General features: G+C 35.3%; 4 protein-coding genes across 8 annotated transcripts; 2 read left to right on the top strand and 2 right to left on the bottom strand.

Moving 5' to 3' along the window:
• Nucleotides 1-30531: 30531 nt before the first annotated feature.
• On the bottom strand, nt 30532-41023 carry LOC123558156 (eEF1A lysine and N-terminal methyltransferase-like). Its single transcript, XM_053542815.1, has 5 exons — nt 40889-41023; nt 40391-40506; nt 36127-36355; nt 31386-31594; nt 30532-30688 (listed from the first exon to the last, which is right to left on the bottom strand). Exons 2-5 carry the CDS (start codon nt 40480-40482, stop codon nt 30547-30549), a joined length of 672 nt encoding a protein of 223 aa, XP_053398790.1. The 5' UTR covers nt 40483-40506; nt 40889-41023; the 3' UTR covers nt 30532-30546.
• A 4454-nt stretch (nt 41024-45477) lies between these two features.
• LOC128556903 (uncharacterized) lies at nt 45478-46963 on the top strand. The gene is made up of 2 exons (XM_053542814.1): nt 45478-45649; nt 46145-46963. The coding sequence occupies exons 1-2, from the start codon at nt 45554-45556 to the stop codon at nt 46286-46288; spliced, it is 240 nt and encodes a 79-aa protein (XP_053398789.1). The 5' UTR covers nt 45478-45553; the 3' UTR covers nt 46289-46963.
• Nucleotides 46964-54062: 7099 nt separating this feature from the next.
• Nucleotides 54063-103343, top strand: LOC123558149 (uncharacterized). 5 transcript variants are annotated; one of them, XM_053542808.1, is made up of 14 exons: nt 54091-54373; nt 57459-57515; nt 61247-61460; nt 69721-69773; nt 70697-70858; nt 81790-81951; nt 87508-87726; nt 93632-93767; nt 94096-94221; nt 97105-97422; nt 97709-97879; nt 98436-98606; nt 99378-99869; nt 100202-103343. In XM_053542808.1, the coding sequence occupies exons 1-14, from the start codon at nt 54344-54346 to the stop codon at nt 100441-100443; spliced, it is 2553 nt and encodes an 850-aa protein (XP_053398783.1). In that variant the 5' UTR covers nt 54091-54343; the 3' UTR covers nt 100444-103343. The 5 variants fall into 5 exon arrangements, with proteins under 5 accessions (XP_053398787.1, XP_053398784.1, XP_053398785.1 ...); XM_053542812.1 differs by lacking the exon at nt 100202-103343 and having other exon boundaries at nt 54063-54373; nt 98436-98614; nt 99378-99605; XM_053542809.1 differs by lacking the exon at nt 81790-81951 and having other exon boundaries at nt 54070-54373.
• An 8809-nt stretch (nt 103344-112152) lies between these two features.
• LOC128556902 (uncharacterized) lies at nt 112153-141489 on the bottom strand. Its single transcript, XM_053542813.1, has 11 exons — nt 141358-141489; nt 136416-136535; nt 131703-131867; nt 130419-130529; nt 129501-129614; nt 126718-126853; nt 126136-126261; nt 122988-123305; nt 121126-121296; nt 113882-114139; nt 112153-113107 (listed from the first exon to the last, which is right to left on the bottom strand). The coding sequence occupies exons 1-11, from the start codon at nt 141415-141417 to the stop codon at nt 112860-112862; spliced, it is 1827 nt and encodes a 608-aa protein (XP_053398788.1). The 5' UTR covers nt 141418-141489; the 3' UTR covers nt 112153-112859.
• Nucleotides 141490-144179: the final 2690 nt, after the last annotated feature.

The raw sequence follows: 144179 nt of genomic DNA, 5'->3' as shown, positions 1-144179 counted from the left end.
CTTCAAGCTCAGGTGATTTTCAAATTAACCCAAAGATATAAAAACAATAATGTTTCAAGTTCAGGGTTTTTACAGAGTCTGAAACTGAGACGGGTTTTATTATATCCCCATTTTTTTTAAAATTTTCTATTACTACAGAAGTTTGAAACACAAAATTTATTTATAGATTTTTGCCAATATGGATTTCCTTGTCAGCATTATCCAATATCTGCATCAAGAATCAAAGCATCTTTTAAAGTTTATTTTTAAATAGAAAAAGGGCGACAAAAGGTACAATCAAAAATGCGGCAATTTTATTAAAAATATAGGGGAAAGAAAAGGGAAAAAAAAGCCAAACTGTTGTACTAAGTACCAAAGTATGAAAAAAAATTTAGGGATGTTTTAAAACTGGTTACAAATCCCGGTACATTACAAAATTATACTAAATGTATTACTTTAGCCAACCTATATAACTTGGCGACAGGTAAAATCGATACCAAGAACTTATACATAACCTTTGTTCCAGTTTTGAAGCTAGGTGGCGCAAATTTTCCTTTCACCTTGGAGCCCGTTTCAGACTGTAGGCGTTGATCGGTGTATGTATGATTGCGAGAAAGGTAACCGCAACCAGATGCTCAAACCAGCACAGATGACAGTAACACGACCAGCTTTTGGGGGTAGAGAACATCCCCTTGTCTCTTGATGTGGGAAAGAAAAAAGAACTAAATAAATATAAAAAAAAAATATACTCATGGGGACTCACGTCTCCATTTTACGATATAGTCTTAAACAGGGTTTCTAACTACAAGCTGGAAAAATACTGACAATAGTAAAAACTATGTTTCAAAAAACTCTAAGAGTCCCCTTCATGTTCTGACACTCACTTATTTCTGTTTCAAAACCCAAATTTACAAAATGGGTAAAACAGGAAATTTTGAATAAGTGAATAAATAGTGCCAGCTTACTTGGATATCCTGCAATCTATTTTTTATCCCTCAAAGCCTGAAATTTTTCTTCAAAAATTGCAAGTTTTCTGGAAAAATAAAATGGGGGGAAAAAATTACTTTACATAGCTATGAATTACTAAAAAAATTGATCAACCATTGGATCAAACTTTTTAACTTATCATATGAATTTAAAAGATTCCAATGTGTATTGATTGTAGATGATTTTAAACAGGTGATAACAAAAATTGCCCTAAAATCTGTGAGAATCCTTTTATTTTCAAAAAAAGAAAACAAATTCACAAAAAAAACAAAATCAGAATCTCCCGGTTTACAAAAACCGTAATATAAAAATCTCCTATTCCTCCACTCGGACCGTAGCGCGTTTTGTACTAGTTCGGGCGCCGCGATGGAATTCCACCACTCGGACCGTAGCGCGTTTTGTACTAGTTCGGGCGCCGCGGAGGTGTTTCTTCATGCGGATGTTGAATTGTGTATATGCGCACTCGGTGCGGGGAGGAATTCAACTGAAGTCAGTTAACTTAGGCTTGTTATGTATCAATTAGTAAGACAAATTGATCCTTGTATCTGTTAAAATCAATAAGTATTCTTTTACAGTGAAGTGGTACCTTTAAGGTGTAGGCTAGCTGAGGATTTCTTACTAGGAATTCAGCTGAAGTTAGTAAACTTAGGCTTGAAATATATTAACAAGAGAATTAGGAACCCTTGACAATTTTGTAAGTGAACAGTTACTGCTGTTATAACATGTATTAAATTAATAGCTATTCTTTTACAGTGAAGTGGTACCTTTAAGGTGTAGGTGAGCAATTTTCATTATAGGTATGTGACTTGAGCTACCTGTGAAGTTTCCACTTTTCTCTATTTCAGAATTCCTTCCATTTCGGTGTGGCAAGGAACACCTCCACTCGGACCGTAGCGCGTTTTGTACTAGTTCGGGCGCCGCGTTGGAACTCCATCAGTAGGACCGTAGCGCATTTTGTACTAGTTCGGGCGCAGTGGAGGAATCCCTTCATTCGGTCTGTGCGCATTACGGTGCGGCAAGGGATATTCCTCCACTCGGACCGTAGCGCGTTTTGTACTAGTTCGGGCGCCGCGATGGAATTCCACCACTCGGACCGTAGCGCGTTTTGTACTAGTTCGGGCGCCGCGGAGGTGTTTCTTCATGCGGATGTTGAACTGTGTATATGCGCAATCGGTGCGGGGAGGAATTCAATTGAAGTCAGTTAACTTAGGCTTGTTATATATCAATTAATAAGACAAATTTATCCTTGTATCTGTTAAAATCAATAAATATTCTTTTACAGTGAAGTGGTACTTTTAAGGTGTAGGCTAGCTGAGCATTTCTTACTAGGAATTCAACTGAAGTTAGTAAGCTTAGGCTTGAAATATATTAACAAGAGATTTAGGAACCCTTGACAATTTTGTAAGTGAACAGTTGCTGCTGTTATAATATGTATTAAATTAATAGCTATTTTTATCCCCCGACGAAAGTCGGAGGGATATAGTTTTGGCGTTGTCCGTCCGTCCTTCCTTCCGTTCGACCTTCCGTCCGTCCGTCCGTCCGGAGCCATATCTAGGAAATGGTTGGGAATATTTATATAAAACTTCATATACATGTTCACCACTATGAGTTTTTGCGGCCCGTCAAGTTTCAGTCAGATTGCCCTAGTAACACCTGAGTTATGGCCCTTAGAAGTTTCTAGCGTTAACTATATAGGGTACTATAAATATGGCAATTTGTGCATCATTACTTTTGATATATTTGACCTAGAACTATGAAACTTAAACAGACTTTAGATCACCATAATGTGGTTGTGTACACACAATTTCGTTCAGATTTATTATGTAAATTAAGAGTTATTGCCCTTTAATTGTATAAAAATCCACATATTTGTACATAACAAACTTACCATTTGGTAGAATTCCATTAAATTTCTTTCATTCTTTTCCATGAACATTTATTGTAAACATGCGAAGTTGTGTACCCACACCTGGTCACCCCCTTACCTTGATCACCCCCCCCTCCCCCTCCCCCCAAATAAATAAATAAATATATATTTAATATTTTAGATTTTTTTCAAACAAACATCATATACATGTTCACCACTAAGAGGTTATGGGGCCCATCAAGTTTCAGTCAGATTGCCCAAGTAACATCAGAGTTATGGCCCTTAGAAGTTTCTAGTGTTAACTATATAGGGTACTATAAATATAGCAATTTCTGCATCATAACTTTTGATATATTTGACCTAGAACTATGAAACTTAAACAGAATTTAGAGCACTATAATGTGGTTGTGCACAGACAATTTCGTACAAATTTCTTTTGTAACTTCAGAGTTATTGCCCTTTAATTGTCTAAAAATCCACATATTTGTACATAACAAACTTACCATTTGGCAGAATTTCATTAAATTTCTTTCATTTCTTTTCCCTAAACATTTATTATTAACATGTGAAGTTGTTCACCCACACCTGGTCACCCACTTGCCTTGGTCACACCCCCTGTTTTTCATGTCTTATTTTAGATTTTTTTCAAACCTTCCATGAATATTTATCAACATGCAAGTTGTACCATTCCCCCACCTGCATTTAATTTTAAAAGCTAAGCTTATTACAGTAAGCATATCCCATTCAAAATAAATACTTTAGTCAGGATCAAAGTATCATACATTTATTATGTACTCTTTAATTAAACATTTGTTTTCTGTTAAATTGATTTTGACTAATGAAATTATTTGCATCTTATTAACATCCTTAACTTTTTGCCAGATATATTTTTTTGCCATTCCTCACCACAAACCCTTTCGGCGGGGGATAGCAATTCATCGAATTTGCTTGTTTTACAGTGCAGTGGTACCTTTAAGGTGTAGGTGAGCAATTTTTATTATAGGTATGACTTCAGAATTCCTTCCATTTCGGTGCGGCAAGGAACACCCCCACTCGGACCGTAGCGCGTTTTGTACTAGTTTGGGCGCTGCGGAGGTGTTTCTTTATATGGATGTTGAATTGTATAATAAAATAAACTAATATTCTAGAGAAAAGATTTGCACTTATGTTTACTATTTGAAACAGGTTATGTTAAATTTTGAATATATATAATGCTTGTGTGTTTTTTTTTCAAAGTAAATCACTCCAATTGCTAGTTGTAAAGCTACAATTTTGGTTGTATGTGTTTGGTTTAACAAAGCTTCTGATGATGTCTTTTCTTATAAAATCGTAAACACCGGACAATTTTATTAATTATTTACACCTGTGTTTTATGCAAAACGGAAATATTTATCTTAAGAACATGATTAAATTTACTTTTAGTCTCGTTTCATTTCATATTTGCCCGGACGCTAGATCGCTTGGAACCATACGAAGAAAATTATATCGATTGTTGAAATAAGAATTTACTTCGCGAACTATTGTAGACTTACATGTTGCCAATTATATACCTTATTCCTACTTTTACTTATTCTGTTTTGTCTTGTTGAAGGTAATTGAGATTAGTGAATAATTGATTTACTAACAGCTTTAGCGTGAATAAGTAATAATTCACTGCAATCGCACAATCAAATATCCTCAATATGACACCAGCAGGAAGTTGGCAGTTAGCAGTTGCAGCAGTTACAGCAGTTAACTGCTAGAACTACTGGCAGTTGTAGCAGTTAACTGCTAGAACTGCCAGCAGTTACAGCAGTTAAACATTGCGAATGTATGAAATGTCAATAATTACAAAGCTGAAAAATATCAAAGCTTTTAGTAAGAATGTAACATCTATATACAGTTTGAAGTAGCATAAACCTACGAATCGCCGGAAGTTTGCACTGGAGTAGTACTTGCAGTTTTGCTGCTTTTAGGTTTTAATAGCAGTAACAACATTCTTTATTCTATTACTGTTGCAACAACAAACATTAAATTAACAGAATCCATGTTACTACTGTATTCCCAAATTTGAGGGCGAACTATATATAGCTACGTTTATTTTGGAAATAATATCTAGCATAAACATATTTTAACATAATAATTATATAAACAATACGCAGAGTATAGGGCCTACACCTGCTAAAGAATTTCACGAGTCTTGTCCGAGTGAATTATCCAGCGTGTAACTGACTAGTATTGTTTGGATAATTAAAACATGGTTCTGCTGTTTATTATTTCGATCGATTGTGATATTTTTTTATGTAAAAACATAGATGGAAGAATGGGGAAGCACTATTTCGCGTCTCATTTAAGGCACCAAATATTGTAGGTGGACACGTCACCGTGCAACGTGTAATTGTGCTAACAATGCTGAAAAACGTAGGAGTGCGTAGAGTGAGTTATAATCTGCGTGCCTAGTAATCCATACACTGTGCGTAAATTAGCTTTTAAGTGTAACAAGCCTTTCATATGAAGTAGTAGATTGAATGTATATATAGCAGCACTCTTTATTCGTACCTGTTAAATGTAATTTTCATATTAGAATCAAACTATCATGTATTGCTTCACCAACGGATTGTCAGTATGCCAGATACCTAATTACAAAATGTTCACATATTTTGTGCTCTGTTACTATACAGCATTAAAAAGCTTTTTTTTTCAGAAACATGTTGGTTCATGTTGAAAAAATGTTACAGTTTTAAATTGTTGCGACATCAACCATTTCTGTCAATTCAGCATACAACGCCAATATCATGTCTCTTGTACTGAATTAATAGAATTATTGTGTAATACCTTTATACAGAATAAGACCTCTAGACATAAATATGTTTGAAGTATAGTTACATTAATGTAACCGTTATGATATTACATTGTTATAGTACGTAACTTATATCTTGTCGGAACAATGTTGTCTTTTTCTCTCCTAGTATCATTTGCGCGGAACTCATGTCAAGGTTCCAATTTCACTGGTTGCAGTTCCAATGTGGTTTTGTCTTTTGCCTGACATTAGAAGATAGTCACGACTGGAGATCACATGGAGTTAATTTTGGCTAGTGATTGATTAAAAAACTTGAAACGGGGTCAATGTCAAGGTGTTTGCCTTTCGATCCTGGGGTTGTAAGTTCAAGTTCTTCTGGGGTCGCGACAACACCTTAATCTTACTTTTTTCCAGGAAGTGGAATGAAAAAGTGTGAATCTTCATCACAACTAGTGTGAAATAAATAGATAAAACGGGACGTGAAACGCAGTAGAAAATCATTACTACTACAAAATCTAACGTAAATTATACTTTGGTGATGAAAAGCGCATCTGTCATCATTGTATTTACCTAGACTCATTTCATTTTATTATTTTGTGTGTGTGTGTTCGGGGTGGGGTTGGGGGCGTTTGGGGGGGGGGGGGGGGGGAATATATGAACCTACTAGGCTAATGTGCTATTTAGTGAGAGATACGCAACGAGATACCGGTATAGCTTTTTATACTGAAAACCTGTCATTGGAAGTGAAAACATGGTGTCTTCTGTCAAAACTAGACGACGACCATCCCTGAAACATTAGAAATAAGCAAGTCAAAATAGGAGACAGGAGCAGGATTCAAAGAGACACATTTGGTTGACTTGGTGAATAAATAGGGATCATCAACCTGACATGTCCGATCATCCAATTAAGTTTCAAAGTTCTAGGTCAAATGGTTCTAATGTTATGGATTGAAAATGGTTTCCAATGTTCTAGCCCCTAAGACCTTGAACTTTGACGTAGTGACCCTAAAACACCAGTTTCTTAACGGTTACGTTATGCCGGGTCCGCATGCACGGACCCCCCTCTACAACGCCAACCCGGTTGCACCCCAGTTTCTTCTACGGTTACGGCCAGGCAATCAACTGCTGGAGGCGAAATATCGTTTTCGAGCGTTCCCGGCCAAACACTAAAGTCCACCCTTGCTCGGAAACCAGACCTTAACCAGGATGGCCACCACCCGGGCGTGTCGGGCGTCCACCCTCTCTACAACGCCCACCCGGTGGCACCCCAGTTTCTTCTACTGTTGCGGGACTGGACCCGACATCAAAACTCGCCATTTTACGGTCTGGCCCGAATTTGACGCACCCGCACTCATTTGGTTTCTTGTCATACATTATGTTATTCTTTTTACGTCTCCTTTGTTCTATTATAATGATAAATAACTACTTGAATATAAATGCATGTAAAATGCATATACGCCTTATATATAAATCATGTGAAGAAGCCATCCAGCTGGCTTACGGAATGTCGGTGGTTCTACCCAAGTACTTGCCCGTGATGAAATCATGTCCGGATCGGGGTACTTCCTTCACAATGAAAAGCTAGAAACTTGCCATTTGACCTGTAATTCAGTCGGTATGACATTAAACACAATAAAAGCAAAACAACACGACAGTTAACGAAATGATGAAAAAAAGATATTTTACACTAGTCTTGCATACTCAAATGTTGATTTGTATTGTCTTTAGACGTTTCTAATGTCAATATATTTGGCCGTGAAGTTGCAGCTGATAGTGCAATGTTAAAATTATCAGTCGTTTTGCTTTCTGAAATGTTTGAAAAAGATAAACATTGCTCTTCTGTAAATGAAGTGTTTCCATTTCATTGCATTCTTTGACCATGATGTAGTCAAATTTAAAAATGCGGGAAATATCAAATTCAATTTTCATAATTTTTTTTAACAATCTGTGATTGACATAGTTCCTCCCACTATGAGTACAAAAGGGGACAATTTTACAAAATGACATTTTACTGAAGAGTCCTTTAACATGTGTCATTGTTGAATCTTCTGTTGAATATTTTTGTTCCTTTATCTATGTATACATGGAAAAACGCAGTTCATTTAAAAGGCTATAGACGTGTGTAACTCTAAAAACATTACGAAGATTACAAGTACTTAGCCACAACATTATAAGTAATATAATGCTGATGAATAATAATCTATAAATGTATTGTTTTACTTTAAAGCGAGAAAATCAAAGCCATGTGCAACTATGTTAAATCTTCGTATTTCAACAAGAAAACTGAAACACTCCTATGTTATAATAGCTGTTTATATCATATTGTTTTTAGATAAGCATTATACTATATATACATATATATAATTATATAGATAGATATTCCTATATGCCTTGATTTTCCTCTTTGCTTTGTGATCATTTCCGCTCAGATAAGGCTGAAAACATTATTGGTTGCTGTATGTTTTATGTCCATCTACTCGACTGTATAGTATCAAGCTTTTGTCAATAATATCATTCGGAAGTGAAAAGCATAAGAAAGCCAGTCCGTTATAGCGCATATAAAATGTTTTACGTTCTTTAAGTCCCTTGTTAAGCTATAGAAATAAACTTAGTAATTTGCTTAATTCGGCATTATGATGCATTTATACAAAGTGAAACGATTTCTTGTTTATTGTTTGTTATCAAGCCATGTACTTTTTGGGAAAATGCCTTAAAATTTAATCGTGTCAGACAACACCAGTTGTTTCTCTTGCTTTTTGAGCATTGCTTGAATATAAAAAACGTGAATAGCCGTGAATTTGACACATCTATTTAAATCTTTATCTGCTATGAAACAACAAGGACCTAAAATAATCGAACTTAGTCCACCCTCCTGTTTCCATGTTCGTAGACATTGCATATAAATATTGCCTTGAATGGCATGCATGATGTAATTTACCATATAAATATCTCCGCTATTCTGGTTATGGTTGAAACAATAGTTATAAAGATATTTGTTAGGTCCAAATGATGAGAAAAATCTGTAATTGCATAGGATTTACAACTGCTTTTAACTGAGAAATATTGATCTTTTAATCGATTAGCTACACTGCTTTTAGATATCTACTCAAATATCTATTATCAAGGTAGGAACAGAAAATAAGTTATTCAATAGTATTTGTAAGCATTAAGGTCAAGATCTGATTTTGCTTTTTCACGACGATTTTATTAATACAAGAAATTCGATTTACTTTTCCCTTATAACCTTCGGTGATCAACCAATGAATAGCCTTATTTCACCCACCGATGTAAGCACCAGCTATTTGGATTATGTTCAAATGGGGGAAGGGGCGTGATAAAGTAAGTTCTGCTCAACCCGGGGCTAGAGGGCGTGGACGGTAGCATGCATTTCCACTACCGTCCATGAACAGGCTCAATCATACCGAGCCTGCAACATTTTCGTTTTTGTCGTGTTGAGCGACCTGTGAAGTTTCCACTTTTCTCTATTTTATTATAAGAATATATTAAACTATAAATTAAACAAATTACTTTATACAAATTTATCTAGGTATTTTGTGAAAAAGTTCTTATCACAATCAATACGACTTCCGGAGAGTTTCCACTGGAGAAGAGAAAGCAGTTACCCATTTAATGCCGAGCACCAAATAAGGGTACTACTCTCAACTTTTCACGTCTTTGTAATAAGCGATCGAATCTACGACCTTCCACACTCGAAGCGGACGCTCTACCACTAGGCTACCATGGTTTTATAACATGGGTCATTGACAGACTCTTTGCCAGCGCGTTTGATGTTCGTTTATATAAAAGAAACTTAATATGCTGGTTAACTAGACTTTCAGTAGTACTACATCGTAATACTTTCTACAGAAACAAAATAAATAGATGAACGGGTATAAGTTCAAATGAACTTCATATCCAAAGTACATGGGATTATAATAGCAATTATTACTGTGTAGTTGCACGTTCACATTCTGGTGGTGTCAAGTCCTGATTTACCTTTAGTGCTTACTTCTCTAAAGGGTGTTCAGATGCTTAGTAAATTTATGGCGGCAAATAGACAAATATAATGTAACTTAATATAGGCTAAATCAAATCAAGAAAAACATCTGTTTATTTAATATTGTTTGTTCATAAGTAAACGCATATACAAGGGGCAGGACGTGAAGTGGTTCAAGCGAGCGAATTGGTTGCAAACCTACAAAATGGCGGATATTTTCTGAAATCGCGTGTTCGCTTGTTTTTTCATCGGGTAAGTGTGTTTCTATGGTATTTTGAACTCTATGGATATGTGCATGCATCAGTTCTATGTCTACGTCACACTCGGTTTTGCGTTTCAGCGTTGTAGATTTCGAATTCTCGAAGTTATTGAAGTTATAAAATGGTCATGTTCATGTTATGATATTTGAATTGCGTCGTTTCTTGCCGTTTTTTTTTACATTCTAATGATCAAACTAGCCTGTTTTGGGGCCCTTACACGAGACAAAAACAATTAATTGTGAAGAATTCTATAAACGTTTGGTTCTGCATGTTTTAGGGATAGTGTTATACCCAAATAAATCGTGTTCAAGCTCTTTTTTGTTGCAAACGTGTACTTCAAGCAATTCCTGTTGCAAACGTCTTCTGGAAAAAAGTGTCCAACTATCAGAGAATGTTTATTGTGCAACTCGTGTACATTTCTTTTCTGTTTAGTGTCTTACATTTTTATAGCATCAAAAGGCCCTTTGATATTTTAATATTCTGTTGATAACATAAACCTTGTCATGTTTTCATGAAACCTGGTAGGATTAGGATTAGTGTTCCTACATAATTTTAACATCTTCCCTGTTTATAGATTCAGCTGTCTAGATTGCAAGCAGAAATAAAACTAAACTTTCGGAGACATTGTCTGTTTTTGTCTTTTGGATCTTGTCCAGCTATACACACTATACAGACAACGATTTTAACATGCAGTTGTTTTCTTTCAGATCTTTTCAGGTTTAGGTGCTATGAACATCAGACGCTATTATGACACGAGAGCATGAACATGAATCCTCATTAGTTGAACAAACTACGCTAATACGTATATCAGAAATAACCGTTAGGTAAGTGTTATTGGTATTAAAGACAATTTATAAAATTTTGTAAGCCTATTCTTATTATCTATTCCTATTCTGAACCAACCATCAATTTTAGCAACCTAAAGTCAGATACATTTTTTTGCGTAATATTATAGTACAAACAAGCAAAGTTGGTTACCAAACAGTAATGAAAAGTAAATTAATTGCAGTGTAGCGCCGTAATACAGAAAACATATAAGTATTGCTACAGAAATGAATGGCAAGTTCAAACATTGAAATGCCGTTTACTTGCAAAATTTATTTTAATTGTTAGAAACAAAACAAAAGCGTCAAGTGCAACAGTGTATAATGTTGTATGTTCAGTTCTTTATGTTATAATAATTTTGCATTACATTGCAATATATTACCAGTGTTACTTTTTATTGCAGAGATCACGAGTTTAACCGAAGAAAAGGAAGCGTACAAAGTATGGAACATTAAAAAAATTGAATGATATACCAAGAGGTGTTCGACCAGTAAAGTCACATTACAGAGTTGACGAGTCCACAGTGACATTATTTTGAGCGAACTCACAAAGTAAAATACAGCGCAACAGTTACGTTGTATACAGTGGTTGATAAACTATAAGAAGAAAATGTTCGGGTGCGATTAAAGCACTCTTCTCTGAAAATGAACAAATATAATTATGATGTTTTTTGTTGACTGCCACCACAAATTTAAATGCCAACTCTAATGTTTTCAATTTTGCCTTAATAAAGTTGCTTGTGTCCAAGATTACATGTTTTTGGATACCGTGCAACTTGGGTTTTGCCTTTTCCGAAGTTGTATGTGGTGCTTCTTCTTTCTGTTTAAAACCATTCAATTTTCCAATCAGAAACTTTAAACGACAAAATTAAGCACGTGATAAAATGATGGGAACTACATTCATGTTTCAACAGATGTTACACTGTAACATAGATGAGTTAAACATTTTATCTCAGTTTTACCCTCAGTGTACAGCGTCCATGTGTTTTAGTGTTAGTATCGAACTTATTGTTTTGATTCACAGTAGTATGACTTATAAGATATTCAAAGACGAGGATTTATGTTACAGAAACAAAATATGAATTATGTCGCATGTCCGTAAAGGGGTATTTTACATGTATCTTATCACCAACACTCAATAGCCTCGTGTATTATGATCATGTTATATCGACACAAGATTGCGCAGGTGAATAAACAACCACTATAACTTCTAATGAGGTCAGAACATTTTACATCATAATCATATCTCAAGACTAGAATATATTTTTGTACATTTAATCTAGAAATGAAACATAACGTATGCATTTATGTCACTATGTTATTACATCACTGTTGTATATAAATGTGTTGTTTGTTTTTTTTCTATCAAAACTACATGTACTAATATTTTACGAAAAACAGTTTTATGAACAAATCATGTATCCTGGTGGTTTGTTGTTTCGTGTAACGACAAATGACGTTGAAGCACAAACCGTGAACGGAATTTCATTTCGCAAATACCACATTCCAGAGGAGAATTCCCATCGCTGTCCCAGTCTTGCGTTTTTGCCTGAAAAATAAATTGAACAAGGCAATACAATACTGTATATTTCAGATCTATTGAAATTAAATCACAAGTTTGCTATATATTAGTTCGATTATAACATTTTTTTTTATGTAAAATATCTTTAACAAATTTTCTGTCAATTATGAATACAGGTCAATGGAGATGGAAACTTAGAATTGGGACTAAGAATTGAGATGAGAACTTGTCAGATTACACGGTTTGCATTAAGTAGTTTCTTGGACAAGATACACACAAGGCTAGTGCACACCATAGCAAAACATCGACCATATTATTTCACTGATTTTCCAAATTCACAAAAAGCTAAAACTAAGTCTCTGTTTTTTGCCCAAACGTCGTTATACGTGAGTAGAAATAGAATTATGAAATTTCGCGCTATCTGCTGCAACTTTGAGGAAATTTATGATTTGCCTCTTCAGCAAGTTGCACAATAAACATTCTTTGATAGTTGGACACTATTTTTCCAGAAAAAGTTTGCAACAGAAATTGCTTGAAGTACAAGTTTGCAACAAAAACTAGCTTGAACAAGATTTATTTGGTTATAACACTATCCCTAAAACATGCAGAGCCAAACGTTTATAGAATTCTTCACAATTAGTTGTTTTGTCTCGTTTAAGGGCCCCAAAACAGACTAGTTTGCTCATTAGAATGTAAAAAAACGGCAAGAAACGACGCAATTCAAATATCAAAACATGGACATGACCATTTTATAACTTCAATAACATTCGATCCGTATTTCTTTACTTCATGCGTATGCTCATTTGACTGCTGTCCGTACAAGTCCAATTAGGTTTGTTTACGAAAGGGGAAAAGTTTGCTAAATTGCTAACCGCATTCATTATCCCACGCCGATGAAATCATGAGGAGGTATTGCAATGGCGTTGTCCGTGTGTGCGTGCGTGCGTGTGTGCGTCTGTCCGCATCCATTTCTCAATAACTAGCAGGTAGAATTTCATGAAACGTGAAATAAATATGAACCAATATACTGCGATGATGCCCGTCAAGTGTTTTTGGACTGGTTAATTTCCCTTAGAATTATTGCACTTGATTTAATGAAAAATCCACGTCTGCAGCCATTTCTCATTGACAAGCTTGTAGGATTTCATGAAACTTTAAATAAATATGAAGCAACACACTTCGATGATGCCCGCCATTTTTAATAGGTCAATATTCCTTAGAGTTATTGCCCTTTAATTGTTTAAAAATCCACAGATTTGTACATAACAAAACAACCATTTGGTAGAATTTTATTAAACCTCTTTCATTCTTTCCCTTGAACATTTATTATAAACATGTGAAGTTGTGTATCCACACCTGGTCACCACCTTGCTTTGGTCACACTCCTCCCCCTCCCAACTCACCGCCCACAAAACATTTTTTCATTCCTTTTTTAATTATTTTTTCAAACCTTCAATTGATTTTTATCAACATGCAAAATTGTACCGTTCCCCCGCCTCACGCATCCACCCAACCATGCCCAACACCCAGATCATGCATCCCCCACCCCACCCCATTTATTTTCATTTTTTAGCTCACCTGTCACATAGTGACAAGGTGAGCTTTTGTGATCACCCTTCGTCCGTCGTCAGTCCGTCCGTGCGTGCGTCCGTCAACAATTTCTTGTCTGCACGATTGTGGTTTCATTTATGATTTTATTTTAACCAAACTTGCACACAACTTGTATCACCATAAGATCTCAGTTCCTTTCTTGAACTGGCCAGATCCCATTATGGGTTCCAGAGTTATGGCCCCTGAAATGGTCAAAATTAGCTATTTTGACCTTGTCTACACAATAGCAGCTTCATTTATGATTTGATTTAACCAAACTTGCACACAACTTGTATCACCATAAGATCTTGGTTCCTTTCTTGAACTGGCGAGATTCCTTATGGGTTCCAGCGTTATGGCCCCTGAAAGGGCCAGAATTAGTTATTTTGACCTTGTCTGCACAGTAGCAGCTTTATTTATGATTTGATTTTTACCAAACTGGCACACAACTTGTATCACCATAAGATCTTGGATCCTTTCTTGAACTGGCAAGAATCCATTATGGGTTCCAGAGTTATGGCCCCTGAAAGGGCCAGAATTAGCTATTTTGACCTTGTCTGCACAATAGCAGCTTCATTTATGATTTGATTTAACCAAACTTGCACACAACTTGTACCACCATAAGATCTTGGTTCCTTTCTTGAACTGGCGAGATTCCTTATGGGTTCCAGCGTTATGGCCCCTGAAAGGGCCAGAATTAGCTATTTTGACCTTGTCTGCACAATAGCGGCTTCATTTATGATTTGAATTTAATCAAACTTGCACAAAACTTGTTTGACCATAAGATCTTGATTCCTTAATTGAACCGGCCAGATCCCACAATGGGTTCCAGAGTTATGGCCCCTGAAAGGGCCAAAATTAGTTATTTTGACCTTGTCTGCACAATAGCAGCTTCATTTATGATTCCATTTTAGCCAAACTTGCACACAACTTATATCACCACAAGATCTTGGTTCCTTTCTTGAACTGGCCAGATTTCTGCATGGGTTCCAGAGTTATGGCCCTATAAAGGTCCAAAATTGGCTATTTTGGCTTTTGCAGCCATATAGAGACTTCATTTATGGTTTTATTTGATACAAACTTCCAAAATAACTTCAACAACAATAATTCTTGGATTCCATGACAAATCAGATCCAAGCGTAGGTTCAGAGTTATTTTATATCTGATTACCTCCCCTGATTATAATCAAAATGGATTTATATCAGTAAGTACTAATAGGACTTATTTGAAATTTCATTATTGTCATTAGTTGGACTGAGCCAATCAGGGTAGATAACTATGGACTTATTTTATGTCAAATTACCTCCCTTTATTTCAAATTAAAATGGGTATATCTCCGTAACTAATGAAGATACTGATCTGAAATTTCATTTATGTCAACAGATTTATTTGGCAGATCCTTCTTTTGTTCACTTACAATAACATTTTTTAATTACTTCCCTTTTACGTTACTGTAAATAGCTTACTTTAAGTAACTTTTTTATTATTGGCCGTAGGGAAAAACCAAGACCACTTTTCTGTGGTACAACATGGATGGTACCTCCAATTTTTAGGTGTATTTTGACATATCTGTACCTTGTAAGATTTTTTTCTTTTTGGTTAAATTTCTTCCCTTTGTTGTTGCTGTCCTTCGGACTTAGATATTTTTTCTGAGGACCTTCTTGTCCTCAAGTGCAATGATAACAGGTGAGCGATATAGGGCCATCATGGCCCTCTTGTTTTATTTTCCATCAATATTTATAATCAACATGTGAAGTTTTGTACCCTTACCTGGTCACACCCCTTGCCTCTGCTCCTCCCCCCAAAAACCAAGAAAACATTCATTTTCTGTTAAATTGATTTTGAGTAATGAAATTATTTGCTTCTTACTAACATCCTTAACTTTTTGCCGGATATTTTTTGCAATTCCTCACCACAAACCCGTTTGGCGGGGGATACCAATTCATCGAATTTGCTTGTTTATTATTGTGCTACTAGACTAAACTGAATACGTATTCTATGTAAGCCATGTCAGTGCCCATGGTATTTGGATTCCCTCCCACATTTCTATTGTTGAGACTGTACCCATTCAGCAAAGCATAAAGCATGATATGAAATAATAAAGAAACAACAATAGGAAACAACGTCCGTCTTCTCAATAATTAAGTCTACGTTTCGGAGGCAGCATTAGTTGCGAAAAATTATAAGAAATATACGTATGTCCTAAAATATATAAACGAACTTTATTACGTGTACATCTCTTATACTACGATGTCAAAGATTGTACAAATTAACACTAATATTATTGCAAACCGGGCTGGCGTTTCGGGTGTATTTTCCCATGCCTACAAAATCCATCTTGCACTCTCTTCCCCGGCCAGACGAGCCGGGCTTTTAATTACGAATGTTCGTGCACTGTTCATACCTTGTTTATTCGATAACATTCAAATACCTTAATAGTTTTTTTCTTAATTCCTTGTTAAAAAGCCATTAGTATATTTCTCGAACATTTCAAAAAAGTTATTTTACGAAATAACACAAGGTTACGCTACAAATGATAACACCGGCCTGGAAATGTGTTGTTTTGCGTCTTTACAGGGCTAAATTTTGGCCTTATGGACCTTTTATTGTATATTTTGGTCAAAGTTTCACTTTTTTTTTTGCAACATTTTTCACTGGAATTCTGAAATATCATTCATTCCGTCATGAATAAGACCCAGAAGGATGAATTTTGTGCATTTTCTGACATGCTGGAGACAAAGTATTGGCTTTAAAATCCCAGAACGCGCTGAATAGTCGCATATTTTGCTCTCCTTCCGCGCAATACCCACCTTCTTCCGTTCGATCTGCAAAACTTGTCGTCATGTGGGTTGTATGTAACATGAAAACCTCTCAGAATGTAATTTAGTAGCGAAAAGTGTGATTAAAAGCACTCGTTCTACCTAAATTTGCGCAAAAATGGAAATTAGGCTCTATTTAATTATGGACTTCTTTCTGTAATTTTCGACCGAAATTACTGACCTTTTCCACCATTTTCCATCTCTATTTCCAAGAAAGATGTAATACCAAACATATTGCCTAGTTTCATTGTGAAATTTCGAGATTTTGGGGTAAATAAAAACGTTTAATAGAAGCCACCCCCTACCCATTTACAGGGCTGTATTTTGGCCTTTTCGGACTTTATATTGTACATTTTGGTCAAAGTTTCACTTTTTTTGCATCATTTTTCACTGGCATTCTAGAAATATCATGTCATTCCGTCAGAATAGACCCAGAAGGATGTCATTTTGGTGCATTTTTGACATGCTGGAGGACAAAGTATTGGCCTTTACAATCACAGAAAATCGCTGCTGAATAGGCGCATATTTGCTCTCCCCTCCGCGCAATAAACACCTACGTCCGGTTTCGATCTGCAAAAACTTGTCATGTGGGGTTGTATGAACATGAAACCGTCTCAGAATGTATTCTATAGCGAAAAAGTGTAATTAAGCCACTCGTTTCTACACGAATTTTTCTCAGAAATTGGAAATAGGAATCTATTTTTATGAGCTTTCGTAATTTTTCGACCGAATTACTGACCTTATTCCACATTTTCATCTCTTTTCCAAGAAAGATGTAATACCAACATATTGCCAAGTTTCATGTGAAATTCGAGATTTTGGTAAATAAAAACGTTAATGAAGCCAGCCACAACCCCCTACCCATTACAGGGCTGTATTTTTGGCCTTTGCGGCCCTTTTATTGTACAGTCTGGTCAAATTTCACTTTTCTTGCATCCTTTTCACTGTGCATTCTGAACATATCATTCATTCCTTCATGAATAAGACCCGACGATGCATTTTGTGCATTTTCTTACATGCTGGAAGACAAATATGTGGCTTAAAATCACAGAAATCGTTGCTGATATAGGCGCAATCTTTTGCACTCCCCCCGCGCAATAAACACCTACTTTCCGGTTCGATCTGCTGCAAAATTTTGTCATGTGGTTGGTATGAACATGAAACCCGTCTCATAATGTATTCTAGTACGGAAAAATGTGATTAAAGCACTCGTTCTAACACGAATTTGCGCAGAACTGGGAAAATTAGGATCTATTTATTATGGAGTTCTTTTTCTTTCGTATAGTTTCGACCCAATTACTGCCCTTATTCTCACCCATTTTCATCTCTGTTTTCCAGAAAACTGTAATACCAGACATTTGCGATTTCATTGTAAATTTCGAGATTTTGGGGTAAATAAAAACGTTTACTGAAGCCACCCCTTAACCCATTTACGGTTTCAATTTTGGCCTTATGGACCTTTTTATTGTATATTTTGGTCAAAGTTTCACTTTTTTTTGCATCCTTTTTCACACTGAATTCTGAAAATTCATTCATTTTTTTCCCCCCCGTTCATGAATAAGACCCAGAAGGGATGCATTTTGTGCATTTGCTGAGACATGCGGAGACAGTATTGAGCACCTTTAAACTCCCAGATTCGCTGGCTGAAATAGGCGCATATTTGCTCTCTCCGCGACAATAACACCTTCTTTCCGGTTTCGATCTGCAAAACTTTTGTCGTCATGTGGGTTGTATGAACATGAAACCGTGCTCAGAAATTATTTTGTAAGCGAAAAAGTTGGATTAAAGCACGCGTTCTACCGAATTCGCGTCAGAAAATTGGAAAATTAGGATCTATTTATTATGGACTGTCTTTTCTTAATTTTCGGCCCGAACTAAACTGACGCTTATTCCAACCAAACTCACCATTTCTCTCTTTTTCAAGAAAGAGTAATACCAACATATTGCCAGTTCATTGTGAAATTTCGTAAATTTTTTGGGGTAAATAAAAACGTTTAATAGAATCCACCCCCTATCACCCATTACAGGGCTGTATTTTTGCCTTTTTCGGACTTTCTATTGTATACATTTGGTCAAAGTTTCACTTTTTTTGCATCATTTTTCACTGGCATTCCGAATATCCTTCCTTCCGTCCATGACAGACCCAGAAGGATGCATTTTGTGCATTTTTTGACATGCTGGAGACAAAGTATTGGCTTTAAAAGCACAGAATCGCTGCTGAAATAGGCGCATATTTGCTCTCCTCGCGCCACTAAACACCTACTTCTCGGTTTCGATCTGCAAAACTAAACTTGTTCATGAGTGGTGATGAACATGAAAACCGTCTCAGAAGTATTCTATTAGCGAAAAGTGTGATTAAAGCACTCGTTCTAACACGAATGTGCGCAAAATGGGAAATTAGTAGCTATTTATATGGGTTTCTTTTCGTACTTTTTCGACCTAATTACTGCCCCTTATTCCCACAATTTCATCTCTATTTCCAGAAGATTAATACCAACTATTGCCCAGTTTTCATTGGAATTTTCGAGATTTTGGGTAAATAAAAACGTGTTAATATAAGCCCCCCCAAGCCCATTTACATGGCTGTCTTTTGGCCTTTCGGACCTTTTATAAATTGTACATTCTGGTCAAAGTTTCACTTTTCTTGCATCATTTTTCACGGCATTCTGAATAATCATTCATTTCCGTCATGAAATAATAACCAGAAGGATGCATTTTGTGTCATTTCTGACATGCTGGAGACAAAGTATTGGCTTTAAAATCACAGAAATCGCTGCTGAAATGGCGCTATTTGCTCTCTCCGCTCAATAAAAACACTACTCCGTTTTCCGGTTTCGATCTGCAAACTTGTCATGGTGGGTTGTAATGAACATTACACCGTCTTCAGAATGTTATTCTAGTAGCGAAAAATTGTGATTAAAGCACTCGTTCTCACAACGATTTGCCGCAGAAAATGGGAAATAGGATCTATTATTATGTACTTCTTTCGTAATTTTCGAGACTCGAAGTACTGACCTTATCCATTCCAACATTTTCATCTCTATTTCCAAGAAAGATGTAATACCAACAGATTGCCACAGTTGTTCATTGTGAATTTCGAATTTGGGGTAAATAAAAACGTTTTAATAGAAGCCAAAACCCCCTACCCATTTACAGGGCTGTATTTTGGCCTTTTCGGACCTTTTATTGTACATTCTGGTCAAAGTTTCACTTTTTTTGCATCATTTTTCACTGGCATTCTGAAATATCTTCATTCCGTCATGACTAAGACCCAAAGATGCATTTTGTGCATTTTCTGACTGCTGGAGACAAGAATTGGCTTTAAAATCACAGAAAATCGCTAAGCGCTGCTTGAAATAGGCGCATATATTGGCTCTCCTCCGCGCATAAACACCTACTTCCGGTTTCGATCTGCCAAAACTTGTCATGTGGGTTGTATGAACATGAAACCGTCCTCAGAATTTTATTCTAGTAGCGAAAAAGTGTGATTTAAACACTCGTTTCTACACGATTTGCGCAGAAAATGGGAATTAGGATCTATTTATTATGGACTTACTTCTTTCGTATTTTCGACCGAATTACTGACGCCTTTATTCCACCATTTTTCATCTCATTTCCAAGAGGATGTAATTACCAAACATATTGCAAGTTTTCCTGGTGAAATGTCGAATTTTGGGGTAAATAAAAACGTTTAATAGAAGCCACCCCCTACCCATTTACAGGCTGGTAATTTTGGCCTTTCGGACCTTTTATGTACATTCTGGTCAAAGTTTCACTCTTTTTGCATCATTTGTTCACTGGCATTCTTAAATTCATTGAGACATTGCGTCATGAATAAGTACCCGAATTATGCCATTTGTGTGCATTTTTCTGACATGCGGGCCAAAGTATTGGCTTAAAATCCGCAGAAATCGCTGCTGAAATAGGCCATATTTGCTCTCCCTCCGCGCAATAAACCTACTTACTGCCGTTTCGATCTGCAAAACTTGTCATGTGTGTTGTATGACATTAAAACCGTCTCATAATGTATGCTATCGCGAAAAAAGGTGTGATTAAAAGGCACTCGTTCACACGAATTTTCGGCAGAAAATGGGAACATTAGATCTATTTAATTTGGACTTCTTTCGTAATTTTCGACCGAATAGCTGACCTTATTCCACCATTTCATCTCTATTTTCCAAGAAAGAATGTAAACCAAAACATATTGCCCAAGTTCATTGTGAAATGTTCGAGCTTTTGGGGTAATAAAACGTTTAATAGAAGCCACCCCCTACCCATTTACAGGGCTGTATTTTGGCCTTTGCGACCTTTATTGTACACTTCTTGTCAAAGTTTCACTTTTGTTGCATCATTTTTCACGATGGCATGCTGAATATCATTCAGTCCGTCATGAAGAAGACCCAGAAGGATGCATTTGTGCATTTTCGGACATCTGGAGACAAGTAATTGCTTTTAAAATCACAGAATCGCTGCTGACATGCGCATTTTTCTCTCCTCCCGCAATAAACACCTACTTCCGGTTCGATCTGCAACTTGTCATGTGGGGGTTTGGATGAACATGGAAACCGTCAGAATGTTTCTAGTAGCGAAAAATGTGATTAAAGCACTCGTTCTACACGAATTTGCGCAGAAAATGGAAAATTAGGATCTATTTTTAAGTATGGACTGTCTTTCGGTAATTTTCGACCGAATTACTGACCTTATTTCCACCATTATGCATCTCTATTCCAAGCAAGATTATACCAAACCTAATGCCACGTTTTCATTGTGAATTTCGAGATTTTGGGGTCAAATAAAAAACGTTTATAGAAGCCAGCCACCCCTAAAACACTTCTACACGGGTCTGTAGTTTGGCCTTTTCGGACTTTTATTGTACATTCTGGTCAATTTCACTTTTTTTGCAATCATTTTTCACTGGCCTTCTGAAATATCCTTCCATTCCGTCATGACTAATACCCAGAGATGCTTTTGTGCTTTTCTGACATGCTGGATACAAAGTATTGGCTTTAAAATCACAGAAAATCGCTGCTGAAATAGTCGCGATATTTGCTCTCCTCCGCGCATCAAATAAAACACCTCTTCCTGGTTTTTTCGATCTGCAAACTTGTCATGTGGGTTTGTTAAGGAACAGTAAAACCGTCTCAGAATGTATTGCAGTAGCGAAAAAGGGTGATTAATCACTCGTTCTACACGAATTTGCGCAAAATGGGAAATATTAGGATCATTTAATTATGGACTTTCTTTCGTAATTTTCGACCGCATTACTGACCTATTCCACCAGTTTCATCTCTTTTCCAAAAAGATTTAATACCAAACATAGTGCCAAGTTTCATTGTGGAAAATTTCGAGTTGTTGGGTTAAATAAAAACGTTTAATAGAACCACCCCAACCCATTTACAGGGCTGTTATTTGGCTTTTCGGACTTTTATGTACATTCTGGTCCAAGTTTCACATTTTTTTGCAAGCCATTTGTCCACTGGCATTCTGAAATATCATTCATTCCGTCATTAATAGAGAACCCAGAAGGGGATTCATTTTGTTTGCATTTTCTGACATGCTGGAGACAAGGATGGGCTTTAACATCAACAGAACTCGTGCTGATAGGCGCATATTTGCTCTCCTCCGCGCATAACACTACGTCCGTTTTCGATCTGCCAAACTGTCATGGGGGTTGTATCAACATGGAAAACCGTCTCAAAGTATTCTAGTAGCGAAAAAAGTGTGATTCAAGCACTCGTTCTACACGAATTTGCGAGAAAATGGGAAAATTAAGGACGAGTTTATTATGGACTTCTTCGAATTCGAAGACCGAATTAACTGACCTTATTCCACACCATTTTCCTCTCTATTTCCAAGAAAGATGTAATCCCGTCCAAACATATTGCCAAGTTTCATTGTTAAATTTCGAGATTTTGGGGTAAATAAAAACGTTTTATCCGAAGCCAACCCCCGTACACCCATTTACCGGCTGTATTTGGGCCTTGTTCGACCTTTTTTTACATTCTGGGTCAAGTTTCACTTTTTTTTGGCACATTTTTCACTAGCATTCTGAAATATCATTCATTCCGCTCATGAATTAAGACCCGAGGATGAGTTTGTGCATTTTCCTGCATGCTGGAGAACAAGTATTGGCTGTAAAATCCACGAAATCGCTGCTGAACTAGGCGCATATTTGCTCTCCTCCGCGCAAATAAACACCTATTTTCCGATTTTCGATCGAAAAACTTGTCATGTGGGTTGTAAGACATGAAACCGTCTCCTAATGTCATTCTAGGCTCGAAAAGTGGTGATGAAAGCACTCGTTCTCACACGATTTGCACGAAAATGGAAAATTAGATCTATTTATGATGGACTATCTTTCGTATTTTCGTTTCGACCGAATACTGACCCCTTATGCCCCCATTTTCATCTCTTATTCCAAGAAGAGTAATAACCAAACATATTGCCAATTTCATTGTGAAATTTCGAGATTTTGTGGTCAATAAAACGTTAACTAATAGAAGCCACCCCCTAACCCATTTACATGGCTGTCATTTTGGCATTTTTCGGACCTTTATTGTAATTCTGGTCAATTTTCACTTTTTTTTTTGCCCTCATTTTCACTGCATTCCTGAATAATCATTCATATTTTTCCGTCATGATACGACTAGAAGGATGCATTTTTGTTGGCATTTTCTGACTGCTGGAGACCAAATATTGGCTTTAAAAATCACAGAATCGCTGCTGAATGGCGCAATAGTTGCTCCCTCCCTCTTCTCCTCCGCGGCAATAACACCTTATCTTCGGTTTCGATCTGCAAACTTGTCATGTGGGTTGTATGAACATGAAACACCGTCTCAGAATGATTCTAGTAACGAAAAAGTGTGATTAAAGCCTCGTGTCTACACGAATTTGCGCAGACAATGGAAAATGTAGGATCTATTTATTTGGCTTTCTTTTCGATTTTCGAACCGCATCCTTTACCTTATTTCCACCATTTTCATCTCTATTCCAAAAGATGTAATACAACATATGCCAAGTTTCATTGGGAAATTTCGAGATTTTGGGTAAATACAACGTTTATAGAGCCACCCCCTACCACCCATTACAGTGCTGTATTTTGGCCTTTTCGGACCCTTTCATTGTTACTTCTGGTCAAAGTGTTTTTCACTTTTTTTTGCAACATTTTTCACTGGCATTCTGAATATCATTCATTTCCGTCATGATAAACCCAGACGGATTCATTTTGTGCATTTTCTGACATGCTGGAGAGAACAAAGTATTGGCTTTAAAATCACAGAATCGCTTTCGAAAATAGGCGCATATTGCTCTCCTCTCCCTCCGCGCAAAAACACCTACTTTCCTGGTTTCGATCGCAAACTTGTCATGTGGTTGTATGAACATGAAAACCGTCTCAGAATGTAGCTATAGCGAAAAGTGTGATAAAAGCGACTCGTTCTTCTAACACGAATTTGCGCAGAACTTGAAATTTAGGATCTATTTATTATGGACTTCTTTGTAATTTCGAGAACCGACTTACTGACCTTATTCCACCATTTTCATTCTATTTCCAAGAAGATGTAATACCAAAACATAATTGCCAAGTTTCACATTGTGAAATTTCGAGATTTTGGGGTAAATAAAAACGTTTAATAGAAGCCACCCCCTACCCATTTACAGGGCTGTATTTTGGCCCTTTCGGACCTTTTATTGTCCAGTCCTGGTCAAAGTTCCTTTTTTCAACCATTTTCACTGGAATTTCTGAAATATCATTCATTCCGTCATGAATAAGAACCCAGAAGGATCTTTTGTGCAGTTCTGACATGCTGGAGACACAGTATTGGCTTTTAAAATCACAGAAACGCTATCGCTGCTGAAATAGGCGCAATTTGCTCTCCTTCTCCTCCCGCAATAAACACCTACTTCCGTTTTTTCGAATCTGTCGCAACCTGGGCAGTGGGTTGTCTGAACAGAAACCGTCTCAGAATGTAGTTCTAGTAGTGAAATATTTGATGAAAGCAGCTCGGTTCTACACGATTTGCTGCAGAAATGGGAAATTAGATCTATTTATTATGGACTCTTTCGTAACTTTTGAGAACCGAATTACTACCTACTGACCTTATTCCACCATTTTCATCTCTATTTCCAAGAACGATTTAATAACCAACATATTTGCCAAGTTCCATTGTGAAATTTCGAGATTTTGGGGTAAATAAAAACTTTAATATAATCCAAAAGCCAACCTCCCTACCCATTTACGGGCTGTATTTGGGCTTTCGACCTTTTATTGTAATCTGGTCACAGTTTCACTGTTTTGCACCATTTTCACTGGCAATTCTTGAAATTCAGTCTTCCGTCTGAATAAGACCCAAATGATGCAGTTTGTGCATTTTCTGACATGCTGGGACAAAGTTATTGGCTTTAAAATCCAGAAATCGCTCCGCTGCTGAAAATAGGCGCATATTGCTCCTCTCCTCCGCGCATAACACCTACTTTCCGTTTCGATCTGCAAAACTTGTCATGTGGGTTGTATGACATTAAACCGTCTCAAATGTATTCATAGCGAAAAAGTGATGATTAAGCACTCGTTCTAACAGACACGAAATTTGCGCATAAAATGGGAAAAGTAGGATCTATTTATTATGGACGTCTTTCGTAATTTTCGACCGAATTACTGACCTTATTCCACCAATTCCAAAATCACACCATTTTCATAATCTCTATTTCCACGAAAAATGGTAATACCAACATATTGCCAAGTTTCAATCATTGGTGAAATATTTCGAGATTTGGGGGTAATAAAAACGTTTATAGAAGCCACCCCCTAACCATTTACAGGGGTTGTATTTTGGGGCCTTTTCGGACCTTTTATTGTATCATTCTGGTCAAAGTTTTCACTTTTTTTTTTGCACGACCATGTTTCACACTTGGCATTGTCTGAAGATTCATTCATTCCGTCATGAATAACCCAGACGATGGCTTTTTTGCTTTCTGACATGCTTGGATACAAAGTATTGGCTTTAAATTCACAGAATCGCGCTGAAATAGGCGCATATTTGCTCTCCTCTCCTCCGCGCAATAAACACCTACGTTCCGGTTTTCGATCTGCACAACGTGTCATGTGGGTTGTATAACAAAACCGTCTCAGAATGGTGATTCTAGTAGCGAAAAGGTGTGATTAAAGCACTCGTCTAAACCCGAATTTTTGCGCAAAAATGGGAAAACTTAGGATCTATTTATTATGGACTTTTCTGTTCGTAATTTTTCGACCGAATAACTGGACCTTATATTCACCATTTTCATCTCTATTTCAGAAGATGTAATACCAACATATTGCCAAGTTTCATCATTGTGAATTTCGAGATTTGGGGTAAATACAAAACGTTTAATAGAGCCACACCCCCTAAAACCCATTTACAGGGCTTGTATTTTGGGGGGCCTTTTGCCGGCGGACCTTTTATTGTACATTCTGGTCAAAGTTTTCAGCTTTTTTTTTGCAATCTTTTCACTGGCATTAATTCTGAAATCTCATTCATTCCGTCATGAATAACGACCCAGAAGGATGCCATTTTGTGGCATTTTCTGAACATGCTGGAGACAAAGTATTGGTCTTAAAAAAAATCAAACAGAAATCCTGCGAATAGGCGCATATTTGCTCCCTCCGCGCAATGAAACCCCTACTTCCGGTTTCGATCCTGCAAACTTTCATGTTGGTTGTATGAACATGAAACCGCTCAGCATGTAATTCTAGTAGCGAAAAAGTGTGATTAAAGCACTACGTTCTATCTACACACTAATTTTGCGCAGAAAATGGGCAAATTAGGATCCTTTTATTATGGACTTTTTTTTCTTTCGTAATTTTCGAACTAATTAACTTGACCCTTATTTCCCACCATTTTCATCTCTGATTTCCACGAAAGATTTAATAATACGCAACCATATTGGCCAATTTCAAATTGTGAAATTTTCGAGATTTTTGGTGTAAATACAAAAAAAAAACTTTAAACAATAGAAGCCACACACACCCCGTACCCTTACAGGCTGTTTTTGGACTTTTCCGGACCTTTTATTTGTACAATTCTGGTCAAAGTTCACACTTTTTTTTTTGCAATAAACAAAAAAAATCATTTTTCACTGGCATTCTGAAAATCATGCATTCCCGTCATGAATAAGACCCATAAGGCATGCATTTTGGCATTTTCTGACATGCTGGAGACAAAGTATTGGCTTTAAATTTTAAATCACAAAATCGCTCTGCTGAAATAGGCGCATATTTCTCTCCCTCTCCTCCGCGCAATAAAAAACCCCTACTTCCCGGTTCGATCTGGCAAAACTTGTCAGTGGGTTGTAATGAACATGTAAAACCGAAACCGCCTCAGATGTATTCTAAAGTAGCGAAAAGTGTGATTAAAGCAACTCGTTCAAAATTCAAACCCCGATTGGCGCAGAAAATGGGAAAGATGAGGATCTATTTATTATGGACTTTTTTTCTTCTCGTAATTTTCGCCTCGAAATTCGACCGAATTACTGACCCTTATTCCACACACAATTCCATCCAAACCAACCCCCATTTTCAATCTCTATTTTCAAGAAAGATGTAATAAAATAACCAGAACATAGTCCACTTTCATTGTGAAATTTCGATTTTGGGGTAATAAAACGTTTATCGAAGCCACAAAAGTCCCAAGAAGCCAACGGCAAGCCAAACAGCCACCCCTACCCCCCTTTACGAGGGCGGTATTTTGGCCCCTTTTTCGGACCTTTTATTGTACAATTCTGGTCAACGTTTCACTTTGTTGCATCATTTTTCACTCTGGCATTCTGACATAATCATTCCATTCCGTCATGAATACACCTCAAAGGATGCATTTGTGTTATTTGTGGCATTTTTCTGACATGCTGGAGACAAAGTATTGGCTTTAAAATCACCGCAACTCGCTGCGAAATAAGGCGCATATTTGCTCTCCCCGCGACAATAAACAAAAAAACCACCCTACTCTTCTACTTCCGGTTTCATTCCAAATCTGCAAAAAAAACTTCCATGTGGGTTTATGAACAGAAAACCGTCCAGAATGTATTCTAAGTAGCGAAAAAAGTGTGATTAAATCACTCGTTTCGACAAAAACAAACAAAAATCTACACGAATTTACGCAGAAAATGGGAAATTAGGATCTATTTATTATGGACTTTCTTCGCCGTACTTTCGACACGATTACTGACTCTTATTTTCCCCTTATTATCCATTCCAAAACATATTCCAGCATACTGACCTTAATTTATTCCAGCCACATCGCATCAAATTCCATTCCAATTAATGTTCCACCCACAATTCAATATTCACATCCACCAGTTTCATCTCTAGTCCAAGAAAGATGTAATACCAAACATATTGCCAAGTTGCATTGTGAAATGCGCGAGATTTTTTGGGTAAATAAAAACCGTTTATAGAAGCCCCCCCTACCATTTACAGACAGGGCTGTATTTTTGACTTTTTTCGCGGATTCGTTCGTAACCTTTTTATTGTACTTCTGGTCAAAGTTTCACTTTTTTGCATCATTTTTCACTCGGCTTCTGAATATTCATTCATTCCGTCACATGAAAAGACCCAGAAGATGCATTTTGTGCATTTTTCTGACATGCTGGATACAAAGGTATTGGCTTTAAATCACAGAGCACAGAAATCGCTGCTGAAATAGGCGCATATTTGCTCTCCCCTCCGCGCAATAAAACACACACAGCAAAAAACCTACTTTTCCGGTTTCGATCTCTGCAACCTTTGTCATGTGGGTTGTATGAACATGAAACCGTCTCAGAATGTATTCTAGTAGACGAAAAAGTGTGATTAAAGCCTACTCGTTTCCTAACCGAATTTGCGCAAAATGGAAAATTAGGATCTATTTATTATGACTTTCTTCGTAATTTTCGACCGAATTACTGACCTTTATCCAATTTTCCAACCATTTCAATCTCATTCCAAAAAGATGGTATCAAACCAACCTATTGCCAAGTTTTTCATTGTGAAAATATTTTCGAGATTTTTGGGGTTAAAATAAAAACGTTTAATTAGAAGCCAGCCACCCAAAAGCCACCCACAAACACCACCACAGAAAGCCAGCTCAGCCAACCCCCTACCCCCATTTAACAGGGCTGTAGTTTTACCTTTTTCGGACCTTTAATTATTGTACATTCTGGTCAAATTTCCACTTTTTTTTGCATTCATTTTTCACTGGGCATTCCTGAAATATCATTCATTCCGTCCGTCATGAAAAGACCCAGAGGATGCATTTTGTGCATTTTTTCGACATGCTGAATACAAAGTATTGGCTTTAAAAAATCATTTAAAAATGCACAGACAGAAAATCGCTGCTGAATAGGGGCGCATAGTTGCTCTCCTTCCGCGCAATAAACACCTACTACTAAACACACCTACTACTCCTTTCCTCCGTTTCGATCGCAAAACCTGTCATGTGGGGTTATGATGAACCTAAAACCCTCGCAGAATGGTATTTCTAGTACGAAAAAGTGTGATTAAAGCACTCGTTCTAGACGAATTTGCGCAGAAAATGGGAAAATTAGGATCTATTTGTTATGGACTTCTTAAGCACATTTTCGACCGAATCACTGAGCTTATTCCACCAATTTCATCTCTATTTCCAAGAAAGATGTAATACCATCTATATATATATATTAAAAACACTGTTTTAAGTCTAAAACGAAAAAAAAATATTTTTTTGGATTTTTTTTTCCTGTACGCTGTGGAACAACCAAAATGTCCGGTTCAGTACCAATGCAAGCTACCCTGCTGCCATTTACACATCGGACATTTAGAAAACAGTAAACAACCCTATTCTACCTAGTATACAACCTTAAATAAATTACATTTAAATTATAAGACGCCAACAACGGAATAGGTTTTCTACTTTCGTTTTGAAACAAAATGACTGATCGTCACTGCTATTTTGCAAGTGTCTAGACAATTTGGCTTGTTTGAATCTAAATGTAAGTTATTTAAGGCTGTTTTCTAGGCAGAACAAGATTGTTTACTATTTTATAGTAGGTCAGTAGGTCAAGGTCACAGTCAAGTGACCCCCTAATCGCTTGGGGTCATCAGGTATTATAGTTAAACAGTCTAGGAAATATGATCTGATAATTTTTGAAGTACTTATTCCTATATAACTCATATAACAAGTGACCCACAGGGCAGGGCCTCTTTTCACCCCAGGGGCATAATTTCAACAATCCTTTTAGAGATCCACTAGGCAATGCTACATACCAAATATCAAAAGCCTAGGCCTTGCAGTTTCAGGCAAGAAGATTTTTAAAGTTTTTTTCTATACAAGTCTATGTAAAACTCAAGACCCCCGGGGCAGGGCCTCTTTTCAACCTAGGGTTATAATTTGAACAATTTTGGTAGAGGACAAGGCAATGCTACATACCAAATATCAAAAGCAACGGTTATGTGGTTTTAGACAAGAAGACATTTAAAGATTTTCCCTATATAAGTCTATGTAAAATTTGTGACCCCCGGGGCAGGGGGCATAATTTGAAAAATTTTGTTAGAGGACCATTAGATGATGTCACATGCCAAATATCAAAGCTTTATGCCTTGCGGTTTTGGACAAGATTATTTTTTAAGTTTTTTCTTTTGGTTGCCATGGTAACCAGAGATTTACATTGAATTCAATTTTTTGAACAATTTTTAAAGGGGGGCACCCAAGGATCATTCCTGTGAAGTTTGGTGCAATTCTACCTAGTGGTTTTCAAGAAGATTTTTTTAGAAAATGTTGACGGACGCATGACGGACAACGGACATTGAGCGGTCACAAAAGCTCACCATAAGCCTTTGGCTCAGGTGAGCTTAAAAAAATCTATTAAAATTTGCAAACTTGAGAAAGGCACATAATTTTGCCACACTGTATGACTTATGAAGCTGTTTAACTGAATCAAGGAAATTGTGTTACCTGTGGTAATTTTGGATTTTTCTTGAACTTGGTAAAGATCATTGCAAACACTGGCATGTGAAACTCCCTGTCTGAGTTTCCCGATTCTTCTGTATGTATACGATGTATTCTCACTGCCCAGCCCCTGCAGTTATATGTAATACAGTAGTCAATGGAAGCTTTGTTGCACAACGTTTTCAGTAACAGCTTGAATTAAGCTAATTTCATTAACAGTTTTAAATTACATGTAGTGACCATTTTTAAAAAAAGATTTCTCTATGGTAAGTCCACTAACTGGCATAGGAGAGGAAATAGTCTCAAATTTCATTTGCTTATTACAGTAACCAAGGGGAAATTTCAGTTAGATACACCAGACCAGTGTTCCTGACTTTCAGTATCTACTTGTTCTCCACAAACAACTGGCAGCTTCCCAACATAAACCAGAAGTTAAGGATGAATGAACTTAGATAAACTGATTCAGTCAATAATCATGGACAACATGCCTAGCTACAGAAGCAAACCTAGAACCAAACTACTCTTACTACTGAGATAACTAAGCAGGACAAAAATAGTGAACCACTGACATTCTTTAACCCTTACCCTGCTGAATTTCTATAACGAACTTGTTCATCTTTCAATTTGGACAGTACCATTAACTGTTAAAAGGGGCCCTTACCAACGATAGGCTGATCATGATTTACACTGGTTGCAAAGGCAGTATAAAGTGTGTTAAGCTTGAATGATATGGGTTAATTAAGAACAATTAGTCAGTTCAAAGAATACTAAGCTTGAACATAACTATGTATACACTCCTTCATACAGAAATGATAAAAAGTGCTTACTTTTCTGAAAAAAAGTGGATAACTTTATCAAGGATATGTTCTTGTAGCAGAGATATACAAATGTATCGTCCCATCAGCTTCAGTACCCTGTCTATCCCGTTAAACATCTGTTCTACATCACTGACCACTTTCTCTGAGCTATCCACCATTAATGCATCAAGAGTACCTTTATCTAGTGCTACAGTAAACTCTCCATCAGAAAACTCCATCTGAAATTCAGAAGTAACTGCTAGTACACCTCCTTCTTCAACCTAAGACACTTTGAAATCATACTTCATGGCCATGAAAACATCATGGTTTCAGCCCAAACATTTTTTTATGGCCCCATGAAATTTCAAGGTTTCAAAATGATGATTAGATAAAAGATTTTAATGTAATTTTTCTGTTTCTTGGAACTTTATTTTGCAAATCAACACAATGACAGTGTAGAACAACTAATCTTTAATAAACCAACTGGCTGACCTCAACATGCAATAAGAATTAAACAATGATAGTGATAAAACCAACAGCAGTGAAGGACATGTGGTTCAACTTTGATAACCAAAACTTCAAAATTAATGAAGGGTGGAGAGACACTGGTCATTATAAGGTCATTGTAGCACCCCTACTCACCAATCAATGACAAAATCTAGAGTATTCAAGAAAAGTGAACTGAAACAACAAGAGGACCATGATGGTCCTGAATCGCTCACCTCTTCCCACATGATCCAGTTTTGAGTATGATGTCGTTTTTTCTATTATATGACATAGTGACCTAGTTTTTGAGCTCATGTGACCCAGTTCTGAACTTGACCTAGATATTATCAAGATAAAAATTCTGACCAATTTTCATGAAGATCCATTGAAAAATATGGTCTCTAGAGAGGTCACAAGGTTTTTCTATTATTTGACCTATTGACCTAGTTTTTAAGGCACGTGACCCAGTTTCAAACTTGACCTAGATATCATCAAGGTGAACATTCTGACCAATTTTCATGAAGATCCATCCAAGGATGGCCTCTAGAGAGGTCACAAGGTTTTTCTATTTCAAGACCTACTGACCTAGTTTTTGATCGCAGTTGACCCAGTTTCAAACTTGACCTAGATATCATCAAGATAAACATTCAGACCAACTTTCATACAGATCCCATGAAAAATATGGCCTCTAGAGAGGTCACAACGTTTTTTCATTATTTGACCTACTGACCTACTTTTTGATGGCACGTGACCCACTTTCGAACTTGACCTAGGTATCATCAAGATGAACATTCTGACCAATTTTTATGGAGATCCATTCACAAGTATGGCCTCTAGAGAGGTCACAAGGTTTTTTTATTTTTAGACCTACTGACCTAGTTTTTGACCGGACATGACCCTGTTTCGAACTTGACCTAGATATCATCAAGATGAACATTCAGACCAACTTTCATGAAGATCCATTGAAAAATATGGCCTTTAGAGAGGTCACAAGGTTTTTCTATTATTTGATCTACTGACCTAGTTTTTGATGGCATGTGACCCACTTTCAAAATTGATCTAGATATCATCAAGATGAACATTCAGACCAACTTTCATACAGATCCCATGGAAAATATGGCCTCTAGAGAGGTCACAAGGTTTTTCTATTATTTGACCTACTGACCTAGTTTTTGACGGCACGTGACCCACTTTCGAACTTGACTTAGATATCATCAAGGTGAATATTCTGACCAATTTTCATGAAGATTTCATGAAATATATGGCCTCTAGAGAGGTCACAAGGTTTTTCTATTTTTAGACCTACTGACCTAGTTTTTGACCGCACATGACCCAGTTTCAAATTTGACCTAGCTATCATCAAGATGAACATTCAGACCAACTTACATACAGATCCCATGAAAAATATGGCCTTTAGAGAGGTCACAAGGTTTTTCTATTATTTGACCTACTGACCTAATTTTTGACGCCACGTGACCCAGTTTCGAACCTGACCTAGATATCATCAAGGTGAACGTTCTGACCAATTTCCATGAAGATCTTGTGAAATATATGGCCTCTAGAAAGGTCACAAGGTTTTTCTATTTTTAGACCTACTGACCTAGTTTTTGACCGCACGTGACCCAGTTTCGAACTTGACCTAGATATCATCAAGATGAACATTCAGACCAACTTTCATACAGATCCCATGAAAAATATGGCCTCTAGAGAGGTCACAAGGTTTTTCTATTATTTGACCTACTGACCTAGTTTTTGAAGGCACGTGACCCAGTTTCGAACTTGACCTAGATATCATCAAGGTGAACGTTCTGACCAATTTTCATGAAGATCTTGTGAAATATATGACCTCTAGAGAGGTCACAAGGTTTTTCTATTTTTAGACCTACTGACCTAGTTTTTGACGGCACGTGACCCAGTTTCGAACTTGACCTAAATATCATCAAGATGAACATTCTGACCAATTTTCATAAAGATCCCACGAAAAATGTGACCTCTAGAGTGGTCACAAGCAAAAGTTTACGGACGGACGCACGAACGGACGCACGGACGACGGACGACGGACGCTGCGTGATCACAAAAGCTCACCTTGTCACTATGTGACAGGTGAGCTAAAAATGAGTTAAAAAGGACCATAATTCTGACAAAATGCAAGAGAGAATTATGATTTTTGGCCTACATACCAAACAAGTGATAACAAGAGGACCATGATGGTCCTGAATCGCTCACCTCTTCCCACATGACCCAGTTTTGAGTATGACGTCGTTTTTTCTATCATCTGACATAGTGACCTAGTTTTTGAGCTCATGTGACCCAGTTTTGAACTTGACCTAGATATTATCAAGATAAAAATGCTGACCAATTTTCATGAAGATATATTGAAAAATATGGTCTCTAGAGAGGTCACAAGGTTTTTCTATTATTTGACCTATTGACCTAGTTTTCTAAGGTACGTGACCCTGTTTCGAATTTTAGCTAGATATCATCAAGGTGAACACTCTTACTAATTTTCATGAAGATCTCATGAAAAATATGGCCTCTAGAGAGGTCACAAGGTTTTTCTATTTTTATACCTACTGGCCTAGTTTTTGACCACACGTGACCCAGTTTCGAAACTGACCTAGATATCATCAAGGTGAACATTCAGATCAATTTTCATGAAGATCCAGTGAAAGATATGGCCTCTAGAGAGGTCAAAAGATTTTTCTAATTTTAGACCTACTAACCTAGTTTTTGATCGCAGTTGACCCAGTTTCAAACTTGACCTAGATATCATCAAGATGAACATTCAGACCAACTTTCATCAGATCCCATGAAAAGTATGGCCTCTAGAGAGGTCACAAGGTTTTTCTATTATTTGACCTACTGACCTAGTTTTTCAAGGCATGTGACCCAGTTTCAAACCTGACCTAGATATCATTAAGGTGAACATTCTGACCAATTTTCATGAAGATCCATTCAAGTGTATGGCCTCTAGAGAGGTCACAAGGTTTTTCTATTTCAAGACCTACTGACCTAGTTTTTCATCGCAGTTGACCCAGTTTCTAACTTGACCTATATATCATCAAGATAAACATTCAGACCAATTTTCATACAGAAAATAACTAGGTCAGTAGGTCTAAAAAATATGGCCCCTAGAGAGGTCACAACGTTTTTTCATTATTTGACCTACTGACCTACTTTTTGATGGCACGTGACCCACTTTCAAACTTGACCTAGATATTATCAAGATGAACATCCTGACCAATTTTTATGGAGATCCATTCAAAAGTATGGTCTCTAGAGAGGTCACAAGGTTTTTCTATTTTTAGACCTACTGACCTAGATTTTGACCGCACATGACCCTGACCTAGTTTTTTATGGCACGTGACCCACTTTCGAACTTGACCTTGATATCATCAAGATGAACATTCAGACCAACTTTCATATAGATCCTATGAAAAATATGGCCTTTAGAGAGGTCACAAGGTTTTTCTATTATTTGACCTACTGACCTAGTTTTTGACGGCACGTGACCCAGTTTCGAACTTGACCTAGATATCATCAAGGTGAACGTTCTGACCAATTTTCATGAAGATCTTGTGAAATATATGGCCTCTAGAGAGGTCACAAGGTTTTTCTATTTTTAGACCTACTGACCTAGTTTTTGAAGACACGTGACCCAGTTTCAAACTTGACCTAGATATCATCAAGGTGAACATTCTGACCAACTTTCATGAAGATCTTGTGAAATATATGGCCTCTAGAGAGGTCACAAGGTTTTTCTATTTTTAGACCTACTGACCTAGTTTTTATCGGCACGTGACCCAGTTTCAAACTTGACCTAGATATCATCAAGGTGAACATTCTGACCAACTTTCATAAAGATCCCATGAAAAATGTGACCTCTAGAGTGGTCACAAGCAAAAGTTTACGGACTGACGCACGCACGCACGCACGGACGACGGACACCGCGCGATCACAAAAGCTCACCTTGTCACTTTGTGACAGGTGAGCTAAAAATCAAGTAAGAGTTATGTTTCTTGGACTACTTACTCACATAGTGAAGATCAGCAAATTTTCAAAGCTATAGCTCTTATAGTTTTTAGAAAAAATGTGGACCAAAATGAAAATCTTAACCAATGCTGGCAACGACTATCAAGTGACGACAATACTTCTAGTTGAGCTAATAAAAATGAAGATGAAGTAATGCTGCGGAGAAATTGTACATCAATGACCATTTTGATAAATTATCAAAATTAAGGAATTATGCATAAACCAAATCTGATTTATGCTATAGTGTACATACATTTAAGACATCCATTTTCAGAAACTTCATATCAGGTCTTTGATGTTCATTTTTGTCTTGCATCTGTCTGATCACAGTATCACTGATATCTACGTTTACTATCCGGTGATAGCCAACATCATACAGGTCTGCACTGAGCTGGGAGTTACCACAGCCAACTACCAGGATATTGTCCTGTGGCTTGATGTACTTGTGGAGTACTCCACACAATTCTGGGTACTCTCCATACCTGGAAACAAAAAAATCTTGTTCAGGGTTCATTTTAGACAAAAAAAAAAAGCAAATTCAGTGAATTTATATCCCCAGCCTAATATGTTTTAACTTTTGTGAATGATGGGGACTATATTTGAAAGATATAACAATTTAAGAGCAATAACTCTGCAGTTACTAAGGAAGGTTGTGAATACATCACCATCTTATAATGACCTACTGGTTGGAGTTGTAAATTCGGCCGCTTTTTGGGGTTTTTCTTAAATATTTCTTTCCTTACACAATGGATTTTTACAAAATTTCTACCATATGTGCTTTAATACAAGCAACATTGATTGTTATCATTAGAGCCATTTACAGTATTGTAAACAATACAACCGCGCTTAAAATAACAGTCAAATTTAGCCTCCACAGTTTACCTTTTAGAGGTTGTAAATATTTGGCCACTTTTTAAACATAAAGTTGGTTATTTTCAACATTGCCTTGGAAATAAATCGATGTTACAGCCAAAATCGTTCTTTTTTCAAACAAGAGGACCATGATGGTCCTGAATCGCTCACCTCTTCCCACATGATCCAGTTTTGAGTATGACGTCGTTTTTTCTATTATTTGACATAGTGACCTAGTTTTTGAGCTCATGTGACCCAGTTTTGAACTTGACCTAGATATTATCAAAATAAAAATTCTGACCAATTTTCATGAAGTTCCATTGAAAAATATGGTCTCTAGAGAGGTCACAAGGTTTTTCTATTATTTGACCTATTGACCTAGTTTTTTAAGGCACGTGACCCAGTTTAAAACTTGACCTAGATGTCATCAAGGTGAACATTCTGACCAATTTTCATGAAGATCCATTCAAGGGTATGGCCTCTAGAGAGGTCACAAGGTTTTTCTATTTCAAGACCTACTGACCTAGTTTTTGATCGCAGTTGACCCAGTTTCAAACTTGAACTAGATATCATTCAGACCAACTTTCATACAGATCCCATGAAAAATATGGCCTCTAGAGAGGTCACAACGTTTTTTCATTATTTGACCTACTGACCTACTTTTTGATGGCATGTGACCCACTTTCGAACTTGACCTAGATATCATCAAGATGAACATTCTGACCAATTTTTATGGAGATCCATTCACAAGTATGGCCTCTAGAGAGGTTACAAGGTTTTTCTATTTTTAGACCTACTGACCTAGTTTTTGACCGCACATGACCCTGTTTCGAACTTGACCTAGATATCATCAAGATGAACATTCAGACAGACTTTCATGAAGTTCCATTGAAAAATATGGCCTTTAGAGAGGTCACAAGGTTTTTCTATTATTTGACCTTCTGACCTAGTTTTTGACGGCACGTGAGCCACTTTCGAACTTGACCTAGATATCATTAAGATGAACATTCAGACCAACTTTCATACAGATCCCATGGAAAATATGGCCTCTAGAGAGGTCACAAGGTTTTTCTATTATTTGACCTACTGACCTAGTTTTTGACGGCACGTGACCCACTTTCGAACTTGACTTAGATATCATCAAGGTGAACATTCTGACAAATTTTAATGAAGATTTCATGAAATATATGGCCTCTAGAGAGGTCACAAGATTTTTCTATTTTTAGACCTACTGACCTAGTTTTTGATGGCACATAACCCAGTTTCGAACTTGACCTAGATATCATCAAGGTGAACATTCTGACCAATTTTCATGAAGATTTTTTGAAATATATGGCCTCTAGAGAGGTCACAAGGTCTTTCTATTTCTAGACCTACTGACCTAGTTTTTGACCGCACGTGACCCAGTTTCGAACTTGATCTAAATATCATCAAGGTGAACATTCTGACCAATTTTCATGAAGATCTTGTGAAATATATGGCCTCTAGAGAGGTCACAAGGTTTTTCTATTTTTAGACCTACTGACCTAGTTTTTGATGGCACGTGACCCAGTTTTGAACTTGACCTAGAATTTACCAAGATGAACATTCTGACCCATTTTCATAAAGATCCCATGAAAAATGTGACCTCTAGAGATGTCACAAGGAAAAGTTTACGCACGGAAGGACGGACGCATGGACGGCAGACGCCGCGCGATCACAAAAGCTCACCTTGTCACTTTGTGACAGGTGAGCTAAAAACTGCAATCAATTTTCAAAAGCATACCTCGTGGAAAATATTTACCAACAGAGATTTAACAAGAGTTGTCACTATTGGTGATAAATGCCCCCGAAGTAGGCCCAAGAATGCCACAGTTGTATTCGCAAAAAATCACATATCATTTTGTGACCTTGACCTAAGAGGCCTCATTCATAAGTGTGACACATCTTCTCAATATGGTTAACATTAAAATTTTGTGTCAAATTATTTTCAAATCCCTTGATAAATGGCAGAGTTATGGACCAGACAAAAAACACCTTTGACTTCTAAGTGTGACCTTGACCTTGGAGCTAGAGGTCTGGGTCTTGCACATGACACCTCACCTCATTATAGGGAACATTTATGCCAAGTAATTTCAAAATCCCTTCATCAATGGCAGAGTTATGGACCGGACAAGAAACAGACCATGTTAACCCTTGACCTCTAAGTGTGACCTTGACCTTGGAGCTAGGGGTCTGGGTCTTGCTCTTGACACGTCGTCTCATTATGGTAAACATTTATGCCTAGTTCTTTCAAAATCCCTTTATGGATGGCAGAGTTATGGACCGGACACAAAACAGACCAGGTTAACCTTTGACCTCTAAGTGTGACCTTGAACTTGGAGCTAGGGGTCCGGGTCTTGCGCATGGCACTTTGTCTCATTATGGTGAACATTTATGCCAAGTTATTTCAAAATCCCTTTATGGATGGAAGAGTTACAGCCTGGACAAGAATTTCCTGGACGCACACACGCGCAGACAGTACGATTTTAATATGCCCACCTTTGGGGGCATAAAAAGCGCCTGTCATCCTTCTCACACCGGAATGACGTTCTTTAACATAGTTTAATTTTTATGTCACTGTTTATTACACAATCTAGCATAAAACTGCTGTACTTTTTACTTTTCGGGGGTGTTTTAATAGGAGAGAAAATGTGTGGTAACAGAGAGATTCTCGTGCTCACATGCTGTTATAACACCTTTTTAATTATATGCGCGTACCGAGGCAAAGTGTAAACATATTATGGCCCCAAAACAGATAATTCAAAAGGAAATCACGTAAATGTGAAAAAAAACAACAACATAGACTTACCGTGCATTTCATGGAAATTCAAAGACGTTCATTTACCTGCTTTTTACGAGTTTTATGCTAGAATAGCGTTAGCGCATGTTCTTATCATGTTATAACATCTTCAGAATCCCTCAGGCCTCGGCATAATCGAACGCCTGATGTGATGTCATGCGACCCGCGAGACAAAATATTTGCTGTTAAGAGTACACAACTTTAGGCGAGGACAACTTTTTTTCTACTCACTTTAACTAGTCTTGTTGTTTTTTGCAGACTTTGTTGCTAACGCAAGCGCTTGTGATAACAAAGATGTGTTATCTAGCATCTGGCTCCAAAAAAAGCTTTAAAGAGGGTGGCCGAATATTTACAACATGGCCGAATTTACGACTCAAACCAGTATATTTGAATTAAGTTACATGAAGTTAAATTCCATCAATGGGTTACTTTGCCTTGTAATACTATGACATAAATGAATTTTATAACAATTCAAGGGCAATATTTCTACAGTTACAGGAGATGAATGAAAGATGTACATACATCACTGACCAATAGTGATCTATATTTTTGTTAATTTTTTTTAATTAGGAGCATTTTCAATTTCAGACTGACAGAGGGACACATGAATGCACACAACACATGCATGCACACATGAACAGCCAGACATGTGCAGATAACAGCAAATCTATATCCAAGCACCTTCGGTGGGTGATGATAAATCTAAAAGTTATTTATTTGAATAACGTGATCTTTCTTTTATTTATTTCATGAGCTAATTCGCTGTCACAATCAAATGTACACTGATTCAGTATATTTCCCCTCTTATTTAAACAGAAATTAAATGGTTAACATGAACATTTACCATTCAAAAGCTTTTGCCCCTCTCTTCTTGAAGAACTGCTCCCAGTACTCTGGCTTCACAAACTCACTGTGATCCTTCAGTAACAAATTCATTCTCTGGTCTTTAACTCGAGATACCTGTTAGAGAAACGAAATACAGTAAAAACAATTAGAGAGGCAAATATAATTATGTGTGATTTGGTGATTTTACCTAAAATACTTTTTGAATTATCAGCATTTTCAACTTCAGACCACTACTTTTGACTCTTGATAACTTTTTAACAAAATTAAATTTTCCCAAGTTACTCAGGACTTTTACACAGTTGAATCTTTCCTTTTTCTATCGAGATCATACATGTGATAAGTTCAGAATCCCAAAACTGGAGGTTTGCCTTTTTTCAGCTGGAGTTGGGGTCTCAAAACTGGAGGTTTTTTATCGACATAAATTGAGCGTGCGGACACAAAATTTAGAGACAAAATCCAACATTTTAGGCCACACAATCATGTTATCAAAATTCACCTGTGAAAAACAACTCTTTCCTCCAGCTACATGTGTGTAGCAGTCCGTGACACTTTGATTTACTGTGTAAACATGTTTGGCACACCTCGGTAATTATCAACCCAGTCATAAATACCGATTTTTTTTTTTTTTTTTTAAAGCGGGAGAATTATGGTTTTGGTCGGGAGACGGGAGGCAAGGTGAAAAAATCGGGATTTTGACCCTCCCGCGCTGCATGAAGATCACATGTATGATCGAGATATATTTCCTCGCTGTAGTTAAAAATATCAAAATTCACTGTGTTTTTATTTTAATTTTAGTAACACATGTTTTTAGCCAATGCAGCTTTTTCTGCAAAACAAGAGACTAAAATATAGTACCAGACCTTTTATGTTCAGAGTTTAATAGAAATAAGGATATGCCAACTTGCACCTGAAAGTCAAAAATCAGCAGGGCAAGTCAAAATGCTTTTTAGAGAAAGCACCAAATTCCAGGTGTTCAAAAATTCACTAAACTAAATCAAAGAATGAATATAAGCACAAAATTGAAATTAGCTGATCACACAATTTAGCAAGTGATACCGCTGATCAGGAATAATTAGTCACTTATTAAACCAAGAAGGGGAACAACAAATGAAAGATTTGGCTGAGGTGGGACAATTATTTCAAACACAGAGTTGGCTGGGGCTAAACCAGGAGTATATATAAAAGAGACTAAGAAGATAACAAATTTGAAATAATTTAATTGTCTCAGTAACAACTCTATGTTACAGTCCATAGAGTTAATACCTGGGGGTTCTAAATAATCTAAATTGACTAAAGATGTCCCATTAGCAGGATGGCAACTACAAAATATCAGATAATAATAAAGCCATCCAGATAAGTCAAATGAGTAATTTGTAGCTTGTACTGGTATATTTGTATTTGTCTTCAAGAATGTTCTTGAGTTCTGGTACTCATCATCTACATCAATTTATGTATTCTACCTTTTGAGTTTTTAAAGCTACACCTCTGGTGTTTAATGATCAGAAGTAAAAGAATCAGTCAATTAAATGATGGTTGATTAAAGGTCCATTACTAAGGGAAAGTGAGTTGGCAATTTTTTTCATAGCCAGTGCATAGACTTCTGCAAGACACTAAATAATGAAGATTGGCAGGACAAAATTTACAGAAGGTCTTTGGAACTCAAAGAAATGTATGTGTATTATGTTGAAATTTCAATGAATCGACAGAATGACCCCCCAGGTCTTTTTAACTTTCTTCATACTTCATAGAAAAATAATTGTACATATACTGCGATTTATTTCGAATTTCTACATACCAACTTTCATTTTCCAATAAAATGAAATAGTTTCTGTGCTTTTTCAAAGAAATTAAAATGTTCACTTTCCTTAGTAATGGACCTTTAATAAATGTTAGTCACAGGTATCAGATCTAGTATCACCATGACATCTATCCAACCAAGTTTTGAATTGTTACAACATCTGTTGCCTTGACAATATTGTCTGAAAATTTAATCTATTTCAAAGAGATGTTTTTTGCAAACATCTGGGTTTTATCAATTTTTTGTTATGATCTCAGTAAGTTCAAACATATACCATCCATAGGAATGTCATCGATATTTTCAATGATTTTAAAAACTTGTATCTAGTCCATATTGTTTCTTCTATATACCACATGTGCTAGACACATAATAAATATCTTACTTAATAGGCATATATAATTATATGTACCTTATATATATATATATATATATATATATATATATATATATATATATATATATATATATATATATATATATATGCACGGATCCAGAGGTGGGGTCCGGACCCCCCACTGGAAAATCCTAAAAAAAGGAAAGAAAATGTTTTATTGAAAAGGCAACATTAGGACCACATTCAAAGTGTATGTGGCTGCTGCTTCATACGACTCCGACATAATTCACAATCATATTAATCATCTCAAAGAATCTAAGAATTTTACCTTTAAAGTAAGAAAACTTAATTTTATCATTTTTCCCAAATTCAACAGGTTAGCCCATAAAACTGTGAAAATAAGGGGTATGTTGTATATAAAACTGCAGTGGAAAATGTGTTCTTAAATGCTCCTAAAATGCCCCAGAATGCAGCAAATGAAGTGCTGGATTTCAAAATTTTCTTGGGGTACATGCCACCGACCCCCGCCTGGACAGCTAACTTTCTAGTCAACCTGGTCAAAAAAACTTCTGACAACCCTGTACCTTTAAACAGCTAACCATCCACACTACACACATCAATATTTAGTGTGTGAAGACACGTTTGTTGTAGCAAGAACGACTGAGCAATACTTACTAGACCTTCCTGTCATAGTGAGGGGCTGGTCGGACCCCCTCTGAGAAAATCGACTGGATCCGCGCATGTATATAGGCCAGTTAAGTAAGGTATTGATTATGTGTCTAGCACCTGTGTAATATTATGTGACCAGTTCTATATTTTAGATATATTTTTATTATGAAAATTATTAAAATAACATTAACTTTAAGTCATTATTTCATCAGAGTGCCCTTACCTTCCTATAGTTTATTACTTATCTAGAAATAATTATAGCTTAAACATATGTGCATCTGATTTGGTCTGCTACTTCAAAAGATATTCCAGACAGAGTTTGATATGGTAATAATTTAATTAGTAAGTGTTAATTAGTATCAGAAAGTAATAAGCCACTGGAGTAGACAAGTACTGCGGTCAGGTTTTAATCTATGCATGTGATATGATTGGTTGAAGTATGATGCATGTGTGATGTGATTGGTTGAAGTATGAAGTGGGCATGAATGAAAATGTTGCAGAGTTTGGAGGGAAAGTTGAGAGAAGAAGTCAGTTAGAGTTTAGAGTTTTGTTTTCTAAGGCACCAGACAGTCAAAACTAATATTTTAAGATTTTAGGCAAATAATACTAAATTGGAAACTTTAGAGAATGATACTATTTACTATATGAATTGTTATGAATAGCACTCTCCCGTATGTAAGGATCTGTGACGTCACCGATAAAGTCTGCTATCTAAAAATTTTTCATCAATATATATGTATGAATGGATGATGTTATTATATTATTCTGTTCATTTTGTGACATCCAGGTTTTTAAAAAGAATATTGAGAAAAAATATAATCACTCGGAAAAATTTGTTAATACCAAATTGAAAGCGTTAATAAAAACAAAAATGTATTCACAGAACTCACTGAGAACAAAAAAAATCAAATTGTTCTTCTTAATTACCGTCAAATAGAAATCTATGTCAACCTTATAATTTTTTTTTTTTGTAATTTTTATAAAGTGTTTATAAATTTAATACTTGTGAATGCCAAAAAATCTTATGATCGCATAACTTAAAGTTTGCGTCTTGTGTTGTGTGAATCAGTAGTTTAAAATGAAATACATTTAGTTATGATTTTAATTGTGCCGATAATGTTCTTTGAACGTTATGAATCTTACCAAACAGATTCAGACTGAATGGTGAACAGTTCAGCAGATCATGGTCCGACTGCACAGATGCAGGCTGATCTTGGTCTGCACTGTTTGCAAAGGCAGAATCACTTGTTTGCCAGCAGACTAAGGGTTAATTTGAGATGATGAAGCTGTATAAGGACATAAAAACACCAGAATATTTCTTTTTTATGTTGGTTAAATTCTACAAATGTAGGTTCAGTTAAATGTCGATTGTCTCTTGATCAACAACGCTGTTAACTATTCGTGTTAATTTCTTTCATGATATCCTTTTATGTTTCTTAACTTAGCCCGCCCGCCCGCTTAGCTCAATAGGGAGAGCGCAGATCTACGGATCTCCGGTTCGTGAGTTCGAGCCCTGGGCGAGGCGTATGTTCTCCGTGCCGATTTGATAAAAGACATTTTGTCTGAAATCATTCGTCCTCCACCTCTGATTCATGTGGAGAAGTTGGCAGTTACTTGCGGAGAGCAGGTTTGTACTGGTACAGAATCCAGGAACACTGGTTTGGTTAACTGCCCATCGTTACATAGCTGAAATACTGTTGAACCCCCTCCCCCCCACCCCCCACAAAAGTATTGAAATTCGCATGAACAGACAATACTACGTAGTTCATTTTAACTTTTGTACAACTCCCCCCCCCCCCCCCCCCCACCCCGCCCCCCCCCCCACAAAAGTATTGAAATTCGCATGAACAGACAATACTACGTAGTTCATTTTAACTTTTGTACAACTGCAGACGGAGTGTGTCATAAACCTTTATTCTGCCATACCAAGATCAGCCTACGTCTGTACAGACTGATCATGGTCTGCACTGTTCGCTATTTAGTCAGTAAATTTTTAGGTACCACCCTTTTGAATAATAAGTAGCACTGTCCAAATTGAATGATGGACCAGTCAATTTTAGAAAAGCAGGGTAAAGGTTAATGACATATTGTGGTAAATATAGAGAGTATTCAAGAAAAGAGTTAAGGTTCTTGGCTTTCTTACTCAACTATGATTATAAAAATATGTATAAAAGTGGACCTAAATAAGATACAAAGAAATATTATATGCCTCGTTGGCTTTTTTAATGAACCAGACGAGCTTAAATATTTATTCTATAGTTAAAAAGTTCAGCTAATAAACGTATTATTGTGTATAGGGTTACTCGGGTCTGGCAGTATACTCGGGGACAAAGTTTTATGTGGAGGGTCTGTCACAGGCTATGAGAAATGAGCTGATCGGGACAGGGATCCGAGTCACATGCATACAGCCTGGAGATGTAACAACAGAACTATTTCAGCATACCACGGACACTGAGGTAAATAAATAATAAAATCACATTATAGTAAGACTTACCCTTTTAAGAGAGAACAAGGAAATACTAAATAAGCAAATACAACATGATATGCTGTTCAATTATATTTGGTGAAATTTATTAACAAATACAGCAAACTATTGGATACAAAGTATATTTTATTGCTAAAATGCTCCAGATGTAAACGATATTTCGTCATTTTGATTGTTTCTTCCAAACCATTTCAATCCTGCTAGGGGACAGTTACGGAGTTTTGTTCTCTCTAATAAACTTTTTCATAGATTCGAAAAATATCTCAGTTTTTCACTATAGCCCAGCAATCCTATGTTGGACTATTATGGACCGGCAGTTTATATATGGAATCATGTAATTTTTTAAAAATGTTATTCATGAAATAACTACTTAATATTCAATAAATATCATTGATTTCTCTATAATAATTTTGTACTTTGTGCAAAATTAATATGATGTTAATGACAATTATATTTTGTATTGTAGGCAAAGGAAAAATATGATGTTCATGAAAAAACAAAGATTTTGGAACCAGAGGACGTTGCCAATGCTGTGGTTTATGCTGTATCTCAACCAGAACATGTTGGAGTCAATGAAATACTCATTGAACCTAGAGAAGCTCCACTGTGAAAACACATTCACATCGTTTTGTTTCCAGATAGTCCCACTAATACTATAGCTTTCTTTAGCAGGACATTTTAGTATTGCCTCAGTCTGTCATACATTTTATGTATATATTAATACATGGGAGAGCGGTGCCTTTGAGTGATAATGGCCCTGACAATCTTCCTCCAGTGGCAAAGGCACCGCTCTTCCATGTTTAACCTGTTTATTACATGTTTACCTATAATGTAGCAAGAACAGTTTAGTGTGCCAATTTCATAGAAACTAGATATCTAGTATCTCCTAGCATAATTTTCAGCTTTTGAGCTTATATTTTATTTCTATTCTATACTATATAGAATCAATTGTACTTTGTTGCTTATAATACAATTTGGGATTGAAAATAAGTTATTTCACGAAAAATACACGATCCCCGTGCTAACGTCAGGGCCATTTTCGTTAAGGGCCCTGGAGCCAATTTTGATGATGTGGTTATGCCTGAAGCAATACGATAACAGAATTATCAGCACAAGTCAAGTCAAGTCAATATTTATTTATTGTAGGTAGATAAAATAACATTATAAAAATTGCACAAAATTGTTATTATCAATAAGTACTCCTGTAATAATTTGCAGTTTTAATTGATACCTAGTATATGAATGCTTCAAAAATGAAATACATTAAATATACTTATTTAAAATAGATTTGTTTATTCATGATTTAAATAAAATACACCAGTCGGCAGAGGAAGACAAAGAAATACTGTCGAAACATCCAATGGGCTAATTTCAATTATGCAAAAGGTATAAAAAGATTTTGTCTTAATGCATTACTAGTGTGCAATGTCAGCAATGTTACAGGCTTCATTCTGCAGTTCTTCGTTATACCTACGTAAACATGGAAAACAAACCTCCAGAAATTAAATATACATGTTTCTATAGTGTACTAGTTTCAAATCAAATATATTGCTTTCTCGGTCTGGTTTTATAGTTAACATTTAGTTCTATTTCTATCGTATATCTTGGTCAAAAATAGCTGACCGGTGGAATTGCTGAAAGTAACAGTACGTAGAACATAACTCAAGTCGGCGGCCTGGGCCCAGTTGTTCGAAACTTTAACAGGCGATAGAGCTAACGGCTGATTAACTTTAAGGCTTTATTTTTCGACATTTCAGAATACCTTTTGAATACTGGCCTATTTAATCTCATTTATCTGATTAATGTTATTGCTGGAGACTACATCACGTCGAAAGGTTACAGAACAGGACAGCATCTGAAACTAGATGTTACTTCCCTTGGCCCGGTTTTTAGAAAATTTAACTGCCTGTTAAACTAAACGCCGAGTAAATTTTGATTCAAAATACAAGACTTGGTGAGAAACAATAGTATGTTGTTTTGATTTAATCGTAAAGAGTTTTCAGTATTCATAATTCTTACCTCATACTTTTGTTTTGTCCAGTATTGCATGTATTTAACTGGATGACATAGGTTAGTATTACAGTCCCAGTCTTCTATCAGAGTCAGGACATTCTGGCATTCATTTATTTCACACACAAAGTTCTCATTTGCAGAAATCCCTACGAATATTTATTTATTTATTTATTTATTAGATATAAATGCTTCTATAAAACATTATTAAGAAAACAGACCAGACTGCCCCGTGCCACATAAGCAATCAAGCTTCTGCCGTAAAAAAACTACAAACATCCCGACATGGAAGACGCATATTACAAACGAATGCCAGACATGTATCATCATAATATAACAAAACATAAGATTTATCAAATAAATCTTGTGCATTGTACAAAAATAGATACAAAGCACAAAGAGGAGAGGTACATGATATTATGATATTATAATTATCACAAAGCGCGGGAATATGAACTATCTTCTATAGTATGAGAGAAAATGATAAATTAGATTTATATAGAACAGAACAGAACAGACAATTTATCAATATCTAACTTGAACATTTACAGTTCATCGTTATATACAAATAAAATCATACATGCGCACAATAATGTCATAAATAGTAACTAGAAGATAAATTAGATTTGTACATATTACGAATCAACTGACTTTAAATATTATGAATGTTTGGCTTGTCACTTCTAAAATCTCTAGTTCTGACAATACCCAAAATTTTGCAATTATCAGCTTTCAGGAGGCATTATCACTGGGATCACGACAAAACATCGACAGACAAAATTACTGTTCCAATGTAAAATGTTCAGCAAGCCATCTTGATAGACAAGACAAGACAAGACAAGACAATTTTACTGCAAATCATTTAGGCTTAAAAGCCCATCATGACATAAATATTACATAATACAAGACATACAGCAAACAGTGGTGCACATCACGATATAAAAGTTACTATAAAGAGTTATATAACATGTAGACGAGCGACAGAAAAGACAAAGTCACAACCATAAAACACACAAACAAACAAAACAAAAACGGAGAAGGTCATCTTTGACAAGTTTACAAGAATTGTACAACTTGACATAGATCTATTCAAATCAACAAACAGAAGCATAATTAATGCTTAGATAAGTAGCTTCAAAACAGAAGCAATCAACCAAATAGACACTATATATATGGACCGTTTAACAATACATTTAAATACAACATATATAGAACAATCAGTTCAATCACAGCCTTGTCGAAACGAAATACAAGACCTGAAAAAACACACACATTTAACTACAACCATAACATAAAACATAATAATATAGAGTATTACAAAGTAGACTGTCTAAGTTTAAATGCATTAAATATAAATATTCCTAAATTTTGTATTATTTTCTTATTTTCGGAGTTCAAAAGTTCTATAAATTTAAACATATTTGGTCTAATCCAGTATTTTCTTGGTATATATTGTTTTCTTAAATCATTATACAAATCACATTCTATTATAAAATGGTATTCATCTTCTAATTTTTGACAAATAATACATTTCCTTTCATCTAATGGTGTACTAACTGGTCTTACCCATCTTCCAGCTTCTACTTGTAATTTATGAGAAGATACCCTTAAACGTGTAACAGATATACAAAATTTATTTACATTAAAATATTCAAGATACGGCTGAAATCTAAAAATTGAAATTCTCTTATATAATAAAGCTCTAGAAGAATTATTTATTCTTGAATTCCAATTTTGTATAAATTGATCATTTAATCTTTGTTTAACCATATATAAAAACATATCAACATTACCTACACCTTGATATATCCAAGCATCTACAAAACCCAGCGAACAAAGTAAATCTTTAAGTAAAGAGCACCAGTTACGTCTACCATGATTTTCAAAGTCGTTTTTTAACAATGTGTATGTAATAAAAACATATTTGTTATGACCAAGTTGTAATATTTTTAACCAATATTTTACTATATTATACATGTGAATTGTTCTGTAAGATACTCGACCCAGTTCGCCATATATGAAGTCATTTTGAGTTACCTTTTTAACTCCTAAAAGTTTCTTGCAAAATTGCATGTGCACCCTCTCGACGGATAAATCATTTACAAAACCCCAAACTTCGCTGCAATAGTTTAAAATAGGTGACACAAGCTTATCAAATAATTCCAATTTATGTTTTGGTGATATATAAGTAAACTTATACAAATATTTATTTAATTTGAATATTGCCTTTTGTGCTTGGCCTGCTAAAGTATTTTGGGCTGTACTCAGTGACCCTCCACAAGTAAATACTATACCTAAGTAACAAAATTTATTGACAATTTCAATCCTAAAACTATCATATAGAAATTCTATGTTTCTTGGAATATTACCTCCTTTTTTAAAAATCATTATTTTTGTTTTTGTAACATTCACCTTAAGTTTCCAAAGCATGCAATAATTATGTAGCAGATTAATATTGTTTTGTAATTCTTCAGCAGAATTTGCAAATATAACTATATCGTCTGCATACAACAATAAAAATACTTTAAACATATTAACATCTATTCCAACTGCATCACTATTAATAAATACATCTTCCAAATCATTGATAAATATTGTGAATAAAAAGGGAGATAAACACTCCCCCTGTCTGACCCCTAACATACAAGAGTACTCTTCGCTTAAGGTATTACAATATTTAACTCTAGACTTAACTGATTCATAAATTGATTTTACAATATCTAAAATGTTACCTCGCAGTCCTAATTTTATTAATTTATACCATAGATTATCTCTTACCACATAATCAAAAGCCTTCGTGTAATCAACAAATAAGGTATACAATTGCTTCCCTTGATTCAAAAAATGCGATATTAAACCATTTAATACAAATACATTGTCAACAGTACTCATTTTTGACCTGAACCCCGCTTGTGCCTCAACATAAACATTGTAATTCTCAGCCCATAATTTTAACCTATTATTTATTATACGGGTGAATAGTTTACCTATACAGCTTAATAAAGTAATGCCACGATAATTTTCAACGTTATTTATGCTTCCTTTTTTGTGTAACGGAATAACGTAACCTTCTGATCATCGCTCAGGAAAATAACCTATTTCAAATATTTTATTGAACAAAGAAAACTAAACAGGCACTATAGTATGTTTACCGTTTATAAAAAATTCATTAATAAGTAGATCAGGACCGGCAGATCTGTTATTTTTCAATTCTTTAATCGCAGTATTAATCTCATATATGCTTATTCGACAATTTAATTCTTGAAACATTATTTTAAATTCTTCGTGTTCATAACGGTTAACAAAATTCAAAATGTCTTCATCCGGAATGAAAAATCTGTCTTGCGGATTATTTACCGCTTTAAAATACTGTTCAAAAGTAGATAAGGGAATATTTGATTGTTTAACACCACTCGATTCCTTTAACATATTCCAGTATAGACGAGCATTCTTATATCTGGCTTTCAATAACTCACTAGTTTTTTCTTTATCAAAATTATATCTACATTTTCTTAACAAAGATTTATAATCAGATCTTGCATTCACCATATATATTCTGTTTGCATCATTCGGGCAATTCCTGTATTTATTCAGGCACTTATAAAATATTTGCTGCTTTTCGTAACATTCCTCGTCATACCATGGCTGACTGAAATCACAGTTATGTACGCTAGACTCATTATCTATTTTTATTTTCTTCATAAACGGGGAGGCAACATTACTAAAAATAATTTCTAATTTCTGTATACAATTTATCAATGTCACAACTTGAACTACTTGACAAAATATCATTAGATAATATGTTGAAGGATTCTGTATTCTCATCATTCGACAATAATTCAATGTACTGTTCTTTTAACTCAGATTTCCATACATATTTATAACTTGGACACATAAATTCATGTTGCGTATCGCTATTTCTGCATTCATCCTCTTCCATTCTTTTGAATGAAAAAGTGACAGTCAAGAGGCAGTGATCCGAAACTATATTTGGGCAGTCGACCGAAAAATTTTGTATATTCTCAAACATACTAAGGGCTATATTCATAGTCGTAACTCAAACTCACACTTGACTCAAACTTGGGTAAGTATCACTCAAGTGGACCTCGAGTAGACCTTGCGGGAGTGTGAGTGGAGCTCGAAAGTCATATTCATAGATTCCACTCAATCTTGACTTTCGGAAGGACAGCTCGAGTAATGGTTTCATTGTACACAATGGATTTACAGGATTATAACGGTTTATATGACAATAACATCAAAGATATGCAAAAGTGCTGATCATTATTTTTGTTGTTAGAAGTTGAATGCCCGTCTGTATGTTTATCCGTCCGTCCATCCGTCTATTCGTTTTATAATACGTCCGTTCGTCCGTCAATCAGCCAGTCTACTCATCTGCATTAGTAGAATTTAATTTATGCTTAGAAATATAGAGTTTATTTTTCGTTGAAACTGAGATTTATTTATACAACTGAATTTTTAAATCTGCCATTAATTGTTGGTGTTTCCCGACTGCCAGCCCGTGTTTTTATTAAAATTTCAATTACTAAAAACAAAATTGAGCCGCACCATGAGAAAACCAACATAGTGCGTTTGCGACCAGCATGGATCCAGACCAACCTGCATATCGACGCAGTCTGGTCATGATCCATGCTGTTCGCTAATAGTTTCTCTAATGGCAATAGGCTTTGAAAGCGAACAGCATGGATCTTGACCAGACTGCAAACGCACTATGATGGTTTTCTCATGGCGCAGCTCATATCTCTTTATAAAATAAATGTTTCCGTTGTCATTTAAACATTGAGATTTAATAAGACAGGTTCTTCACGACATTTAATTTGACGGATTGTTTACATTTTTTCAGTATGAACTAACCGATATCTAGGCTTGTGAAATGTAAATATTTGTTACTACGACGTGTGTTTCTGGGGGTGACCGATGAGCCACGTTAGGCTAGGTTTCGAAGATGTATATTTTTTTCCTATATCTATTTTAACCGTTTTTTTTAATTAAACAGTCTTTTAATTAGTTGGGTCTTTTTGCGTTTTCGTCGTCCTCAGCAACATGTATCAAAAAAGACCATAATATATTTTTCCAAAATACCTTGTACAAATATGAACTTCCGCTTTAAAATGACACTGTTATCTTACCTTCAAATCAATTAAATATTGTAAATTTATCATCTAAACTTTCATTATTAGACCTTGAGAAACACTCAAGGGTCCCCAGGACCTCCCTCAACAGTCACTCACTCTTGGGAGTTGACTCGACTGTCACTCACCTTTATGAATACAAATGGCATCTTTCCTGAGTAAAGACGTGACCGTTAGGCAATTTATTTGAGTGTACTCAATGAGTGGTGTTGGAGTATTGTCTATGAATATAGCCCTAGATTTACATAACAAATAGTCAACAACGCTACAACCTCTGTTATTAACAAAAGTATATTTCCCCAGATTTACATCATCACCTTTTCGGCCATTTATAATTCTATAACCTGTTTGTTTGCAAAAATCAAGCAATAATCTTCCATTATTGTTAACATGTCCGTGGTCCTGTGAGAATCGTTTTAAAGTAAAATCTGCGGTATAATCATCAGGTAAAATATCATTATTACCAACATTTAATGTATCATCTGTTACAAAATCTGGAAGTGTAGAAGTGCGGGCATTTAAATCGCCAAAAAGTGAATAGTAACAATTATCGTTTGAAATATTTTCAACATGTATTACCGAGTCAATCAACCGATCAAATGTATTATCCTCTACAACAGTCTGTCTACTACTGTTATCTGGGATAACATAACAAAGACCAATGAAAACATCTCTATCCAACGATAACTTTTTTCCTGAAATCTTAACCCAAATAATGTCATCATTAGAAGTAAATATCAATGTATCATCTGACACTAAATTATTTTTAACGTATATAATTACACCACATGAATTACGTGTCGCAGTGCTTTTAATATCAGATCTGTGCAAAACAAAATGTTCAAAACCATCAACCTGTAAATTTGAATACACATTTGTCCATGTTTCAGTAAATAATATAATATCATTTATTTTAAAAACATCTTTTAAAAACACTGTATTCAGTTTATTTGTTCGTTTGCTTTGCAGACCATTAATGATATTCGAAAGCAACTAAATATGAGCTTGCTGGTCAGTGTTTGTAACACAATACCAGCTAAAGTTGATAGGTTATATTCATTTGTGAGTAGTAGATTCATACAGAATATATATTTTGTTGCAGTTTAAATCGAAATCTATTTCATGTTTTTCAGTGAATTATTGACACATAATAAAGAAATATATGTTAAAATTTCAAGGTGAAAATTCTCTTTTACGTGCGAGATCGAATAACTTTGACACCTTTAAATAACACGTGGCAACGCAACTAATGAAAATACGACATCTAGTGTTCATTCTTTATACGGTATTTTATTCTGACTATTTAAATTCATAAGACCGAACTGGATACATAAGATGACGTAGGAGTAATCAAGGTACAGTTAAGAAGGATGTGATATACTGCTCCGACTATTATGTTACGAATGACTAAGAGTTATTTTGTTATGATTCAAAGATTTTCTCAATAAAAACCTCGGGCCATTTTCAGTACAGGAAGTAATGACTTTAGACATCAAACGGCTAAAATGGGCTTAACATTTTCCAAAAGGGAAAAGGTATGTATGTATTTCTATTTTGAAAGTGTAAGTCGCTGTCTAATAGTGGCAGCAAATATTTCGAAACTTTAAGAATTTAGAGGGAAAATAATGGGTTACGTTCAAGTAGTTTCATAGTTAACTATGATCAAAGCAAAGTTATGCGATTACAATTTAATGACTTCCCTATTCTTAAGTTAGCAAGTCAGGTATACCGTTGGCATTGAATATCTCCATTCTACGGAATCCTGTTGGGGCCATTTATAATGTCGCCGTCGCGTTTGTGGGGTCGACACACGATAACGCGAAGTGACATAGCGACATTACGAAGTGACACCCGACAATCGCAAACGACGGCGACATTCCCAAACGTCAATGTCGCGATATCCACTTTGAAATGTCGCCTTTCAAAAGCACGATATATCACGATGTCACTTCGCATTGTCGAGCGTCGTATCGCATTGTCGCTGTGTCACTTCGTAATGTCGCGATGTCACTTCGCGTTGTCGTGTGTCGACCCTGCAAACACGACGGCGACATTATCAAACGTCATGCGATAATCTCAAACGACGCTCGACAACGCGAAGCGACATTTACCAAATCTCGTATCGTATTTCACGTGTCGCGGGTTTGGGTGAGGGTCGACGCGCGACAATTCCAAACGATACACGACAGGCGAAGTGACACTCGACAATACGAAGCGACATTTTCATAATGTCGTATCGCATGTCGCCCGTCTACAGGTGAAAGGGTAAGATAAAAGCTGTATTTCCGTACTTTTCCGTATGTAAAATGTACATGTTTTTCATTAACTTCAAATAATTGTAGAATGTTCCAAACACAAGATATTTTAATGAAATAACTTTTATAAATTAAATTCAAACATTGTCTAAACGGATATGTAATTGTATAATTTTACCGCCGACGGTTTCGTCGGAGGACCGTCTAAAAAGGTATCATTTTCCGTGAAAATATGCATACTTCTTCATATATTAAATAGAGGGGCGGTCCTTGTCTGAGGAGCCATATCTTCATAACCTGATGTCCGATTTTAATAAATGATACCTTGTTGCAAAGGGCAAGCCAGTACCTAGAGAAGAAAGCCAATTCAGGTCCAAACCCGGTCGGCTAGGGATCAAGGTCATAGGTCAAATTCCGGTAATATTCTCAAAATATCAACTTTTCAGAGCAGTCAAGACAGTCCTGAAAACCCAAGCACTACCTTCAATGAGTCCAATGACACCATTGGAGCAATTCTCATGGCTCCCTGGGTCGGGTAACTTAGTCTTGGCCAGCACCCTACCCCATATAACAAGTTTGATCATTTTCTGATACCTGTCCTATTTTTTTAATTATTATTATTGTAATTTATACTGAATTCCAGTTGATAATGATTTTGACCCTTGTTCGAGTCTCTACACCCCAGGTACCTACCTATACCATAGATATATGAATATGTTCGTAGATGAGCTGGCTTTACATTTAAGCTACTTACAAGTCCACATGATGCCATCAGAGCTCAAGACAGGTATCAGAAAATGATTAAACTTGTTATATACGGTAGGGTGCTGGCCAAGACTAAGCTGACCCGACCCGGGGAGCCGTGAGAATTGCTCCAATGGTGTCATTGGACTCAGTGAAGGTAGTGCTTGGGTTTGTAGGACTGTCTTGACTGCTCTGACAAGTTCATATTTTGAGAATATTACCGAAATTTGACATTGAATCCTAGCAGACCGGGTTCGAACCTGACATGGCCCCTTTTCTCTAGGTACTGGCTTGCCCTTTGCAACAAGGTATCATTTATTAAAATCGGACATCAGGTTATGAAGATATGGCTCCTCAGACAAGGACCGCCCCTCTATTTAATATATGAAGAAGTATGTATATTTTCACGAGAAATGATACATTTTGAGGCGGTCTTCCGACGGAACTGTCGGCTGTAAAATTATACAAGTTACATATCCGTTTAGACAATGTTTGAATTTAATTTATAAAAGTTATTTCATTAAAATATCTTGTGTTTGGAACATTCTACAATTATTTGAAGTTAATGAAAAACATGTACATTTTACATACGGAAAAGTACGGAAATACAGCTTTTTATCTTATCCTTTCACCGGTAGACGGGCGACATGCGATACGACATTATGAAAATGTCGCTTTGTATTGCCGAGTGTCACTTCGCCTGTCGTGTATCGTTTGGAATTGTCGCGCGTCGACCCTCACCCAAACCCGCGACACGCGACATACGATACGACATTTGGAAAATGTCGCTTCGCGTTGTCGAGCGTCGTTTGAGATTATCGCATGTCGTTCGATAATGTCGCCGTCGCGTTTGCAGGGTCAACACACGACAACGCGAAGTGACATCGCGACATTACGAAGTGAGATAGCGACAATGCGATATGACGCTCGACAACGCGAAGTGACATCGCGTGTATCGTGCTTTTGAAAGGCGACATTTTAAAGTGGATATCGCGATATTGACGTTTGGGGTTGTCGCCGTCGTTTGCGATTGTCGGGTGTCACTTCGTAATGTCGCTATGTCACTTCGCGTTGTCGTGTGTCGACCCCAAAAACGCGACTGCGACATTATAAATGGCTCCAACAGGATTCCTTACCATTCACATAATGCTCCATGTATAATGTGAATCTAACAGTGAGAATAGAGCAAATCTGGTTTTTTAAAGAAAAAACATGTAGCATGTGAGTTCATTTATTATTACAGAAGTGTCTTAGGAAATATTCTTCTTTTAGTTCTTACGGGTATAAACACCAAATTCATAAATTGGAAGTTGTTTAAAAATGTTAAGAGGTCTCCATTTTCACCACTCACGATGTGAATATGTTCTATCAAGTTGATCTGCAAATGCATAGATTAAAAACCAACTGTCCTTTATGTCTTTTTCTCGGAGTTATAAAATTGTTTCAGTAATTTGTCATACGTGTTAAAGTTCAAAATTTACTAATGCGCATTATGTTAGGTAAATGCGGCGAATTCCTATTGTTGCGTTATCATTTTACAAAATAAAATCTGACTTAGATAAGTGATTGCAAAACCATGACAAAGAATAATAGATCTATTTGCGTTTACATTTCATTTCAGAAAAAACGAGCGTATTACAAATTCGTAAAACCATGGAGACACGAGGGATCATCAAATGTAAGATCATATTTAATATAAATTGCTTACCCTTACCTATTATCTTTTTCATGTAGTCTAATTTATTTGAAGAAGTGCCAATTAAGTACTAAGTTAAGACATTAATATGTAATGTAATCAAGTGTACGAAAATACTGGGTGCAGTACTATTAAACTTATTTAACACCAGTATCAAATTTCACAGAAACAAGCTATATAGCCGATGAAAGTCTTTAGGGAAACTTCATGTGATTTGAAATATACTTCTATGATTATGCCAAATCTGTAGAAACTGGCAAATAATGGTATGCTATTAATAGTGTTGTGCTATGGCTAATATAAACCTTAGGGGACTTCTATACTCTTTATTATGTTAAATACACATGAAGTAACTAAGCCTGACAGGTTTTATTGTACTCAGCTACAGAAATCATCAACTCCGTTTGCAGTTAAACTATAGTTTATTAAAAGAATAAATTCCACAGAAACAGTTAATGATCAGCAACAAGCATCATTCAAAAATTGGCACAGTAAGTGCACTGGTGCGTATACTTGTATATGTTTTGTCTTTCTGAGGTGTCAGAGGTCATGAACAAAGTCAATACCTTCAAGTTTCGTGTATTACTTTTAACGCAGTTTACTCCTACGTTGTATTTAAAGTTAGTAGGTTTCGTGAAACGGGCCACTGAACATCAATTCTGGAGTTATGACAATTTAGTTATAAATTCTGAATTACCATCACATTTGTACTTTTCAACATTTTAGTCAAGACCATTTATAGTAATCTGTTTAAATGAAATTAACTGCTGATGGTAGGCATAAATCCAATACAAAATGTCCCCTTTTGGCAACACACAAGACCTTACACAGCTACACATTAGTCTTAGATCCGCACATTGTTGCATCGCTATGTACAGTTTATTTATTAAGATATGTTTTTGTTTTAAATTAGTCAATTCGTTATTAATTTAATAACAACATTTATTTGTCATTACATGTAAGATATTATAAACCCATTTCGGAAAACAAAGGTAGGCCCTACATATAATGCTATAACGTTGTGTGTCCGTTCCGTACCAACCTTTCATTCAGAAAGTATGATAGCTTTAGCTTTTAAGCTTTACACAATGGAATCTAGCACTATTGTTTTGGGGATGAGTGGTTCAGAGGTCAACGTCAATGTTTCCGGACTCTCTGACACAGAGTATAATAGCTACGATTTTAAACCTTTACACGATGACTTTTGACCCGTGGCTGAAATGTCAAAGTCAAAGGGACAAAAGTTCACTTTTTATTGTCTGAAATGTAATACCAAACATTTAATAGCCATAGCTTTTATACATTACATTATGGCAAAGTACTAGTGGGGGATCCATGTCTTTTTGGACCTCAGTGGCTCAAAGGTCAAGGTCATTTGGACCAAAAGTACCTTTCTTGACCTTTCATCAGGTTACTTCCATCCATATAAATAGAGATAAGAAACCCTTTAACTTGAACTAAAATACTTAATTAATTTTTTCTCTTTTTCAACCATACCAAATAAATGTATATATATTTAAAATACTTGAAAGAAAGAAAACACTTGTAGATAACCAAACATTGAATCTTTTAATCCCTGCATATTCTGTTATACCTATTGCATAAATATGACGTTATAAAAGCATAATTCTTATTTGACTGGTAAAGATAAACACTGGACATGTTCACACTAAAATGACACTATTTAAACTATTTCATTCATCATTTAAAAAGGAGTTTAAACTTAAAAATTGAAGGTCTGTCGTTGACCTTGTGTTAACTTAACAGCCATAAAATGTTTGAAATTTTACTTGCGTTTGAGGAAAAGATCAGTTATTCTAATACACTAAATTCCGAACATGTCAACTTTTAACAATAAAGAAGCATTTCTTTGTTAAATTATTATAACACTAATTTTATATCATACAACTTAAACACACACACGCACGGACTTAAACACACACACGCACGCACGCACACACATATTGCTACAAATTTATGAGTTCCCGTGATCAATACTTTTAAATTTAGATATGGACAGTTGCTATATCCACAACGCACATCTCTATTACAAAATGCGTTGGATCTTTGTTATTCAATCTAAAGGTACATAAGAAGCGTACAGCTAAACGCATTACGTGGGTGTATATAATGTACTTGCGCTCCCATCCTGTCAAAGCAAAGACAATTTTAAATGTATTTACATGGCTTTGTAAGGATACTGGTTATATGACTCAGGGAAGTGCCTACGCCTTTAATATCTTGAACAATGGTTTTGGTCCAGTCGCTAAGGTGACTATGTCTTAGACTAGCTGACAAACGATGTAGAATGTCCTTTGCTAAAACGTAAAGCTGGTGAGACCAAATATCTCAGATATAGAATTTTCCTCTGGCTACCTTGCCTAAATGATTCGTGTACCAATGATTCGTAAATGATTTCAATTATGAGCTAGACAATTTTAGGGATCAGGCAAATCACTAAATGTTCAAACTAACAATTTTTAATTAGCTCAAACTCCTATAGGCTGGAGACTCTATAATTGACTGGTCTTTCTGTTGAAGTTCCCGTCAGACAATGTCTTTGAATCAACAACATACGAGTCCTATCGCATAGATGCTCGGCCTCTGTCCTCTCAAAATCTATAAGATTGCCCTGACTCCTGGATGCTCAGCGCTTATATGCTATGACATGTAGCATTCAACTACCATATAGGTATTATCCCCGATGCCTTGGCTGTACTTCGCCAATAACGCTGAACCGTCTATAAGCTGGAACTCACCTACTATCTCAGTAGATTACCAAACTCTGGGTCTCTGTCTCAGCTTCCCGATGCTCAGCCTATATATGCTATCGTCTATCGTCTATAGCATACTCCTATGCGCTGGCCCTCGAAACCTTATTGAAATTCTGCAACTCTTCTTTAGTCTATAAACTTCCAAAATCTTCTTTTTAATAATTTATCCGCCCTGACAGGGTAACTGCAATAGTCTCCTTCTCAAGGTACTGGGATAAATTATTAGTTGAATCCTCGATGTGTCTTCTTCACCCGCTGGATACCGAATGAGCTCTCTGTCATCCATCTACCTATTTATACCCCAGCAGACGTGCTATTTTTAGAACTTGTTTCTGATTGGTCCAAATTTAAACATAACGTTTCACAACGAGTCCTTGCTCTATCAAATATCTGGTTCTCTTTAACTTTTGTATATGACATAATGTGCGAAGCTGGGACCCAGCTATCCATATAATGAACCCAAATCAACCATAAATGACCCAAATTCTTTTTTTTTTTTTTTTTTTTTTGGATTTAACGTCGCACCGACACATGATAGGTCATATGGCGACTTTCCAGCTTTAATGGTGGAGGAAGACTCCAGGTGCCCATCCGTGCATTATTTCATCACGAGCGGGCACCTGGGTAGAACCACCGACCTTCCGTAAGCCAGCTGGATGGCTTCCTCACATGAAGAATTCAACGCCCCGAGTGAGGCTCGAACCCACATCGATGAGGGGCAAGTGATTTGAAGTCAGCGACCTTAACCACTCGGCCACGGAGGCCCCTGACCCAAATTCTATTAATAACAGCAATTCAACAAAAATTATAGCAATGGCAACATGAAAAGGGAGTCAAGCACTATCTGTGCTTATGTGTTACGTTATCAATATGTTAAATATACAAATTATTCTGACAGGCTTTACAAACATAAAATGTTGTTTTATTTTATTTTGCTAGATCTCTCACTCGACCGGACGCCTTTGGACACATTGTGCAAGTGAATTAAGCGAAGACGATATTTGGCAGCGTAGGTCGGATGTAAAAGGTTTGGGCGAGACCTATAGCGTGCATCAAGTTCTGTTGAAAAGTGAAAATGTTGAAATATACAGAGAGACTGTGTTGAATGGGTTTGGTATGGTGGATAGCACGAATCACTACCACACCATAAATGGTTTGTATAAAAAATGTTCAAGTACAAATTTAAGCTTTGACATTATTACCAGACCGCAATCGTAAAACTGTTTCTGTTTGCAGAGAGTGGAAACCCACAGTTAGCTTAATACGACGAAAATGAAAATGTTGCAGGCTCGGTTTGAAATGCATGCTCTGTTCACGCCCTTAAGCTCTAGGTTGAGTAGAAATCAACATTTTCACATGTTACAAATATCAAAATACAATTTAAAGACATCCGCAGATGTGTTCACGCAGCAGTGACATGGAAACGTCAATAATGCACTAAAATGCAATTCCATGAAAAGCGCCTAATTGCTCCAAGATAAAATAATTGGTTATCCCTAAACATGAAAAGAATGGACAGAACAAAAAAAACCCCTAAAATTTAGAGAGAGGGTCCCGAGTTACGGACCCTTCATATGACCGGTACTGTCAAAAGTCAAAATCAAAAAGCAGGCACCATATCCAAAGGGTGATCAAACAATACTAGTACCGAAAGCAATAAGCGTATTGAAACCACCCAAACCGAAATGTTTAAGCTGAAAAAAATAGTATCACTAAACATAAATATCGTACTTGATCAAAACATGATATCTCTGCTGAAATGTGCATCCGCCGCAGGCACAAACAAAGTTGTTGTGATAACAAAATAGAAAGAATGGAAACTCACAGGTCTCCCAACACGATTAAAAACTAAAATATTAAGTCATGATTTGCATTAAGGTGGTCATTTATTATTACAACAATTTTCAGTTTTTACTTTTTTTGTAATTTGTATCCAGCGTCACGAAATAATTATAATGGATTACATTCATCACCACCCTACAATATTATTGGCAAGAATTTGATAACTTTTTTTATTTATATTCACTTTTTAAAACAGTTGGCCTTTTAGTGCGATGTCTGTCAGTCTGGTTCCCTTTATTTTCCGAACTGCTTAAAAATTCGCTATGCAAAGACAATTTAACTAATTGATTTTGCTAAAATCAACATACAGAGTTTTTCAGGGGTTCTGTATGGATGATTTTTACCGGCGTTATGGTCTTGCATTGCTATCCGCACAGCACATGATTTCGCTACTAAGCTGACTTTTCTTTGGTGTAGGTGCGCAGTGAGGCGGTGTTACGACCTTGTACGTAGTATTTTTTTTTAGCTCAACAGAAGTCGAAGGGTCGAGCTAATGTGATCATTCATCGTCCATCCGTCCGTCAACATTTTCTTAAGTTAATAAAAATATCCTCATTGAACTGTATGAAACTTGGCTTGGATTTCCTTCTATAGTCCTCTTCCGAAGTACGTTAAACAGGTCCGCTGAACTAAGGTCAGCCATAGCTGAAAATAGAAACATGTCAAACAATACCTCCGAAATAGAAAAAGAAATAGAACATTCTCAGAATTCCTGAACAGAAATAACCTGATATCCTTACTGAATAAAACCAGCTATAAAGGACCAAACTTTACATTTAAACCCACTATGAAAAAATTAGATAATATTGTGATCGACGCCGAACTAACTGGTCTCACTGGCAATACAGAAGTGATTGATGATGATGAAATTGTTGTCTCTGCCCATCTACCAATCTATACGGAACTAAACATCCCTGTCACAACATATATAGTTAATAAACTACCGCAGAAAACGGTTGCTTGGCATAAATGTACTTCAGGCGACCTTGAAAACTATAACAATACATTAAAGGATCTACTCTCAGATATATGTATGCCTAAGGTGATTTCCCCTGTAACAGAAAATGAAATCGAAACTCTCTACCAAAATATCGTAACAATAATAGAGTCTGCGGCAGCAAGAAAACTACCGTTCTCGAAATACAATCAACACGCAAAACCGTATTGGACCGAAAATATAAAGAAAGCACACAAAGCGCAAAGAGATGCGAGAATAATTTGGATAAATGAAGGCAGACCAAGGGAAACTACTTATGAAAGCTTGAGAACCTATAAAACACTCAAACGAAATTTTAGAAAGATACAGAAGATAGAAATATCTAATATAGAGATAAAATATATGAACGAACTAGAAGCGGCGACAGAATGCGATACAAAAACATTTTGGAATCTGGTAAACCAAAAGAGAAAACACAAAAAGCACAAATGTAGTGGTTTGCTAGTAAATGGTAAAAAATATAAAAGCCCTGAAGACATTGTAGATACATTTAGACAATTCTACCGACAACTATACACACCGCTCAGTACCCCAGAATTTGACGAAACATTTAGAAAAGAAGTCTTACAAGAATTTAACAAAATAAAAGAGAACGTTAACACTGAATATAATCCGAAATTTAACTTTGATGTTGTAACTCCCACAGAAATCGAAAAATATTGTAACGAAATAAAAGTGAAGAAGGCACCCGGACACGACAGAATAACAAATGAACATCTGAAATATGGAGCTAAAGCCTTATCAAATATTTTAGCAATATTGTTTAACATAATGGCAAAAAATAATTGCATACCACTTGACTGCAAGAAAGGCGTGATCATTCCTATTTACAAAGGAAACGGCAAACCAAAGGAGGACCCAAATAACTACAGGCCAATTACACAGCTACCCGTTATTTATAAACCGTTTAAAAGTACACTTCATAAACGATTACAACTATTTACGGAAGCAAATAACATCCTTTTTCCATCAAAACAACAACATGCATATCAGAAACACATTGGTTCCGTGACTGCCTCCTTTAACCTCCAGGAGAGTATTCGCCATCAAATTGAACTTGGGAGTAAAGTATACGTCGCTAGCCTAGACACACAAAAAGCTTTCGACACTACCTGGCTTGAAGGCGTTTTAGTCAAACTATATAGATTAGGCGTGAGAGGTGAACTGTGGAAGATAACATATGAAGCGCATAAGAATATGAAAAGCCGCATCACACTGAACGGAATCGATTCAAATTGGCTGCCGGTCATGCAAGGTGTTCGACAAGGTGGGAAGATGTCAACTTGGATATATACACTGTTCCTCGATGAATTATTGAATATATTACAAAGTAGTAGGCTTGGACTAAAGATTGGGGATATGTATTGTGGAAATATTACACTAGCCGATGATTTAACTCTCGCAGCCCTATCTCCGACAAGCTTACAAATAATGTTAGACAAAGTAGAATCCTACCGATGTAACTGGCGATGTAATATAAATGCTGAAAAAAAGTCATATTATCATTTTTGAACCAAACAGGAAGAAAACGAAACAAAACCTACACTTTAAATTAGGTAAGAAGGAAATATCAGTGACTGACAGTTTAACACACCTAGGAATCAATTTAAATAAATATCTGAAAAACAATGAAAATATAAAGAATGCTTGTGTCAAAGCAAAATCGGCATTCTTTTCGCTCTTAAGTGTTGGAATAAAGCCTACATCGACGAATCCTAAGACATCTGCAAACCTTGTCAAAAAAGTTGTTTATCCAACACTTCTATACGGCAGTGAATTGTGGTGCAATCTGACTAAAGAGGACTTGTCAATTCTTAAGGTCACAATTAATCTATTTGCAAAAGCAATACAGGGTATGGATATACGAACACGCACTGATATGTGCTTAACAATGCTTGGGTGGTTAAGTATAGAATCTGAAATCGACAAACAAAAATTACTTTTCGTCCAAAGACTGTGTGATATGCCCACGAAATTACTAACAAAAAAGATCTTTGACTTCCGACTGTGCCATTTTCTTACACGAATATCTCCGCATCAGACCGGTGTAATACGAGATATTTACAAATGTATGGTAAAATACGACTTGCATGTACATCTAGTAGAATATGCTCAAACTGGAATGTTTCCTACAAAATACGAATGGAAATCAATTGTCAATAAATCTGTGAGACAGAAACATTCAGCATCGTTACATGACAGAATGAATAAATGCTCTGATTTTGACCGCTTCAATGAAATACATGTAGAGACAAGAACAGCAGTTATTTATGACTGTATTGACGATTTATTCCGGCCACATGAAGCATGTGAAATTGCTAGACTATGGACAAAAGTGATAAACAGAAATATTTGTGAGTGTGGCTTATGTAATCTGCATGTTCAAGATATATATGTTCATAAGACGACTCAGTGCAGTAAACTTTACTTCGAAAGACAAATGTTTTATAATAGCATTACCAGACTCAACTTTCATGGTTTGATATATGAAATGCAGATGCTAACTGATGAAATGTTATATCAAGTTTTGCTAGGAAGAACTCTTGTATCATTTGTCAATATGGTGTGTCACAAATCATTTCTGCATGTGTCGTATAAATATTTGATCTCATGTCTTAAATTCAGAAAACTGTAATAGGTATTTGCGTTATATACCCAGAAACAAGAGCAAAAATTACACAAGCTGTGAAATATGTTTAACTCTAAATACATCATCAATTTAGAGGACCTCATTTCAACATACGCAAATGTATAATTCTCCAAAATGTAAACAGTTGTTGTTTGTATTTCGACTTTCGACAGACAATGAATGAATTCCTAAATCAAGATATCAATTGCAAAACCCCTTAATATCCCTTTAAAATTTTGAAAGGTATATTCTCGCATAAGAGTAAGGGGTAATATGATGCTATCAGATATGTCTCTATTTCCTTAAAACACATTATGTATTATTGGCACCCAAAATTGCTAAGTAAAATCCTGTATTTGCATAAACTGTACATTAGATTTGTATGAATTTTTGAAATCATATGTAATATAGTTCATCCCTCCTGTAATATGCAGTAATGTTAATATTTCTCTCGTATTTCATTAACATTATATAATTATTCATTTAGATATATAGAAACAAAAACACGCTAAAGTGTATACTAAAACTTATAAATGCATTTTCTAACTTATGTTCATACTTTTACTTTTTCCTGTTTTAACATGTTTGTGATAAGAAAATGAATTGTATACATGTATTGTAAATATTTATCACCGCAAGGTGGATATATATATATATATATATATATATATATATATATATATATATATATATATATATATATATATATATATATAACACGATTAAAAACTAAAATGTCAAGTCTTGTTTTGCATTATGGTGGTCATTTATTATTACAACAATTTTCAGTTTTTACTTTTTTAGTAATTTGTATCCAGCGTCACGAAATAATTATAATGGATTACATTCATCACCACCCTACAATATTGTTGGCAAGAATTTGATAACTTTTTTATTTATATTCACTTTTTAAAACAGTTGGCCTTTTAGTGCGATGTCTGTCAGTCTGGTTCCCTTTATTTTCCGAACTGCTTAAAAATTCGCTATGCAAAGACAATTTAACTAATTGATTTTGCTAAAATCAACATACAGAGTTTTTCAGGGGTTCTGTATGGATGATTTTTATCGGCATTATGGTCTTGCATTGTTATCCGCACAGCACATGATTTCGCTACTAATCTGACTTTTCTTTGGTGTAGGTGCACAGTGAGGCGGTGTTACGACCTTGTACGTAGTATTTTTTTAGCTCAACAGAAGTCGAAGGGTCGAGCTAATGTGATCATTCATCGTCCATCCGTCCGTCAACATTTTCTTAAGTTAATAAAAATATCCTCATCGAACTGTATGAAACTTGGCATGGATTTCCTTCTATAGTCCTCTTCCGAAGTACGTTAAACAGGTCCGCTGAACTAAGGTCAGCCATAGCTGAAAATAGAAACATGTCAAACAACACCTCCGCCGAAACAGAAATATTATTGGATGTCCCTCTACAAAGATTCTTCAAAATTATATCGATTCGTCAAAACCAAAGCATCCTGTCAAGACATGCTTACCCGATTTTGAAATGATTCCGGAATGTTCCACCAGCTCTGTTCAAATTACTGTCCGATTCGTTTAAAATAGAAAAAGTGGAAACTTCACAGGTCGTTCAACACAACAAAAACGAAAATGTTGCAGGGCCGGTTTGATTGTAGGGATAATACACGTTTTTTTTTGTGTATTAACGTCTGCAGAAGCCCGCGGGATTGTTTGTGACCGAGACCGAAGGTCGCTATTCTTCATAAAAATATATTTCACGACGATTTATGTATTGTTTTCATATGTGATGACTTGAAGATTCCGGTACATTTTATATTTACCATTCCAGTCGTTCTTGGAAACGGCAAACATATTTTAAATATCCGTATCCAGGGCCCGGAAATAAACAACACTATCAATAGCACATCCTGAAGGTTTTTAAGCGATTTTTTTATCACTCATTATTAAAAACATAAAATTACCAATAATTGTTCATATCATTTCACAATTTGGTGGACTCGATCACAATTTCAATAATAATAACTTTACATTCGAGTTATATTGAGTACGGACACGCAGTTGGAGTACGGATGAATACGAACGTAGTGTCAAGTTTCCAAGCTGTTTATATAAATTCTTCGAGAAATTAGATAAAAACATACTGACTGATACTTACCAAAATCATAAATATGATACCTAAAAACAAAGAATCGCACAGGTAAACACGTGATTCTTTAACATTCACGGTTGTCTACAAAATCTGAATTGACGCAGAGTTCTAAAAGGGGAGTAAACAAGGGAAGAAACGAGTACGAACAATGTTGGGGGCAGCGCATTTGGCGTTAGTTGCTGATACAGTATAACATTCTATGGTTTAGATTGCATCTTTAATGCTTCAAGAAGAGGTTTTTATGAAAAAAAAAAGACGCAGATACCAGATGTCAACCTGCGCAGAATTACATACGTCCCTGGGAAAGCATTTCAAAAATAAAAATCGGGTATTAACAGCACGTGAATTGCCTTGTTTGCACACAATTGTTCTCCCGTTAATACATGGGCGGATCCAGTGAAAAAAGTAGTTTTTATGCAAGAATGAGCCATTTCATGGACGGTAATGTAAATGCATGCTACCGTCCACGCCCTCTAGCACCGGGTTGAGCAGAACTGAATATTTTACACATGCTAAAAGTACAAAAAGCAATTTAGAGACATCCGCAGATGTTTTCAAACGGCGGTGCACATGAAACCTTCAATGATACACGTGTTGTGGCGTGTAATTCCACGAAAAGCGGCGTTTGGTCCCCAGATAAAGTAATGGGTTAGCCCTAAACGAGAAAACAATGGACATAACTAAACAAACAGGAATTTAGAAAGGGGATCTGAGGTTATGGAGCCTGCATATCACAGGAACTGTCAAAAGACAAAATTAAAAAGCAGACACCATATCCAAAGGGTGATTATACAACACCCAAGGCTATGAAAGCGGGAGTATTGGAACTAGCCAGGCCGAAATGGTCATGCTGAGAAACTAAACAGTACCAATAACACGACATAAAAGTCGTGCTGAACAATCTAGGAAAATCGAAGAATAACAGCCCTGATTGAATGTACGGGGAGATTTTTACGACCGCCACACGGCACAAACAACGCTGCTGTGATAATAAAATAGAAAAAGTGGAAACTTCAAAGGTCGCTCAACACGACAAACGAAAATGTTGCAGGCTCGGTTTGATTGAGCCTGTTCATGGATGGTAGCGGAAATGCATGCTACCGTCCACGCCCTCTAGCCTCGGTTTGAGCAGAACTCAACATTTACACATGCTAAAAAAAGATATGACCGCTAGGATGAAAAGAAAACTCTCTAAACGACACTTCTCCTATACCACTGATTTATTTTTAAAATAATTTCGTAGAAGTATTCTTGGATTACTGTATATTTCAACAGTTTAAATGATCATATTAGATTATAAACAAGGCCACTAGAGATGTGGTCACTTTCCCCAGAGTATAATCATAGAGTGAAAACTTTAAAAATCTTCCTGTCAGAAACTGCTAGTCCATTTCAAAAAATAAATTTACAGAATACTTTTACGCTTTTATCATTGTGCCTCATTAAAAAACATGGCCACCAGGCCACAATGCTTTTCATCTATATAACTCTTTGGAACATTTTGAAGGTGTTTCCGCTAAATCTGCAGGCCTGGCCCACTTTTAAAGTAGTTTTGCAATAACGTTTCTTGGATGACTCTAGTCTCAGGGATTCTCTATAAATTTTGATGGAAAATCTGAAAGAATATAACACAAATGAATAATCAGTGGACATTTTATTAATATAATTGTTCACATTATTTGATATGTAAAAACAACGACACTGGTGATCGGTGCTTGCTTTCATTTGTTTAATACCTGTTTGAGCTGTGAAACTCGATGAGCAATCTGCGGCTATCGTGACCCTCTTGTTTATTATTGAAATGGTTTAATCCACAGAATATAACATGTACAAGGACGATGAAGAAACAGAAGAATATAAGAATAATGATGTAAGTATTTATAACTTACCAAGTTTGAAGAATTATTCTCAGATTACTGGAGTTTCTTAAAATGGCTTCTTCTTGATTGATTTTCACCAAACTTGATATGTACCATTCTTTGGCTAGATTTCTCCCAGATGAAAGTCTTCAATTGGCATGTAGCTTCATTGCACTTCTTTCTCAAATTATATAATGACTCCGTACTCCTTCATACAGGGACTGTAATAGCTAACAATATGAAACAGTCAGTCGAATTACTCAGATGAATAACTTAAAAGGATCTTCACAAAACTTCGTTTGTACTTTCTTTGCAATGACGGATTCCTTCACTCAAAATCTGGGTCCCCTGAAAAGTCATGAATATAATCTCTGGGCTAGGCTGCCGTTCTCCGTGACGACTTTACCGAAGGCAACAAGTCTAAAGTCACACGTCTTTTACATATGTTGCAGCTGTCAAATACTCGCGGTAAACAACTCAGTCCTGGTATGTAATACAGGAACACTGATTTAATTGAATTCCTGGAATGATGTTAATAACAGTGCTAAACCAAAATCAGACTAAGAACGAATACGTAAAAAGTTCGGTAGTTTTTGTTTTAGCCTACACATTCCACATAAAAATATCATCGATATCACAAACGTACTTGACTTGACGTCCACTGTCCTTTGAATTAAAACCGTCAAACATTTTGACATTGAAATCAGTGTAAAGAACGACAACTATGAAAAGAGCCAAAAATGGTTTGCACCAGCCTCTACAACCGGTGGTGAACCTGTGTATGACAAATCGAATATTTTTTAAATAAACAATATCAGAATTTACTGGTTTGCCGTTGTTTGGTCTTTGAGGTACAGGTTTTGTTAATATGAAATATATTTTGGCTATTCATATGCATGGTATTTTTTTTCAAGTTCCTAACTGATTTTTACAGTTTGAACTTGGAAATAAACACAAAAGTCGTCCCCAAATACATGTAGAAAGAGAAGAATTAGTAGTAGTAGAAGAAGAAGAAGAAGAAATGTACGAGGAAATGTACGAGGATCCAGACTTTAAACGCTTCAATGAATACCCTGATAATATCCTGGATATTCAGGTAAGTATCTTTGAAAGCTTATTATTAAAGTATGCTTATATCAAACTGACAAAAATGAAAGATACTTTATTCCTCATGATACACTGGTGCTAAGCATCCTTGCTTAAACTTTTCTTCAGCTTAAACAAATGGTTCCCTTCATACGGGGTCGCCAGAGCTAAAACAAAATAGAAAAAACCTTCAAATGAGTTTTTCGCGTTATTTTTGCCAGTCTTGTTCTGTAACATCTCTCAGAAATACACACATGATTCCGTTCCATTGCACACTGGAGTCGCCAGAGCTAAAATAGAAAAGAAACCAATTTCTTTTGACTTACTCTCGGAACTGTTCGACGGACCTTCACCAAAAACCCAGTTTTTAGCACCCTTCCATAGATTTCTCTTAGTTTCATTATTCATTTTCGCTTTTGCTAAAAATAGAAGAAAAACAACATATAATCGTATTCATCCCTGGAACCACTTAATAGATATTGAATAAATTTAGTCCATAGCATTGTACTCCACAGATTTCGTCAAAGTTAAAATAGAAAACCTTCATACTGTGAATAGAAAAGTCGTAAAATTAATGTCTGGGCTAGGCTACAGTTCTTCGTGACGACTTGACCGGAGACAATGAGTCTGAAGTCACTCGTCCTCTACATGTGTTGCAGTTGTCAAATACCCGCGGTAAACAAATCAGTACTGGTACAGAATATAGGAACAGGGATTTAGGTAAACTAATCCCCGTTTAATTTCCAGAATGATTTAAAAAGAACGGTGCTAAACCAAAATCAAACAAAGATATAGAGGCACAGTTTTCCGTATGAAATATATCATCGCTATAACAATTCTTCGTTCTTATGCATGGTATTTTTATTTTCGAGTACCTAACTGGTTATTTGCAGGTACAAATTACCAAAGTGTTCTTCAGTTATCAATCAGAAACCGTTTTCATTTTCAAGGTCTTTGTGACCTTGACCTTTGAACTTCTGACCCTCAATACAGTAAGGTTCCTTTAATGACCACAGACAATCATCATATGAAATTTGACGCATATAGACTTAAGCTGTTCAGTTGACAGATGAACGGGCAGACGGCCACTACCGTGAAAAGGCCTCCTTCCACAATCCAGGAGGTTGTAATAGTTTCCAGTCTCAACTTTACAGTTTGACACAAAGGAATAACAGGACTACATGTCTCAATTCTATCAAATGTTTTGCTATTTAAACATTTTACTGATTATTCTTCTGTAACATACGTTTGATCATTTACAAACAAGAGCGGGTGACTTAGTTTTTACTATCATAATTTTACAGACGTCATTTTATATTTTAGGACATTCGCGTCAATGTTTTGATATACCGGATTTAACTACCATTCCCTAAATACTTAAAGTTCCATAAGGTCTAAAACTTTATGTTAAAAGCAGTTTAAAAAGTTGTCCAAAAAGATGTTATGCATAAGTACATGGTTAGAAAAAATACTGCACATACAGTTATATCCATAAAGGAAGGTAATTAAAGTAACAAAACATTCAATAAAACTTTCAATTATGCTCATCAATATTCAAACCTTTGCCAAGTATTAGAGAAAACAATTACTGGAAATAGGATTTAACAAGAAATTGATATATTTCATATTCACACCCTATAAACGACTGTACTCCCCCTCTTCCTGTTGCGACCGATCAAAACTATAATCTGACCGCTAACAGTTGGAAAAACCTATTTTAAAGTAATTAATGAACTTTGTTGGTGTGTATATTTATATTTCATTGGAAGCTGGACATGGTTTGTTTCAATACGCCCGAAGGGACGTATTATATTATACTCCCGGTGTCCGTCTGTCTGTCCGTCTGTCCGTCTGTCCGTTAGCAATGTCATTTCCGCTCTGTAACTCTTGAACCCCTTGAAGGATTTCACACAAATGTTCACCACACCGAGACGACGTGCAGAGCGCATGTTTTGGATGTCTCGCTTCAAGGTCAAGTTCACACTTAGGGGTCAAAAGTCATATCAGTTTGTTTCGTGTCCTTATTTATAAAATATCGGCTTTTCCCTTGCTCTTGTAATATTTCTTCATAAATATAACCAACAAACGAAATTTGTAGGAGGGGTCATCATGCAGTCTGTCTGTCCGGTCGGTTTGTATGTGTGTCCTTATAAATTTGGTGCTGCAATTACTTGAATACTTTAAAACACCTACCTCTCTCATACACTCTTTTCACAAACACACATAGGCAATATGTAGTTTATGCCCGTCTTCTTCTTTTTCTTTTCTCTGTAAAGTCATGTAATGTAATGTCACACTTAAGAGGTCAAAGGTAGAAAAGGTCCAGTTTTCGTGTCTGTGCCATAACTTCTTTATGTATGCATTAAGGGATTCTAAAATAACTTTGCAGAAATGTTCACCATTATGAGACGATGTGTCGCACACAAGACACAGTTTCCTAGCTCCGAGGTCAATGTCAAACTTAGAGGTCAAATTTCAAACACAGGGTTGCTTCATTTTTCGGCAGTTTTAGCTTCTAGGAAAATAGAAATACGGGTTAAAAGCGTGTTTTTTTCTACTTCTACGTTAAGTACACATAAAATGGAGAATGCGCGTTATTGTAGAGGTTATATACCAGAAAAAAACATCTCCCACATGGTTCTAGTGTAAATTCGCAACAGTTTAGATCCATTTATTATACTTTCTAAAATTTTAACCCATTTAAACCCATATATCATCGCAAACTACAATAAATAAGCTGTCAAAATATGAAAAGAAAAGGGGGTGTTAGAAGATTTGGCGGATGGACAGACAGACAGAACACGGACAGACAGACGGGGGTAAACGTATAGTCCATCCAGTCTCTTCTCATCGACTTTTTGAAGACGTCAGGAAACATTTCTTCGCGTGACTTCCATATAATATCTTGCGTGACATAAGCCTACTACAGGGACGCCGTGAATACTTTCGGTTTCTAATTCTGTATTTTATGAGAGTAAATGTCTGTAAAACCAACACGAAATACTTACATATAAACGACTCTGAAGCATTCAGTTGCATTACATGTATATAATTAGGTAGCCACAGACCCTCACCCCAATGGATTAGTACATGCATAGTACGAGGGGTTCGATATTAAATGACATTATATATATGAAGTCTGATCGATAGAGACACTGCGGAATGTCGCTAAATGGAATACAGTGTCAGTCGCAAATAAGAGTTTAGATCAAATATCAAAATTGGCAAATCGGCATACAGTGAATGCTTTTTTACCGTCTACATAAAAAGCGAATTCTTTCAAAAACGCAACAGCTATGCAACATCTTATTTACATATATTTATGGAGTATGCATGCTTATTTCAGATAACGTCATGGATTATTGGATTGCAAATCAATTTGACATGTTATCCACCAGTTGCGTGACTTGATCGAGTGAATTTCAATGGAATGAGCGTGATCAGTCAGCATTTTGTAAACATTACTTGTCTGTTTCATCTGTTATATCACCACATACACATATTTATGTTTAACTTATCGTAAAACATAAATACACACACCGTGTATTGCAAAATAATTAATATGAAGACGATTTTTTAATTTCGGCTTGCAAGTTGTTTGTTTTGATCGGTCGCAAGAGGAAGAGAGGGAGCAGAGTGGTTTATAGGGTGTGATATCATAACGCAAAATGTGGCAGCCATATTTTAAACATAGGCATTATGAGCCTTTAAAGAATAAAACAAATACCGTTTTCAAGTAACCTTTCAGTTACTAAAATTTCAATTGGCAATAGTCTTGTGACAGGTTTGAGATTTTGACAGCTTTGATTTGAACTCGACATGTTTGTTTTAACAATTTTCAGTATGCTAAGGTATTATCAAAGTTTGGGGGAAAACTATTGCTGTTACAGCAATTGTGAAATCATGTAACTTAAAAAGTTTTACAAGTTAACAAGTTTATTATTAAATTCTCAGTATGTACAGTATGTACATAACATAAACATGAGATTCACATTTCAGTAATAATCTAATAAAGCAAACACTACACCCAAAGAAATATATTTTTTTACAAAAATGTAATACAATTAACATGTAAAGACATAGAAAGTATAAAACTTATGACCATGCATAATTACAACAGAATATCCAGATGTAATTTGGTTAGGTAAGGCTGTTCCTCTTATTTTATCGAGTTAAGTTGTGTCACTGAAATTTCATGTAAAAACTAACTAAAAATGTTTTATTGAAGATTTTCTTTAGTGTCGGAATTTTGTATAGCTCACTATGTCTGGTATTACTGGTGAAAGAAGGTCCTATTTCAATTAGGCCATTTTGGAGACAACTTACTTGACAAACCAGTCTCAGTTTTCTCTTGTTTAAACAGTTTAAATTTTGGGACCCAAGCTTTTATGTCATATCTGGTTTTAGATATTTTTGCTATTCTGTTTGTCTTTGTTTAGCCAGACCTTTTGCAGTTTTAAGCCTTGAAGCAATATTTTATCAGAATCAAGCAGTTTTATACCTGTTGACATTTTCAACCTAGGTGTTACCGGTGATGAAGAACTCCATTAAAAATAAAAATTTCCTTTGAATAGAACTATACATTACGAGCCTTTTTTATCATCTGGATAAACCTGATTTTCTACAGCGTCTGTCAATTTTCTACAGAATTCATCTTTAGTTTGCAAGTTTTAAATATCATTCTCATCCACAGTGGTAATCTGATTGACAGACATATCTTCATATTCAAGAGTAGTTTCCACATGATCATATGTTCTAGCTGGACCAAAGATAGGATATTGTTTATTTTCATCAGTATTTTCATTTTCAGTAATATTAGACTAGATTTTGCTTCCTTGAATTTTATCAAATATTTCTGTTAAAAAATAACAGAACTACCAGTATTGCCATTGTCTTTGGTACATTTTGATTGGTCAGTAACAACTTCAGTTGGTTGTTTAGGCAGTCTAGAATAATCTAATATTTACAATGCATGAGCATTGATTTAAAGAACCCTTCCTATGCAAGATATCATAGTCATACTGTTGTAGCTTTACGCACTACCCGGCTAAACAGCCACTAGGTTATTAATTTTTTTGAGTGTGGTCATTGTAGAATGTTCAGTATACAGATAAAATCTATAGAGTTAGATAATGTTTAAATGCTTCAGGTTTAGCTTCCTCTAGGCATCAAAATTACCATCAACACGCGACAATTAATGAGATATTGGAAATGTAATTTACGATAGTCAATAGATGTTTTACTAATACACTTGGAGAAAATCAAACAGAATCAGAAGGTTTACATATACCAGCTGCCAAAAATTCATTTACTTGTTACCTTTTTGATTGATCTTGTCTCTAAAATTTGAATGTACTGGCTTTGCATCAGACGTGGTTTTAATTCTATGTTTATAGAAGTCTGTGTTATTTATATCAGAGAAAATAGCCTGTTTTTTAGCTAAAAAGGTTTTAAGATTTTGTTTCTACATACAAATTGTCATGGTTTCTTTTCATGTCAAAGTTAGTGTTATCAGAACGGTCGTTCTGAGTTACAGTCTCTATACTAAAAACAGGTGCCTCATTTTCATCATTTTTATAAACAGACCAATACATTTGCTGTTAGTCAATTAAATTCACATAAGCAACTTGGAAAAAGCCATTGTAGGAACAGCACTATCAGTTGTAGGTTGAACAATTTCACAATCATTATTAACAGATTGTTGAGAAACTGATGCATTTAATAGTACACTGGACTTAGTTTGAGTACTTTGAATATTTTCATGAAATTTGGCATTACTACATATTAACATTTTAGACCGTATGAGAAGTGTTCACACAGACAGGCGCTATTTAGCATTATTACCATCATGCTGTTTCTTAAATAGACATGTTTCGGTGAAATGATTCCACCCTTTACCAAAGGTATATTGTACACCTTTAGCAGCACAATTTTAAAATGTTTTGGGTTAAACGCCGTTTTTCAACAGTATTTCTCTAGACGCTGCGTACGTGCCCAAAGCGTTCAAACATTCACGAATAAGACCTCCTCTAAAAAAGCCAAACCTAGATTCAATTGTCCTAAAAACTATTGATCTGTGTCAAATCTACCTTTTCTGTTTAAAACCTTAGAAAAAGTGGTAGATTTTCGAATTGAAAATCATCAGAGGAACAATGAACTCAATCAGTCTGCTTATAAGAAATTTCACTCGACCAAAATCGCCCTATTAAAAGTCCAAAATGACATTCTTCAATCGTTGGATAAGAACAATGTGACTATTCTTGTGATGCGCGATCTCTTTGCAGCACTTGACACTATCGACCATGGGGCGTTGATTCATCGCCTAGAACGTCACTTTAGTATTACAGGCAAGCCACTCGCGTGGATGATGTCATACTTTTGTGACCGCTACCAGACCGTATGCATAGATGATGAGCTATCACAACCAGTGCTCATGAAGTACAGTGTACCCCAAGGGTCTGTCCTGGGGCCAAAGAACTACACAATGTACACAAAACCAGTTGGAGCTATCTGCAGAAAGCACGGACTGAACAATCATTTCTATGCGGACGATTCGCATTTATATCAACCCTTCAAACTAATAAACAGAATGTCTACTGAAGAGACCATCCATCGTGTTGAAAGTTGTTAAAAGGATATAGTAAGTGGTCAACATGTTGAAACTCAGTGTTAAAAAAACAGAATTAATCATATTTTCATCTGAACACAAAGCACAATCTGTTTCAAATATATCTGTGGACGGCTCTGAAATAAAACAATCAGGCAGTGTCAGGAACCTCGGTGCTTTCCTGGACTCGAACATGAGGACTGAGCAACATGTGAATAGTGTGTGTAGGAATTCCTATGCACAGTTGCGGGAAATCAATCACACTAGACAATTTATAACCGCAAACGCAACAAAATCTGTAATTAACTCTCTTGTTACATCACGTTTGGATTATTGTAACTCTCTTCTATATGGGATTCCAAAACAGTCAATGAACAAACTACAGTATGTCTAAAATACGGCAGCTAGAATCGTAACCAGAACATCCAGATATGACCATATAACACCTGTTCTGTGTGAACTCCATTGGCTTTCTGTGCAGTGTAGGGTAGAATACGAAATTCGGATCGTTTAGGTGGGGATTGACCCAATCATCCGGGACGGTTTACATGATGTGATGCATTTCACAGGCATCATGCTGGTTAATTCTGTCTGTTCAAAATGTAAGACATATTCTGTCCTATTCTGCTCTAACCTGTGTCTTTGATAGGTCAGTTAATTTTTTACGCTTTTGTATTTTGTTTCATATTTTGATCTGCTTACCTTTAATTTAAAACGCTATGTATCTTATTACCGTAATGTAATTTTAAATTCATTCTTTAATTTAACATTATATAGATGCTTTTATGTAAAGTACGTTTGAACGTATTTTTATATGAAAAGAGTGCTATATAAATGTGGTATAATAATAATAATAATAGTAGTATTTCAGTTATGTAATGGCGGGCAGTTAACCTAACCAGTGATCCTCGATTCTGTACCAGTACAAACCTGTTCTCGGCAAGTAACTGCCAACTTCCCCACATGAATCAGAGGTGGAGGACGAATGATTTTAGGCACAATGTTGTTATCAAATCGTCACCGAGAACATACGACCCGCCCGAGGATCGAACTCAGCGACCCCGCGATCCGTAGATCGGTGCTCTCCCTATTGAGCTAAGCGGGTGGGCCAGTTTTGAAATGCAGAACAAGCCTTGCCTCCACGGTTTTTCTTCTGTTAAAGTCTGTGTGTTGGTTTTCTGAGGTGGCAGTCACCTTGGGGTATTAGGGTACTTGGCATTGCGATACTCAGATTGAGAATTGTGGGGAGGGTGTTAAATCCATACATATCTGAAAATTTTGAAGTAAAATTTTTGATCACAGTGTCGTTTACAGTATTTGTTAGATTTGAAGTTCACAAGTTGACCTGTTGCTACCGTATCAGTTTTCAGCCTTTGGGCAGTCTTCGTCCCTTCACACTTCTTCTGGGGTGGCCAAATTTTAACATATGAACTTTTCCTGAAGCACTGGCATGAATCCTTTGATTTAAGAGCCAAGCTATGATGACATCCGTCAAACTCCGTCTGATTGTTTGTGTGATGAGACGAGTAATGAAGTCAAAAACTGTTTCGTTTACCTTCTGTTGAAGAGATAGAATGGCCACGTCTTGTAGCAACCAGTCAGGTCCATTGAACAAACTATAAAGGTGTTGCAGCACATAATCAGAGTCAGCTCTCGGTAATTATTAAAAGTGAACGGTCACCTGGCCTCCCGTTGAAGAGGGGCATAGCAATATGAAGATACATAGTTATGTTTTTTGTTTTCAAAAATGAAATAATGTTCACTGTTTTACTATTATTTAAGTATTATTTAACTCACTGTTTGTTGAGTTGCTCTAAGTGTGGTATTCTATATCGCTGGCATCACTGAAGTCCCGAGCAGCTGTAGAACCTGTAACCTCAGGTGGATCTTCAGAATGTGGATTTGAATTTATTTAAATATTGAAATGTTTCCAACCCTTAGGTAGGCATCGTGCTATATAATGACTGCGATTTGATTGGTTAATTTATTATCCAATTTTAGACCCTAACCCACTTACATACATGTACAACCAAAGTAGGTCAAATTTCGAGCGCGACCTTCTGAAGGGTAAAATAACAAGAGGTCCGTAGATAGATAGATAGATACCTTTTATTCCTCCATTATTGAAGAGCACAACATATTTACAGCAGGACAACAACAAACATATAAACAAAGACAATTATAAACAACATAATATTAAGCTTTAAACACATACATGTAACAATTGAGTATGCTTAAATAACTTGCTAAAAGCCAAGATTGCGTGATATCGCACATCAGGAAAAGAGTGTACGCTCAGCAATAGCATTTCACTGTTAATGTAAATCAAAAGTTAAATTGGAAGAGAAGTCTTCATTATGAGATAGTGTTATTCATTATTAATGCTTAATACTGTGCGATTTCAATTCATCGATAAATAGATTTTCAACAATTTTAAGCAAAATGAAATTAATGTATCCTGGGTTGCCCCCAATATATGAAAGAATGTACCCGGCCTTGCGATTAAAATCGAAAGAAACAAAAACGAAATGCAAAACTCCGGAACAGAATCCAAATATATGGACAAAACCATTGTTTTATCAATCAAACCAAAATATAGATAGTCTAGGAATCGAAAACGAAAGTGCTAGACCACCGGCAATGTGGAGATTGATTCAACAAAAAAAATCTATACTCAATATTCGTAATTAAACAGATCAGAATTGAATGCATTATTGACAAAATGAACATGTAATTTCATAATTCAAACTTGGATCAGTAGAGCTTTTGAACTTTAAAACACAATATATATATTATGAGCAAACTCCAAACTTTCCAAAATTCAATTCAAGTAACGTTTCATCTTATATGACTGTAAGCCAATGAAACGGACGGCACAGCACTTAACAGTAGGGTCCTTTCGTAACGCCAAACCCTTCTCTTTCTTATTACTCTATAGAGAGACTTTGCCACTCTGTAATTGTGTAGAACCAGCCCGTCATTATCCTTCGCTAACTCGACTATACACCAACACTGGGCCTCCGGGGATAATGCGAGAAGACTTTTAAAAACGTCAATGCCGCAAACCTCAATAATAGAGTCCCACATACAGGTGATGTTCTTATCGTTTGCTGCGCAAAAACACATCAAATGTGTTATTTGATTGTAACATAATAGTCCACATCTTTTACACTTGACTACGTAGGATGAGGAAAGAAAATGTCCTACTGTATCCATCAGAAATGAGCATATATATGCCGTTTTCGGATTGTTTTTTTAGACGGACCACAGTGTCGCCGGAATGTTACATTTGATGACGTTATTCAGCTCTTGTTTTGAAGAAACCAATTTCTCAACACGTTCTGTGATCGCCTTGTGAGTAATCACCGCTTGTAATGTTGCTTTCCAAGAATATTTCGATGGAAAGATACCTGACTCTTTATACATTTCTAAAGTACCTTCCAAATTGTATTTTTGAAGAAGTCTGTATGCATCAGGTATGAATCCACATCTCTGATTGTCAAACAGAAGAAATTTTGTAAATCTGTTAATAAAAATGTGTTTTGCCAGATAATTACATGGTAGACGACATAATTGACCAAAGAACTGCAGTTTTCTATAATCTATGATATTCTCAATACTGTCAATATTTATGGCACTTAATGCAAAGTCTGTTACTGCATTACGTCTGAATTTTTGCATGAACTTCACACAAAACCTATGAGCTTTTTCTAGGCTAAGGATATCTGATGACGAATACATATTCCATAATTCGCAACCGTAAAGGGCTTTAGGTAACACGATTGCGCAGTAGATAGTTCTTGAATTGATTGGGTTCAATTGCATGGGATGTATACCGCTATTTACAATGTTCAAAAATGTCCCTCTTAACTTGTTACCGGCATCATAAATTGGTTTTTGTTTCGACAAATACTTATCACATTCAATGCCCAAATGAGTGTAATATTCAGTTTCGTTTATGATTTCCTGTCCCATGTTAAACACATAATTTACAGCCTCTCTAGGATCTTTTTCGTTAAAAACAATAACTCCACATTTACTAGCATTGTACCTGTATCTCCATTGGCGAGAGTATTTATGGCATATGTCTAACATTTTGTCGATGCCGTACTTTGAAAAGGAAACCAGGACCATATCATCTGCTACAGTTGGAGAGCATACGTTCATATTGTACATGCAAAACCCATGTCCATTATGTTCATTTTGTTAAAAAATAGCCATCTAATTCCAGTTAATTAGTACATTATTGTAGCTTACTTTAGATGAATCAACAGGCATCAGTTTTATTCCCTTTAGTATCAAGGCAATCTTATTTTGTTATTTCTCTTCTTTAGGACATTTCAGATGAAAGCGTGACATCCGGGGATTTCAGAGATGTAACTTTATCTGATACATACGAGACATCCGGGGATTTCAGAGATGTAACTAAATCCGAAACATCCGAGCGTTTGTCTGTAGCAGGAGAACCTGAAGAAATATTTTATAAATTTTATGATGTAAGATCATGTTTTCATTCCGTAGGTACTCTATCTAAAACTGCAAACTTCATTTTAACAACATGTGTACATGCATTAAATATTACAATCTGTTTTTTTTAAAGAATTATATTTTGAAAAAGAGTTGTTTGACCCTAAAAATAATTCTTTGCAAAACACTTTTCTTTGGCCAGTTAAAGGCTCTGATCAAATGCATCTGTGGAAATACCCTATGGAAATGGTGACATTTTCTGTGATGAAATTTGTCATTAAAGGGGCATACCCTATAACAAGGGGAGGAGATACAGGGAACCTATATTATTAATAAGTAAATGAACCTAAAATAACAAATAAATGAAACTTTATAGAAGAACTTGCATCGAAAAATGTTATTTTAGACACGTAAAAATCGATATCGTGACATTTTTAGCTCACCTGAGCAATGCTCAGGTGAGTTTTTCTGATCACTCGATGTCCGGCGTCTGTCTGTCTGTCGTCTGTCCGTCAACATTTAGCTTGTGTATGCGATAGAGGCTGTATTTTTCAACTGATCTTGATGAAATTAGGTCAGAATGATTTCCTTGATGAAATCTAGGCCGAGTTCGAAAATGGGTCATATCGGGTCAAAAACTAGGTCACTAGGTCAAATCAAAGAAAAACCTTGTGTATGCGATAGAGGCTGTATTTTTCAATTAATCTTCATGAATATTGGTCAGAATGATAACCTTAATAAAATCTAGGTCGAGTTCGAAAATGGGTCATATCGGGTCAAAAACTAGGTCACTAGGTCAAATCAAAGAAAAACGTTATGTATGCGATAGAGGCTGTATTTTTCAATTGATCTTCATGAATATTGGTCAGAATGATTGCCTTGATGAAATCTAGGCCGAGTTCAAAAATGGGTTATCCCGGGTTAAAAACTAGGTCACTAGGTCAAATCAAAGAAAAACCTTGTGTATGCGATAGAGGCTGTATTTTTCAATTATTCTTCATGAATATTGGTCAGAATGATAACCTTGATGAAATCTAGGCCGAGTTCGAAAATGGGTCATCTCGAATCAAAAACTAGGTCACTAGGTCAAATCAAAGAAAAACCTTGTGTATGCGATAGAGGCGGTATTTTTCGATTGATCTTCATGAATTTTGGTCAGAATGATTACCTTGATGAAATCTAGGCTGAGTTTGAAAATGGGTTATCTGGGGTCAAAAACTAGGTCACTAGGTGAAATAAAGGAAAAACATTGTGTAGGCGATAGAGGCTGTATTTTTCAATTGATCTTCATGAATTTTGGTCAGAATGATTACCTTGATGAAATTTAGACCAAGTTCGAAAATGGGTCATCTGGAATCAAAAACTAGGTCACTAGGTCAAATCAAAGAAAAACCTTGTGTATGCAATAGAGGCTGTATTTTTCAACTGATCTTCATGAAATTTAGCCAGAATGATTACCTTGATAAAATCTAGGCCGAGTTTGAAAATGGGTTATCTGAGATCAAAAACTAGGTCACTAGGTCAAATCGAAGAAAAACATTGTGTATGCAATAGAGGATGTATTTTTCAATTGATCTTCATGAAATTTGGTCAGAGTGATTGCCTTGATGAAATCTAGGTCGAGTTTGAATATGGGTTATCTGAGATCAAAAACTAGGTAACTAGGTCAAATTAAAGAAAAATCTTGTGTATGCGATAGAGACTGTTTTTCTCAATTGATTTTTATGAAATTTGGTCAGGTTGATTGCCTTAATGAAATCTAGGTCGAATTTGAATATGGGTCATCTGAGGTCAAAAACTAGGTCACTTGGTCAAATCAAAGAAAAAGCTTGTGTATGTGATAGAGGCTGTATTTTTTAATTGATCTTCATGAATTTTGGTCAGAATGATTGCCTTGATAAAATCTAGGTCGAGTTTGAACATGGGTCATCTAGGGTCAAAAACTAGGTCATATATAAGAAAATGCTTGTTTTATCGCAAGAGACCAATTTTTTGGTCCAATCTTAATGAAAATTGGTCAGAATATTTGTTTCCATGAAATCACTAGGTCAAACATGTTTTACACTGTTATGGTGTGTTTCTTAGGTGAGCGACCTAGGGCCATCTTGGCCCTCTTGTATAATAAATTGCTTTACACACTTTTATTGTACAACAACAACAAGAAAAATATATCTGATTTAAATTTTACATTAGTAAGACTGATAATCGTTGAAAGTTCTTTTGCAAGAGCAATAAAGCGTTCCAATATCTATCCAACGGTATCCCTGTTAGCTTGCTACCTATCCCGATCCGACAACTACTACCGAATATGCGCGCTGTAAGAGTTGCGGTGGCGCAAAACCAAAGTGACAAAAAACGAGAGTTTCTGGGCGAACGATAAGGTCCAGCAGTCTGGAATCGGCGTCTTTCACTGTAAAATTATAAATGCTCTGTCAGTAAATCAATTACAGACGATTTGAAATATATAGATACAGATACTGGTGGAAAGAGAAATTTCACTATTATAAACCGCTTATGTAATCTAGGTGGATCTCTTTCACTTTCTTCTTTTCCCTGTATTTATATCCGTATTGTTGAATTACAATACATTTTGGATATATATATTCACGCATGTAAATATCACATTTATACAAGCATTAAATCAAATACAAACAAATGGGTTGGGCCAAAAGTTATTCCAACATTATCTAGGCCCTTCAAAGAGTTCCTATGGCAGTTATATGCTACGAAGAATCACAATATCATCAACCGAACCATAACGCCGAATATACTGCAGCATTTCATTCGTTAAATATGCTCTCAAAACATTTTGCGGAAATAAATTGAAACGTTTGTAAATCAACTGACAGTCGGCCATTGCCAAAACAAACTTATATATGTCCGAAAACACTAGCAGAACGTGATATTGGTGGTTCTGCACCGCTGAAATGTCATCAGGTGTACAACTTCTAAAGTAACAAGAAAGCAAAAGGTCGATCGCTGCACGGGAATTGTGTATGCCTATAATCTTTGTTTAATCGGGCATCGAATAGCATTCGCTGATTTTTTTTTTGCAATAATATGAGAAAAAAGTAAGATTTGCTTGTGTCTATATTTTCATACTAGATCAGTCATAACTGGAAATCGCAGCAGAAGCATTTCCATACATAACCGATTGGTTATGATTCTGGAGATTACCGGGCGTATTGCTGTATATAGCAAAAAAACTGCACCAGACAATGTCCTGTAATCCAGTGATAATGACTGGAAAAGGGCAATGTAACAGGATGCAGACGCAATAACTGGTTATTGGACTGCCGGGAATGGGTGAAGTCATTTTTGGTATCATTTAATCCCTCCTTGCCTCGAAAAAAAATCTCGTTAACACCGGTATTTTATGCGATTAACTGATTCAAACAAACGAGTAGGTAATCGATATTGTGTCAAGGTCTACAATAACCAATTCATTAAACGGCAATGGCCTTCCTGATGTGGTTTCTAGCACACCCAAGACTATACTGACACTCAGGTCACACCCTCATGCTAGTAGGTTAAGTCTTGCTTATAATCACTTTCAGCCCCCTGACATTGTCGTTAAGTAAGTGAACAATATAAGATACAACATATTGCGAATTGGAGGAAGAAATATTGGATTCGCTTAGCAGCATTTCTAAAATCTAAAATGTTTTTGGAATAAGTCCATATTTATATCTGTATCACGCTGTCCCGTTAGGGCCGTCGTGCTATAAGTGTCGCATTCGATACACGCTTTGCGACAATACGTTGCTACGACGATGAAGACACGACAATAAGAGAATAATAAAGTGTCTTGATCATCGAACTGTAGGAGCATCGCTCCATTTTCATCGCTCTATTGTCATCGTGCCTTCGTCATCGTGTCTTCTCTCCATCAATCGCATTCGTACCTTCGCTTGATAACCATCGTGCTATCGTACTGTCGTCGCATTACATCGTATTGTTTTAGCAAAGCATGCATTTATTACAACAGCGACAGTGGGACCATGCTAGGAATTCGAACGCCCGTAAAATATCCTTTTCAAACATATTTAATTGAGACATCAAAGATAGTTTTAAGTGGGTTTTTTTTTCTGTTAATTACTGAAGATTTTATATTATTTTACTGTTTTAGCTATCAACGTTTTCGTAGAATAGATTCATATATTTTTCTGACAGGTTATAGCATATACTATTCTTAAATGTTCCTCTGATTGCGACCTTGATACTGCTATGAACAATAAGTTTTGAAACTTTTGTACCGACCCTTTTAGTTGAAACCATTTCATTACGTTCAGACCTGCTTGGTTAGCATAATAGGAACACGATAAGTCGCGAGTTAAATCCAGGGCAACGGGACGATTTGTAACGTGTCTGAAGTGATTCGTCCGTCATGTCTGACTAATGTGGCGAAGTATTCATTAATTTTATTGGCTAACAAAAGTATTTGAACAAAATCTAGAATGTTAGATTAGTCATTTGTTCTTCACTTCTGGCGGAATGGTTAAGAGCGGTAAAGAGTGGTTAAGTGGTCAGAGCACTGACTTCGAATCACTTGCCCCTCATCGATGTGGGTTCAAGCCTCACTCGGGGCGTTGAATTCTTCATTTGAGGAAGCCATCCAGCTGGCTTACGAAAGGTAGGTGGTTCTATCCAGGTGCCCGCTCGTGACGAAATAATCTTCCTCCACAATCAAAGCTGGAAATGTCGCCATATGACCTATAATTGTGTCGGTGCGACGTTAAACCCAATAGAATAAATACAATCTTTACTTCTGATTAATGTAGGGCAGTAAAGGATTTTCTTTGCTAGGAATAGAACTGATACAGATTCTTGAACACTAGGTCGTTCGTCCTTATCGTCCTTACCCTCTGGTTCATGTGAAGTAATATGCTGTTACTTTCTAAGAACAGTACTAAACAGAATGGCTACCTGGTAACTGATACACAACTGAAATGTTCCTAAAAATGATTTACAAATAAAACATTTCTTTTGACACCCGTACACTAAATAGAGAAACAGCCTTGAATTTAAAATGAAATAAACTCTGCTACCCTTTTTAGACTCAGGAAGCAGGAGCGTAGGAGCTGGGGCAATATTTCGGTAAATTTTCCAAAAGGCTAGAAAATATCATTCAGAATTAAAACAGCGGCCTTCCCTTGTCAATTTATTAAGAAGTGCATGTACACAGAATCTTGTCATATCGCCGACACCTTGCTAGATCACCTTGGTGACAGCGTATTGTACAAAATCGATAATCCGCAACGACCAAGGTCACTGTATTTTTATGCCCCGTGGATTTTAGGTGATACATAATTTAATGAAATTTAATAAAGTATTTAATTGCTTACTGCAGAAAAAAATTATAGACACTTGTAGTAAATGTTGCGTCTCAAATTCTGCTGACAAAGGTAAGTATATCGAGTAAAACACAAACGAAAATCGGCATCTTTGAATGACTTTTCATTAAATTAAGTAATTTTGGCGCTTAAACACAGTAATCTGTAAATGAGTATGTTCAACAGCTACTGAGCAGTCAAAGAAGTCACCAGATTGCACCATTTACTCTAGTTACATGCAAAATTTTCCAGGGGCTACCCCGGACCCCGTTGACGGAAGGCGGATACTCTCTCTCAAACCCACCCTCCGCCGACCCAATGCTTAAATCGTCCCTACGCCCTTGGGAAGTCAGTGGAGATGAAAGCTGCCATGCCAATGTAGAAGCTCAAACTCCACAACAACCGCAGTTGGAGCAGGCGCAAGTAGCCGACGAAGTGGACATAACAGATACTGAAGAAGAAGAAGAAGAGGTATAAAAGTGAAACTATTACCTGTGAATATTTAAGTATAAGATACTTAAATTAGTTTGTATGGTGGCTGATTTCTGTCGTTGCGTTCTGCCATGCTGGTGCATTTGAAGAGCGCCATAACTAAAACCTAGCGTGCCAAAACGACAACTGACTTTTTTGTCGTATCGGCGCACTAATATTCCGTTCTGGTATGTCGGCTAAGACGCCAGAATGACAAAGTAGCCCGCCATTAAGACAAATACGATATTTGTCGTATCAGCGCGTTTTATGTCGTTCTGGCGTGTTTGCCCCAAATGACAAAACAGAAACGACAAAATAGTTCGCCGATACGACAAATACGGTTTTTGACATATTCTTGCCTTAAAACTACTTTTTTACTGGATCCGCCTATTTATTAACAGGAGAAAAATCGTGTGCAAACAAGGCAATTCACGTGCTTTAATACATGATTTTCATTTTTGAAATGCTTTGTCAGGGACGTATATGTATTTCTGCAATGATTGATATCTGGTATCTGCGTCTTGTTTCTTCCATAATAACCTCTTCATGTGGCATAAAAGATACAATCTAATCAATAGTATGTTTTGCTGTATCAGTTACAAACCCCAAACGGACTGCCCCCCAAAATGAACGTACGTACTCGTTTCTCCCCCTGTTTACTCCTCTTTTCAAAGTCAGTGTCGATTCAGTTTTTGTTCATAACCGTGAATGTATAAGATTTGTTTGTAACTTGTGCGACTGTTTGTTTTTAGGAATCATATTAACGGTTTTGGTAAGTATCGGTCGGTATGTTTTTCTCTAATTTCTCGAAGAATTTATATAAAAAGTTTGAAAGCTTGTCACTACGTTCGTACTCATCCGTACTCAAAATGTGTTCGTATTCAAAATAACTCGAATGTATTGTTATTATTCTTGAAATTGTGTTCCTGTTTACCAAATATATAAAAAAGAAACATGAACAGCTATTGGTAATGTCATGTTTGTAATAACGAGAAATAAAAAAGTCGTTTTAAAACTTCCAGTACATGCTTTTGGTAGTGTTGTTGATTTCTGAGCCCTGGCTATGGATATTTAAAACATATTTATCGTTTTTAAGAACAATAGAACGGTGATTAGAAAATCTACCGGAATCGTAGTCATCACATATGAAAACAATACATTACGTCGTCGTGTAATTTTTTTTATGCAAGAATAGCGACGATGCACGTTTGTTTTGTGTATTAACGTTTGCTTCTGCAGACGTTTACACGCAAACAAATATGTATTATCCCTACATTGGCGCCCTAGTTTTTCGCTTGGGCGTGTGTTGTCATGTAAGCACTCTTTAAACGTATGTCAACACGCCAGAATGAAATGACAGAAATCAGCCACCATAAGATTCTGCATAACTGTATAAAAGCGAAAATTTTACTTTATCTATAAATAATTACAGATTCTTTTTGGAGATTTTATGGTAAAGATTGTCAGCAAATTAAGTCATTGCTAATCTAATGTATTTCTATGTAAAAACGTATGATTTTACTTGTTATGTCTTCTACTCAAATGAGCATTTCCTTGAAGTGGATATGTAGAGTATTTATTCCTAATAGCATAGCAATAAGCGGTATGATGATGATTCATAGAGTATATTAGGATCTTCTAAAAATTTAAACCGAAGAAAATGTAAATGTCTAGGCTTTTCAAACCTCATAAAATATACCAAAGGTCCCCTCTGAAAGCTATAAATGGGCTCAATTTAGTGTGCAAATGTGCATTTAAAAATACACCAAAAACAGTGAAAATATGATTTTTTTTTGTTTTTTATCATTTTTTTACAGCGAAATTGCAATGAAATGCCCCCTTTTTTACCAAAACCTGACCAAACTAGCCAAATTATATTAATATCTGAACTGGTTTTCTGTGATAGTCTCAACTTCATTTGTATAGTACCAGTAACATATCTACATGAAAAATACCAAGTTTCAGCTTGATTAAATCAGTTTTCAAGGTTTTATAGCATTTTCAGTAACGCGTGTCTCTGCGCCAATTTTCATCCAAATATTTTCCATGTCGCTATATAATTTTTAACCAGTTATTCTAGTCTGAGCTTGTTTTTGCCCTATTTGATATATTTTTAGTATAATTTGCAAGCAAATTACACACAAAACTTTGATATAGACCAAATGTCCCCTCTGAAAGCTAAAAATGGGCAAAATTTAGTGCTCATTATTTTACCAAAATCTGACCAAACTAGTCCATTTATATCAATATCTTGACAAATCTCAATTTTGCCCACATTTTCTTATAGGTCACACTACAGTAAATAGTTTTCCCTATATATTCTATATAAAACTGACATTTTTTAAACAGCTATCAAACGTAGCTAGACCCATTTCAGAGAATAAATCCTTACCTCATTTTAAAGAGTTATGATAAAGCTGACATAAAATGAAGAGAAGGGTAGGGGTCATGTATCTTCTAAGAGAGATTTCTCTTGTCACATTTGCTTACTGTAAAATCACATCAAAATCACACTACTGTGACCTGGAAGTACTACTCATACTAAAATTGAGTTTCACTTCACCAAATACAACCTCCTCTCCTATTTTTTGTACCAAAATGTCAAAAATACATCCACATAAAATTTAAACAGAAAACAGCTTTAACTTAGACCTCTGTGACCATGCCAAGTGGTAAATTAGTGTTCATAAACCTGTCCGCCATTACGCGACTCGACCAGATGGCTCCCACGCTGGTTCCTTCACTAGTTAAGCCTAGACCTGGGTTACATTTATACAGGCCGTAAATTTGCTTGACAGAAATAAAATCAAAACTCTCAACGATATGATTATACAAGAGCAATATTCCCTGATTTAAGCGCAAACGTTTCAAGTTTCAAGTTTCAAGTTTATTCATTTTGTCATGGCAGATTACATGCATGAGACTATAACAGTATAACATAACAAATAAACATCAGTGTGGAATGTATATAGTTGGTTGTTATAAAATTCATAATTAGAATAAGTAAGTTTTACAATAGTTGCAAATACTTATATTTACTTTAATGACTAGAAAGGTAACATTTGATAGTAAGTAGAATATACATATGGATACTACTTACAATACTCTGAATGACTAGAGAAAAAGACTATATATAGTTGTACAAGCAACTGACAGGGATTTAGTCATGTAATAAGTGTTAACAAGTCTAGAATTATGAAGATATGCCAAAATATGTTTTACACGGAGAATGAGTTATATGAAATAAGGTTTAACAAAGTGTAACATCTAGCTAGCTAAAACACGACATAATGGATTTACAAAACAGAGCAAGTTTAATAAGTGAAGGTTCGTCAGTGCTATTCATAAGCTTCTCGAATTTGTAGGTGTTTGGATTATTCAAATAATGCTGTTCCAAATATTTAGTTCTGACATTTACAAATAACTGACATTCCATAACGTAATGATATTCGTCACCGAGACAGTTATTCAAACAAAAACCACACAGTCGCTGTTCTCTTTCAATACCCAAGAACCTGTCTTTTTCAATAGGTAATCTATGATTTGTAGTACGAAACTTACAAAGTGATAAGGCTAAATTTGTAGGTAATATATCAAGATGCTCTACAAAGCAATGTTTTTGCTTAAAAATACGGTACACCAAGTATTTTGAAGAGTCATTAACAGTGCTATTCCAGGACTGCAAGAACTGATCATATAGCCTTGTTTTTACTAGAGCCTTGAAATGAAATACATTATCAATTTTTTGATTTATGAAATATTCAGACAATCCTAGTTCGTTCAAATAATTTCTAACATATACAATCCATGGAGAGCTAAAAGTACCTGCATTATGTAAAGTTAACATTGTTCTATACAGGATTCCACAAATCTTGTGATTCTTTGCATTCAATATCTTACTCCAGTAACATAATAATCTTGCTTTAATAAGCAAAGTCCACCATATAACATAACATTTGGTGTAGAAGATTTAAGTCTAAACAAAAATTTACAATACTTAAGTTGAAACTGTTCAATTATCTTAATATTTTCAAAACCCCATACTTCCGATGCATAACGCTAAAGAATGAGTCAACTACCTTTTCCTTGAGCGACTCCGTTATATAACCTTCTCGTGGTAATAGCAAATACATTTTATGAGGTCTCATGCATCTCAGAAAACGCGTTTATAATTAGATCGTTGCATAAATATGCCTTTTGTACTTGTTATCAAAAGCAAGATGGTGTAGTTTTGAAAAAAAAAAGGTCAAAAAAGAAGTACGGCAATAACTTGACTTCGTCACTGACTTATTTAAGCAAACTCTTATATTCCTAGATTTTGCCCCTTATTTCGCATGAAGGTAGGTTAAAGTTTTCTTAATAGCTTTTAGTTGGTTGATGAAATAAGTGAATGGTAAATTTTTATTGTGACATTTTGAATGTTTAGTGTTGGCTACTATTTGCCTGGGAATAATTTTAAAACTTTGAAATATTCATATTTTAAAAAGGATCCTTTACCGAAATTTCATTTTTGAAATAAAACCACGCCATGTATGTAAATACGAAACGAACAAGTTTGTTTAAATAAACACTATTTTCTGTTGGGTTAAAAGTAATATATACATATATGTATAACTAGCCATGGTATATATATTTCTTTATTTACGTCTCATCATTGTACAACAAATTTATAACATATTACAAATTTCTGTCTGTCCGTCCGTCCGTCTGTCTGTCCGTCTGTCCGTAGACACAATCTTGTGCGCACAAACTCTCCTCATCCCCTTGACACAGTTTAATGAAACTTCACACAAGTGATCAGTAACAACAGTAGTTGTGCATGTTAGGTTCTTTCAGAAAAAAGTGCAGAGTAACGGGACTTTTTTGTAATTATACTATATACATAGTGTTTGCATATGCAATCTTGTGGGCGTCTGATCTGTAGTCTGAACCTATGCACACAATTTAATGAAACGTAACACAAGTGATCAGTACCAACCCTAGTTGTGCATGGTGCATGTCACATTCTTTTAGATAATATTCTGCAGAGTTATAAGACATTTTTGTTATTACTATGCTATATACATAGAGTATCCATATGCAATCTAGTGCACGCCAAATCTCCCGAACCATTGCACACAATTTAATGAAACATCACAGAAGTGATCAGTACCAACCTTATTTGAGCATGGTGCATGTTAGGGTGTTTTTTTCAGAAAAAAATGCAGAGTTATTGAACTTTGGTTTTTGATACGATACTATATACATACATTCCACGTAATTATGCAATCCTGTGGGCGTCAAATTGCAATGTACTGTGTCAGTGCGTGTGGGGTACAGTCATCACCTTTAGTGATAGCTTTGGTTTTTAACTGCTATGCTGACGTTGTCAAGTAAATGAAATACAAAGAACATTATATGAAGCATGTACCTCAATTACAATAGGGTTATTACAACAGTAGCTCGATCTGGGATGCTGTATTTGACTCGAGTGGATTTTTTCCAGATCGGATCTCACGAGGCGCGCATGCGCCGAGTGTGATCCGACCTTGCAAAATCCACGAGAGCTGAATACAATATCCCAGATCTAGCTACTGTTATAATGACCCTTTTATATGGATACATCCAACTTCTTGTTTCTTGTTTTGTTATTGAACGAAATCTTCAACGTTTAACGATATTAAAATGGAGCTAAGTGAAGTTTTTATGTGCGCTATTTATAGAACTGTGTCAGGTCATGCATATTATTGAAAGTAGTCCGACAGCATACAATACGGAATGTACAATACGGAATTTAAAAGGTACAATATGGAATTTATTTCTGCCTGTTCATATTTAAATGTGAAATACAAGCCGATGTTTTTACAGAATTTATATAGGTATATAATAAAGACATCTATTTCTGTTTTTCTTGCTTTATCCAAAGGCTCCTCCACTTCCAATCCGGACTGTAGGTCGTCGGCATAGGTATGAAGAAACAATTATACTTCATAGACAAATTATTGTGAGAGATGTGATTGTTAGTCAGGTCCTGCCTCATATGCACATGTGTTTAAGTAGTTGTAAGTATGCATTTTTGTTTATGGTTTGATATTTAAACTGATTAAAATTTGGACTTATAAGTAGTATAGAACACTAACTGTGAATCACATCCCCAGTGTCTCGCAAGTGGTATAATTCCTTCTACATGTATGTAAGGAAACAATCTAGAGCGGTATGATCGTATGATCCAGGCGGCCACCGGATGTCTGGCGAATCCAATTGCTTTGGAATTGATATTTTTGGATTGCTATTAAATCTAACTACCTTGTGGCAACAAATACAAATAGGTTTTATTTTAAAGATAAACCAATACTATTGTAGCTAATGGTCTTTCTTCTATAAATGTAGCTGACATCAGTGCCATTAAAGGCGAAAATGATCAGCATAAAGCGGTGGAACTTTTGTTAGACAAATTATCGGCATCCAAGGAACCTGGAAAGTGGAAAATGTTTGTGCAAGCTTTGGAAGAGTCTAGTATGTATTAAATCTAAACATAATAGTCCGGGTTATAGGGTCGGAAAAGTCGCCAAGAAAATGGAATTGCCTTGCACAACAATAGTTAACAAAAAGTTAATACATACATAAATGCGCTTTGTTCAATTATGTGATAATAGGTTTTCTTGCGGTATTTATCAAAACGACGTAAAATACATTTGCGTGAAAAGGTATCCATTTCTGACATTCAGAAATCACTTTCTTATGATAGAAATTGCAAATATAAACAACAAAAAAAAAAGTGATTTTACAAGTTTGGGTTTATTTGGATATAAAAAACTCACGTCTGTTCAATATGAAAAAAAATCATTTACTGCGTCAGTGCTTGTAAAATAAATAAAAAGCAACAACATTAGCTGTGATTTGTTAAACATACATGTATATTCACATGTATCCGTGTACATATCGATTATTGAATCTTTATATTTTATTGACGTTTCTAGATGTTTTAAAATTTTATAACTGTAAACGTGGAATATAGAAATCGAAAGATGTGTTTGTCGTCGGCAGTCTGATATACTAAAACAGAAATTATATTCGGTCAATTTCAATTCGCAAATAATGCATTCTTAGTTAAGTTCTATCGTTAGTGTTTTATTCTTTGGTGGAACTGCAAAATGATGATCACTAAGTATAGGGAATTTAAGAGTTATGGATTGTGTTATTAAAACTCTAAAAAGAGTCCGTAAAACCAATAAAATTAAATCCAGCTTCACCGGAAAAGAGTTTCTGTCCGTAAATCTAATTGGATAAAAACCTTACAAATCAAAGTCGTATGAGTAATTGGAGTCGCCCCATCCCAACATATGTTTTGCCCCCAACACTTTCATGTTTAACAGAAACGGTAAATATAGGTAAGAAGCCAGTTAGATGTAATTATACGTATTTTTGTGATATGTGGTAGATTTAAGCAGTCCATTGAAAACGGAGTTTACGTTGTTTCAGTGTTTACGGGAACACTATGATTAAGTTTGACAGCCATAACCCCCCCCCCCCCCACCCTCCAACACACACACACACACACACACACACACACACACCGAATGCAGCAGACCTTGTCTCTCAACTTTGATAGCAATTATAGGTGGTGAAAACATTTGCCCCTCGCCGTTGTTGGTTTGCGAACCATTTTTCCTTTTTTTTAATTTTGTCTTTGTTTGGTATATCGTCACACCGACTCAATTATATGTCATATGGCTACTTTTCATCTTCCTTTTGATAGTAGAAGAAGACCACACCTGCTGTCTCTTTGTGCATTATTTCAAGTATGAGCGGTTATCTGAGTAGAACCGCCGAACATTTGTAAATGAGCTGGATGGCTTTATCACAAGAAAGAAATTTACAATACGATGAGTGGGAAGTGATTTGGAGCCAATGACATTAACCACTTGGCAATGGGGCCCTTGAAACCCTTTTTGAGATGTAGAATTATTTCGCAAAAGAGAGAAAACGATTTAAGTGCCTGATCCAAGGCCGATGATTCTATTAAGGTTTCAGTCCGAATCAGAAATGATGCTCAGAGAGGCACATCGGGTCTTTTTCCACTTTAAGGATGTACGACAGGTTGACCGCTATTTTGAAAAAAATTTCTTCAAATATTGATTTCTAACATTTATTTTCTCAAAACTCAATGCTTATTAAAATATGGCTAATTATATACCAATTAACCAAACAGATTTTACTTGTTGCGAGAAAATCACCCTTATTTTTGACTGGCATTTGCATAAATTGGTGTAAGATTTACAATAGGGTAGGGCTATCTATTAAAGTAGGTCAGGTTTGGTTCTGATATTTTTCTGGTTGATATATATAACGATAAGCTGCATAATGAAAGTTTTCAACATATCATTTTATATTACCTTGGAAATATAAATTAAAACAAAAAGAACTAAAATATCAAAATTCATATATTTGTGTGTCATTAAAGCTGAAAAATATTTTTAAAATCTTAGCGTCAGATTTTTTTTTTAGATTTAAATACGTTTTTTCCCATTGAAAATAAAGTGGTTGGGGTAATATTGTAATTATGTCAACATGTAAAAATGAAAGAGATTTGTTAGTGACATTTATGCTTATATAATACTGATATCACCTTGCATTCATAGTAACAAGTAAGACCTGAAATTCCTATGTTATTAAGTGGGATATTATATGTTTTATAAAAACCAAATTTCAGAAATGCTTAGTGGGTGAAGAAACTGTTCTATAAAATTAAAACGAGTGCAGTGACATGTGCTTTTTTCTCTTATTTGTCTTAGAAACTAATCTAATGCTCTTCAAGCTCACAGAGTATGAAAAACATCTTAACGTTAGAAAAAATAAACGATCCTACATCCTTAAAAAACTGGAAAGTGGACATATAACCGTAACAACCAATTAACTAAATTGTAAAGTATGGTGAAAAACTAAACAAAACACCTTACCTCGGATAAATTTATCAGTTTTTCTTTTTTGAATTTTGGCAATTGAATTTAGAAATCCATATATCATATTTACTACATTATATTTACATTTGAAAATGCTTAAATATATGAAATATATTTGTACTTAACGATGTGCAGAGTTCCTGAAAGTATTCCACTCCTGTAATCCATACTACTAGTATACAGTATTTGTATTTTCTTGTTAGACATACGCGTCTGGAGAGCTTTCCTGGTAACTGTAAAAAATATTGATAGTTTGTCTATATCTGGCAGCAAAAAATGTACTTACATAATATATGAACCACAAAACAGATTGATTCTTTTACTGTGGCATTAGTTTCTATCTTGCATTTTTTTATTTAAAAAAAGTAAAACAGTAAATAACATTTAATCATGATTAAGCATTTTTTTACAGTTTTCATTTTGTAACATGTTTTAGAACACAAAGCTATTGTCGATGCTCTGAGACGAAAAAGTATTCCAGACAGCAACGAACTTGGAAAATTCTTACATATTTTTTCACCCCAACTTCGAGAAATGATTTTACCATCCGAGATAACAGCAGAACTTCTGAGGACAAACATTATCAATTCTGAAGACAGAGACGAAATACATCAGAAAGAACGTTCTGCTGGCGCTGTTGCAGCAGCTGATATCTTGCTCGATAGGATACCCAGAAAACATCCGGATTGGTTCTGGAATTTTATCGGTGCATTACGAATTATCGGCAGACATGACCTTGTTGACATGCTGACAGGCTAGTTTTGAATATCTTTTCCCCACAAGTGGTTCAAAAATGCCATCCCTGTTCTTTTCCATGTTTCTAAAAATTTTAAACAAAATGCTGTTAGATAAAGAGTCGGCTCAACAAATATATTTCTATCAGTGTCTAAATGAAAAATTTATTAATTTATGTAATATTAAACACTACCTTTAGAAAGAGATCCCGACAGATTTATTTATAGCATATTTGAATTTTGATACAAAGACAAATTTATTTTTCAATATATACACTCAAATAACAGACACATGCCTTATTACAGAAAGAAATGATATAGAAAGAAATACAGCTAAACAAGAGGAGGAAGGCTCTGTATCAAGCAACGAAAGAACGGATACAACTAAATGTCTAAATACGTTTAAATATGGAAGTTCGGTTCTAGGGAATGAACAGCAAACAACTTATGAGTCAACGGGGTATGATGTAAACACAGGTACAATGGTTCGCATCGAAACGATACATTACTTCTAACTCAAACACAAAATATTTGTCCTGTCTAATGTTCATATCTTTATTATTATCATATTGACAAACTAATTGATTTTATCGTGTTGTAGCCGCTTGTTTGCTTTTTATGATGTAGTGTTTACACCAAAAAATCGATAGGATACCCAGAAAACATCCGGATTGGTTCTGGAATTTTATCAGTGCATTACGAATTATCGGCAGACATGACCTTGTTGACATGCTGACAGGCTAGGTTTGAATATCCATTCCCCACAAGTGATTCAGTGATTCAAAAATGCCATCCCTGTTCTGTTTCTTGTTTCTAAAGATTTTAAACAAAATGCTGTTAGATAAAGAGTCGGCTCAACAAATATATTTCTATCAGTGTCTAAATGGAAAATTTATTAATTTATGTAATATTAAACACTACTTTTAGAAAGAGATCCCGGCAGATTTATTTATAGCATATTTGAATTTTGATACAAAGACAAATTTATTTGTCAATATATACACTCAAATAACAGACACATGCCATATTACAGAAAGAAATGATATAGAAAGAAATACAGCTAAACAAGAGGAGGAAGGCTCTGTATCAAGCAACGAAAGAACGGATACAACTAAATGTATAAATACGTTTAAATATGGAAGTTCGGTTCTGGGGAATGAACAGCAAACAACTTATGAGTCAACGGGGTATGATGTTAACACAGGTACAATGGTTCGCATCGAAACGATACATTACTTTTAAATCAAACACAAACTATTTGTCCTGTCTAATGTTCATATCTTTATTATTATCATATTGATAAACTAAATTGTCTTTATCGTGTTGTAGCCGGCTTGTTTGCTTTTTATGATGTAGTGTTTACACCAAAAATCAGTTTGTAGTTTCCTTTGATATTTCGCGTCATTACACAATTCGGTGTCAGACACGCTGTCTTCTGTCATATCTTCAGTGAAGCGTTAGACTCACCGTGATGTCGAACCGGCGACTTCTAACTTGAGGGAGACAGTTACAGATTATCTTTTTGTAAAGTATGGTGTAACTAGGAGTGTGTAGGGTTCGGAGATTACCACTATTACAACTAAAATTTTATACCAACGTTAAGATACTTTTAGCACATGTTTGACTTCGTGGGAGTGAAATGAAGCCATTACATGAATTTGGTGTTACACTGTAGTAATAAAGCTTTGACATGGACGTCGTTTTAAGTATAGGAGGCCTTGGTCGAATCGACTTTGTCTATTGGTCTTGATCGGTAAAGAAGAAAGAAAATCATGTTTCAGCAGGAAAGCTTACACGAGATAAAATGGAGTTGTACATTTGTGTCTTTCCTTATTGAATTAACTAAACTCGTTGAATAAAATTGATGAAATGCTCGACAGAACCTCGCAATTTATTATTTTATTGAACTCGTTTAATAAATTCAATATAAAAAGACACTCAGGTAATATTCTCTATTAATTCTTTTTTTCTTCAGAAAACAAAGATCTTGAATATTCGGAGGCCTATGGGGTTCTGGATGAAAACAAGGAAATACAGGAACATTGTAATCCAGGCGATGAAACATTAGGAGAGAAGACCATGAAAGCAGATGAAAATGTTCAGCAGTCAAAACGGAAATTAAAGTACAGTCCTGTGGTAATAAATGGACAAATTTGTACAGCAAAAGACAAAAGTGTAACAGAAGAATGGACTCCGCCTTTAGGCGAAATACCGGTGTCACAAACAAACCGTGAACGTTTCCTGTCCGGTTGTATCCTTCTGACCGAAGCACAAAGTAAAAATATTCAACTTTTAAGAGAGAATAAGAATGCACTGGTTGCAGATGGAAACGCACTTGAATTGGAAATGCTGGAATATGAGGACATTCTAAATGCGCATGAAAAGAACAACAAACTGCTCAAGAGAAAAAGAAGCTTTTGTGAACAAATCAAAATAAAAGAAAAAGAAGCTACAGCATTAAAAGCTGGTAAGAAATGTTTTGCAAAATATATCTGATGTCGTTTAAAATGCGTCATCTAAGTTTTCAAGGTTTGCGACTTCTACAGAATAACAAATACATCATTATCATTCCTTTATCATATCGTAGGTAATTGCAGATATCATGTTTGAACAATATTTTATAATTTTGTTAAAACATAAACCATGAAACATTACTGTAATTTGTTTTGAAAGATACTGAAATGCACATAAAAACACATAGTGTTTACAGATGTTCCTTAACGATTTTGAGCAGCGTATCAAAAAGTTGCTTTGGATCAAATGGACCATAAATTTATTTAATCACATTTTGTGTTGTAGCACTATCAGGAGAAGCCATTGAAGAAGATCAGTTTAGGTACCAGAGTGCTGCTAGCTTAGAAGATATGGCACAGTATATTGCCCCTGGTAGACGTCCGATGACTTGGGATTTCAGAGACACTGACGTTAGTGCCACAATCATACCATCCAGAATACCGATCGGCATTGGAATTACAATGCCTGTTAAGCTGTATGATGTGGATCAGACGTACAAAGACTCAGCTTTTTATTCTGAATACTAGCCCATTACTGTTTTATCATGATTTTGTTGCACAACATATAACTTCGAGTCATACGAGTCTCATTACAACGCCGGGAAGGCCATCTATATTTCCATTGTGTAGCAGTTTGTCAAATCAATTACTGCAGACAGTATTTGACTTACACTGAACGTGTATATATTCCAGTTCTTTATGAAAATGCGTAGCCAATAGTGCTACAAAATATCTCAAAGTTATATATTGTTTTCGTTAATGAATTGAATGGTGTAAAATCTTTAAGAAGACACATTAAATAAGTTTACAAAATAATAATAATGAAAAAAACACTCGATATTTTTTTTCTTACCGTTTATCGGTGACGGACATATTGAATTTATAAATATATTTGTTTACGGTTTGATCACAGTTACTTGATATTAAATGGTACTTGTAAAAATGCTTTAGCTGTCTAAATATGTTTATTGCAGTATATTGTTTTAAAAGAAATATGACATGTACGTCTATGAAATAAATAATCAACAGAACATTCATTTTGGTTCAAGACAGAACATTTTGTTTTCCGAAAACTTGATTCGATTAAAAATTATTTTATGTTCGATTTAATCAGAGATTCAATTATTGATTGGAAAGTAAACTGACATAGACAGTAAGACAGTATATAAAATGATAGTGATGACAATTAAATTTTAATTTTCACAAAGCTTGATTTGAAAATTACATAAAACGACATCAGTATTTATGAAATGAAGGCATCCGGAAAAGGAAGATACACAAGCCGCCCTAAAATACACGTATCATCCAAAAGTATCACTTAAGGGAACAAGTAAATTAATACAATGTACAAAATAATTATTGTTGCAGCACATTTCATGATTTCAGTCTTGTTATCATTCCATCAATCTGTCACGTTATTGTTTATTTCCATGTTTTGTTTTTCGGATTCATCTGGCTGGGATGTAACATGGTGGGGATTATGTAAGGTAGTTCTGCACATTTAGGTCATTTTTTACTACATTTTAGAATTTTTCAAACGATGGAATTTAGGCAAAAGAAAAAGATTAGAGTTGTGTGGTGGTGTTTTGCTACGGGTCGTTCATTTAATTCTAGTTTTGTCTTTATTGTCTATATGTTCAAGTTTCCTTCCCTACTTTGTGCCCATATTTGTTAGCTCACCTGAACTTTGTTCAGAGTGTGCTGTTAGTAAAGGCGGATAGTCTATCGTCCGCCCATCGCCCTGCGTCCTTCGTTAAGCGCCAACATCTGTACTGAAATATCTTATAATCTGAAACTACTGGTCTGAATTACACAAAACATGTAAACAACTGCTTCTCACGAACCGCTTAATGGGTCTTCAATCATCTAACTTGGTCTGTAGAATTATTGTGAGATATTCTTCAAATTTTGTTAACGATGGGCATTCAGTTCCTTTCAGGGGCCGCCAGAGTTAAATACCTTTAAACGACTTGTTCTCTTGAACCACAATAATGGATCTTCACCAAACTTGGTCTATAGTATCCTTATAGAGTGTCCTCTCATATTTATTCAAAATGGGAGCAGTCGGTCCCTTAAAGGGGCCACAGGACCTAAAAATTGAAATACCTTTAAACGCCTTCTTCTCTTGAACCGCTGGATGTAACTTCATTATATTTTGTCTATAGCACCATTACGATGTCCTTAGAAAGTATTTAAACCAACCCCGTGTTATGAAGTTTGATCTAATGGTAATACATTGTTGTGTGTCACAGCAAAACATAGACAAAAACTTTAAATAACTTTTACTTGAACGATTTGCTCAAAGGAGTTAGAAGCAATGTCAGGTAGTCAAGGTCCTCTCCAGGTGAGCGTTTAGGCCCATTTGGACCTTTTTATTTTTGTTTTGTCCTCGTGTTCCATTGTTTCACTTTGTCTATGTGTTTAAGTGAATGTCCATTATGTATATACACAACTGTATGATTTTGGAATCTGGCTGTTCCAACTGAATAGATGTCTTTATTTTTATATATTTCTTTTTATTTATTTTTTTATATATCTGTTTAACTGTTTTGAATGTTTACTCTTGAAACAGTATATTTAGCATTATTTGTATTTAATATAAAATCTAAAATGTGTTTGTAAACTGAGGTAACAATTTTACATTTTGTTCATTATTTTGTCTCTGTGATTTAATCGTTTTTTGCCACTCCTTCGAGCTTTCATCTTTTGTGCTTAGTTTATCTTACATGTTTTCACAAATATTACTTTAGATATTTCTTTATTTTGCATAATATATTATCATAATTAACTTTATTTAACCAGATGCTTCGAAAACATTTTATTACGTTTTTTACGTTTATTATTATAGTCTTCAACATTAATATTTCGACAAGAATTCTATCATTCTTCCTAGTTTGTGTCCGTGTCTCATCTTTTTGTTTTCTCATTTTCAACATTATTTATAATGCGGATAAGGTGCTTTTCATTGTTCCTGTGGATAAGCTATTTAATTTTCTCAAAAGTTGATTGGCCCCCGATCTATATCGCTTCTAAAGTTTGTAGCATTGCGCAGGTCGTGTTATGAAATCGGAACTAAGAAATTGTTACAACATTTATTCCCCAAAGCGTGCTGTGGTGTTAAATATTCACAGAAAATTCGGTTTCAATAAATGCGACTATATTTCAAGCTTTATTACTCTGAACCTAATAATTAGCATCACTTGTGAGCAATAGCCTCTTTACCTAATTTCCTTGATAAATATTGAGTCTCCATTGTGCCGCATTCTAAACTTTCGCTAAACTCATTGTTTGACAGTTTCGTTAATGCTGCAGTTTGTTTGTATAATTTGAACGGCGTGTTTTAGAATATCATAAGCACTATTTGAAATTGTAAATAATACTATTCAAACTGCGTTTTTAAATGTACCTAAATAAATAATATACTTTTTTTCGTTCGTCTATTGATTCCTTTCAACAAGTTTTAACATGAATTGCAGTCTTTTAGGCACTCCTTTGGCGGATGTTTCATAAAAAATGAACACTCCAAAACGAAATCATTAAATGCTATATAATGAAATGCCATTTTACGATATCTACACTGTTGAAAAGACATGTACTTGTACAGTTGAAAAAAAAAACAACACAATTCATCAAAATATAAAAAATTAAGACCTTTATCATATAATCTATATATTTGCTTGAGAAGCCTGACAAATTATGTACATTCTTAAGTAACATGTTTTTTTATGTATATAAATTGATGCATCTTGTACTGTTGGTGATAGAACAAAATGACATATATATTAAAAAGACCTTTTGGAAATACAGATTCGAAAAAGTGGAAACCCGCAGGTCGCCCAACACGACAAAAACGAAACTGTTGCAGGCTTTGTTTGAAAGGTCGTAATATTTTCTGAACGCAACCAAGCAAAAAAAAAAAAAAAAAAAAAAACAAACAAATATCAAACAGGGAATGCCACGTACCAAATTCGCAGCCTCCCCAAAACGAAACCTACAGCACGAAGACGTGCACACCACAAACACACACACATACACATACACGCGCACACACACAAAGCCAACACACGAGGACAAAACGAACAAACAAAGTAACACAGTGGGGCACCGCCTTGGAACGGTCAGTGGCAAAAACACCACTGGGGAGCTTAAACCGGTTTATGGTGCGCACCCAACCTTGTCTGATTGAGTCCCTTTATGAGAGGTCATTCATTAGCATTCCTCACACCCCTTAGCACCAGCTTCCGTTAACATTTGTTATACGTAATAGTTTATGAAATATATCACTTAATTGAAACGAAAACTAACCTCACAGCCCATTTAATGCATTGAATGTACGTTTTGTCGTAAAGGTCTGCGCATTTTGCCGTGTATGTTTTCTGTATTGTCTTCTTAGATTGAATAATCTTCTGTTATTTAACATTGTTCTGTGCATTGCCAATAAGAAGATATATTGGACGAGTATGCAACTGAGAAAAAAAAAACCAACATTTCAGACGAGCCGAAAAGCGGGATTATTCAAAGTTTTATTAAATTCTATTCTTGGTTTGAGTATAAACCTACGTCAACTAATTTTCCAGCTTTTCAGACCCCAGGTAACCCTATGAGCATTATTTCAAACACGGACTGGTACCTAGGCAGAACCACCGACCTTCCGCATGCCAGCAGGATGGCTTCCTAACATGAAAGAATTCTACACCCAAAGAGGGGTTACGAACCCACAGAAGTGAAGGACAAGTGATTTGAAATCAGTGATCCTACTCGCTCGGCCAAGGAGGACCCAAATACATTTTATAAATTGGTTTTCCATGAAACAATAGTTTCACTTCCCTGCTTCAACTCGAATAGTGAAGACGTGCATCTATCATCTTGTTGGTTTTAATCTATAAAATACTAGTAAAAACAAACTTCTTTAAAATTCTTCTGCCATTGTGGCATAATCACCATTATTTCTCAATTAATAGTAAATAGCATTGTTACGTTCGCTTACGCAGTGTCTTTACGTTTAAAACCAATCTCCAACAACTGCGTTAGTAAGTCGACTCTTTGGGTCAATGGTTTGCCAATGGTCTATCGCCCTCCAAATGCAGATATACATTACACTACCATGACTGAAGAATCTCTTAGATTGGCACTCGACACAAATATACCAGACATCATTGTAACTGGCGATTTTAATTTCAATCCCTCCAATCCGAACTTGTGTCGCAAACTTGTTTCTATCTGCCAACAGTTCAATCTCGACCAACTCATTACTGAGCCAACCCACTTCACAGAGTTCTCTTCCTCTTTACTTGATCTCTTTCTTGTTTCGTGTAGTCACCGTGTTGTAACTTCTGGGGTCGGAGAGCCAATACTTGACCAGAATCAACGATATCACTGTCCTATCTATGCCCTTTTTGCATTCTCTAAACCTCCAGCCAACGCCTTCAAACGGCATGTATGGTTATACGATCGAGGTGATTACAACGCTTTAAGACGTGAAATTAGGAACACTAATTGGGATCTTCTAAAGGATGATAACATTGATATCTACACAACGTCATTCACTAACAAACTTCTTCAACTCTCAAAAGAATGTATTCCCACAAGAACCATAACTGTGAAACCAAATGACAATCCATGGATAACAACACATATAAAGAAACTAATTCGTAAACGTAAGAAATTATATCACAGAGCAAAGCGAACACAAAATCCATCTCACTGGCATAAATTTAGACACATCCGAAATGAAGTTATAACACTTATTCGCACTGCAAAACGTGACCACTTCCTTAAAATGGCAGAGTCGCTTAAATTAGAGTCTACTTCACAAAAAGACTGGTGGAAGCTAATCAAACAGTTTTTGTCCACTAATGATAAACAAACAATACCTGCATTAAAACAACCTAACACCCAAGAACTGGTTTTTGATAAGAAAATAAAATCTGAACTCTTAAACGATTTTTTTAGTAGTCAGTCGTCACTTAACAACTCCAATAAAGACTTGCTAAATAACTTCTACCAGGAACCCTTAAATAAGCTTCTATCTATTTCCATCACACCCCAAGACGTTGAGGACGCTCTCAAATCTTTAAAAATTAATAAAGCCTCAGGGCCTGATGAAATAAGCAACCGTATCCTGCGAGAAACAGCTTCAGAGATAAAATTTCCACTCTGTTCCTTGTTCAACTATTCCTTGCAATGTGCAAAGGTGCCTCAGATCTGGAAAGATGCTCATGTCTGTGCCATCTTCAAAAAAGGCGATCCATCTCTGCCTAATAACTACAGACCGATTTCTCTTCTTTGCTGTACTGAAAAGGTTTTTGAGCGCATCATATTCAAATATCTTTTTAACTTTCTTCATGAAAATAATTTAATCTCTTCTGTCCAGTCCGGATTCAAACCTGGAGATTCAACAGTTAACCAACTGACATATTTGTATAATAGCTTTTGTAAGGCATTAGATGGTGGCCTTGAAGTTCGCACAGTCTTTTTTGATATAAGTAAAGCTTTCGATAAAGTTTGGCACCAAGGCTTAATTCTCAAGCTCCAAAAAGCTGGTGTGCAGGGACCTCTTCTAAACTGGTTTTATGATTACCTTTCTGATAGGCGACAGGCTGTTGTTCTGCCAGGTACCATGTCTGGTTGGTCTACAATAAAGGCAGGAGTTCCCCAAGGCTCTATCCTTGGTCCTGTTCTGTTTTTAGTGTATATCAACGACATAGTGGAAGACATCGGTTCTCATATTCACCTTTTTGCCGATGACACTAGTCTTCACATAATTGTTGATCACCCGGTATCTGCTGCAGGTATTCTTCAGTCCGATATCCACAAAATCTCAGATTGGGCTGACAAATGGCTAGTCACATTCCACCCATCTAAATCAGAAACAATGGTAATTTCAAGAAAAACATCAAAACCTATCCATCCACCTCTTCTTATGCACAATCATCCAATAGCCTCTGTTACTTCCCATAAACACCTTGGCGTTCACTTATCTGAAGATGGTTCTTGGCACACGCATATCACCTATATTACAGAAAAGGCATGGAAACGCATCCATATTATGCGCAAATTAAAATTTCAACTTGATAGGAAATCTTTGGAAATAATATATCTTTCTTTTATAAGACCACTTCTTGAATACGCTGATGTTATCTTTTCAAACTGCACTCAGTATGAGAAACAAGAACTCGACAAAATACAGAATGAAGCATCCCGAATTGTATCTGGAACTACTCAGCTAGTATCTTTTCGTGAACTTCATAAAGAAGTTCCTTGGGAATCTCTTGAAACCCGGAGAAGAAACCATAAACTCATATTATTGTACAAAATGAAAAATGGCCTTTCTCCTGGCTACCTTTCAGCTTTAGTTCCTCCATCTGTTGGTGAATTAACTCGATACAACCTACGCAATGTTGATGATATACAAGGTATACGCACTCGGACTTCTCTTTACTACAACTCCTTTCTACCATCTGCTCTAAGAGAATGGAATAGTTTACCGTCAGAAATACAGAATTCACCAACCTTGTCTTCCTTTAAATCACAGCTAACACGAAACACCTATACATGTCCAAAACACTTCTACATTGGTGCACGGAAATGGCAAATTTATCATGCCCGGCTGCGTACTGAGTGTAGCTCTCTGAGCCAACATCTCTACAAGAAAAACATCTATCCTTCACCCCTTTGTCAGTGCGGAAGCATTGAGAGCAATCATCATTTCTTCTTTGAATGATTGTCCAGGTTACAACGATATCCGTAGAAGACTCCTTCAAACAACCTCCAGCTTCTGCACTGTCACTCTGCACACTTTTCTGTACGGTGACCAGAATCTTAGCGATGACATCAATAACAGTATATTCCTAGCAGTTCAAAACTACATTAGGGAAAGTAAACGTTTTCCATTAAGTTAACTACATTAAGAAACTTTCCATTTTGCTCCAAACCTTCATCAATCCAAACCAAACCTCATACATTTATTTCTGTTTCCTCTCATTTCTATTGGACGCCTTTTACTTCACTATTTATATTATAATTTGTTTATGCAGATCTTATTATCGGAAGGAATCTTCTTAATATGCATAAACTTTCTTTCATTTTTTAATGTTATAATTACTAATTACAATAAACTTCTATTTTCTAATCTCGATTCTTTTCAAAACTTTGTCCTAACTTGATACTAATGTTTCATGTCATTTTTTCGATTCAGTGCATATCAAATAAATTTTTGTTCGATAACACATTTCAAACAAACTGCCAAATTTACTGTAAGTTATCCCATGTAGGAGAAGACCTTTATAAGCTTAGCTTTCGGATCTAATCCTTTTTCAGCATGTATGATAACAATATTGTAAATTGTAATATGCACATATGTTTGAAATAAAATATGTTTAAATTAACGGTTAGAGCATTGAACTAGCACCCTAAGAACTCGGGTTCGTATCCTGCCATAGGCAGTTGGGAATTTTCGTCATAAAATGCTATACTCTTTTATTTCTGTTACGGCCAAAAATCGTATCTCGTCCAGAAAATGGACTTTATATCGTGCCTGCACGTTTTAAGCCAATCTCAACAACTGCGTCAGAGAGTCAACTCTTTGACTCAGTGATTAGAACACTAGACAAGCACCAAAACGACCCGTGTTAGAATCTCGCCACAGGCAGTTGGAATGTTTTGGCTATTTATTAGATAGAAAAGGACTTTTAATCTATCTTGAATATTGCTTATATCAAACAAAGTCTAGCGTTGCCAACAGAAGTGTTTAATTGCTTATACAGTGTTTGGAGAATGATCATGTTTACAAGAGGGAATACAAGGGAGAAGCACAATAAGAATAAATCACAGAGATGAGAAATTGTTACAAACCATTATGTTTACAAACACATTGTAGAGACTTAAATACAAATAAAATTGAATATACTGTTTCAAGAGTAATCCCTAAAATATTTAAACAAATACATAAAAACTTTTACAACAGGAATATATAAAATCAGGACATCTAATCCAGTGCGAACATCGTCAGGTTTTAAAATTATACAGCGGTGTAATTGACATGTACTAAAATACATAGACAAAGAGAAACAATAGAACATGAAGACCAAATGACCTAAGTCGCTCACCTAAAGAGGACCTTAGCCATATGCATTGTTTTCAACCAAAATTGGTGAAATCCTTTAATCAGGTAATTAGAATGAAAGTTTTCTTTTCTGTATTTTGCTGTGACACACCAAAACTGCATAACTAATTAAACAAACTTCAAATACGTAGTTGTTTAAATATTTTTTCTAATTTTAGCTCTTGTGGCCACGGAACCATTACAATGATGCAACAAACTAAGTTTGATGAAGATCAATCAAGCGGTTGAAAAAAAAAATGTTTAACGGTTTAAACAATTTATAGATCAATCGTCCCCTAAAAGGGGTCAAGTGCCCTAAACAGAAAAATCTAAGAAGATGACCTTACAATGATGCTACAAACCAAATTTGATCAAGATCTAGCCAGCGAATCAGCAGAAGAAGTAACTTAAAGGCTTTTAACTATATTAATTCTAGAAGGACACCACTATTAAAAATATGGCAAAGGATCTTACAATGATGCTACAAACCAAGCTTGTTGAAGAGCAATTAAGCGGTTTATGAGAAGAAGTCATTTGAAGTCCATTTCTTTTTATAGCTCTAGTCGCATCTTAAAGGGACCAAGCGCTCCCATTTGAACATAATTGGTAGGAAACCTTATAATTCTGTTAAAAACCAAGTTTGATGAAGATCCTTTCAGTGGTTCATCAGAAGAAGTCGTTTAGAAGTTTATTTGTTTTAGCTGTTAAGGCCCCTAAAAGGGACCAAGCACCCACATTTAAACAAACTCTCATGAGAAGAAGTTGTTTAAATGTACATTTTTTGTATTTATATTGTTAACTTTAATGGTCTCTTAAAATGGGTCAAATGCCCCGATTTGAACAGTTTGGGAGAGGCTCAAGACCAATCAAGCAGTTTATGAGTAGAAGTTGTTAAAAGGAATTTCTACTTTTAGTTTTAGAAGCCCCTAAAATTGGCAAAGTGCACCTATTTGAACCATAAGACCGTATATTCATGTTAAAAACCAAGTTTGATGAAGATCCATCAAGAGGTTCATGAGAAGAAGTCGTTCAAAGGTATCTCTATTTTTAGCTCTTGTGGCCCTTAACATAAGCCAAGTGCCTCTTTCTTAACTGTTTCGGAGAGGGCCTTACACTGATGCTCCAGACTAAGTATTTTTCTATTGCATCATATAAGATTCGTACGTTTTCACCAATATATTGTCAGTTGGTTTGATCTTTATTCATATCATCAAGTACTTTTTTTATTCTGTTTGCTATTGATTTTGATGCTACTTTTTAGTTTTAAGTTTAAGAGAGATATTGGTCGCTAGTTACAGATAATTTAATTTTTGACATTAGCTATAAATAATTTATCTTTTTTAAGAAGAAGTGAAATAATACTTTGTTTCGGTAGTTCAGTTAGTTCTTGATTTTCAAATGAACAAATGAGGGGGTTTAGAAGGTATTTTTTATATCATTCCAGAAGATTTTGTAAAATTCAGTACATGTAGTTAGACAGTCAGAACCGGGACTCTTCATACATATTCCTTTTAGAACTATGCCGCATTCGAATCCTGTCAATATTCCTTCAGGCGTTTGTTTTTGTTCATTACTTGTGTATGCGTATACGGAAAAAAGTTCCTATCATTCGTAAGATATTCATTTTTTGTAAACAAAGTTTTATAAAAACAGAAATACATTAATAATGTTTCTTTTTGTTTTGTTTTTATTAAGGCTGATACATTTTTTTCTTCAATTTCGTTTATTGCCCTTTCTTTGGGTCCTTTTTTCTCTAGATCTGAAAAGTAATTAGTATTCTTCTCATCTCCTTCAATCCACTCAGCTTTATCTCTTAATAAAATACCTCTAATGTTTTCATCCAAAAAATAATTAAAGTTTTCTTTTTAAGTGTTTAATTCTTCTAAATTCCAGGAGTTTCATTGAATTCGTCTTCGATCTTTCTGATGTTGTTTTCAATTTCAATTTGTCCAATAGCATTTTCTTTCCTATTTGTACAGAGAATCTTATAGATCCGTTTCTGATAGTACTTTTGATTACTTCCCAAAGTGTATTTGGGTCGGCCTCATTATTATTTTGAACCGTTTAATTTATTGATTTACGTCTAATATATTGGTATTCATGATTTGGTGTAACACTATTATTTAATCTAATCAGTATGTGACGTCAGGTTTACGTCGCCGCTGCTTTAAAAAAAGTTCAATAACGGCAATATTTTTATATAATAGAACAAATTCATGTAATTTGAATAAAAGTCGAAAGTGTAGATGCTCCTGACCAAGTCTGATGAAGATACATCAGGCAGTTCCTGAGGTGTATCTCTATTTTTAGCTTTAGCAGCACGTAAAAGTGACTGAAAATAAATGGTAAAGGGTCTTTTAATGATGCTACTTATCAAGTTTGGTGAAGAACCATTTAGTGGTAAATGAAAGACATTTAAAGGCATTTCTATATTCAGCTTTAGTGGCCAAGCGCCCACCCCACCCACGTCTATCCATTTGAATAAATTTGAACGAGGATTTTTTAATGATGCAACAGACTAAATTTGATGAAGTTGAGTACAGCGGTTCATGAGAAGAAATCGATAAAAATGTTTACATTTTTAGCTCTAGTGGACCCTAAAAGGGGCAGACTGAACCCATTTTAACAAATATGAGAGACGACCTCACAATAATGATTAGACAAAGTTTGGCGAAGACTTATTTTGTGTTTCATGAGAAGAAATCGTTTTAAAGAATTTCTATTTTTATCTCTAGCGGCTTCTTAAAGTGTCCCATATCAACAAAATTTGGAGAACTGATGAGCAAAATCTGTTTACAGGTTTTCCCCTGTGTTAGCTCCTGTGGTCCCTAAAAGACGCCAAGGTAATCATTTGAAGAAAGCGCGTTATAAGGAAATGTCAGAATGGTGCTGACCAAGTTTGGTGTGATTCTGACAAGTAGTTTCAAGGGGAATATATTGAAGTAAAAGTGTAGACGCAGGACGAAGGACGGACGACGGAAGCGGAACCATGTACCAACACTAACGGCTCACCCTGAACAAAGTTCAGGTGAGCTAACAAATATGGACACAAAACAGCGAAGACAAACGAAAACATGGACAAAGAACACAAAACTACAAACTAAATACACGGCCTGTAGCAAAAGACCACCACACAAATCTGATCTTTTTTTATTACGTTATTTTCTTAATTAAAACATACTACATTGAAGAAAAATGATGTGAACGTGCTGAACTACCTGACATAATCCTCACCATGATTTTAAGTTACATGATATTGTGAATTATTATAATCCGCGCCAACTGAAACCGCGACACAAGACAAGGAAATATACAATAACATGACAGATCAATGGAAAGATAAAAAGGTGGAAATTAATAATAATTATTTTGTTCATTGCTTTAGTTTACTTATCCCCCAATATGATAATTGTGGAAGATATTCAATGTCGGCTGGTGTATATTTTTTCCGGATGGCTTCATTTCAGAAAACCGAAACATTTTTACATGTACCATTTAGTACCATGAAATTGTGTTCAAACTGTAAATGCATATCTGGAAACGGTAAGAACAAATATCGGGTGATATTTTTTTTTCAATTTTGTAAGCTTATTCAAAGTGTCTACTAAATATTTTACACTATTTCATTTCATTGACAAAATCGATTTTTAAGTTTGAGATATTTGTAGCACTATCTGCTAAGCATTTTCATAAACAATTGAAATTTAAACATGTACGATGTAAGTCAAAAACTTTCTGTGGCCATGAATTTGACACAATGGCCTTTCTGGTTATTGAAGTAGAAATATATTATTCAAAATTGCATCTCGTGTAACAATCTCATGATAACAACAGCAATGGGCTAGCTTTCATAGATTTCATAAAAAGCTGAGTCTTTATAAAACTGTCCCACGTCATACAACTTAACAGGCGCTGCTATTCCAGTGTCGATCGGGATTCTAGAAGGTATGACTGTGCTAGTTCTATCAGTGTCTCTGAAATCCAAGGTCATCAGACACCTACCAGGGGCAATATTCTGTACCATATCTTCTAAGCTAGCAGCACTCTGGTACCTGAATTTGTCTTCTTCAATGTCTTCACCGGATATTGCTACAACGCAAATTGTGAAAAATATAATATCTATGGATCCGTAAATTAAGGAACATATGTAGTTACTACGCGTTTGTATGTGTCATATAACGCTTAGCCTTACGTTTTGAGGAAAAAAATGTAACAACACCAAACCATAGAAAGAAAGAGTTGTTTCACACGAAAATTGAACAGCATGTAAAACGTATATTACTCTACGAAACAAGTATACTGATATAAACATTGAATTCCGGAAAAGGACTGCATAAAGGGGCTACACTTCTGGACAGTTAAAAGCCTTTAAAAGCTCACCATTTCCAAAGAACTGTTACATATGCAGCATTTTTTTTATTTATTTCTTTACAAATGGCATTCATTTTCAAAGGGGGGAGGCAACTTTTTAAGAATATTTTAAATATCCGTCGTACGGGACAGTACGGCAGAACATGTAATGGTCAGGTAAAATATTGGTAAAGATGTTGTTCGTTTATCAAATATTTCTGTATTTTTGATGTATCCAATCCTTAATATCTTTCTTACATATATTTATTATATCAATGTTTCCATGATTCATCTTTGAAATAGAAATAATCCATGTTGTTCAAAAACAGAGCGAGTATAATTATTCTAACACTATATTGCATCAAATTAAATACTTGCAAGTCCCTTAAAAACAATTAAGGAATGATAACTATGCATTTATGATCCAGAAGAAGCCGAAAGTGTTGATAAACTTATATAACATTTGAGGAAGTACTTACGATATACATTTGTATTTTGCAAAGCATTTCTTACCAGCTTTTAATGCTGTAGCTTCTTTTTCTTTTATTTTGATTTTTTCATAAAAGCTTCTTTTTCTTCTGAGCAGTTCGTTGTTCTTTTCAAACGCATTTAGAATGTCCTCGAATTCCGGCATTTCTAATTCGAGTACTTTTCCTTCTGCAACCAGTGCGTTCTTTTTATCTCTCAAACTTTGAACATTTTTACATTCTACTTTTTCTTTCTTTTCATTGAAATCCTCGTAGGCCTCCGAATATTCAAGATTTTTGCTTTCTAGAAAAAGGTAATAAAATATATCTACGTTGATATAAAATCTTAGTTGCAATACTGGTTATCTCCAAACTGTTAACAGTCCTAACTACATCAAACGATAGAAAGGAGTGCGTCTGACATCATTTGGTGTAATGACGTGGAATATAAACGAAAACTACAAACTGATTTGGAGTAATATAGACGGAAGTATTTATCCAGGTTTGCACCAAATGTTGTGTTATAGCATTTCTTAGCTTTTGTGACTAGTTTCATGGGGAGAAAACATAAAACAGATGTTATATCTCCTGGTAGCGATAACAAAGAGGTGAAAAAGAAGGACACAAAGCCGAGCAAGATGGCTACCGCCCAAACAAATGTACCACAGACACCAATACAAAATTCGAATGTCGGGATGCAGCAAACATTCACGAATCCTAACCTGAATTATAATAATAATGGTGTTAATCAATACGGGGCACATGTTGCTTATCCTTACAGTTCACCATATTTAAACGCTACACAAAGTTCCCCGACATTTTCACAACAAACACAACAGTTGAATAACGGTAATAGTGAGATTTTGCAGTCAATTTTGCAGCAATTAGATAATGTTGACACGAAATTAGGCCAACTGACAACAATTCAGATTAGTATTGATTCTATAACGGCACGGTTAAATAGCCTGGATCAAAAGATCAGTGACATTGAATCTAGCCAGAGATTTATCGGTGACCAATATGACACCATATCAGCGTGTACGAATGAAAACAAATTAAGCATTGAAAAAATAAACAGAGATTTATCTGAAGTGAAAATGCAGAACTATGAATTATCTCGTTCAAATGACTCGTTACAGGAAAGTGTCCTCGACCTAAAATGCAGGTCAATGAGAGATAATCTTCTCTTTTTCGGTATTCCAGAAGGTCGGGTTTCTTTTACTACAACAATAAACCCTTCTACACATACGAGTTCGACGGAAGATGAGCATGCTACTGCAAGGAATACAGAATCTGGTCCCACAGGGGAAAGTTCAGAGTCTGGTCCCACTACACCCGCCCCCCCCCCCCCCCCCCCCCCAGTTCCGCCCTCTTATTCAGGTGTATTATTAGATGATTGTAGAGCCAAAATTATAGACTTTTGTGAGCATGTGCTGAATATTTCAGATTCGAAAAACAAACTTTCGATTGTAAGAGCTCATCGAATTGGTCAAGCAGTGCCGGGTAAGGTTCGCCCAATTGTGGTCAAGTTCGAATCGGATTCTAAAACTCTCATAAAACATAGCTTGAAATCGATTAATCTAAAACATACACCTTACAATGTCTCTGGCCAGTATCCGCAAGAGGTCGTTGAAAAGCGAAAGGCATTTATACCGCATTTGATTAAGGCGCGAGCAGAAGGAAAGCGAGCAGTACTTGTGAGGGATAAATTGTTTGTAGACAATCATGCGTTCAGACCAGCCACCGGAACGGAGGGCACCCAAGGAGTTCCTACAAGTGTCAGTAACAGTTAGGGGGCAGGAGAAAAGTATGAACTGAGTGTAATCTCGCGGAATGTTGAAGGCCTTAAGAACTGTTTATGTGATGAAGATTTTGTTAACTTTGTAGTAAATTTTGACATTTTGTTTTTCTTTGAGACATGGCAGAGAAATACGGATATTTTTTCATTGGATGGGTACGAATCTATAGAAATTCCAAGAAAAAAAAAAGCATGTCACCTAACTGTAAACGGGGTCATGGTGGAATTTGTTTGTTTTACAAAAGTTACCTTAAACCTGGTATTAGTACTACTGAAATAGATGGAAATGGTATTATATGGATCAAATTATGTAAAATAAATTTCAATATGGAAAAAGATATCTATGTGTGCTTTTTGTATATCCCTCCTAGCAACTCAGTATATTATGCTATGCATGAAGTTGGATACTTTGAAAAAATTGAACAAGGTTTATGTAAATATACAGAACTAGGCGAAGTCTCAATAATTGGAGATTTAAACGCAAGATGTGGTGAGCGTTCTGATATTATACAATCAAGTGAGGACTTTAATAGATATATACATGTACTAGATCAAAATGATTGTTATATATGGCTTTTGATTTACCGCATAGATTTAGCATGGATAACTGTATAAATTCGTCTGGTCTAAAATTAATAGATTTATGTCTGAGTAGTAGTTTGAAAATTGTTAATGGCCGAATAAGGGATGATGCTGGTATTGGTAGTTTTACAAATATGACCGTCAGAGGTAATAGTTTGATTGATTATGCTTTGTGTAGTTATGATCTTTTTAAGTCTGTTGCAGATTTTGTTGTACATGACTTTCAAACATGTTCCACACATGCTCCAATTCAGGTTGATTTTTCTATCAACTGTCTTTTAGGTAAAAAAAAAAACGATAGCAATATTAGTACAAACGAGAAACTTGTTTGGAAGGCTGAAAAGGTACCATTATTTAAAGACATTATTAGCAATACGGTTTCAGAGTTTGATGATATAGTGAACAGTGTGATTTGCTCCGAGACAGAGTTTGATATTGGCATAAACAAAATTGCTTGTAGTCTTTATAATAAATCATATAGTGTTTTTGGTCAAAAAACATATGGTCAATGTAAGAGGTCTGATCGTAGATTTAAAAGTCCATGGTATACGACTGAATGTGAAAACGCCAGAGTTGTGTTTAAAGCGACAAGTAAAAGGTATAGACACTGTAAGAATGCAGAAAATTATGAGATTTTAAAAATTGCCCGGAAAAGGTATAAATTGGTAAAAAGAAAAGCAAAAGCAAAATTTAAAGTGAAACAGAAAGGTGACTAGCATAATTTGGCGAGGAGTAATCCGCAAAAATTCTGGAGTGAAATAAGAAGATTTAAAAACAAAAAAAAAACTGCACAAAGTACATTGACTATAGAAGAATTTCATAATTATTTCAAAAACTTGTTTGCAGAGGAAAATGTATTTGTGAACAAGCAAATTCGATGAATTGATATCCCCCGCCGAAAGGGTTTGTGGTGAGGAATGGCAAAAAAATATATCCGGCAAAAAGTTAAGGATGTTAATAAGAAGCAAATAATTTCATTAGTCAAAATCAATTTAACAGAAAACAAATGTTTAATAAAAGAATACATAATAAATGTATGATACTTTGATCCTGACTAAAGAATTTATTTTAAATGGGATATGCTTACTGTAATAAGCTTAGCTTTTAAAATTAAATGCAGTTAATTGAAATGTGAGCTTGAAGTTTAACTGGAATGAAATATTGTCTTTGAGTGGTTTGGCACCAGGTGTTGCTGTTTAACATGTACATTTGAACTTAAAAGAACAGATGTTCTTAAGAGAACACAGGTAAGATATCTTGAACATGGCAGTGAAGTTTAACTGGAACGAAATATTGTCTTTTGCATGAGTGGTTTGGCATCAGGTGTTGCTGTTTAACATGTACATTTGAACTTAAAAGAACAGAATCTTAAGAGAACACAGGTAAGATATCTTGAACATGGCTGAGGACAAGGTTTGTGCAGTCACAACTTAATATATTTATTTTTTTAGGGGGTGGGGGTGCGGGGGAACGGGAGAGGAAACAAAATTTCACATGTTGATTATAAATATTGATGGAAAATTAAAAATGAAAAAAAGGGTAAAGGGGTGAAGTTGGGGGGTGGGGGGGGGGGGGCAGAGGATGCATGATCAGTGGTGGGCATGACTGGGTGGAGGAGTGAGGTGGGGGAACAGTACAACTTGCATGTTGATAAATAATCATGGAAGGTTTGAAAAAAATCTAAAATAAGAAATGAAAAATATATTTTTTTTTGGAAAGGGGGAGAGGGGTTGGGAGGGGGAGTGACCAAGGCAAGTGGGTGACCAGGTGTGGGTGCGCAACTTCACATGTTTATAATAAATGTTCACAGAAAAGAATGAAAGAAATTTAATGAAATTCTGCCAAATGGTAAATTTGTTATGTACAAATATGTGGATTTTTAGAAAATTAAAGGGCAATAACTCTGAAGTTACAAAAGAAATACGTTCGAAATTGTGTGTGCTCAACTATATTATAGTGCTCTAAATTCTGTTAAAGTTTCATAGTTCAAGGTCAAATATATCAAAAGTTATGATGCAGAAATTGCCATATCTATAGATCTATAGTACCCTATATAGTTAACATTGGAAACTTCTAAGGGCCATAAATCTGGCGTTACTTGGGCAATCTGTCTGAAACTTGATCTGAAACTTGATGGGCCCCAATATGGTGGTGAACATGTATATGAAATTTGTTAAAAAAATTTAAATAAGGAATTTTTTTTTCTTTTTTTTTTTTTGTGGGGGGGGGGGGGGGGCGGGGGATAGGGAGGGGGTGTGATCAAGGTAAGGGGGTGACCAGGTGTGGGTACACAACTTCACATGTTTACATAAATTTTCATGGAAAAGAATGAAAGAAATTTAATGAAATTCTACCAAATGGTAAGTTTGTTATGTACAAATATGTGGATTTTTATACAATTAAAGGGCAATAACTCTTAATTTACAAATAAATCCGAACGAAATTGTGTGTACACAACGACATTATGGTGATCTAAATTCTGTTTAAGTTTCATAGTTCTAGGTCAAATATATCAAAAATTATGATGCAGAAATTGCCATATTTATAGTACCCTATATAGTTAACACTAGAAATTTCTAAGGGCCATAACTCTGGTGTTACTTGGGCAATCTGACTGAAACTTGACGGGCCACAAGAACTCATAGTGGTGAACATGTATATGAAGTTTTAAATTAATATTCCCAACCATTTCCTAGATATGGCTCCGGACGGACGGACGGACGGACGGACGGACGGACGGACAACGCCAAAACTATATCCCTCCGACTTTCGTCGGGGGATAATAATGATGTAGAAAGTGAGCTGTTATATGATGATTGTCTAACTGATAATAATGTTGAAGAGCTAGATAAAGAGTTCGATATAAAAGTGGTTGAAAAAGCTATTTCTTCGTTAAAGTGCGGAAAAAGCGGTGGTATCGATAGACTGTGTTTTTGTTTTAAATTCAATTATAAATAAAGTTTTAAATGATGAAAATAAGAAAGTCTACTGTGCCTTTGTAGATTTTCGTAAAGCCTTTGATGTTGTATATAGAAATGGTATTTGGCTTAAATTGATTAGTTATCGAACATCTTTAAGAATTGTAAAAATGTTACAGTCTATTTACGAAACTGTTAAATCATGTGTAAGAATTAAAGGAAGTTTATCAGATTTCTTTGAAAGTATTTCAGGGGTAAAACAAGGAGAGCCATTGTCTCCCCTTCTCTTCATTTTCTTTATAAATGACATGTATGCGTTTTTGACGAATGATGCAATAGATGCTTTTAGCTTAGATAATATACAATTATTTTTACTGCTCTTTGCAGGTGAAACTGTCTTATTTTCATATTCAAAGGAAGGTTTGCAAAATATGCTAAATAACTTGAATCATTATTGTACAGCATGGGGTATAAATGTCAATATAAACAAAACTGTTGTCATGGTACGTAAAAAGGGCAATAGACCAGAAAATGTTGAATTGTTCTACGGTCAACATAAGTTAAATATTGTTACCAAGTTCACATACTTGGGTGCCACTTTGTCAGCAAATGGTTAAATTTTTTTCAGTCGCAGAAATGTTTGTCTAAACAAGCTATGAAAGCGGTATTTTCATTAAATGCACTGTTCGGTAATTTGCACATGGATATATCAGAAAAAATTAAACTGTTTGATTCCATGATTATGCCTATTTTAAATTACGGTTCAGAAGTATGGGGTTTTCATAAAGTTCCTGACATTGAACGAGTTCATTTGAAGTTTATGAAATCTGTTTTAGGTGTTCGGCAACAGACTTCCAACTTAGCAGTCTATGGCGAACTTGGAAGAGTTCCAATGATTGTTTTGAGAAAAATAAGCATCTTAAATTTTGGTACAGAATTTTGAAAAACCCATATTCATTGATGTACAAGCTGTTCGATATAAAGGATGCTCATGGAAATCATATAAACAAGTGTTCAGTTCAAGTAAAAGATCTTCTTGAGAGTTAAGGCTTTGCATTTTTATGGAATAGTCAGGATATTACAAATATACAGTTAAATGCAGTTATTCAAAGAGTTCATGATCAATACTTACAACAGTGGTTTAGCGAAATTAGGAATTCTCCAAAATTAGAAACGTATTGTATGTTTAAATGTGATTTTAGTGTAGAAAGGTATTTTAGTCTGATATTGAATGAGAATAGCTTTTACTAGGTTAAGATGTTCAGCACATAAATTATTTATTGAAGAAGGAAGATATAATAATATTTAAAGAAATAATAGAATATGCAGTAATTGTAATATGAATCAAATAGAAACAGAATATCATTTTCTTTTGGTGTGTCCTAAGTATAGAGAACTCAGATACAAATATTTACCTAATTATTATTGTGCATGGCCTAATATTAATAAATTCAAAAGTCTTATGAATACAACGCGTGTTCAGCTAGTGAACAAAACAGCTAAGTTTATCTACTTAGCGACTATCAAACGTGAATCATTAATTAATTAGTATAGATACTATTTTTAAAATGTTGTAAATAACGTTGTACATAAATGATTACAGTTGGCAGTATACTAGTGTGTTTGTTTGTCGGTTAAAATATGTGTTTCTTAGTTTCATTGAGAATGGAATTAACTATTACTATATGTCAATTTTATATATGTCTCTCACACATTTATAGTAATATACTTTTCTCATATTTTGTATATATAACCGCCATCGATTGTAGTATGGCGATAGACATTGTAAAATGTTTGAGCCAATAAAAATCTTGAAAATCTTGAATCTTGATTAATTGGGTATAAAAATTACTACATATAAAGCAAACAAAGAGGCTACAATACGATATAATCAGTTTCGCTTATCAGTGATGACGATATGGACATTGGATAAATCAAATATTTTCTGTTTGCGTTAAAAGTTATTTAACGTTTCGATGCAAACCGTTTTACCTTTGTTAACATAGCACTCCGCTGACTCATTAGTTGCTTGTTGTTCATTCCCCAGAACCGGACTTCCATATTTCAACGTACTTTTACATTTAGTTGTATCCGTTCTTTCATTGCTTGATACAGAGTCTTCCTCCTCTGGATTAGCTGTACAGCTTTGTATATCATTTCCTTCTGTAACATGGCATGAGTCTATTATTGGAGTGTATATGTTAGAAAGCATTCAGACAATGCTATAAATGACTATGTCAAGATCTCTTTCTACAATTAGTATATAATAATTAAATGAATTAATAGAATTTGATTTAGATAATGCTAGAAACAGATTGTTGTGTTTTTTTTCTTTAACTAGGAAGCATAGTAAAAACTAAATATTTTAAAGAATTTTTTTAAGATCAAGGCTTAACACTTTTGAAGATATTGCTTTCGCTTACATTTCTGTTTCAGAATTTGATTTCCTATTATCCCTATTTCGGATTTTGTCATTCTGGGGCTGCAGTCGGTGGTTATTCTTAAAGTCATTAAAATCATAAAAACCATCAATTCTACATGAATATGATAGAAAATTAAAGCTAACATAAGTTAATATTGCCCATTTTACGACGAAATCAGATTTTAAATATACTTTCTTTTTGTTCAAATTTCATAAATGCATTTTCACTTTTCTTAATAAATTTAACTGATACAGTAATCCGTGTGTGTCTGATAATAAAACTATAAAAAAAATAACGATTATATATTTTAGGAAAAAGATGAAAACACTAGAAATCAGGGTTGTGCCTAATTTTATTATTTTATAATTGATTAATTACAATTATTTTGACAATCTTATCAATTAAATTACAATTAATTTCCTCTTTCGGCAAAATAAAAAGTTTCAATGCAGCCAAGTTCTTGGTATGTCTAAGCAAACAAATCTGAGTATGTATTTCCTACAAGTTGGCCTATGTACTATATGAGATGACAATACTGTATTCACTCAGAAATCGCTTTTCAGTTACATAAAACCATTTTATATAAGTGAACAGTACTAGACAAAAACAAAAACTTGTTTCCCTGTTATGTTTTTCAATAGATTGAAAAAGGCAAAAGCGAATTACTATCAGACACTGTTACATTATTTTATCAATATAATAACTTCTAACGAAAAATAATGCAAATGACAGCTTTTGTGTAGCATAACAATAAAGTTATTACAGACCAGAAATGCAGCTTAAAGCTGTAAGCGATGAAAGAATACAAAAGGTGTTGACACCTTATTATTTAGTGAACAATCGGTATAAACTATGATAGCTTTACAGTGTGAAATTTCACCTCAGCACTAACAGTTAAGGCACAATAGTTAAGAATAATTAGATTTAATTGACAATTATTGGTCAAATCTGAGTCAGTAATTAATTAATTACAATTACTTTAATTGACTTTTGTCTCAATTATTAATTATTTTCAGTTATTTTAAATTTGTTAATTAATTATGATTAATTAAATTATAGGTATAATTATGCACAAGCCTGCTAGAAATAAATACGTATTTGCACAATAATGAAAGGAGATTATAAGTACTAGTACACTTTTGATAAATTTAGAAGATTTATTTAATATATATAGTGTTGAGTCTAGATCTTTTGTAGAAAATAATATAAGTATAGAACTGGAGTAGTCAGTGAATCTATTAGCCGACTCTTCATACAACAATAAAATCTGTAAAATGGTCCTTCGGAAGTAAAGAATGCAACCGAGAATAATAATAGCAGACTCGGTTTTATTGAGTCTGTTAACATTTTTTTTGTGTCACGATTTTAATAACATGGAAAAAAGATGTCATTCTTTGATCCGCTTGTAGAGAAAAAATATTTAAAACTAGCCTGTTATCATGTCAACAAGATCATGTCGGCCGATAATTCGTAGTGCGCTGATAAAATTCCCGAACCAATCCGGATGTTTTCTGGGTATCCTATCGAGCAAGATGTCAGCTGCCGCAACAGCGCCAGCAGAACGTTCTTTCTGATGTATTTCGTCTCTGTCTTCTGAATTGATAACATCGGCCGCCAGAAGTTCTGCTGTTGTCTCAGATGGTACAATCATTTCTCGCAGTCGAGGTGAAAAGATATGTAAGAACTTTCTAGGTTCATTGCTGTCTGGAATACTTTTTCGTCTCAGAGCATCGACAATAGCTTTGTGTCCTAAAACATTGTGCACAATGCCAATACTAAAATTGCTTAATAATGAGTTACATGTTTTACTTTTCGGACACCAAAGGCTGCAAAACATTAAATAAATAAAACTAAAATCAAGTTTACTTATAGAAATCGACAGTGTGTTATAATAGTAAAAATGAAACGTTACGTCATGCTCAACTCACTGAATGGCATGAAATGTATAGCTCACTACATAAAGTGAACCATTTATGTAAGTTATTAAAATAAAAACTAATGTCACAGTAAAGGATTTTTTCTGGTCCATCTTTGACAAATCACACCCCCCCCCCCCCGAGAGACAGAGAGACAGAGAGAGATCCTTTTAGAAACAGGCCTGTACGGCCTAGCCCTTTGCTAATTAACAGTCTGGTTATTTAACGTGCCCGGCCTAAAGCATCGATACACGTAAACTAGTACTGACCTCTTAGATAGGTAGCATCTTAGAAATGTTCAGTGCCTGGACCCGGATTCGAACCCCGGACCTCTGGATTGACAGTCATGCGTGTTACCACTAGACCATTGTGCCATCTTGTTCATCCCATTGTTTTGTTGAGTTTTACATTGCACGATATAATATATTAATTTGTTTTAACAGTCATATGGCCACATGTAAGTTTTTGTTTTAAGTGGAGAACCACGAGGTGCCTCTTTGAGCATTATTTAAGACATTTGCTAGTATCTTGAAAGAACCACAAGCCTTGGATAAGGCAGTTGAATAGTTCTCTCTTAGGGAAAAATTCTACACCTCCAAAGATGATTCAGGGACCCTATGGCCGAGTGGTTAAAACCCTTGACTTTGAATCACCTGCTCATCGCTGTTGATCAAAACCTTATTTGAGTATTCCTTTTCATGTCAGAGAGCCATCCAGCTGGTGTCGAAAGGTCTGTCGAAATGGTTCTATTTAGATACCCGTTTTTACCTGATATAATGCAAGAAGGGACAGTTGACCTATAATTGTGTCCGTGTGACGTTACACTAGACAAAGATGAATTAATAAAAAAAAAGAAAATGGAGTTGAACCAACAACGCCGAGTGCCAAATATTTTGAAGTCAGTGTCTCTGACCACTTGACCTTAAATGTCGACGTTGATAGATAAGGTGAGCTGGAAGTGAGTGTTTCCTATCCATAGCTTTCTCAAAACTATTCGAACAACCTGTAAAATCCGTCTTCAGTGGATTATTTCATAACAAAATTCCGTATAATTAAACCTACATTTATAAAAGCTTCTTTCATATTTTCTATTTCTGTGAAACGATATTTTGGAGTATAATGTTTGGCTCTGCGGCATATGTTGCCTTCAACACCTTCAAAGTGGGACGGAGCGACCCCATTGCTTTTATGACTTTAATTTGTAAGACCTTTATCTCCTATTAGATTTACGTACAGAAATTCCCTCCAATTTAAGCAAAGGTCATGACCAAATGTCAAACGCAAGTTATGTAAAGTGGCGTTATTGTTTTTCCTTTTTGCACGGACGGTAACTTTAAGTGTTTTTTCTCTTTTGCCCGCTTGTAGTAAGATTTTTTTCTTTTTTATTCCTCTCGATGCCCTATTTTTTACATTTTATTTGGTATCTTTGTCAATCAACTTCTTAAGATTGAATTTTGAATTATGGTATATCAGATGTGAAATCTTACACTATTCCTTTAGTTTGCCGAATACATGGCCTTTGCACAAGACTACAGCATTTTTGTATGAAAATGTTGTTATATGATTAATATAAAAAGTTAACATAATACTCGTTTTAAAAGCATGTTTGTGAATCAAGTTTTAACTTTAAGTGTTAACATGGTCATAACTAGACCTCAGGAAATGAGAGAGATAATAATGAAAAAGGGAAGCGTAACAAAATTTCAAAGTAATAAATTAAAATTTCCTACTTTCACTTAGCTGTGCGTTGCTACTTTCTTTTCTATACACAAATATTTTCTATCATATCGGATGTAGTCACATGGGAGGTAGTCACACTGTGTCCTTATCTTACTGTAGTGTATCCGAGATAACGTTGATTTATGTTCGGATCAAATTTTCTCCATTTGTGCTACTGACCACTGGTAATTTCATGTTCCAGTATTCAATCAGCTTAATCAAAAAGTCGCCAGGATTACACAAAATGTACTCTGCGACACAAAATGGCAAGGATTCCGTTAAAAATGCTTGGAAATCTTTCATAATAGTGTTCAATAACAGGGCTTGAATGTTGCAAAATGGAAATATTTTTTCCGGCTGAAATAACTTAAAACTGATATACAGTGTGGTATTTTTGTAATGAATAGAAATAACAATTGTGACAATGAGTTATACGTTATCACTGAAATTTTTAATGCTTTCAGAAACTTTCGATTAAACAGATGAAAATCTAGCAGCTCACGAACGCTAAACCATTTCGTATGGTCTAAGTCATAAAAAGCAAATCGCATTCGCATTAATCTGGAAGTTGAAATTATTCTGATGTACCAAAGAATATAAACGAGGAGTGTGTCCGAAACACGCACTATGGCACTCCTAACATGTAGGGAATAGTATCAACTAAATTGTAAATAAAACCCAAAATCGTAAAATCATTTTGTTTTTTGTTTATATTTGCAATACAACTGCTAACAAAGGAAAGTAAATAATCAATAGCTTTTCACTTAGACTCATTTTAGGTCGTGTTAGTAACATCGCCATTGAAATTTAAAATTTATTTTCACGAATTTGAACAATATGCCTTTATGTGTTTTTGTAAATATTCCTCTGCATGGTAACTCAATTTCCTAGACGACGTTTCCGACACTGTAACCCGGACTATTGTGTTTACATTCAATACATACCGCACTCTTCTAATGCTTGAACAAACATCTTCCACTTCCCAGGTTCCTTGCATGCTGATAATTTGTCTAATAAAAGTTCCACCGCTTTGTGCTGATCATTTTCGCCTTTAATGGCACTGATGTCAGCTACATTTATAAAAGAACGACAATTATTATATATCTTTCAAATTAACTGGTAATGTTGCTACAAGGTAAACAGATTAAATAACAAGAAAAATATATTGATTTCCAAGGATATGTTGGCAGTTGGCATCACCAAACTTCCGAATGACAACCTGGATCATACCGCTCTGGACTGTTTCCTTATATAGGAAGAATAACACCACTTGTGAGGCACTAAGGACAAGTGATTCACAGCTGTTCCACACTACATGAGGAACCTGAAATTCTATCAATAATCAAGTCAGTACAAGTTCATATAAAAAGACCTCCCTCCCACAACCTCTATATAAAAACACAAGGAATGCAACGCATTCACATCCCGTCCACAGAAATGGAATTTCATGTTCCAGTGACACTACTTAAAAGTCCAATTTTGACTACAAGCTTAAATATCAAAACACGAACAAAATGTTAACTTACAACTACCCAAACACATGTGCAAATAAGGCAGGACCTGACTAACGATCACGTCTCTCACAATTATTGGTCTGTTATGCATAATTGTTTCTTCATATCTGTGTCGACGACCTTTATTCCGGATTGGAAGTGGAGGGGCCTTCGGATAAAGCGAGAGAAAAACAGTAATATACAAATATTCCTCTTACTTAATAGTTAGGCAAGAATATGCACTCAATATATTTGTCGTGTCTGGCGACCAGTGGTTTCCCCTTTTCTGATTTACCAGTTCGGTCTGTATACTACGGTGGCATAGAGGGAACATAGGAAATAATTTATTTATCAAGTGCGCACGTGTAAGCTAACACGTGCGAACGTGTTAATTAACACGTGCGCACGTGATAAATAAAATATTTCCCATGCGAACGTGATAGCTATCACGTGCGAACGTGTTAGCTGCCACGTGGGAACGTGATAGCTAACACGTGCCCACGTGATAAATAAAATATTTCCTATGTCCCCTCTATGCCACCGTAGTATACAGGTGAATATATATATATTTATTGAATTGGCAAATTCAGAATTAAAATTATGTACATGTTTGTGTAATTAGTAATTTGAACATAAATTGATGAAAATATTGGCTCTTTACTGAATTTTTAAAACAAATCCTTTTTTCAGTGGTGTAAGCAACCAAGAACGTAAGCCGATATGGGGCCATATGGGCTATATCTGGGAAAATGTACCATACGGGTCCCATATTGGAACAGTATTGTAAGTATTTGCCCAAATCGGAACATGGGTCCCGTATACAATGTCCCATCGAGGTCATACACCAATGTGTTCATTTTGAGTTTATAAGTTGTGTCATTAGTACAAAAATTCGTTTTTGTATGTTTTTTTTCGAATGTTTGTACATTTTCTTTGGTCTCAGAAGAAACATGTTTCCAAGAACGGTCCCATTTGGGTCCCATATTGTAAGTATTTGCCTACGTCGGACTCATATGGGACCCATATACAATGTCTCAGTGAAGTGATATATGAACGTCTTGTCACTAGCATAAACAATCGTTTTTCTATGTTTTATACGAATATAAATACATTTTTCTTTTTATCTAAAAATGTACGTTTCCCAGAAGGGTGCAAAATGTGTCCCATATTTCCTTTCGAGACTGTTCGGACTGTTTATATTTATAGTTTTGTTTTTTCATTTATTTATTTTGTATAAGTTCAAAAATATTGTAATGAATTGACAACCATATGTTAACTTATTATTGCATACACAGAATGTAACAAAAAAAAAAATAATAAAAAAAAAAAAAAAATGAAATCTCGCGAGATTATTTGAATCGGGCGCAATTTTGAATAGGATATCGTCCTGTAGTTGTGTTGTTGACAGAAATATAATTTCAGCAAGAACCTCGCGCAGTTCTTAAGCAGGTAAAGGTTTTAATCATTATACATAGCTAAATGAAGTGTTTTTGTTTATATTGTAGGAAACAACTTTAATAAATACACTACAAAATTGTTTTTCATGTGTTTTCACGGCCCGGCCCTTGTGGACAAGCCTATATGGAACCTTTATGGGCCATACCTGGGCTTGGCCTGCACAAATGTACCACGTATGTCCAAGGTCTAAAAAGCATTTCATTATACCTTCATGACATGATCATACCATTTTTTTTTATTTTGTACGAATCTAAATTAGTTATCTTTCTAATCTTGTAGATTTGTCATTTAAACATGTACAATGCTTGCAAATATATCATGATATTTGGCAAATAGTCATAACTGTTATGGACATGTGCTCAGCCTGACATGACTTTTTGCACTTCACAGAATGCCTTTACAAAGGATCTGTAATGAAGTGTCTCGGAGGTGCAACAGATGAAGAGAATAATAGTGGTACGGAAGCAAATACATGGGCAGCTACAATGTTACGGAACCTACTATTATCGATAGCTCATAAGGGACCCATAAGAAACCCAGTTCCAAACACCACCATTGACCAATATAGAAGGCCCATGTGGGGTCCATATAGATTGTCTAGGTGGGTCTCATATCAGACCCATATGGGTCCCATATTGAAGCCCATGTGGGACCCATGCCCAGCCCATTTGCGAATCACATGTGAGCCCCATATGGGCAGCCCATGTGAGCCCCATATAGAAAACAATAAGGGGCTTATATGGGTGCCATATATTTTGCTAGCTGGAAAAATTGCCATAATTTATTCATTGTGCTATTATTTGTCACATTTCTTGATGCATTTCCTACAGAATATATCTTTTAAATGCACCATGGTAATTTTAATGTTTTAAAGTCGTTTGTTTTGAAGAGTCAAATCTAAATGCAAGGAAATACGAGAAACTCTTGGTCTAATTTTGATGTGGGGGGAGTGGGGGGGGGGGGGGGGGGGAGGGGTTGTATCAAATACTGTAATAAACTAAATAAATGGGATGATTTCCATAACACCTTGTGGCTCCATCTGAGAGACAAGTAAACTTTCTACGAAATTACACCCAGTTATTGTTTATGAAATGGTTAGTCTGTTACAAGGAATGAAACAACCACTTGGGCCCCTGAGAATATGAGGAAACAGCATAATTGGTAGAAAGCAAGTGTCTTGTAAAGATCTTTTCTCCACTCAAATAACTGTTCTTAAATATGATTCTGTAAACCAAGTTTCAAATTGTGCAGTTCAATGCAATCAACTTTATGTACAAATATATCCAAATTAAGCAGTGTTTGAAGTTTGTATTTTAGTTAGAATGCCTAGGTAATTAAAGTAGAAGCTAAGCTCTTACACATGGTTCATAATATATTTCTTCAGTTTCTCCTTGTACAGGCAAAGGCTCGACTGTGTATGATGGAGTTACGTCTCGGAAATCTCCGGATGCCAAGCTTTCATTTGTTACATTCTAAACGAAAATACATTATAATTAAACGAGACTGTATTTTTGGTACAAAATGTGGGGCCCATATAGATTGTCTAGATTGTCCATGTGGGTCTCATATCAGAACCATATGGCTCCCATATTGAAGCCCATGTGGGACCCATACCAATCCCGTTTGCGAATCCCATTTGAACCCCATACGGACAGCCTATGTGGGCCCCAAATAGAAAACAATAAAGGGCCTATATGGGTCCCATATATTTTGCTAGCTGGGAAAATTGCCATAATTTATTCACTGTGCTATCAGTGGTCACATTTCTTGATGCATTTCCTATAGAATATATCTTTTAAATGCACCATGGTAATTTTAATGTTTTAAAGTTTTTTGTTCTGAAGAGGCAAATCTAAATCCAAGGAAATACGAGAAACTTTTGGTCCATTTCTGGTGGTTATATCAAATAGTGTAATAAGATAATTAAATGGGAAAATGTCCGTACCATCTTGTGGCTCCATCTGAGAGACAAGTAAATTTTCTACGAAATTAATCCAATTTTAGTTTATGAAATGGTAAGTCTGTTACTGAGAATAAAACAAACCCTTGGGCCCCTGAGAATATAAGGAAACCGTATAATTGGTAGAAAATAAGTGTCTTGTACTTTCTTCGACTCAAATAACTGTTTTTAAATATGATTCTGTAAAACAAATTTCAAATTGTGAAGTTTAATGCAGTTAACTTTATGTACACATATATCTAAATATCAGTGTTTGAATGAAGTTTGTATTTTAGTTAGAGCGCCTAGGTAATCAAAACAGAAGCTATGCTCTTACATTTTCTTCGTAATATAGTCCTTCAGATTCTCCTTGTACAGGCAAAGGCTCGACTGTGCATGCAGTTACATCTCGGAAATCTCCGGATGTCACGCTTCCATTTGTATCATCCTAAACGAAAAGACATTATACTAAAACGTGATTGTATTTTTGGTAGGAAATGGCATGAGGAAAGGTTTAAGTAAGAACATATTGTTCATTTAAAGTACGCTACCAGCAAACTGTAACTAGATGGTAATGTTTTCTAAAATAAACTAAATGTTTCCCAAAAGCTAAAGAACAACAAAACAAGCTGTACGCAACAATGTAAACTGTGTACTTAATATCTGACCTTTCAGTGCAACGTTGGGTAGGCCCTGTATTACTGAACGTTACACTGACTTTGTACATCATCGCACTGTGGCAAAAAGCTTTGCAAAGTACCAGAATAATCTTTCAAAGGGCTGAATAAATGTAGAACAGACATGTAATTCTACCAACATAAACCAATTTATGGCATTGACCTTTAGGTAATGTTATTGACATCTGGCCATAGTCGAGAAGGATATGGGCAAGATGACATTCAGTCCTTTAATGAACACTGGTAATAAATCTTTTGAAAGCATACAGTTTGATCAAGTTAATAAATGAGAACAACTCTCACGTCCCCTATCACCGATGAAGGGGGAGGGGATATAAGACATGATCCAAATTAACTAAATAATATAACAACATGGAACCATATCTTTGATTTAGGAGAATATTATAACAAAGATCCATCATTCACAAAAAGTAATATTTTGGACAAAACATGGAAACAATCGATCGGACGATTGATGATAAGATATCTTTCAAATAAATCTACGAACAATTCTAGGAAAGATCCATTGAGCGATTTACGAATGAAACTCTTTTAAATTAATACTTCGAATAAAGATTGATAAAGATCCATCAAGCAGTTGACAAAACGAAATCTTTGAAAATAATACTACGAACAATAACTGGTAGAGATTCATCGAGCGATTCACGACAAGAAATCCTTTAAACGAATACTTTATATAAATGTATTTTTGAAATATGTTACAGAATAAATCTGATGAAAACCGATTCATGCATAGAACTCGTTTAAAGGTTTTTCTACTTTTTGGCTCTTGCGACAACGCATACAGGGAAGTAGAACCATTTGTTTAAGAGAGGTTTGATTAAAGGTACTCTAAAACAATATATCAAGAGGATGAAACTGTCTTTCATTTTCGTCTATTTAATATGAACATTCATTGATGATAAGATTTCAATGATACTTGCCAGTATATAAAGATCATAGGTCATCCAGTCTGGATCCACTTCTTTTCCTTTTTTGTCTTCTTCTTCTGCTTCTTTTTCTACCTCTACTCTTTCATCTTGTAAGTTAATTTGACTAGGCAAAGGTATCGGAGGACGAAATTGGTGTTTTTGTTCAAGTGTCCTAAGCTTTAAACATAGTAAGAACCCCAGCACAATTTTTAAAACGTAAGAATACCATACATAGCAATTACATTTTTATAGAGATAGTAGATTTCGTATTAAGTAAATAAGAAACACTGTAAATCAAACACCAAACAACGGCAAAGTAATAAATTGTGACATGGTTATTTAAAAAAAGAAAACTATATGATTTCTCATGCTGTAAAGGCTGGTGTTAAAGAAGGTCGAGGTAGTTTTTCGGACGGGTCGATATTTACCCCAACACCTTGCCAAAATGGTTGTTCCTAATCCCCGTAAGGTACTTCGGGAACTATCGGTTTTGTCCTGAAAATGGCGGAAATCTACATCTATGACATTACAATACTTCAGAAACACGTAACAATCCACTCATTAAAAAATCTGCCGTTTGTTTATTTGAAATCAAGGTCACATGTTCAAATCAATGACGTCTAAAAACTGAAAAGAATCTTCATGTACACATATATCTTAAATAAGCAGTGTTTAAATGAAGTTTGTATTTTAGTTAGAGTGCCTAGATAATTAAAGCAGGCCCTGTATTACTGAATGTTACACTGACTTTGTAAATCATCGCACTGTGGCAAAAAGCTTTGCAAAGTAACAGAACAAGTCCAAAAATAATCCGCCGCCAGAAATGTATATTCAGATCAGTCATAATGAATGTTCTTTTAATAATCTCAAAATTAAGTGTGGTCATCTGCTGGTCATGGCAATCTAAATATATAAAATTATATCCTAAAAGATCTAATATCTATAGTTTATGCGAACTAACCACACTTTCCTACCCAGAATCCTAACAGAAGCAATGTAAACACATTTCCATTTACTCATCTCTATCAAAGGTTATCAGCTCACTGAACAGCTGATTATTTGTTTACATGTTATGTACGCGGATATTGATGACGTAATACACAACCTGTTTTTACTATTTCATAGTAAGAAAAAGCATAATTCCACAAATTTCCGATAATCGTGGTAATCCTACATCACCACCAAATTATAAAATCTTTGTATCTAAGTCAAATGTACCACATGAAAGGCGAAAAAATCGTAGAAATAAAAATGTAAACAAAAGGATCGTGTGAATCAGGTCATGGTCATCCGAGATGGTTGCAACTTGCGGTGTGTTACGAAGATGGTCGAAAAATGTCGCGTGAACCAAGTGTTTTTCTTATTTTTAAAAAAAAAAAGTAATTATTATTCATGTATCACACATCTTCGGACAAAAAAACCTCTGTACAGGATCGAAAACCTGTCACGTGACTTGCTCCATGTCCCACACGCGAACATTTTTAGCATACCAATAAACCCACCGCCTCCTTGTGGCGGGTAATAATCTTCAAGAGGCTAAATAAATGAATAAGTTAATTTACGAAAAGAAGTCAGGTTTTTTACCAGGGCACTCCACTGTATATCAGCTGTTAGACATTTATCACCAAATCTGTTACTCCTTCGATAATAAAATCCCAACATGTATGGTTTTTTGTGACATTTCAAAAGCCTTCGACCGTGTCTGGCATGATGGATTACTTTTTAAATTAAAACAAAACGGAATTAATGGACACATTTTGCAATGGATTGAAGACTATTTACGTAATCGCAATCAAAAGGTATTTGTAGGTTCTTCATATTCTGATTGTAAGTATGTCACTGCAGGTGTTCCACAGGGCTCTGTACTTGGGCCCTTATTATTTTTAACCTATGTCAATGACATTGCAGACAACCTTGCTAGTGTAACACGGCTCTTTGCAGATGACAGTTCTCTCGCAGTTTCCACCTCTGATATTGCTTCTATGGAAAGTACATTAAATGACGACTTAAATAAAATAGCTGAATGGTCCAAGCGTTGGTTAGTAACTTTTAATCCGAACAAAACAGAAGTGGTATTTTTTACTCTCGGATCTGAAGTTAAACCGTCTCTTAACTTTGATAATGTCCTTCTTGATTATGTTGACAGTCATAAACATTTAGGAGTAATTTTTAGATCAGATGGTAAATGGCACGATCATATCAATAATATACTTTCATCTGCCTCAAAAATTCTAGGGTCAATGAGAGCATTAAAGTTCAAACTAAAAAGAAATACGTTAAATCAGATTTATATATCCTACATGAGACCTGTTCTAGAATACGCATCAATAGTCTGGGATGGCTGCGCAGATTACGAAAAACATTCTCTTGAAAAACTCCAATACGAGGCTGCACGTATTGTCACAGGTCTTACGAGGTCTGTTTCTATCGAACGTCTTCTTAATGAAATTGGTTGGGTATCTCTGTCCGATAGACGAAACATTCAGAAACTTGTTACCATGTATAAAGCTAAGCATCGTACATTACCGGACTATCTATTAAATCTTATTCCAGATACAGTTGCCAATGATGTACCCTATCTTCTAAGAAACAGGAATGATTATATAACAGTTGCTCGTCGTACGCAAATATTTGCTAACTCGTTTATTCCATCAGCTTCTTCTTTATGGAACGATTTAGAATCCGATATAAGAGAGTCATCCACAATTCATATTTTTAAATCAAAACTTAAACTAAAATACAAACATTCATCTGTACCTACATATTTTTGTATTGGCGAAAGGCTGTACTCGGTTTACCATGCTCAAATGCGTAATAAATGCAGTAATTTAAATGCTGATTTATATAAAAATCATTTGAGAGACAATGCTGCATTTGATTGTGGTAACGGTACTGAAGATGCCGAACATTTTCTCTTTAAATGTAGACATTATGCTTTACAAAGAATACAACTTTTTAACGCTACACGTATCTTTCATCCACTGAATACGCGTACTCTTTTGTTTGGAGATGAAAATTATACTGAAGAAGAAAATTCACTAATATTTTTAGAAGTACAAAAATATATCAAACATACAAATCGTTTTCATTAAGAAATCTGATTGCTGCCGTATTACTTTAGTATATAAACTTAACGCAGTTGTACCCCACACATCAAGTTACGACCCTTGGAACACTCTGGACTCTCTCTCTTCTTATATTGCCATCTATCTAGCTTTCTTTTAATTTCTACCATTAAATCATTCTACTTCTTCTCCAACATTGTTGTTATTCATTTCGCTTAACTTTGTTCTCTTCCAATTACATTTTGTCATTTTTATAAGAATACAATGCAATCTATAATATAAAATTTTCCTTTAAATATACCTTCGGGGACGGACCGAACTACTAATGTTATATGAACTTGTGGTCCAACCCTTTTACCTTTCTTAGAATGTTTTGTATATTTTCTGTATATGTACATTGTATATGTTGTCACAAAAAGGAAGGAATAAAATATGTTTAAATTTAAATTTAAAATAAATGAAGATCAGACATGTAATTCCACCAATATGAACAAATTCATGACCTTGACCTTTAGATTATGTGACTGACAATTTTGTTTTTGGACATCTAGTCATAGTCTAGAAGCATATGGGCCAGATGAGATGCAGTCCTTTAATCAACACTGGTAATAAGAATATCTTTTGAAAGCTTACAGTTTGATCAAGGTAATAAATGAGCAACAACCCTCACGTAACATATCACCAATAAAGGGGGCGGGGTGGGGGTGGGGGTGGGGTGGGGGGAGATAAATTAAACGTAAAAATAATCCAATTTAACTAAATATAATAACCACACGGAACCATTTCTATGATTTAGGAGAATATAATAACAAAGATTTGTAAAGATCCATCGTTCGATTCTCAAAATGTAATCTTTTGGGCAAAAATTGGAAAAGATCCATCGATCGATTGAGGATAAGATATCTTTTAAATAAATCTACGAACAATTCTAGTAAAGATCAATTACGAACGAAACTCTTTAAAATTAATACTACAAGTTAAGATTGATGAAGATCTATCAAGCAATTGACGAAACGAAATCTTTGGAAATAATACTACGAACAATAACTGGTAGCGATTCATCGAGCGATTCTCAAAAAGATATCCTTTAAACGAATACTTCGAACTAAGATTGGTAAAACACATCCAGCGATTCACGAACAAAACATTTTCATGAATTAAAATACTATAAACAAATATTGGTAAAGATTCCAGTGATGCAATGAAATGAATCTTTTGCACAAAGATGAAGATGTATCGAGCGGGTCACAAAAAAGAAATCTTTTGAAACATTTTGATATCTAATTCTGACAACCTCTTTGTGCCGCTGAATCGAACCTTGAAAGCTTGAACAAGGATGACAGACTGCTGATGGACGATGAGTTAGACTAAGTTTGGTCAATATCTTTCAAGTGGTTTCAGAGATGAATTCAAATAAATGCTGTTTTTTCTTCGAGGTTATTTGTAAAATTAAGACAGAAGTCTATGGCAAGGTGCACAAAATTAGCGTTTTTGTGAATGTCTGTCAATGCTCCGAGAGGAAGTCAAATGCAGGGAAGTAGAACCATTTGTTTGAGAGGTTTGATTAAAGATAGTAACAATATATCAAGCGGATGGCACTGTCTTTCATTTTTGTCTGTTTAATATAAACATTCATTGATGATAAATTTCAATAATATACCGGCATATATGCGTAATCGTAGTGCTTCGAATCTGGGTTTACTTCTTCTTTTTCTTCTTCGGATTCTTCTTCTTCTACCCCTACTCTTTCATCTTTTAACTTTTGTTCAACTGTCCTAAGCTATAAACATAGTAAGAACCCAAACACAACTATAAAAACGTAAGAATACCATAAATAGCAATTATTTTGTATAGAGATAAAAGATTTCGAAATAAGTAAATAAGAAAAACTGTAAATCAAACACCAAACATCGGCAAAGTAATAAATTCTGACATGTTTGTTTTAAAAAAGAAAACTATATGATTTCTCAAACGTCAATTCACAACTTGCTGTACAGGCATGTGTTAAAGACGCTCGCGGTGGTTTTTCGGACGTGTCGATATTTACCCCAACACCGTACCAAAATGGTTGTTTCTAACCCCCGTACGGTACTTCGGGAACTATCGGTTTTGTTCTGAAAATGGCGGAAACCTACATCTATGACATCAAAATACTCCAGAAACACGTAAAATTCCGATTATCAAGAAACCTGACGTTTGATAATTTGATATAATTATATCTAGGTCACATGCTCAAATCAATGACGTCTAAAAACTGAAAGGTGTTTCCGCAGCATTTGTTGAGAAGCCTTTAACCTGCAGCCTTCAAACTTAGTGGGATGATTGGCAAACTGGAGCAGAAAACTCCTATTGCTTTTAAGATCAATATGTTAAAGGTCATTCGGAATGATTCCTCTCTGTTTATTCTTTTAAAATACAGAAAAAAGACAGTTTCTTCACAGTTTATTACAGATACTCCTAAGCTGAGCAAACTAGGGCCATTTGATCCTCTTATTAACTATCTTTGCCTTAAGCTGTGGAATACTGTCAAAGATTTTGGCTAAATATATGCCGTTGAAATAAAGATTGATTACGTACTTCGTACCAACCTGCGTTCTATAAGTGTACGCCACACCCCATCTCGTTGTAATTTAGTTTAAGCCAAATCAAATACGGTGACCTACAAATTTTCTTTTTGTTTTAGATTAAGTAGACATAAACAAATACATGTGCAGAGTTTGATTATGTTTTATTATGGGACACTCGATAAAATAGTGGAAATACCATCTTTAGATTGACAAAAATATATAAAAAAAATAACCATCGGCCTGCTGAACAACCATTTTTCTTCTTTACAAAATCTGTTGATTTCTCTGTGCATATCTCCACTAGAAATACTGTTCTCTGTTGTAAAAATGCTAAGATTTCAAATTTTTACTAGTTATTGTACTTTATTGAAATACATAATAGGAGTTTGGAAATTTTGAAAATTATTCAAAATAGCATCATATCTGAGGACAAAGAAAACCGAAACAGTGCTGGTGATCTAGTCTTTTTATTTCTTTTTTTTATACGTCATAACATAACATTTAATACATGTAACATTCCATCAAAATCTATAATTGCGAAAAAATTGACGAAAAAGCCGCGAGCGTCTTTAATCTTTTCGTTCTCTTTATAGTAGTCGTTCCTTACACCAATTTAAAGGTTAAAACCGCTCGACGGTGTTAATTTTAACGAAAGATACATGTAGTGTCAAGTAAAATACATTAGCAGAATGATAACAAACTGTGCTTTATAATTTGGATATCGCTAACATTTTTAAGTAAAATATATAGGCTTAAACATTTTTGGTTTTGGTATAGCACAATTTTTAACATCATTTCTGTAATGCAACGGGGCTAAGTTTACCTAAACCATTGTTCCTGGATTCCGTACCAGTATTGTTGTTTACCGCAAGTATTTGGCAATTGACATACATGTGGAGGAAGAATGACTTTAGATGTATTGTCTCCGGTCATGTCGTTACACAGAAAGTATAGTTTAGCCCAGTAATTAATTTTACGACCTCTTTATTCAAAGTACGACACTCTAATTTCTTATCCACAGGAACAGAATGTTAAAAGCGACGACAAAAGACCCGACTGGATAACAACAGATGGGAAAGGTCAGAAATAATATTTGAATTGCAGTACTAGTAGTAATAAAGTTTTACACATTTTCACTTGCCACATGAAAGCTATTTACCTGATGAAACTCATCGCTTTACTGACTGTCATCACATACTGCACAGACTGCACAGTTTTCAATAAAGTCAATTTTGAAAATACGGTTAATCAAGCATTAGTTACAGAGACTGATCATCACTCTTTTAGTTCTGGACAAACTGTTAACGGATAATTCAATAAGAAATACCGTTAACGTGATAAAAAAAAAACCGCTGAAATTTCCTCGTATTTCATTGAATGGACAATATGTTCATTTTCTAGCACCTTACACATTTTATGCTATAATACCGTTAGCTCATGTTCATTTCGTGCAATAACAACTGCAGAATCCTTCGGAATGTGTTGGTATCCTTGCTCTACCGAGGTAGGGCACTAACCGATCCCTCGAGTTTCTGCAGATGTTACAACGTTATCCCTACATCCCAATCGAAATTTCAAGAAAGGAAATGTCTAAATCGCCCATTTTTCCAAGTCATACATTTGTCAAACTGATATAATCTGTTCAATGGTAGTCACTTATTTAAGGCCGATGAACACTATATTGTCAATAAATATGTTAAAATAAATTACTTCATTGTCGAAATTTTGGTCCAAAAGCATGTCCGCACTCCAAGTCAAACAGTTTTCATCCGATCTTCATCAAACTTGGTGACAATGTTTGTGGGCATAATAAAGTTCGATAACCAGCCAAATCACTTAAGGCACTCTTGGATTCTGGCCCTTGAATTACTCGAAAAACTGCGAATTTAGCCTTTTCCGCTCTCTAAGTCAAACAGTTTTCATCCGATCTATACCACACTTGGTGTAAATATTTGTAGACATAACGGGGCCGTCTAATCAATATCGTAACTTTACGAGAAACTTGCGAGGTCCATTTCTCGTAAGTTCCGATTAACGAGAATATTTATGATTCTCGCAAACCGTCTTATCAACGTCCTCGTAAGTCTGCATATCGCAATCCTCGTAACTTTCTCGTAACTTTCTCGTAACTGGTTAAACACAGTGACGCAGTCTATATCTTTTTTAACGTCGTGTAAATAAAACGGGCACTTGCTTAGTAACAAAACAACCGGCATAATCTAAACATAAACATGTAATAAAATTTATGAATCTTATTTAAGGCACTCTTGGATTATGACCCTTGAATTACTCGAAATCTGCAAATTTAATCTTGTCCGTTCCCTGCGTCGGACTGTTTTCATCCGATCTTCACCAAACTTGCAGATAATGTTTGTTGGCATACTATCTCGGCCAAGTACGATAACCAGTCAAATCACCTCTGGCACTCTTTGATTATGGCCCTTGAATCAGGCCAAGTTCGATGATGGGAGTATTTTGTGACAGTCTGCCATTCTTGTTGATAACTTATATTTACATTTTGTCAAAATTATGTCCGTTTATTTTATGCTCACTAATGAAATACTGTATTCTATCAGTTAAATATTTCCATATCTCATCGCTCACACTGTGAAAATATGAAATCTATATTTTCACACTGTGAGAGATATGAGCTCCGCCCCCTCATACATTGTGTATGAATTTTAAATTATTTGCTTAAAACAGGATGAAAATTCTAGTCGCACTTTGTTCTTCATAGTATATTTCTCGATTCAAATTATTTTACTTAAAGAGAATTTCATACCGTTATGCAGCAAAATATAAAACAAAATGGAACTTTATGTTGCATGCGTCTTTATAACGTCACATCACGTCTGACGTCATGTCTGTTTACGCGCGTCTGTTTCCCGCGCTGAGATTAAAACAGTTGCAAAATGCATTTGTCAACGTAATTGAGCATAAAATAAAAAGAAAATTTGTTTGTTTTGAGTGAATATGGAATATATCTCACCTCGAAGTGAGAAAATTTTCACATTTTCACTCGCGCTACGCGCTCGTGAAAATATTTGAAATTTTCTCACTTCTCAGTGAGATATATTCCATATTCACTCAAAACAAACAAATATCCTCTATTTATTAAAAAATGTAAAAGGAACTACCAGACCAGCATTATAAAAACCATAAGTTTTGCCTATAAGAATGTTTCTCAGAGCAGGTTTCATGACAGAGAGGATATTTGTTTGTTTCAGTGAAATATCAATTTTATTTCAATTTTATTTCACAAGTGAGCATCAAAAACTGATATTTTCACAAGTGGCGTGATGGCCCCTTTTTTGGTGCTCACGAGTGAAAATTGATATTTCACTGGCACAAACAAATTTTCTTTTTATTTCATGTGCAAAACTCTTCTTTTGTTGCGTAATTTATAAAATGTCGAAAATCGCGGGAAAGATCAACAGAAAGTAATTACACAAATGACGTCAATTTAACGACGTCATCGTCAGTATGGTCCCCGGTATTCATAACGCTAGGTATACAATTTGACTTCAGTCGGGATTGATGACCGGAACTAGTACGGCAAAAACAGTGAAAAATAAAAATGATAAGCTACTGTTTCAAAACTGTGGATTATCACTTTTATTTAACTGAGAAAACTCTATAATTCACTGGAAAACATAAAATAATGGCTTATTATAGGCATAACATATGCCCCTTAATCACTTAAAGTTCTTCCAGTAAGCAGATTTTCCTAGAACTACAGTATTGTTCTGGATGCTTTTTGCATCATGAAATTATTATTCAAGGTCAGATTCCGTATCTATGACCTTTACATTATGTCCCTTTTTCAATATTTACAATTTTGATCAACACTTTGTATATCAGCTAGTATTATGTAGAACGGTTTTAAATAGACACAGTAACAGGGCAATTTTAGGATGTTTTCGGTCTGGTTTTGTCGCTTTCGCATGGGCGGCAGATAGACACATTGAAACAACGCAAAATAGTTATCCTGCAGAAAATTTAAACTATATTTACAATCATTAAAGGCTGACTCACCATTTTCCTGTTCTCTTCTCTTTCTGTGTCTCCGTCGCCTGTACAAGAAATAATTGTCATTTTATGAAAATCATGATGATAAAACAATTCATCGGCGTAATCGCTTGTGATGCTCACCCAGAATTAAGTTGTAACCATAAGGAGGTAGGAAAACAGATACATTATGTTATTTAGCCCGTTCTGCAAAACAAAATTCTTTAGTTAAATGTAAAATACCACTTCATTTGCGCCATTGCACACAAAATTAGTCTGAAATATAAATGTAATTGTTTTCTGGCACCAGTACGTAACGCCAAATGAAGCATACGTACATAATAAAGCTTTGACGTCACCAAGAACAAAACAAACTGATATAGTTACAGTTTCTTCGGGTCCTTCGGAATACTCTATGTATTACTTTAGAGAAATTATTGTACATATTTTTTATTTTCAACAATAAATCGTCATAGTGTTAACAGTCATGTAAAGAGGAATACGCCGTGTTTTTACACGTACACTTTGGGGTTAGTCGAGCTATTCTGGTTGAACGGTTCTGTACCAAATTATCTCATATCAACATTTGAAAACATAATTTCAGTGAAATATGAACACAATAATGATATGAAATAACCCTAATTCTTGCATAAAAACTACTTTTTTCACTGGATCCGCCCATGTATTAACGGGAGAAAAATCGTGTGCAAACAAGGCAATTCACGTGCTGTTAATACCCGATTTTTATTTTTAAAATGCTTTCCCGGGGACATATATGTAATTCTGCGCAGATTGACATCTGGTACCTGCGTCTTTTTTCTTTCATAAAAACCTCTTCTTGAAGCATTAAAGATGCAATCTTAACCATAGAATGTTTTACTGCATCAGTAACTAACGCCAAATGCGCTGCCCCCCAACATTGTTCGTACTCGTTTCTTCCCTTGTTTGCTCCCCTTTTAGAACTCTGCGTCAATTCAGATTTTGTAGACAACCGTGAATTTTAAAGAATCGCGTGTTTACCTGTGCGATTCTTTGTTTTTAGGTATCATATTTATGATTTTGGTAAGTATCAGTCAGTATGTTTTTATCTAATTTCTCGAAGAATTTATATAAACAGCTTGGAAACTTGACACTACGTTCGTACTCATCCGTACTCCAACTGCGTGTCCGTACTCAATATAACTCGAATGTAAAGTTATTATTCTTGAAATTGTGATCGAGTCCACCAAATTGTCAACTGATATGAACAATTATTGGTAATTTTATGTTTGTAATAATGAGAGATAAAAAAATCTCTTAAAAACCTTCTGGATGTGCTTTTGATAGTGTTGTTTATTTCCGGGCCCTGGATACGGATATTTAAAACATGTTTACCGTTTCCAAGAACAACTGGAATGGTAAATAAACAAGAGGGCCATGATGGCCCTATATCGCTCACCTGTTATCATTGCACTTGAGGACAAGAAGGTCCTCAGAAAAAATATCTAAGTCCAAAGGACAGGAACAACGGAAAGAAATTTAACCAAAAAGAAAAACAAAATTCTTACAAGGTACAGATATGTCAAAATACACCTAAAAATTGGAGGTACCATCCATGCTGTACCACAGAAAATTGGTCTCGGTTTTTCCCTACGGCCAATAATAAAAAGGTTACTAAAAATAGGCTATTTATAGTAACGTAAAAGGAAGTAATTCAAAAGAAAATTATTGTAAGTTAACAAAAGAAGGATCTGCCAAATAAATCTGTTGACATAAATGAAATTTCAGATCAGTATCTTCATTAGTTACGGAGATATACCCATTTTAATTTGAAATAAAGGGAGGTAATTTGACATAAAATCAGTCCATAGTTATCTACCCTGATTGGCTCGGTCCAACTAATGACAATAATGAAATTTCAAATAAGTCCTGTAAGTATTTACCGATATAAATCCATTTTGACTACAATCAGGAGAGGTAATCAGATATAAAATAACTCTGGAAACTACGATTGGATCTGATTTGTCATGGAATCCACGATTTATTGTTGTTGAAGATATTTTGGAAGTTTGTATCAAATAAAACCATAAATGAAGTCTCTATATGGCTGCAAAAGGCAAAATAGCCAATTTTGGACATTTAAGGGGCCATAACTCTGGAACCCATGATGGAATCTGGCCAGTTTAAGAAAGGAACCAAGATCTTGTGGTGATACAAGTTGTGTGCAAGTTTGGTTAAAATCAAATCATAAATGAAGTTGCTATTGTGCAGACAAGGTCAAAATAGCTAATTTTGGCCCTTTCAGGGGCAGTAACTCTGGAACCCATTAGGGGATCTGGCCGGTTCAACAAAGGAACTGAGATCCATTGAGAAATATGGCCACTAGAGAGGTCACAAGGTTTTTCTATTTTAGATCTACTGACCTAGTTTTTGACCCCCATGACCAGTTTCGAACTTGACTAGATATCATCAAGGTGAACATTCTGACCAATATTCATGAAGATCTCATGAAAAAATTATGGCCTCTAGAGAGGTCACAAGGTTTTTCTATTTTTAGATCTACTGACCTAGTTTTTAACCCCACGTGACCCAGTTTCGAACTTGACCTAGATATCATCAAGATGAACGTTCTGACCAATTTTCATGAAGATGCATTGAGAAATATGGCCTCTAGAGAGGTCACAAGGTTTTTCTATTTTTAGACCTAATGACCTAGTTTTTGACTCTACGTGACCCAGTTTCGAACTTGACCTAGATATCATCAAGATAAACATTCTGACCAATATTCATGAAGATCTCATGAAAAATATGGCCTCTAGAGAGGTCACAAGGTTTTTCTAATTTTAGACCTACTGACCTAGTTTTTGACC

This window comes from Mercenaria mercenaria, chromosome 5 (assembly GCF_021730395.1).
Source record: "Mercenaria mercenaria strain notata chromosome 5, MADL_Memer_1, whole genome shotgun sequence".
Taxonomy (NCBI): domain Eukaryota; kingdom Metazoa; phylum Mollusca; class Bivalvia; order Venerida; family Veneridae; genus Mercenaria; species Mercenaria mercenaria.
The sequence above is the reverse complement of the archived record's forward strand: the minus strand, read 5'-3'. Positions and strand labels throughout refer to the sequence as shown.

What these genes read in the sequence shown, in the direction of transcription:
- LOC128556902 (XM_053542813.1), bottom strand. Translation starts at nt 141,417, where the DNA reads ATGACAATTATTTCTTGTACAGGCGACGGAGACACAGAAAGAGAAGAG. An exon ending in GAGAAGAGAACAGGAAAATG is followed by an intron (nt 136,536 to 141,357) that starts GTGAGTCAGCCT and finishes CTATGTTTATAG; the next exon opens with CTTAGGACAGTTGAACAAAA. An exon ending in CCTATGATCTTTATATACTG is followed by an intron (nt 130,530 to 131,702) that starts GCAAGTATCATT and finishes CTTTTCGTTTAG; the next exon opens with GATGATACAAATGGAAGCGT.
- LOC123558156 (XM_053542815.1), bottom strand. Translation starts at nt 40,482, where the DNA reads ATGAATTTGTTACTGAAGGATCACAGTGAGTTTGTGAAGCCAGAGTAC. An exon ending in TGAAAATGGATGTCTTAAAT is followed by an intron (nt 31,595 to 36,126) that starts GTATGTACACTA and finishes TCTGAATTTCAG; the next exon opens with ATGGAGTTTTCTGATGGAGA. An exon ending in ATCCACTTTTTTTCAGAAAA is followed by an intron (nt 30,689 to 31,385) that starts GTAAGCACTTTT and finishes ATATAACTGCAG; the next exon opens with GGGCTGGGCAGTGAGAATAC.
- LOC128556903 (XM_053542814.1), top strand. Translation starts at nt 45,554, where the DNA reads ATGAGAAATGAGCTGATCGGGACAGGGATCCGAGTCACATGCATACAG. An exon ending in AGCATACCACGGACACTGAG is followed by an intron (nt 45,650 to 46,144) that starts GTAAATAAATAA and finishes TTTGTATTGTAG; the next exon opens with GCAAAGGAAAAATATGATGT.
- LOC123558149 (XM_053542808.1), top strand. Translation starts at nt 54,344, where the DNA reads ATGGGCTTAACATTTTCCAAAAGGGAAAAG. An exon ending in TATTTTATAAATTTTATGAT is followed by an intron (nt 81,952 to 87,507) that starts GTAAGATCATGT and finishes AAAATTTTCCAG; the next exon opens with GGGCTACCCCGGACCCCGTT. An exon ending in AGCTACAGCATTAAAAGCTG is followed by an intron (nt 99,870 to 100,201) that starts GTAAGAAATGTT and finishes TTTGTGTTGTAG; the next exon opens with CACTATCAGGAGAAGCCATT.